The sequence below is a fragment of the Neoarius graeffei genome, chromosome 10, assembly GCF_027579695.1.
Source record: "Neoarius graeffei isolate fNeoGra1 chromosome 10, fNeoGra1.pri, whole genome shotgun sequence".
In the NCBI taxonomy this organism is placed as follows: Eukaryota; Metazoa; Chordata; class Actinopteri; order Siluriformes; family Ariidae; genus Neoarius; species Neoarius graeffei.
The window spans coordinates 19,902,801-20,046,979 of NC_083578.1; the positions used below are offsets into that span (position 1 = coordinate 19,902,801).

General features: G+C 41.3%; 3 protein-coding genes across 11 annotated transcripts; 1 reads left to right on the plus strand and 2 right to left on the minus strand.

Annotated features, from left to right (window-relative positions):
- Positions 1–3,040: 3,040 nt before the first annotated feature.
- On the minus strand, positions 3,041–40,635 carry tp73 (tumor protein p73). Of its 3 annotated transcripts, none has more exons than XM_060931472.1 (12): positions 40,306–40,635; positions 39,076–39,318; positions 21,004–21,190; positions 20,769–20,884; positions 18,336–18,445; positions 16,445–16,587; positions 13,600–13,688; positions 13,344–13,468; positions 11,468–11,619; positions 9,233–9,365; positions 6,799–6,892; positions 3,041–5,678 (listed from the first exon to the last, which is right to left on the minus strand). In XM_060931472.1, exons 1-12 carry the CDS (start codon positions 40,324–40,326, stop codon positions 5,352–5,354), a joined length of 1,740 nt encoding a protein of 579 aa, XP_060787455.1. In that variant the 5' UTR covers positions 40,327–40,635; the 3' UTR covers positions 3,041–5,351. The 3 variants fall into 3 exon arrangements, with proteins under 3 accessions (XP_060787455.1, XP_060787456.1, XP_060787457.1); XM_060931473.1 differs by having other exon boundaries at positions 5,559–5,678; positions 6,799–6,938; positions 40,306–40,631; XM_060931474.1 differs by lacking the exons at positions 3,041–5,678; positions 6,799–6,892 and adding an exon at positions 7,344–8,769 and having other exon boundaries at positions 40,306–40,626.
- Positions 40,636–63,869: 23,234 nt separating this feature from the next.
- Positions 63,870–104,583, plus strand: wrap73 (WD repeat containing, antisense to TP73). 7 transcript variants are annotated; one of them, XM_060931477.1, is made up of 13 exons: positions 63,870–63,992; positions 71,337–71,447; positions 71,667–71,819; positions 73,831–73,947; positions 89,136–89,208; positions 89,302–89,405; positions 89,649–89,735; positions 89,876–90,010; positions 95,076–95,153; positions 95,323–95,425; positions 100,493–100,618; positions 100,988–101,185; positions 103,427–104,583. In XM_060931477.1, the coding sequence occupies exons 2-13, from the start codon at positions 71,379–71,381 to the stop codon at positions 103,531–103,533; spliced, it is 1,350 nt and encodes a 449-aa protein (XP_060787460.1). In that variant the 5' UTR covers positions 63,870–63,992; positions 71,337–71,378; the 3' UTR covers positions 103,534–104,583. The 7 variants fall into 7 exon arrangements, with proteins under 7 accessions (XP_060787460.1, XP_060787461.1, XP_060787465.1 ...); XM_060931478.1 differs by having other exon boundaries at positions 71,340–71,447; XM_060931482.1 differs by lacking the exons at positions 63,870–63,992; positions 103,427–104,583 and adding exons at positions 68,237–68,573; positions 100,695–100,785 and having other exon boundaries at positions 100,988–101,076.
- A 4,587-nt stretch (positions 104,584–109,170) lies between these two features.
- tprg1l (tumor protein p63 regulated 1-like) lies at positions 109,171–126,651 on the minus strand. Its single transcript, XM_060931484.1, has 6 exons — positions 126,265–126,651; positions 119,355–119,446; positions 113,847–113,897; positions 113,621–113,746; positions 111,300–111,453; positions 109,171–109,583 (listed from the first exon to the last, which is right to left on the minus strand). The coding sequence occupies exons 1-6, from the start codon at positions 126,502–126,504 to the stop codon at positions 109,389–109,391; spliced, it is 858 nt and encodes a 285-aa protein (XP_060787467.1). The 5' UTR covers positions 126,505–126,651; the 3' UTR covers positions 109,171–109,388.
- Positions 126,652–144,179: the final 17,528 nt, after the last annotated feature.

Below are 144,179 nucleotides of genomic sequence, written 5' to 3' on the forward strand. Positions count from 1 at the left end.
GTTGACCCAACGATACCAGAGATACTTAGATTTTGACGATCAGAAGTACGCTTCAAAAGTAACAAGCAGAAATGTACCTGCAACTTTGACCTGTTGGTGGCGCTAGAGAGTTTGAGATGATGAGTTGAAATTTGCTGACAAGAACCTTGAGGCAGCCTAGAATCAGTGTGCCAAATTTGAAAACCTCTAGTCAGACAGTTCTATGGGTTGCCATAGAATTTCATTGATTTTAACAAAATTCAAAATGGCGGAAAATCCTCAAGGCAGAATATGACGTCATAGGGTGGGATAGATTCGTCTTGACCCAAGGATTCCAGAGGTAGTGGAATTTTGTTTCTACCCCAAACGGATCATGAGATATGAGCCAAAAGTCATTTGTCCTAGTTATAGCGCCCCCTAGCAGCCAATTTGTTCCAATTTTTTTGCTGCCCTTTGGGGAGGGGTGTTGCATAAAGCCACCAAGTTTTGTTAAGATACGCCAAAGGTTGGCCGAGAAATGAGCACACTTCCTGTTTTGCATCTGCCAGCCAATTTTGATTGGCGGCCACGGCCAAACGCTTAGGAAATTCTAAAAACCGGGTATGTTTCTTGTGCAGCTTCGTCCCCAGTTGCCATGTACCAAGGTTGGGAGAAATTGGTCAAAAATTGAGGGAGGAGAAGCATTTTAATTGATTTTCACATAATTCAAAATGGCGGAAAATCTCCTGGGTGGAATATGACGAGACAGGGTGCGTTGGATTCCTTTTGAACCAAGCATTCCAGCACTACTAAGATTTTGATGATCAGACGTATGGTTCAAAAGTAACAAGCAGAAATGTACCCGCGACTTTGACCTGTTGGTGGCGCTAGAGAGTTTGAGGTGCTGAGTTGAAATTTGGTGAGAAGATCCTTGAGGCAGCCTAGAATCAGTGTGCCAAGTTTAAAAGCCTCTAGTCAGACGGTTCTATGCGTTGCCATAGAATTTCATTGATTTTAACAAAATTCAAAATGGCGGAAAATCCTCAAGTCAGAATATGACGTCATATGGTGCAATGGATTCGTCTTGACCCAAGGATTCCTGACATAGTGGAATTTTGTTTCTAGCCAAAGCGCATCATGAGATATGAGCCAAAAGACATTTTTCCTAGTTATAGCGCCCCCTAGCAGCCAATTTGTTCCAAATTTTTTGCTGCCCTTTGGGGAGGGGTGTTGCATAAAGCCACCAAGTTTTGTTAAGATACGCCAAAGGTTGGCCGAGAAATGAGCACACTTCCTGTTTTGCATCTGCCAGCCAATTTTGATTGGCTGCCACGGCCAAACGCTTAGGAAATTCTAAAAACCGGGTATGTTTCTTGTGCAGCTTCGTCCCCAGTTGGCATGTACCAAGTTTGGGAGAAAATGGTCAAAAATTGAGGGAGGAGAAGCATTTTAATTGATTTTCACATAATTCAAAATGGCGGAAAATCTCCTGGGTGGAATATGACGAGACAGGGTGCGTTGGATTCCTTTTGACCCAAGCATTCCAGCACTACTAAGATTTTGATGATCAGACATATGGTTCAAAAGTAACAAGCAGAAATGTACCCGCGACTTTGACCTGTTGGTGGCGCTAGAGTGTTTGAGGTGCTGAGTTGAAATTTGGTTACAAGATCCTTGAGGCAGCCTAGAATCAGTGTGCCAAGTTTAAAAACCTCTAATCAGACGGTTCTATGCGTTGCCATAGAATTTCTTTGATTTTAACAAAATTCAAAATGGCGGAAAATCCCCAAGGCAGAAAGTGACGTCATAGGGTGCGATGGATTCGTTTTGAGCCAGAGATTCCTGCCATAGTGGAATTTTGTTTCTAGCCCAAACGCTTCATGAGATATGAGCCAAAAGTCATTTTTCCTATTTATAGCGCCCCCTAGCAGCCAATTTGTTCCAATTTTTTTGTCTTCCTTCAAGCAGGGGTGGGACATAATCTCACCAAGTTTCGTTAAGATACGCCAAAGGGCGGCCGAAATATGAGCACACTTCCTGTTTGGCGTCTGCGCCGCCAATTTTGATTGGCTGCCACGGCCAAACGCTTATGAAATTCTAAAAACCGGGTAAGTTTCTTGTGCAGCTTAGTCCAAAGTTGCCATCTACCAAGTTTGGGAGAAATTGGTCCAAAATTGAGGGAGGAGAAGCGTTTTAAGTGATTTTCACAAAATTCAAAATGGCGGGAAAACTATATGGGCGGAAAATGACGTCATGGGGTGCTTTGGATTCGTCTTGACCCAAGGATTCCAGGGATACCAAGTTTTTGAAAATCGGACCAACGGTTCAAAAGTTACAAGCAGAAATGTACCTGCAACTTTGACCTGCTGGTGGCGCTAGAGGGTTGGGGCTGGGGACCTAAAAATTGTTGTGGGGAATGCTGAGACTGTCTCCAATGTGTGTGCCAAATTTGAGCATTTTCCTATGTGTGGTTCTATGGGCTGCCATTGACTTCCCATAGGAGAAGAAAGTTGAATAATAATAATAATAATAATAATAATAAGAAAACCGACAAACTCATTAGGGGCCTTCGCCAGCTTCGCTGCTTGGCCCCTAAATAATAATAAGAAAACCGACAAACTCATTAGGGGCCTTCGCCAGCTTCGCTGCTTGGCCCCTAATAATAATAATAATAATAATAAGAAAACCGACAAACTCATTAGGGGCCTTCGCCAGCTTCGCTGCTTGGCCCCTAATTATGGTTCAGAGGTTATGGCTGTGAATTACTGAATTATAGATCAGAAGATCATGTGTTCAAATCCCAGCAGCTGCCAATAAATGACTGTAAAATGTACAGCCAATATTTTTTTTAAACAGTATATGCACTGGAAATGCTGATTACAAATATTTTTATCCAGTGCTTTGCTACACAGTGCCTAGGCCCGTATTTAACCCTTTAGACTCCTAAGACTCACCTTCAAGTCCAGACTTACAGATAGCTTTACTTCCGTTTCACTGTTACAGCTGACTCATTTACTGAAGAATAAAAGAATGACAGGAACATTTTCTTTTACAAGCACTAGCTGTGTTCATGAAATCATGTGGATGAATGTGTCCATATTTTATTTAAAAAAAAATCATCAGAAAAGAAGGTAGCAACTAAAACAAGAGATGCAACAAGAAACCATTGAGGAAAACATATAAACAGGACCAGGTTCTGCAATGCAATGAAATGAAATGAAAACTGTCGTTTGGTTGGAGATTATATCGTTAAAATAACAAGTCGAGTTCTGATGGCTTTTCCTGGGATATTTGTTCCATAAATGTTTTTTTCTGATGCTCCACTTGGAAGAACATCATCTGAATGTCCTCCTAGCACTATTGTGGGAGGGAGGGGGAATGAGGTCATCATGATCTCTAAAGTTAAAACCCATCTAAACCAACCAAAAGCCACAAGTTCATTCTTTTTGGCAAACAAAAATTAGAGCGATTTGACTTTCTTGAAATGGTCTGTGTTGGGATATTCATGACAACAGATATAATTACTATAATACACACTTTAATAATAATAATAATAATAATAATAATAATAATAATAATAATAATAACCTTACACAACTCAAACATAAACATGTTTCATGAATGTGGAAATGAACAAAAATAGACATTATGGTTTTGTTTGGTTTGGTTTTTAAAGAAAAGACGTCTCAACTTGAAAACATTCATAAAATCTCTTATGAATAAGGTGACATAATACTGATCACAATCAATCAATCAATCAAAATATTACAGTGTTTACAATATACAAAAGCAATAAAGTGCTTGCTTATGTGGATTTTAGACAGCGCCAATCACAAAAGGAGTTGAGCGCTATGAACTGTTTGGGCGTTATCGAAACAGGATAAGTGAGGAATATTAACTGAACGTTTAACAGATTTGGAAAGATTCGCTTTCAGGCGTTACTTTTCACAAATGCATATGTGGATTTAGTCCATTCCATCCTTGTAGGTAAAGCGATCCGTTCTCATATGAAATGTGATTTGAAAATGTCTCACAACTGTCTGTTTGTAACCAAAAGTCTATACAATAAGGTGAAACAGTAAGAAAAAATAGTACCATCCAATATCACAAGATCTACTTAATACTATACATTTACAAACAAGGCGGTGTTAAATGATGTAACACTGCAGCGGCAGTGCAAGGATTGAATTATTCGGGTAGCAAAACTTCTATAAGTCTAGAAAATACTTTTGGTTAAGAAGGATTGATTCTGCTCCATTTTTGTTCATCTAATGGAAGCAATACTAATTATAATATTATAGTAATCCGTGTAAATAACAAAATCACAAACCATCTAATTTCCTCAAAACATATAAATACCTGGGTTCTGGTGAAGAAGTGTATAATTACACAAATATTGTATAAACTATTGTTTCAATAGTATGGCCAATTGAATTCATTCCTACTTAAAACTATGGACAAAAAAAAAAAAAGGTAATTACAGAAACATTTTGGCATGATAAATAAAACCTTGTCCTGCAAGGCTAATACCACACAATACAGGGACATTTTCTTTTCGAAGCTAACGTTAACGCTTGAAACACATTTCGCAGTCTAAACCATGTAATGCTCCAGTGTCTTGCAATAAATATTTTATGCCAAGTAAACAACATAACACTCGCTAATACTAGGTTTCATATATTCATAAGTGGAACGCCAGACTTTATAATTGCATCTTGATATGTAGCTAAACCAAGCTGCACATTTCCGATAGTCACCTCATTTTACTGACAGATTGCTTTTCAAATACTCATGAAATTAAAGATTCAATATGACACTGTGATATCATTGTAATTATAGTCAAATATATCTTATTAGGAGCCCTTTAAATTCCTTCCTACTCTAAAATATGACTAACTTACTGAGTGTTATTTACAACGCATATTCAAAAACATTCAAAATCTAGATATAACATGATGCTACAGAAAAAAAACCCAACTGTTATTGTGGCTTGATGATTGTTTAGAATTTTGCTATCGATATTCTTTGAGCTATTCTTATATGTGAATTCTGTTGGGGTTATAATATCGTCCAAGCATGTTTTTTGGGTCCGTTGCTGTGAATTACTACTGTGTATACACAGCGTTGTGTTGGAGTTGATATAATTTATAAAAATGCTATTTGTATATTTAAAAAAAAAGTTCTGAGAGGCGTTCCTGTCACATGTACATGTTTTAAATGTGAGAAAAAGAAAAAAGTTTGAAAGAAACTCATGTAATACCTTGACGTATGGTAGAAACCAAGATAGAACTGTCCGCTTCAGTTAAAAAGAAAAAGAAAGAGAAAGAAAGGAACTTGAGGGAGGAAAAAAAAGAAGTAAAGCAGCAAAAACGACAAGGTCGCTGTGAGACATCTCAGCGCATGTCGCTCTCGGCGAACTCTTCCTTAATGGAGTGTTTTCGAGTCTTGCAGTCGGGCATGTCGAAGCCGAAGTCAGGCCACTCATCTGCTCCGGCTGTGGTGCCGCGGTTGGGGATGGTGATGGTGTGTCGCACGCGAAAGTGCACAGCCTCCATAACACGCTGCCGTTGTAGTTCACCTCCAGGCCCGATAGCCATAGTGGCCATGTTACTGCTGGAACGAATAAGCTGCTGGCCATAATCGTGGCCCTGCTTCATGTCCTGGAGGCCTCTCCAGATGGCCAAACGGAACTGTTCTGGGATCTTAAGAGCTCCAAGATCCTGAGGGGTAAATACAGAGGAGTTAGCGCCACCTTAGTTTTCAAAAACTTTGAGTAATTCTTGTTTGTTTTGTTTAAACCTATTCTCATCATAGCTCCTATAAAAGCTGCTGACGTTTGACTAATTGTGCATCTTATTCACAATTCACTTTAATATAAAACTTGGTTGCTCTGTAGGGGCGGGTGAAAAAAATATGACAGAAATATCATGTGACATCTACACAATACATGATACTGTGTATAGATGTAAACTGACAATATATAAATTTGCGAAGGCTTTGCTAGCAAAACACAAACAAGGGCCGCTGCATGTAACCTATATGAAAGCGATTAACACAAAAGACAAGAAAATGTATCTATTCAATCTCCCGATACGTTGACAACTGCATTTTGATATTTATAGCTAAATTCTGCCCAGCCCTCGTACTACTACTTCTTCAGTTCTTACATTTTCTAAATAACTAATATACTTTCAAGACAGGGGCGGCACGGTGGTGTAGTGGTTAGCGCTGTCGCCTCACAGCAAGAAGGTCCGGGTTCGAGCCCCGTGGCCGGCGAGGGCCTTTCTGTGCGGAGTTTGCATGTTCTCCCCGTGTCCGCGTGGGTTTCCTCCGGGTGCTCCGGTTTCCCCCACAGTCCAAAGACATGCAGGTTAGGTTAACTGGTGACTCTAAATTGACCGTAGGTGTGAATGTGAGTGTGAATGGTTGTCTGTGTCTATGTGTCAGCCCTGTGATGACCTGGCGACTTGTCCAGGGTGTACCCCGCCTTTCGCCTGTAGTCAGCTGGGATAGGCTCCAGCTTGCCTGCGACCCTGTAGAAGGATAAAGCGGCTAGAGATAATGAGATGAGACTTTTCAAGACAGCTTTAACCAGTTCCTAATATCTTTCCTAAGGTTTGGCCATCGATGCATGATTATTACTAGTAGTTCACTTTACTACACAGCCAAAACTCATTCTAGATTTCATGATCTGGTTTTCCATAGCAGCTGGAATCAGTTCATGGTAGCTTACAAAAAAAAAAAAAAAGCATTTCATTTCCAGTGCACAGTGAATACAATTCTGAACTGGCGTCAGACAGAGGAATCGAGTCCTTACAGATGATTCTTGATTTTGTTTACCTCCATGGAGAGGGTCTGCAGGTGGTACACACTCTGGAGGCCCTGCGATGTGAAGTAGTCGATGCAGTTTTGGCAGCCCAGGCTGGTTAAGAAGCTGTTCAGAGAAAAAAGGAATCCCACTAAGACCAAGGGGCTGCACCCTGGGAATTACAGATTCGTGCATGGACAACATTTTAACCAGACCAAAGCAGTATTTTAATCTATACTGGCTGTAAATGATTATTCTACAATACTGTATGCAATACATGATAAAATATTACAGAACAATCAAATATAAATATAAATTATTATTCCTCCCTGGAATGAGGTGGTGATAATAGAACACATGAAGTGCCAGTAAGCTAAAATGCAGGAAACAGTAATAACATGTAACCTACAGCTTTTTTGTTTCTAAATGTATTTTAAAGATGGTAACTATAATAATAATAATAATAATAATAATAATAATAATAATAATAATAATAAATGACCCAGTTCAACAAAAAACACATGCAGCTGCATTAACAATCCGTAACAACTTTTTTTTTTGAAAGCATTCAGACTTTTATTATAAATACAAAAAGGTGGAAATGCTACATACAATGAAAAAAAAAACATTCATCTGTTCTGATATTATAAAACAGGAATGGGACAGAAATATAGTGACATGAACATTTCAAAGGTAGATTCCGCAACTGCGTCATGCCTTTTATTATGCTTTATTTATTTATCTAAAAAATACAGACACAATCTGTCTTGTAAATCATTTTGGAATTTATTCATTGTATATTGTCAGAGAATGCAACTTTATGTGACCAAATTGATTCGTTTAATGGATGTCAGCATGACCGGAGAGGATGAAGGAAGGAAAGTAAGAAAGAAAATAAACAATGCCTTGTCATGTTTGGGGACTCTACCTTTAAAGTGATACATGAAAAATACAAAATGGCAAAGAACGGAAACTTATAATCATGGAGTGGCAACTGAATTGCAAAACAGTGCATTGCAATTAAACATGAAAATCAAACATATTTCATGAAATAAATATGTTTTCATTTTTTTAAATGTCTGAAACTATATAGTTCTGTAATATCGTTGAAGGAGAAAGCTGTGTGATGCTCCTAAACAGAAAATGAGTAATGTGTACAGAAGCGTGAACTTTAGCTAAATGTCATACAATATTGTAGTGGGTTGATTTATACGTATATGAGATCACACAGTACATCCAATATCATGCATGGAAACAAGTAAAAAAAAATGGCATTCTGTATAATTATCTTACTGTATGGACAAAGATAGAAAGACTAGGAAAATCAAATTTATTCCATTTAATGCTCCATGAGGAAAGTCAAAGCAAATGATTTCTTTTCGATAAACACTTTTTTTCTGACCAGCAGAAAAAATATTTCAAATCTCAAATAAGTATTTACAGATGAGTAAACAGAAGGGGTTGAGTCAGCAGAACCCAGGCTTCCCTTCTACTTAACACGTTCTCCAAAAAGGTGATTCTACAATTGTGGTGCCATTTAGGCCTTGTAACTGTTATCAATTAAATTTTTTAATTTTTTTTTCTCCCAACATTGAATCTCAGAAAACAAGCATTTAGCCATTCGATGTCTTAACCCATTCTAGGCAACAATCTCTTTTGTAGTTTTTTTCTCTTAAATATGGAGCAGGGTTGAAGGTTGTTGTTGTTATTGTCGTCGTTGCAATTTGCAAATGCATTAAATGTGGTTAAGCATCCATGCTAATATCACGAGGACATCAATGATGTTCTAATGATTGACCAAAAATTATAATGAAATTAATTATTTACTTTCAATCTATAATTTCAGTAACACGGCTGTGTTTTAAAGTGACCTTGCCATTCAATATCACAATAAGATTGAAAATAAAGAAGAAGAAAAAAAGAATGAAATGTAAAATGAAAACGATGACTCGTGGAAAAAGATGTTTCAGGCATGAGATGGTAAATGGATTCACACATGAATGCTAAAAAAAAAAAGAATATTAAAGTGTAAAGTGGGCTAGGACAAGCAAAATGCTGGTTTGGAAGTGCTGTAATTTGAGTACGTTTTATAAAAAGTTTGAAGTTATTTCTCCAAAACATGCACAAGTTTTACTCGTACATAATTGCGAATGTAATATCAGTGGGACACAAATGGCACCTCAATCATGGAATCCCCCGTAATATCAAGTCTTGTAAAAATGACATCATAAATACTCTAAACACATAGAAAAAAAAAACAATACAGTGCTTTTCAAACCATGAATGAAAAAGGCATATTTTGGCCCAGTAGACAGAAAGGATAAGTCTTTTGGCGTGACATTTACAGTATGAGAAAATGACGAGACATGTGGTCATTTCTGTAGATTTGCAGTCAGATTTGCAGTGTGTGAGCGTGCATGTGTGTGAGAAAGCGAGGGAAAGCCGTGCTACTGCAGGGTGAAGTACCTGATGAGGCTGGGGTCGGGGTTGTAGGGTGGAGGCGGGGTGCAGTGAGACGCTGACACCATCGACTGGGCCGAGTGCGCTCCGTTCACGTCGCCGTTTGACTGCATGTGGTGGCCGCCCAGCATGTTCGCACCTACAGGAAACATCCATGTCGTTACGATAGCGCCAATAGTGCTGAGAAGTTCAAGGGTAAGATCAGAGGGCAAAAGTGGCTCTTGGGCAGTTCTGGGATTTCATCTCATCTCATTATCTCTAGCCGCTTTATCCTTCTACAGGGTCGCAGGCAAGCTGGAGCCTATCCCAGCTGACTACGGGCGAAAGGCGGGGTACACCCTGGACAAGTCGCCAGGTCATCACAGGGCTGACACATAGACACAGACAACCATTCACACTCACATTCACACCTACGGTCAATTTAGAGTCACCAGTTAACCTAACCTGCATGTCTTTGGACTGTGGGGGAAACCGGAGCACCCAGAAGAAACCCACGCGGACACGGGGAGAACATGAAAACTCCACACAGAAAGGCCCTCGCCGGCCCCGGGGCTCGAACCGAGGACCTTCTTGCTGTGAGGCGACAGCGCTAACCACTACACCACCGTGCCGCCCCAGTTCTGGGATTTGGATTCACACAAAAAGTAGATGAACCATACTTTAATATGTAACCTAAAGAGGAGGAAGGAAATACGAATAGCTTCTAGAAGTGTGTGAAAATGTTGGTGCGTTCATGTGCTATGGGAATTATGGTAAATACCAAACGCCGACATGGAAAGCACACATGAACGCCCCCTCTTGTGGTATTTTCCACTGGGCAACTCGTAGAAAATTTTGATACACGAGTTGCCGAGATGAGATGAACTTTAACCTTTTCAACATGGCGGCGAGCGGTACAAGACTAGCTTATGAACCAAGAAAGAAGTGGTTTTCACCTACGGAAAGCTGACTCTCACCTTTTAAACGAGTCATGTTATGTATATTATATTATTATAATATGTATATTATAGCCTAATACAAAATATTCTGTGGCTGTCCAAAGAACGCCAACAATGATCTAGATACTGGCTACTCTCATTGTGGCTACAGCCAAATTTCCAAAAACTGCGTGGCATTCAATGTGTTAAGAAAATCTCTACTTGTCATGATGAGGAAATATTCAGCATTATTTACCTTTTGACTTTTGATAACTCGTATTCCTGCTGCAGCTGATGAACAAGGCAATCTATAATTGTTTTAGCCAAATAACAGGCCTGATTCTGAATCTGGTCCACCATCTTTAATTTGTCAACAACAACAAAAGAATGTGAACACAACATACTGGTAAATACCACTTCCCAACTGGAAAATATCATCTTCCCATAGCACATGAACGCAGCATGTGTATCCCACTTGGCGCGCCTCTACACTACCGTTCAAAAGTTTGGGGTCACCCAGACAATTTTGTGTTTTCCATGAAAAGTCACACTTTTATTTACCACCATAAGTTGTAAACTGAATAGAAAATATAGTCGAGACATTTTTCTGGCCATTTTGAGCATTTAATCGACCCCACAAATGTGATGCTCCAGAAACTCAATCTGCTCAAAGGAAGGTCAGTTTTATAGCTTCTCTAAAGAGCTCAACTGTTTTCAGCTGTGCTAACATGATTGTACAAGGGTTTTCTAATCATCCATTAGCCTTCTGAGGCAATGAGCAAACACATTGTACCATTAGAACACTGGAGTGAGAGTTGCTGGAAATGGGCCTCTATACACCTATGGAGATATTGCACCAAAAACCAGACATTTGCAGCTAGAATAGTCATTTACCACATTAGCAATGTATAGAGTGGATTTCTGATTAGTTTAAAGTGATCTTCATTGAAAAGAACAGTGCTTTTCTTTCAAAAATAAGGACATTTCAAAGTGACCCCAAACTTTTGAACGGTAGTGTATACTCATCAACCATGAAAAAGTATGAAAAATAAACCATTTTGATTTAGACCTATTTCAATTTGATACAAAGCAAATCTGTAGCTACGTCTGCTATGAAATTTCCTGATGTAGGATTTGGATGTTTAAATCCAACAGTGAACGATAATTAAATAATTTAACCGAGCAGTTATTAGTTGTTTGGCTCAGAATTTGTAAATTTCTAGTCTGTTGCTCTTAGTTTTTACTGCAGCTCACCAGAACACCAGACATTTTTTTTTAAACCACAATGAAAGCCGAGCTGCTTATATATTGTTAAGGCTCTTACCCATGTGCACCATGCTGGCGGATGGTCCGGCGTTCTGATGGCTCTGATGCGCCACTATCTGGTTGACTGAAGGAAGTTTGCTGATGTTGCTGTGGACCTTGTTCATGTTGCTCAGTGGTGTTCCATAGGGGGACGGAGAGGTCACATGACCACTACAAAGAAATAAATGAGTCAGGGAAAATAAGCAATGAAGCATGAACGTGTGTGTGTGTGTGTGTGTGTGTGTGTATTGGGGGATGGAAAAATCCAGCTGTACAGTGTGTGTAGAGATGTGTTTATGATGATGATGATGATGTGTGAAAACAAAGTTCTCATTCTACACTGTGTTTCAAAAACCCAATCTTATGTGAATATACTAACAAAAGCAGCAGCAGGATAACACAGTTAGGCATAAGCCAGTGTGACACGACAGGTTCCACTACGAAAGACGTGTGTTTTTCATTACAAAACCAAACACCTTGCTTTACATTTCATTTACAAAAAAATGTGAATACATAACCCTAAAAATCAAATGTCATTTTTGGACAACAGGGTGAATATACTCATTATACAGGGAATAAAAGAAACATCTTATCTTAGCTCGGTACAGACAATTTATGTGGCACCAAGTAGCACTCTGGAGATGTTTGGTGCTATGAAATGCTCAATTTATCCTTGTAATGATTTTACAGATATATTTTTCTTACACTAAACTATATTAAAATAATTTTGTGACTCAAAAAAGTAATTCATTCACTTTTTTGGGGGGGATATGAAGGACGCCATGGCCTAATGGTTAGCGAAACAGCTTTGGGACCAAAAAAAATCGCCAGTTCAATTCCCTGGACCAGCAGGAATGGCTGACGTGACCTTGAGCAGGACACCTAACCCCCAACTGCTCCCCAGGCTGTTCTGGGTGTGTTGTACGTTGCTCTGGAAAAGAGTGTCTGCTAAATACTATTAATGCAATTTTAACAGGACACAAAATTCATATTGTGACACAAAAAAAATTTATTTTGTGAGCAGTTACGCTGACATAATGAGTATTTCGAATGACAACAGGGTGGCACGTCATGAATCTGGTGCCATTTAATGTGTATTTATTGACTTAAGGAAATTTCACAGATGAAAGAAGTTTCATTTACCCACATAATGTGAAGTATATTCACCTTTTTGTTTGTTGTAACTTCGGTGCATAAAATTAATCTATCCATACCCGCTTATCCTGTATAGGGTCGCAGGCAAGCTGGAGCCTATCCCAGCTGACTATGGGTGAGAGGCAGGGTACACCCTGGACAAGTCGCCAGGTTATCGCAGGCCTGACACATAGAGACAAACAACCATTCACACTCACGGTCAATTTAGATCCACCAATTAACCTAACCCGTATGTCTTTGGACTGTAGGGGAAACTGGAGCACCTGGAGGAAACCCACACAGACACGGGGAGAACATGCAAACTCCATACAGAAAGGCCCCCGTCGGCTACTGGGCTCGAACCCAGGACCTTCTTGCTGTGAGGCGACAGTGCTAACCACTACACCACCGTGCTGCTGCATAAAATTAATGCTTTTATTTATTTGTTTGAGAGATCTTTGTTTTTTTTCTTTCTGTGAAAAACAGTAGAGCAAAGTTTTATTTGCAACTGTCACTAAAGTAATACATTTTGTGGCACACAATTTATTCTCGCCATCTTCTGGTATCTTCCTATACACTCCAGCCAAGAGAACAAAACTGATTTTTGTTTTTCTGCCATATTTTAAATTTTTCTGTTATTACCATAAATGGTTTTAATTTTTTTTCTAAAATGTACATAAAACAACGGAGGGAAACTCTATTTCCAGTACATCTACAGTGTGTGTGTGTGTGTGTGTGTGTGTGTGTGTGTGTGTACTCACTGTCTGTGCAGTAGCTGCTGTTGCTGTTGCCTATAGGAGTCGACTAACTGCTGTGGCACCAGCTCCACTAACTCTAAACTGTCCTTTATCTTCATAAGGATGTCAAAGTTCTCCCTGCCTCGTACCTGCATGACATCCACAAACACATTACAGCAAAGTCCTCAACACAGAAACCACCTTACAAACATCTTCGCACACTGAGATAGACTATTCCATAACACACTGTTATACATCTAATGAAAGAGTGTGCACTCACTGGGATGTAGTACATCTCCTCTTCCCCATGCCTCCTCTTCTTGATGTTGATGGGAGGGCCGGGAATGTTGGGAGGCGTCTGTCTGAAATCTGTGGAATCAGATTTAGGTACTCAGTTAAAGTCACGAGAGCTGTTTTGGTTTGAGGCATCATATGGCCATATCTTGGTTCTATAGCCTTAATTCAATATTTAGTTCAAATCTAATTTCACTGTTTTAATTAGATGTAATTACTAGAACTAGACAAAAGCCAAAACAGGTTATATCCTGAAGGGTTTTTTTTTCTAACAGCACACAAATTATATAAGGAATATGTGAACATGAAGTTATGCAGTGTTGCTTATTGCAAAAACACCACAGCAAATTACCAACAACTACAGTTTTCATAAATGTAAGAACAGTGCTTAATATTTCAGTTATTCCATGAAATCGTGTCGTACATGAGCCGACAGCCAACGAGCCCATACTTGCCAACTTTTCAAAATTCTCGTGGGAGAGAAAAGTGCGTGAACAACATTTTCAATTGGACGAGGGTATGATGCGCGGTTGAAATGATAAAAACAGTGGATCCCAATTAATTGCAAACCATTTGAAATTTATACAATTAAAGAGTTTTTGAATTGTTGATATTGTTCGATCAATTACTATAGGTTATGGGATTCATGTATCAGGCATGAGAGAGCTCAGAGTGAAAAATCTGAAATAATACTCGTCTTGAATTTTAATATAATAACAATGAAAGAGAAGTCTTAAATCAGATTTTGAGCTGAAAAATCTCATGCCTGAATATTGTCTACATACAGAGACCCGCAGAAAATAACACAAGTGATGCTTTAGAAGGATGTTTATCATTTCTTAAAATAGTCACAGTGAAAAGTATTAATGTGTTTTCCTTCTGTAAGCTCATGTAAAAATACAGAGAACTATAATATCATATATAAATTAAATACAATTTTAATAAGATTTAACCAAAATAGTAACAACTCAATTAAATAAATACTGCACTGTCTTAGTCCTACTAAAATGCATCTCTCTCACTAAACACTTTCCAACAGAATGTTTAAAAAGCACTAGAAATCCGATCCAAATCCTATCGGAATGCATCAAAGGAATTTGCTCATTTGCAAACTTTGACTGAAAATTTTCAAACAAAATTTAAAAATGGCACTATAAATACTACCATACTATCAAAATATACTCCGCAAAGAAATTCACTCGAATGCAAAATTTTAGTACGACCCAAATACACTCACTAGTAATCTTTCACTTAAAACCTCAAAACTCGATCAAAATCAATCACTTTCCAGATAATTCACTTGTAAACTTTCACTTAAAACTTTCAAATATAAATTCAAAATAGCACTAAGACACGACCGCACTATTCAAATACACTCACCAAACAAATTCTCTGTCATGCAAAATTTCACTAAACACTTTAGAAGTTGTACCGTTTGTTTCTGAAATGGTACGGAAGACTAGTTTAATTTCACACTCAAATGTCCATTATATTCTGATTTAAGGCATCTTTACCTTAAAATGTGTAACTGGCTGGTCGAACATTTGCTTATCCATGGAAATTCATTCTCCCATGCAACCTGGTATTTGTGTTCATATTTTTGCCGTGTGGTATTGGGTTTAGTGGCCATGATGAATGACTCCTTGTAAAAAATGTCAGACAGCCTGGGTGAATCCTACATTACGGAAGTGACTGTCATTCTGTTCGTTGATTGGTTAAAAATCAGTTGATGTCAGCAGTGTTTCTCATACGATTCTGATTGGACATAATCGGGAGTATTTTTAACTTTGCGGTAGGGATTTCCCAAAACCGGGAGATTATCCAGTTTTTAACAAATATGATCGGGAGGTGGGAGATGGAGGCTAAAATCGGGAGCCTCCCGCCGAAATAGGGAGGGTTGGCAAGTATGCGAGCCGCGTAGCTCCGAGTTGGCTATAAGCCTTGTATGATGAGATTGAGTGTAATAACTGTTTTATTCGATCCACATTCACTGGATTTTGAGAAACAGAGCATTTTTATTTTTTGCAAATTCGATAAATAAAATCTTGATATAAAATGTCCGACAAAATCATTTCCGCTTAGAATGTAAACAAACCAGCGAAATGACAGTAGCAATTTGTGAAAAACGCGATAATAATAATTACTGAAATTTTTTTTAAAAAGATACATTCTTACCATCAAATACTTTTATTCCATATTTTGTTGCTTTTTTTGTATTTTTGGGGGGGTTTGTTTTCAAGTAGTTTTTATTTCATCTTCGGTTGGTTCAGCAACACGCGCCGCCATTTTGTTTTTCTCTACTCACGGTATATGAGGTGATAGCCTAGTAGTACAGTAGCCAATCAGAGCGCGCGATTGCTCATATCCAGTAAATGTGGATAGAATAACACTTAATATTCTCGAATATCCATGAAACAAGTTAGCTCCTGTTATATTATAGAGTTATACAATTATGTTATCGTTATCACTAGCCGCTCTTTATTTCTCTTGTGAAGTCTACTGGGCCATGTCTGAAAACTTATAGCAGCAGCTTTATCTCTGGAGACTCCTTTCAAAAATGTTCAATAAACATCTCCTTACAGAAAGCTTTACCTTACCAATGATTACATCTGTTTATGTGGACTATGTGCCATACATGTTCCTGTGGACGTTGTTACCATAGAAAAGATAATGTATCAAAAACTAGAGCTGTTGCAGAAACTTCAACATCACCTTTTGGCTGATCAGAATTGAGAATTCAACAGGGTTGCGTTATAAATTATTATATGACTTACAAGACTTTAGTTTAAACATGGTCGAAATGCAGTTTTAGGAAGGAGTGCTTGACTCACTGCGCTTATTAGCATTGCCGTTCTTGGCTACGCTCTCGTTCAGTGCCTGCTGTTCTCTGAAATGATCCTCGTCTGCTTTGCGGTCTCGACCTGGACATGCACATATCCGGCCTTCAAAAGAGCGCCGACCAAGCACCTGACCACTATGAAGAGAGAAACAGTAAACCATGTGATAATCAAACCTAAGGTCATGAGTTTTTTACAGTGGTGCTTGAAAGTTTGTGAACCCTTTAGAATTTTCTATGTTTCTGTATAAATATGACCTAAAACATCATCAGATTTTCACACAAGTCCTAAAAGTAGATAAACAGAACTCAGTTAAACAAATAAGACAAAAATATTATACTTGGTCATTTATTTATTGAGGAAAATGATCCAATATTATATATCTGTGAGTGGCAAAAGTATGTGAACCTCTAGGATTAACAGTTAATTTGAAGGTGAAATTAGAGTCAGGTGTTTTCAATCGATGGGATGACAATCAGGTGTGAGTGGGCACCCTGTTTTATTTAAAGAACAGGGATCTATCAAAGTCTGATCTTCACAACACATGTTTGTGGAAGTGGATCATGGCACGAACAAAGGAGATTTCTAAGAACCTCAGAAAAAGTGTTGTTGATGCTCATCAGGCTGGAAAAGGTTACAAAACCATCTCTAAAGAGTTTGGACTCCACCAATCCACAGCCAGACAGATTGTGTACAAATGGAGGAAATTCAAGACCATTGTTACCCTCCCCAGGAGTGGTCGACCAACAAAATCACTCCAAGAGCAAGGCGTGTAATAGTTGGCAAGGTCACAAAGGACCCCAGGGTAACTTCTCAGCAACTGAAGGCCTCTCTCACACTAGCTAATGTTAATGTTCATGAGTCCACCATCAAGAGAACACTGAACAACAATGGTGTGCATGGCAGGGTTGCAAGGAGAAAGCCACTGCTCTCCAAAAAGAACATTGTTGCTCATCTGCAGTTTGCTAAAGATCACGTGGACAAGCCAGAAGGCTATTGGAAAAATGTTTTGTGGGCAGATGAGACCAAAATAGAACTTTTTGGTTTAAATGAGAAGCGTTATGTTTGGAGAAAGGAAAACACTACATTCCAGCATAAGAACCTTATCCCATCTGTGAAACATGGTGGTGGTAGTATCATGGTTTGGGCCTGTTTTGCTGCATCTGGGCCAGGACGGCTTGCCATCATTGATGGAACAATGAATTCTGAATTATACCAGCGAATTCTAAAGGAAAATGTCAGGACATCTGTCCATGAACTGAATCTCAAGAGAAGGTGGGTCATGCAGCAAGACAATGACCCTAAGCACACAAGTCGTTCTACCAAAGAATGGTTAAAGAAGAATAAAGTTAATGTTTTGGAATGGCCAAGTCAAAGTCCTGACCTTAATCCAATGGAAATGTTGTGGAAGGACCTGAAGCAAGCAGTTCATGTCAGGAAACCCACCAACATCCCAGAGTTGAAGCTGTTCTGTACGGAGGAATGGGCTAAAATTCCTCCAAGCCGGTGTGCAGGACTGATCAACAGTTACCGGAAACGTTTAGTTGCAGTTATTGCTGCACAAGGGGGTCACACCAGATACTGAAAGCAAAGGTTCACATACTTTTGCCACTCACAGATATGTAATATTGGATCATTTTCCTCAATAAATGAATAAATGACCAAGTATAATATTTTTGTCTCATTTGTTTAACTTGGTTCTCTTTATCTACTTTTAGGACTTGTGTGAAAATCTGATGATGTTTTAGGTCATATTTATGCAGAAATATAGAAAATTCTAAAGGGTTCACAAACTTTCAAGCACCACTGTAAGGTATTATTTTTTCCCCCTTTTATTTTAGACCGCTACAAACAGGTTCTGGATTTTAAAAAAAAAATCACTAACTCTCTTGTCTCCAGAGTAATGATGATGAGAATGGGTCTGCGGTTCATTCCACCAACACAGCTACTGTTACACATGAAATTATACAAAATTGTTGTGAATTCCGTCCCCACCTAAAGGGAGAGAGAGAGAGAGAGAGAGAGAGAGAGAGAGAGAGAGATTAGGTAGTGTATTTTCTTTCATCAATTAATTTAAAACAACACTGCATAAAGAACAATTGTTTGTTTAAAAAAAAAAGTCTTTCTGAAGTAAAGATTGTTTTTTCTTGCCACTAGAGGGCAGCAGGAGGACAAAACACCAGGCAGGACACACACACACACACACGCACACACACACAGTACCTTCCCCAGTTCATTATAAAGGTGAGCCTGTAATAATTTTGGGGAAAATTCTACCATAAATATATATATTTCCATCAACAATTCTGTGCATGATGTGTTTATAAATCCCAAATCATCTTCGAATTGGCTGTGCATGACCATGAACAAGTGAGCGCTACCAGATATCCTTATATGGTCTGGGTTTCAGCCTTTTAAAGGGGTTAGTAACATCAACATGTTCAGGCTTATTCAGGCAGGAATTAGTAGCTATTTAGGGAAAAAATATTGCTGAAAGCAAGACTATTCTGAGAGCCGTTGAATTGACTGTACCAATTTGTACTGGGTGATATTGTTTGATAAGCCACTCATCTTCGGCAAAGTTGTCTAATCAGTAATTTCCTATAACATCAGCTCTGAGTGTAGTGCTGGTTATATTTCACATGACAGATTTATATTAATGCAGTCGGACTAATTCTATTATTATTATTATTATTAAAGACTTAGTCACAAGGACTTGCATGGTAGATGCTGATTAAAAATGTTCTATTATTTAACAAAGAAAAATGTGTAATCATTATTATGGCGAAAGTTCGAGTCAAGAGATGTTTATTTAACAGCCATGAAAAGAGTCTCCAGTGTCGGTGCTTGGTACCAGTCAGAGGTAAAAGTGCAACTTTTTCCACAAAGTTTAAGTCATAGTAACAGACTTTGTGGTTTCTTGGTAACAAGCTGCACTTTTTTTTATCTTACTACCTTAAAGAGAAAGTGCAGGAATGAATGTTTATAGCTGCTATAACATAAGGGATAACAGGAATTATTCTACCCACGTTCACTGGATATGAGCAATCGTGCGCTCTGATTGGCTACTCTACTACTAGACTATGAGCTCATATACCGTGAGTAGAGAAAAGCAAAATGGTGGAGCGTGTTGCTGAACCAACCGAGCGCGAAATAAAAACTCTATTTGAAAACAAAACCCCCAAAATTGTCAACAAGTATTTAAAGAAACAGAAATAGCTTAAATAATATAGTTTTTCTCCCCCCCCACCAATATCACCTGGTCCACACTCCAGCCCAGTCAGTGGCAGTAATGCACCTTTAAGTTGGTTTGCCAACTGCCAAAAAAAAACCCTAAAGAAGAAGAAGAAGACCCCAAAAAATGCAAAAAAAAAAAAAAAAAAGGCAACAAAATATGGAATGAAAGCATTTGATAGTAAGAACGCATCTTTTTTTTTTTCAAGAATTATTATTATAACATTTTCCACAAATTGCTTCTGTCATTTCGCCGGTTTGTTTACATTTGAAGCGGAAATGATTTTGTTGGACAGTTTGTACAAAGTTTTAATTTATCGAATTTGCAAAAAATAAAAATGCTCTGTTTCTCAAAAAAAAAAAACACAGTTATTCCACTCAATCTTGTCGTACATGGCTTATAGCCAACTCAGTGCTACGCACCTCATCAGCTATCAGCTCATGTACGACTCGATTTCGTGGAATAACTGTTAACTAGCTTGTTTCACATACATTAAATGTAATTATAAATGGACAAAAAGTATGACATTGGAATATTTGTCAAATTGCTATTGTATAACAGTAATAAAACACTTCAGGACATGTTGTTGTAAGAAAAGAGCCCACTCTGGCAAGGTCACACAACACTTCACACAAACCCATCAACTTTTTAAGACAACCGAAAAGTATAACAGAGTAATATCATTTACTGTTTTGCATAACATTAATAACATGTGGTACAAGTAACAGCCCTATGGCCCCTATGTTGCTATATCGATTCAAATCTGCACTGAAAATGTTTTACAGATGAATCCTCAGGTGAAAACAGGATCTCATGATTATTCTGAATCACTGCTTGTGTTACAGAATAACTGAAAGTGTAATTATTGGGCTTGTCTAAAGGCTCGTCAGAGCACATCCGCCAAACCCTGTGAAAATTTATTACTCAGTGATTTAATGTAATCATTGCATACTTATGTTATTAGACACCTCTATACCACACATTTTTTGTTAATAAACTGTATAATGTGGTTGTGCAAGTTAGCCTGTGTTGTGTTTGTTCATTGTATGTCGACGTGTATGAAATAAAGTAGTTTAAACCTACCTGTGGGGCTTCGTACGGTACAAACACGCTTTGTCTGCCTGTCACTGGGTCGTCCACATACTGACACAAGTTATTGCCCTCTACTCTTATTAAATGGCTTGCTGGAGCTGACTGACCTAAGGATTAAAGGAAGAAAGCATGTAGTTGATACTACAACACTGATCTATGTGTTTTTTGATCAAGTACTGATTAAACACCAGTCCAAATCTTCCCACATTAAGGATTGTGTATTTACTCTCATTGAAGTCACGTCCAAGCTCATGGTTGGGGCAGCGCTTCACCACTTCAGTCACATGCTCAGCCTTCTTGTAGATGGGCATGGCTCGTACCACGCTGCCGTGCGGGGGAGTCGAGGCAAGCTTCACTTGAATTGGGCAGGTCTTAGCGATCTGACAGTACAGCTTCTTCAGCAACGGAGAATACTACAACCGAAACCAACCACAGAAATGTTTAAAATATGTAAAACGATGACAGTGATAACATTAAATTATGTATATGAATTTGTGAGCAATGAACGATGTAGACAAGGCAGTGCTTTTTGAAAAGAACTACAGCAAGATTTGGTTTGCGATTCAGTTCAAGCACCAAACTTCATTTCTGGGCTTTGCTGGTGATCCAGAAACAAATTTATCACACACAGCAACATACACACACGCAGCATGTCAGAGCCTGTCGAACACTATAAAGACATCCCAAATATTCATCCGAACCTGAAATCTAATGTTCTTGGAGCAAAGCTGCTTTGTATGAACTTGAATCAACATTTCAATTCAGATGTCAAAATGTTACGCGTCATGTAAAAATATGAAGAAAAAAAATAGATTAAACATTGTTGCTGTTGTTGTAAAATCATATCCCAAATAAGTAAACTAACAGTTTTCCTGGCAATTGGGCAAAATATTCCTCTTCTGAAAGTATCATTTAATACCACATACAGTGAGAGTAAAAAGTATTTGATCCCTTGCTGATTTTGTTGGTTTGCCCACTAATAAAGACATGATCATTCTATACTTTAAATGGTAAATGTATTCTAACATGGAGAGACAGAATATCAAAACGAAAATACAGAAAATAACTTTAAAGAATATATTTTAATTGATTTGTATTTCATTGAGGGAAATAAGTATTTGATCCCTCTAGCCAAAAGCACTTAATACTTGGTGGCAAAGCCTTTGTTTGCAAGCACAGCGGACAGACGTTTGTTGGAGTTAACCACAAGGTTAGCACACATATCAGGGGGAATTTTGGCCCACTCTTCTTTGCAGATCCTCTCTAAATCATTAAGGTTGGTGGGCTGTCGCTTGGCAACTCGGACCTTCAGCTCCCTCCATAGATTTTCGATTGGATTGAGGTCCGGAGACTGGCTGGGCCACTCCATGACCTTAATGTGGTTCTTCTTGAGCCACTCCTTTGTTGCCTTTGCTGTATGCTTCGGGTCGTTGTCATGTTGGAAGACCCAACCACGGCCCATTTTCAACTTCCTGGCAGAGGGGAGGAGGTTGTCCCTCAGGACTGCACGGTACATGGCTCCATCCATCTTCCCACTGATGCGGTGAAGTCGCCCTGTGCCCTTGGCAGAGAAACACCCCCAAAACATAATGCTTCCACCTCCATGCTTGACGGTGGGCACAGTGTTCCTGGGGTCATAGGCAGCATTTTTCTTCCTCCACACATGACGAGTAGAGTTTAGGCCAAATAGTTCAATTTTGGTCTCGTCTGACCACAGAACCTTCTCCCAATCACTTAGTACATCTTTGAGGTGATCCTTGGCATACTTTAGGCGGGCCTCCACATGTGCCTTCTTAAGCAGGGGTACCTTTCGGGCACTGCAGGATTTTAATCCATTGCGGCGCAAAGTGTTGCCAATTGTCTTCCTGGTGACTGTGGTCCCAGCTGCCTTGAGGTCATTCACTAACTTCCGCTGTGTGGTTGCAGGCCGATTTCTCACAGTTCTCATGATCATTGCCACCCCACGAGGCGAAATCTTCTGTGGAGCACCAGACCGAGGTCTACTGATGGTCATGTTATACTTCTTAAATTTTCTCACAGTTGCACCAATGGTTGTTACTTTAATACCCAGCATCTTGCTAATGTTTTTGTAGCCCATTCCAGATTTGTGCAGGTCAACAATCCTGTCTCTGAGGTCCTGAGAGAGTTCTTTGGTCTTACCCATGTTGGAGAGTTTGGAATCTGTCTGATTGTCTGATTCTGTGAACAGGTGTCTTTCATACAGGTGATTAGTTAGAACAGGTGTCTTCAATTCAGGTAACAAGTTGATTGGGAGTGTCTAATTGGTCTGTGAAAGCCAGAACTCCTAATGCATACAAGGGGATCAAATACTTATTTCCCTCAATGAAATACAAATCAATTAATATATATTCTTTAAAGTTATTTTCTGGATTTTCTTTTTGATATTCTGTCTCTCCATGTTAGAATACATTTACCATTAAAAGTATAGAATGATCATGTCTTTATTAGTGGGCAAACCAACAAAATCAGCAAGGGATCAAATACTTTTTACTCTCACTGTACATGCAGTATATGAATGCTTATTGAACCTAAAAATACGCTTCCTTTAAGTGCCTTGAAGCTACTGATCTGTCACATTCAAGACTAGACTCAGTACGGCTGCCTGCATACACTTTTCCCACAGTTCATATCTCATTATTGACATCACTTCACCTAATTCTGATGACCTGGAAATGGACTACAGTGCATGCATTTATTTAACACTCATCATCAGCCTCAATATAATGCTTTTTTTTCATATACAGGCAGGTGGATATGTTTATGAACTGTGTCAGATTCTCAACAACTACATACACTACCGTTCAAAAGTTTGGGGTCACCCAGACAATTTTGTGTTTTCCATGAAAAGTCACACTTTTATTTACCACCATAAGTTGTAAAATGAATAGAAAATATAGTCAAGACATTTTTCTGGCCATTTTGAGCATTTAATCGACCCCACAAATGTGATGCTCCAGAAACTCAATCTGCTCAAAGGAAGGTCAGTTTTATAGCTTCTCTAAAGAGCTCAACTGTTTTCAGCTGTGCTAACATGATTGTACAAGGGTTTTCTAATCATCCATTAGCCTTCTGAGGCAATGAGCAAACACATTGTACCATTAGAACACTGGAGTGGGAGTTGCTGGAAATGGGCCTCTATACACCTATGGAGATATTGCACCAGAAACCAGACATTTGCAGCTAGAATAGTCATTTACCACATTAGCAATGTATAGAGTGGATTTCTGATTAGTTTAAAGTGATCTTCATTGAAAAGAACAGTGCTTTTCTTTCAAAAATAAGGACATTTCAAAGTGACCCCACACTTTTGAACAGTAGTGTACAGTTGTTACACTTTTGTGCACTTTGCATCACTTTACATATTAAGTCCGCTGAAGGAGTTCGAAAACAAATAAAATCAAATAAAGCCTTTTTCCTTGATCATGGTCAGTTATATGATCGTGTAACTCAGGTTCGATTCCCTGGACCAGCAGGAATGGCTGAAGTGCCCATGAGCAAGGCGCCTAAACCCTAACTGCTCCCCAGGCTGCTCTGGGTATGTTGTACGTCGCTCTGGATTAGAGTGTCTGTTAAAAGCCTGTAATGCAATGTAATGTAATGTAATGTAAATGTTACATGAAATGGGCTGAAAATCAAAAATACTTACAATACAGTAGCATAGTGAGCTTTTTTTTTTTTTGCTTATGAATATCGAGAATGTTTCAGGTTAAGCCATGACACACACACACACACACACACACACACACACACACACACACACACACACACACAGAGGAGTATAAATCACTCTGTGCAGCTGTGAACAGTAAGAGAAGTCTCAACACGCCCAGCCATGACACATTCTCTTTTATTCACATCAATCCCAATTGTCTTTGAGGGAATTAATGTTTTCTCTTGAAGAGTATACAGTACCAGGTACAGAAGTAAAAAGACGGCACATAGATACTTAACCATCAGTTTATGTCTATAAATAAGCCAATTCAAAGTGGTTATGTTTTGTTTCCTATTGGTGCTTCATGTTATCACTCTGAATGGTGTCATGGATTTTTTTTAAATGTAAGGAGATTGTAGACAGATACTTCTCTGTCCATTCGGTTTTCAAAGTTTTTTTTTAAAGAATGCATGTTATAATTTCACTTATCAGACAAGAGGGGGGGCGGCACGGTGGTGTAGTGGTTAGCGCTGTCGCCTCACAGCAAGAAGGTCCTGGGTTCGAGCCCCGGGGCCGGCGAGGGCCTTTCTGTGTGGAGTTTGCATGTTCTCCCCGTGTCCGCGTGGGTTTCCTCCGGGTGCTCCGGTTTCCCCCACAGTCCAAAGACATGCAGGTTAGGTTAACTGGTGACTCTAAATTGACCGTAGGTGTGAATGTGAGTGTGAATGGTTGTCTGTGTCTATGTGTCAGCCCTGTGATGACCTGGCGACTTGTCCAGGGTGTACCCCGCCTTTCGCCCGTAGTCAGCTGGGATAGGCTCCAGCTTGCCTGCGACCCTGTAGAAGGATAAAGCGGCTAGAGATAATGAGATGAGATGAGACAAGAGGGGTAAATAAAATGAAAACTTTCCCCTTTCTGAGCTAACATCTCAGACCTGGAGCGAATCTCTGATCCGATGAGCCGCATTCAGATCATAATTAACTTTGTGTGTGATTGGATAAACCATAAAAGTGTCTGCTCCAGACATCATGATGGTTCAGATCTAAAAAAACAAAAAGTTTTCATACGTTGCTACAGAATTTTTTCAAACACTTTGCATTGTCCACATCTACCCCTGCTTCTCTATCGTACACCATTCCAAATTCCAAGTAGAACCCTTTAACCCTCATCCTAATGTGTGGGGTCCGTTTGGACCCCGGACACTGTTTTTTGCCTGCCAAACTCTTATCGGCTATGCGATCCAGCTAAAATTTTATGAATTTGTCTGTCTATCTAATCTTATTATGTAACCTAAAGAAAAGTGAATTCGGAGCAACAACTTCTATACTATAATAATATCCTCTCTGGGGTCCAAACGGACCCCAGCAAAATATCATAGAAAACATAATATTACTTGGTTATAATCATACAATTTTTCATTTTGTTACAGTGAATGATGGCTGGTAGGGGAAGAAGAGCAAGATATACAGCAGAGCAAGCCTTAAGAGCTGTTATGGAAGAGGATGATGATTCAGAGTTTGAAGATTCTGATTTTTCAAATGACGAAGTTGACCATTGCTCTGAGCCCTCTGATCAAAGTGATATAGAACCAGCTGCTGAAGGTCAGGCTTGAGTGTGCAGAATGCAAACGGGCTGTATGCTCAGACCACAGCAAGCAGCAAGTAGTCTGTAATGACTGTGCCTAAACTTTCTTGTACAGAGCTCAGAAACTCCCATCTCTGATTACTTATTATAGACCTTATTATAGACAAGTGTGTGTGTGTTCTTTTCATATGTGTGGTTATGATGACATAGTTGTCAAGATCGACAACCACAAAACTTGAATTTAGTGACATTGTTTCAGTAATCAGACCATTTTCTTGGCTAGTTGTTCTTTGTTTAAGTGTGTTCTTTATGCCTTGGGCCCTTTAGTGTATTGCTGTTATTAATACAAGATGTTCTGAACAAAACTTATCTGGTGATTTTGTCTTTATAAGCTTTCATTTTAAAGAAAAGTATTGGGGTCCAAACGGACCCCACATGGTAAGATTAAGGTGTAAAATAGCATGGTAGGATGAGGGATAAGAAACCCCTTATTCTAAGTGTTTACATATTAACAGATGAGACATATGTGATACGTTGTGGTCACGAAACAGTTAAACCAAAATCATGAATGTTAACAGAAAAGATACCAACATGAGAAAGATAAATGGGGGGAAAAAAACTTGTTAGAGTGTAAGCAAATAAAGATTGGAACAAGAGAAATTGATAGCGCATCACAGAAAATGATGTAGTATGATGAGAGGGGAATGTGAGCGTTGGACCAGCGCAGGTTCAGGCAGGCTCTTCGGCCTGGGCGATAATGATGCGTCTGACGGGCTGATGGGCGTGTTACAGCATGCCACCTGCGAATTCATTTAACTCTCCTAACACCAGTATTTCCCAACCCTGCTCATGGAGTTCCCCCTACACACCACACTTTAGCATTGTCCCGGATTTAACACACATTTTAACCTCATGAAGGGCTTGCAAATTATCTGATGAGTTGGGTTGTGAGAAAAGTGCATAAAATACTATTTGGGTCTAGAGGTATAGCCTAAGTGCTCGGATGAACAGCTGATCTGTATTGGAACACTACAGCAGTATTAATATTCAAAACCTATGCTCCATTAACAAGAGTTAGTGTATTCTTACAAGCTTACAATCCTGAGGTTTTAATTTCGAAAACAAGGATCATCCCGAACTGAAAATGAAATCGGACTGTAAATCTGACCTCAGCGATGCCCTCGGCATCATGTGACATTCTTCACACAATTTGCACAGTGTGTAAAGTCACTTGTACTTTCAATCATATTTCTACTTCACCTGTTATCCTTTAGATTCACTTATACAAAGACAAGAGTCTCAGCATGTCCTGACCCATACGACGCAGCTCCTCCTCTGGTAAGGTTCAAAAGCACACGGCTGTCAAGCTGATTTCCATATATTTTAGGATGCTGATTGTTTTTGGATCTCATGGATAAGAGGCAGGTTAAAACATGTATTCGGCTATGTTGAGCAACAGATGTTTTCCACTGAAAATAAAATATCGTATAAAACTCACCAAAAAAAAAAGCAGTCTCAATAATTAGTGTCAGAAAGGATCACATTAAAGATATTTTAAAATGTCTGACCTTGATCGAATATTAAAGTTGCGCTAAGTAATGTTTTCTCTGTGTGACCAAAACAGAAATAATCACTGCTGGTCATTTATTGGCTTGTTACAGTTTGATACGATGAATGATTTCCAGTTTGATGCATGATGTAATATTTGTATATTTATTGTTGAGTTGTAGTGGAAAATCCTACTGATTGTACCTTTAATGTGTAAGTGGGTGTGTGTGGCTGTTCCTTTTTATACACGCTATATGTAAAATCCTTATTATAAGGTGTATGTGCCGTTGGATAGAAGGATGCTGCTGGGTGTGGGGCGTGTTTAAACCCGTTGTCTGACTAGGAGGGTAATGGCTGGGAAAAAGTGCCTTCGAACACGTTAAAACGCAAGGCGTGCTCGGACTTGTCCCATGTACATGCCAACAATAATAATAATAAAAAAAAATGTGTTGGGGTCTTTACTGGAAAAGCTGGGGTGTTAGAACTCATTTTCATCTCTTATGACACCTCATGCTTTGAGCCTCTGGAATGTGTGTTTGAAGCAAAGCTCTTATTTGAGCGCACACAAACTCATCTCCGATCCTGATGCATAAAATTGTGGTTATGATTCAACCCGTGATATCATGGTTATAATAGGAGCCCTGCAGAACTGCCGGAGCCAACAAGCACAAAAGGACCTGCTTCCAGGAACGGATCAAAAGTAGGCATGATGAGTGAGAAAGTACACACAGGGAAAGGCTAACGTTCATTCATTTCACAACATTCTCATCTTTATGAGGGCGTTAGAAGGAGACATAGCATACTAGTAAAAGTTTGTGCTCAGAGCATGCTTCAATGAAAGCGTAGTAGAAGATGGAAATCTACATAGAAAGTACACGAGACTGTGACACAATCTACAATTAGGTCCATAAATATTTGGACAGAGACAACATTTTTCTAATTTTGGTTCTGTACATTACCACAATGAATTTTGAACAAAACAATTCAGATGCAGTTGAAGTTCAGACTTTCAGCTTTAATTCAGTGGGTCGAACAAAATGATTGCATAAAAATGTGAGGAACTAAAGCATTTTTTAAACACAATCCCTTCATTTCAGGGGCTCAAAAGTAATTGGATAAATTAAATAATTGTAAATAAAATGTTCATTTCTAATACTTGGTTGAAAACCCTTTGTTGGCAATGACTGCCTGAAGTCTTGAACTCATGGACATCACCAGACCCTGTGTTTCCTCCTTTTTAATGCTCTGCCAGGCCTTTACTGCAGCGGTTTTCAGTTGCTGTTTGTTTGTGGGCCTTTCTGTCTGAAGTTTAGTCTTTAACAAGTGAAATGCATGCTCAATTGGGTTGAGATCAGGTGACTGACTTGGCCATTCAAGAATATTCCACTTCTTTGCTTTTATAAACTCCTGGGTTGCTTTGGCTTTATGTTTTGGGTCATTGTCCATCTGTATTATGAAATGCCGACCAATCAGTTTGGCTGCATTTGGCTGGATTTAAGCACACAGTATGTCTCTGAATACCTCAGAATTAATCCGGCTGCTTCTGTCCTGTGTCACATCATCAATAAACGCTAGTGACCCAGTGCCACTGGCAGCCATGCATGCCCAAGCCATCACACTGCCTCCGCCATGTTTTACAGATGATGTGGTATGCTTTGGATCATGAGCTGTACCACACCTTTGCCATACTTTTTTCTTTCCATCATTCTGGTAGAGGTTGATCTTGGTTTCATCTGTCCAAAGAATGTTCTTCCAGAACTGTGCTGGCTTTTTTAGATGATTTTTAGCAAAGTCCAATCTAGCCTTTTTATTCTTGAGGCTTATGAGTGGCTTGCACCATGCAGTGAACCCTCTGTATTTACTTTCATGCAGTCTTCTCTTTATGGTAGATTTGGATATTGATACGCCTACCTCCTGGAGAGTGTTGTTCACTTGGTTGGCTGTTGTGAAGGGGTTTCTCTTCACCATGGAAATTATTCTGCGATCATCCACCACTGTTGTCTTCTGTGGGCGTCCAGGTCTTTTTGCATTGATGAGTTCACCAGTGCTTTCTTTCTTTCTTTCTCAGGATGTACCAAACTGTAGATTTTGCCACTCCTAATATTGTAGCAATTTCTCGGATGGGTTTTTTCTGTTTTCGCAGCTTAAAGATGGCTTGTTTCACCTGCATGGAGGGCTCCTTTGACCACATGTTTTCTTCACAGCAAAATCTTCCAAATGCAAGCACCACACCTCAAATCAATTCCAGGCCTTTTATCTGCTTAACTGAAATGGCATAACGAAGGAATTGCCCGCACCTGCCCATGAAATAGCCTTTGAGTCAATTGTCCAATTACTTTTGGTCCCTTTAAAAACAGGGTGGCACATGTTAAGAAGCTGAAACTCCTAAACCCTTCATCCAATTTTAATGTGGATACCCTCAAATGAAAGCTCAATAAATGTCCATGTCCATTATATAACTATAACTTGAATATGTTTCAGTAAACAGGTAAAAAAACAACATTTGTGTCAGTGTCCAAATATATATGGACCTAACTGTATGTGTTGTGTAATGAATAATAATAATAATAATAATAATAAAAATAATAATAATAATAATAATAATCATCATCATCATAATACCATGGGTTGGACCCGGTCTCTGAGGTAAAATAACAAAACAGAAGAAGGACAGACAGATGGATGGATGGATGGATAAATAAATAATAGGTGGCATGGTGGTGTAGTGGTTAGCACTGTTGCCTCACAGCAAGAAGGTTCTGTGTTCGAGCCTAGTGGCCGACGGGGGCCTTTCTGTGTGGAGTTTGCATGTTCTCCCCGTGTCTGCGTGGGTTTCCTCTGGGTGCTCCGATTTCCCCCACAGTCCAAAGACATGCAGGTTAGGCTAATTAGTGGCTCTAAATTGACCGTAGGTGTGAATGTGAGTGTGAATGGTTGTTTGTCTCGATGTGTCAGCCCTGCGATGATCTGGCGACTTGTCCAGGTTGTACCCTGCCTCTCGCCCATAGTCAGCTGGGATAGGCTCCAGCTTGCCCGTGACCTTGCACAGGATAAGTGGTTACGGATAATGGATGGATGGATAATTATAATAATAACAATGCATCTTGACTTGTGTTAGAAGTTTGAAGACATTCATTTAAAGTTCTACTTCTACAGATGTTTCATGGACAAGTGGAGAATTGTCTTCACTATTATAACACAAGTCCAATAGCAATGACTACTGATCATTCGAAATGACCTTCATGACTGATATCACACACAGAAAGTGTGATGTGTATCCACTCTGAGCACCATACACATTAATCTTTATAAATAATATATGATTATTAAATTACATTTAGCAGACGCTCTTATCCAGAGCGACGTACAACATACCGAGGGCAGCCTGGGGAGCAGTTGGGGGTTAGGTGTCTTGCTCAAGGGCATTTCAGTCATCCCTGCTGGTCCAGGGAATCAAACCAGCAACCTTTTGGTCCCAAAGCTGCTTCTCTAACCATTAGGCCATGGTTTACCCTGTGTGATCTCCAAGATTTAATTTGTAATGAAATTCTGAGTTGGCTTATTAGTTTAAACATCTTGGTCTATTTTCACTTTGGTTAACAGTTTCTTACATTCTCCACCATAACAAAGTCATCTAGCAGCTGACACTGGTGCCAGTGGGATTTAGCCCTTACTTCATCTCTACCGAAAAAGAGCGATGCAGCTTTGCTTTAGTCTTTTAGCCTTTCCAGTTCTCTCACCTCGACATCTGAAGCTTCTAAAGCTTCAACTTTCATGCGAATACTACCTCATAGATGGCTAACTAGCCAAGCCGAGTCTCTGCCATAACTTGGTGCAACTGCGTTACATCCATAGCTGCACTGCATTCTGGAACATTGAGTTCAGCACTTGCACTGACGCCTCCACTAATTTGACAGTGGACTTCTACCATGACGTTGCACATCACTGGAAAACAGAAAGTGAAAAAAGAAGCTCTTGTTCTTTGGAAATTAGCACCAGAATAGCTAAGCACATCACAAATATTGAAATATCAATATATGTCTTTCATTATGGAGTTTTCCTTGAAGACCAATGCGCCAAACTACAGGGAGCAAACCGTTATCCATAGAGTACGGCTTTCAGAAGTAGTGGTGCGTGACACATCAGGCAGATCGCATCCAGTGTGCCACTATCTTCTCCTCCAGGAGTTTACAGCTATATAAACTCCACAGTGACACATTTTAACCCTTCTTCTTGTCTCTTCTAATGAGTTACTCACTTCTCCTATAGTAATCCTAGATAACAACAGCCTGCCAAGCTCCGTCTCCAACCTGGGAAATCCCTGAATTAGGAGAGTCTACACTGCATTCCACACAGCTTGGCCATAATCCGTACCAATTTTACTCTCTTCATCTAAAAGCTTAAGTGAAGGTTCTTGTAGATCAGAAAGGTGGTAGTTGAGCTCTTTACCAGCCCTGGTACCATTTTGAACAGATGCTATTGATCTATATCTTTGATTTGCATTGTTTAAATAAATAAATAAATAAATAAATAAGCAGCAAAAGAATCAGTTAAGACTTTGAGTTACAGATCAGAAATCCCAGCACCACCCAGCTGCCATGGTTGGATCCCTTAACCTTCCCTTCACCAGTTGTGTCCTGCATCAACTGCACGTCTCATTTTTAAAAGCATCAGCCAAATGAGATGAGCAAATGTCCTGTAAAGATATTATAGCACTTTACTGTCAATTGGTTTTACAGTTATTTTAACTCTGCTTTCATATAATTTTTTTTTTAAAAGCACATCTGCATAACAGACCTGGAGTCGAGATCATATAAGTAATGAAATATGCTTTGTTATTTGAGCATTAATTTACTTTGTAACAAAGTATGATCATGGGCACATTTGCATGATGGAGGAATATTGCTTTTTTTCCCCATATTTTCTCTCAAGCGTTGTAAAAAAATGTCATTTCCATCACATCTCAGTTTATGTCCATTATTTGGAGATAATAGAATATAACTCATTATGTTTGATGATGTTTCAATTGCCATGCCTATGACTACCTAAATCATACCACATACGGTAACAAATCATACGACTTCATGAGCTAAATTTATTATTACTCAGCATTGCAAAATGCCATGAGTTGTGTTTTCCATCATCAGAAATTTTTTTTTTTTGCAGGTCCATAGTTATTTTTAAAGTCATTTACGTATTTTCGAGCACTAATGAAAAATGAATTCTAAATTTGGAAAACAGTTTAAATGGATACCATTTGCAGTTTTTCCTCCTTAAAATACGTGTTGTGATGTAAATGACAGTGAAAGATTTGGCCCGGTTGTTTTTACTGAAATTGTCAGTCAAAATGTTATCAGCCATGTCGATCATTGTTTGTTATGTTATACACCATATCCACCATGTCTTATGTAATTAAGTGAGGCATATATGTAGGTCAGTGTAGTGTGTATATCTAACTTTGCAAAACATATATATAAATTTTCTATCCACATTCACTGATATGAGCAACCATGTGCTCTGATTGGCTACTGTACTACTAGGCTATCAGCTCATATACCATGAGTAGCAAAAAACAAAATGGCAGAGCGCATCAAGTCAGATTTATCACGTTGTTATCAAGTATTTAAAAGAAACAGAAATGACTAAAAGAATATTGCCATTCCCCCCCCCCCCCCCCCCCATCTCCTGTTTCACACTCCAGCCCAGTTGGTGGCAGTAATGCACCTTTAAGTTGGTTTGGCAACTGCCAAAAAAACCCTAAAGAAGAAAAAAGGAAATGGCGGCGCATGTTACTGAACCAACAGAGGATGAAAACTCTACTCGAAAACAAAACCCCCCAAAATACAAAAAAAAAATGGAATGAAAGTATTTGATGGTAAGAACATATCTTTTTTATTTTGCAAGAATTATTATTCTCGCATTTTTCACAAATTGCTCCTGTCATTTCGCCAGTTTGTTTACATTCTGAGCGGAAATGATTTTGTCGGACGTTTTGTATAAAGTTTTTATTTATCAAATTTCCAAAAAAAAATGCTCCGTTTCTCCAAATCCAGTGAGTGTGGATCGAATAAAACAGTTATTCCACTCAATCTCAATGATTATAATACATTATCAAAATACAAACTCAACTAAAATATGATATAAATTATAGTTGTCATTTCCACCACAGTCTATAATTTCCGCCACAACTCTTTCTGTGGTGAAAATGACATGAACAGTTTTTTTCACTATATTAACATACTCCCTTGCCATGCAAAGCCACTTCTGGTGTTCGCCCATAATGTATCCAAAATACCTAGAAATGTGCCATTTTTTCACTAGTTTTACAGAATTCGACAGATTTATAGCGTGAGCGGAAATGACGCACAATAAAAATACTCTGTTTACAGGTAATAGTTACTTGGATTTTTCTCCTTTTCTGATCACCACATGTCTCTCATGTTTGAGCTCAACCTTGCTCTTCACTGACACTGTTGTGTCCTCGGTTACCACATCAATTATTTTTAAGGTGCCTCTCGTAGTTTAAAATACTTATTTGTGGTGGAAATGACTGATAACTGTGGGACACTGACTTTTTTTTGAAAAATAGTTAAAATGGGATGTGTTTATGTCATGCTTTCCGAAGACAAGCGCGTCGAAGAATATTTTAAAAACAGTACCTTTGTAGTGGGGTTTGACATTTTAAAATTACAAGTCTGGGTCTGGGACAAGCATAAAACAGCAAAATTCATTGATAAAAGGCTCTTGAAGAGCAGTAAAATGTAATATACAGGCATGATTAGATGTCCATGAGGATGCTGTGATGAAATTAAATGAGTAAAATAAAAATTTGTTAGTTTTTGGTGGAAAAACAACCACTGGGACTTAAAAGTGCTTGGAGTTGGAGAAACACCCTTACGCATAAGCAGAGTCCTGAATTTGTCCCGATCAACAACAAACTAAGCTCAATCTTCATCTTACTGCTACCAAAGAAGTTCTCTCGCACACCTACCAACTGGTTTATATGTGATATCAGAGAAAAATTTCACTGATAAAACAGGTCTAATTTATTTGTATTATGTGGACAACTAAGTTGTGACCTCTTGTAGGTAAGCTACAACTAGCGCACAAAGATTTGTTCCTGGCAAAAAACAAACAAAAAACAAGCAAAAAAACATATATTTTACTGTAGTTGAGGAAAAAAAAAAAACAGGAAACTCACTGCTTCAGCAATGTCTGAGGCCTGGATTCAACAGAGCTGCATAAATCACGATGAAATAAACCTCAAATAAATTAAAAAAAAAAGGCAAACTGAATAAACAACATGAAAAGTAATGGTAAGAACTCGCCAAGGCTTGCATAAATAGATTTAGACCATAAAAATCCTTTGTACACATCGTGTCGAGCCAGTGCTGAAACCTTTGTACATAGATTAGTTCAAATAAATCTTTGGGGATTTGAATAGATTATGTTTCTAATTATATTCTTATTTTTATACATTAAAAAAAAACTTCATAGCTCACAACAGATGAATTAAATTCAAAATAAAATGTACAGAATTAACAATATACTCTATATCGCACATTTGATTGAAAGAGCCTTATGTTTAAAGACATGAACAAAGAGATTTGATGCAGTATATACACACACACACACACACACACACACACACACACATACATTTTATATATATATATATATATATATATATATATATATATATATATATATATATATATATATATATATAAAACTACAACCTCACTCAAGAGCTTCTTCCTTTTTCACCAGCTCACGCTCTTGCTTTGCCTTGTACAGCTCAAGTAATAACAGTTCATCTTTTCACAGCAAGACACTTAACATTGTTCTCATTGCAAATACTGCCTGCAGCTAACAAAAACCCAAGCACGTCCATTTTCTCCCTTCAGTTATTCTTCCTTCACCTATTTTCAACACAAAAGTGATATTCTACATACTAGAGAGTGTGTGTGTGTGTTTGTGTGCGCGCGCATGCATGTGTGTATATCTGTGTGGTTGTCAAGGTTCAGTCATGCATGTCTATGCAATAACAAGACACGTCAAACATCTTTCACCTCGTAATAATCTAAGAATAAATGCAGCTTTTACATCATTTTAAATAACCCATCCTTCTAATAGGTTTACTGGATTTCCATATCCACATCTTAACTGCTTAATCAAGAATGCAAAAATGACCACGGTTACTAAGATTACTAAGCAAGGTTAGGTGATTTTACTGGACTTTAACAAGTATGAATACAACTAATAGAATAACACATACATATGGGCGGCACGGTGGTGTAGTGGTTAGCGCTGTCGCCTCACAGCAAGAAGGTTCTGGGTTCGAGCCCGGCGGCTGACGAGGGCCTTTCTGTATGGAGTTTGCATGTTCTCCCTGTGTCAGCATGGGTTTCCTCTGGGTGCTCCGGTTTCCCCCACAGTCCAAAGACATGCAGGTTAGGTTAACTGGTGACTCTAAATTGACCGTAGGTGTGAATGTGAGTGCGAATGGTTGTCTGTGTCTATGTGTCAGCCCTGTGATGACCTGGCGACTTGTCCAGGGTGTACCCTGCCTTTCGCCCGTAATCAGCTGGGATAGGCTCCAGCTTGCCTGCGACCCTGTAGAACAGGATAAAGCGGCTAGAGATAATGGATGGATGGATGGATGGATGGATATATGTATACACACACACACACACACACACAATATATATGGTATATAGGCAGAAATATCACAATATCATGATAGCTAAAAGTATTTTCATGATGCATGATATTTAACAGTTATTCTACTCAATCTCGTCATACATGAGCTGAGAGCTGATGAGGCGCATAGCACCAAGTTGGCTATAAGCCACGTACGACGAGACTGAGTGGAATAATTGTTTTATTCTGTCCACATTCACTGGATTTTGAGAAACAGAGCATTTTTATTTTTCGCAAATTTGATAAATAAAAACTGTATACAAAACATCCGACAAAATCATTTCCGCTTAGAATGTAAACAAACCGGTGAAATTACGGTAGCAATTTGTGGAAAAAGCAATAATAATTCTTGAAAAACAAAAAAAATATTCGTTCTTACTATCAAATACTTTCATTCCATATTTTGTTGCTTCTTTTTGCCACTTTTTGGGGTTTTGTTTTCGAGAAGAGTTTTTATTTCGTCCTCGGTTGGTTGAGCAACACGCGCCGTCATTTTGTTTTTCCCTACTCACGGTACATGAGCTGATAGCCTAGTAGTAGAGTAGCCAATCAGAGCGCGCTATTGCTCATATCCAGTGAATGTGGATAGAATAAATATCGATATTTAGGTTTGCTAAAAGAAAGTCTCAAAAGACTACATTAGATTTTTATTTAATAAAAATTATATGAAATTAAATTAAAATGAAAATATTATTTCATCCCTTCAGACCTGATTTATTTTTTTAGATAAGGCCACACCAATTCGATTAGTTGGTTCTCGGAATCGCCGCTTGAAGAAAATGAAAAATGAAAAAAATAAAAATTCTGAAGACTGCAGGTTGAGGTCACGTGACTTCGAAAACCAATCAAATCGCCCTTTCACTTTAGATAAAGACTTGTGGAAGAAACACGCCTATGGAGGGGAATCCTGCAAAGCCTGTGTTTGTGATTGTTAGGATATTCAGCGAACAGAAGCGTAAAATCTTTGACAGGTGTGTCTAAATTCAAGAGGACACGTTGATGAATATTCATCTCGGTTAAATTGCTCGCGGAGTTTTAGTCACATAGGTTACCGTCCGCATATCTGGTGAAACAGCGCGATCTTGTTGTTCTAATGCTATTAGTCACAAGACTGTTGTTTCAGACTTTTATTTTTAATTATCCTTAATGCATATGGGTGGAAATAAGATAAGCTATTAAAAGAGCCATATGAAATGTGTAACAATAATGTATTGTCTTTGTTTTGTTTCTCTATTATGAAAGCCCTTTATTTCCACCGCTAATTTTACCATCAGAGCATTTTTTTTATTTTTATTTTGCTCGCTCGCTTCATATTTTTCCTGGAAAAATCTGAGAACCAACTAATTAAATTGGTGTGGCCTAATGTAAAAAAAAAATCTAGATTTATGATTTTTTTCTTACATTTAAACCCTTGATAAATATAGCTGTAAAGGAATTTTTTCAATGATGTGTTCTGTTATTTTGTCTTCACATCTACCCACTACATTGGACATGAGCTTTAATTTTCACGAACCAATCAGTGAATTTTTCTTAATTTATGCATTTTAATGAAAAAAAAAACCATGCTTGAACATTACAATGGATGAATGCTCTGAATGGATTAAAAACAAAATTAAATTCATCGACACGTACAGAAAATGTTCCAATCAAGAGTTTAGTTTAGCTCGCTATAGAAAAAAAGCACAGTTGTTTTCAAATCAACAATAAAGAAATGGAAATACACTGAAAAGGCAAGGTGCACATGTCAGCTCTCTCTCTCTCTCTCTTTTTTTTTTCAACTATCCTTGGTCAGAAAAGTTGCCACAAGGATAACTGCCTCTGGGAATGCTTTGGATCATCCAGTGATGATTCTTATGCATTTAGTCATATTATTTGCCTACAGCGTGAGGCTACTGACAAACAGGTTCATAATAAGTGATATTTAGCAGCTTTTTAGGTCAACTGCAAATCATAACATTGAGCGTCTTCTTCCCTCAAGACAATAAGGGAAGCTTTGTCTGGTGAGGAATCACAGGCCTGGAGTTCTCACCATGGCGTCCCACAAGAACATAGTTCAGGACCGCTGTATTGTTCCTACAGATTAAGGTTATGCGGTAGAATGTTTTCACAGAGCTCAGTTATTCAGCTTACCAAACCAAACCTTATGTGTTGCTCATGAAGGCCATAAGATTACACTGGAATTGTGTTGAACGACAGATCGCTTTCACACATATGCAGCGAGTGAGAACGAGACGCGACACTGTGGCCTGAGTGATGGCCATCTCAGTGATCATATTACAGCTCCACACTTAGAGAATGAACACACCTCATGCTTGAGTTAATCCAACAAACAGGCTAAAAGCCAACGTGAGAGAGAGGTTCTGTAGAACAGAGGGTCACAGGGTCAACTGCATGACAGACAGGGATGACACTTTTTTTGTCATGATGTTGGGCAAAACAAAGAAGTTTCTACTTTCAAGCTTCTCAGTTTAACGTTATTCTGAATGGAATTCCAGTTTGTTTTGGACACAGCGACTGTGAACACGTCTCATGTTAAACAGGCAAATGGTATACATCCCTCAACACATGCCAAACTTCTCAAAATTACATCAAAAAAATGTTTTTAACAAGTGCATCATGCTATCACATTAGTGTTTACTAATATTAAAGTGATGTTCATTTTCGTAAAACAGATAATAAATGATCTGGAAAAACAGAACAGAACAATTTTAAGGAAAACAAGAGAGAATCAGGAATGGCATAAATTAAAAAAAAAAAAGTCAAAATGTTCACTAGTCGAACTCCACTCACCGTCCAGGTGGCTGACTTGGCGGTGCTGGACTGCTGGAAGGTGACCTCGAAGCCATGCGGCCCAGGGTAGTCTGTATTCGAAGGGATGGCCGGGGCCGGAGACATGGCCTCGAAGGTGGAGTTGGGCTGCGAGTAGGATGATGGTGTGGGCACGTTGGCGGTCTCGGAGCTGTAGGGGCTGGTGGACGCCGCACGATTCCCCAATCCCTGCTCCATACTGCTGCTCAGCAAGCTATACTGAGACTGAGTCGAGAGAGAGAGAAAAGGAGGGAAAGACAGGTAAGCTAGTAGGAAGGAGGGAGGAAGAAGAGCCACAGGTAAACTCAAGAGGGAGGGACGGCAGGAGGTAAGTCAAACAGCACCGGTAAAGAGGATCATAAGGAGGAGGGAAACGGAAAAGATATGCTTTCAAAGTGTTGGAAGACGTCCACTCAGCTCCGATTACACACCACTGAGATTGAGAAATTGCAGAAGTTGTGGCTCCCTTCAGGCATGGGGATTGTAAAACACAAGCATAATCTGTCAAACATCTAATTGCCCTCTGTACTCCTCCATCATGGATACGCCACACTAATAAATTGCTAAGCTGAAAGAATCTGGGTTGGCAAAGGCTCGTAGAAGGAACAGTTAGTTACGAACATGACCAGCAGCTCAGGACGCACAAATTACACGTAATCGACCACTTGTTACATTTGCTGGCTTTTACTGTCATAATAGATGTAATTGCAAAGACCCTTAAGGGATAGTATTCTTCTTCCGCATATAGAATGTCCACGGTTTTCTGTTGTTTAAAAATATACACATTATATATATATATATATATATATATATATATATATATATATATATATATATATATATATATATATAAAACCTGTATGAAATATAAAATCAAATAAATCCAGAGAAATTAGGCACTGCACAGTTGCTTTTAGCTTACTTTTCCTCATTACTTCTTGAGTTCATTCCATCATTACATACATTTTAAAATGTTAAACAAGGCATGTTTCGAACATAACATTTAAAAAAAGTACGACTCCTTGATTAAATGCTAGTAGTCAATGTCACGCTAGCAAATATCAGTTTAAAAAAAAAAAAGCCTTGGTGATTTCATCCCAAAGAAATTAAAAGCATGATGGGAGATGTTTTTCTCATTAAACTCCAGACCAATCAGAAGACTGGCAAAATCAAGCTGTATACAAGATCACACACACACCCAAGGGCCTTTACCTTCTTTTTCACATAGTACATAGTCCAAGTTGGTTGAACGCTGGTTCCTCAGTTAATCTCCAACTATATCCAGGAAAGTCTCTAGCCCAAGGATGCAGACGGTTCAGTTCCAGAGATCAGCGCATATCCTCACACACTCTCTCAACACCATGAGCCCGCCATTCTCACTTCTCTCTCGGTATTTCTGTGGCAGCGATTCTGCCCAGAGCAACACTCTTGCACTGTGACCCTTGTGGCTAGCAGCTCTGAGAGTGAGTGATTCGAGGGATGGAGGGAAGGAAGGCAAACGTTGTCCTAATTATGGCATGGCCTTAGCTAGACAACAACACAGGCACAAGTACATACTTGCAGAAAAACACCTCGCACAAGTCCGGGCTGTGGCAGCACTACCTGTCTGACACACTCCCAGTATAAAAGAAAGACAGAGAGAGAGAGGAGAGGGAGAGAGAGGAGAGGGAGAGACCTGAAATAAAATCAATAAAAAAGGGAAGAGTTCCGCATCCATGCAGTAAATAGTTTTACTGTGTTGTTCAAGAGAAATTGCTGAATAATTTTGCGATATTACCAGAGGTAGAAAGAGTACTAAATATTATACTCAAGTACAAGTACTGTTACTCTGATGAAATTTTACTTAAGTACAAGTAAAGTTACCAGACAAAAAATCTACTCAAGTAAAAGTAAAAAGTAGATCATTTAAAATGTACTTTGAGTAAAAGTAAAACGTTACTTTTAACAATGGGTGTTTTCTGCCTCCATTGTGTTGTGCAAAAATGAAAAAGAAGAGGAAACAAGGATATATGTACATCTCAACCCAGATGTTTTATTTAAAGGAAGTGTATCAAATTGAATGCTTAGGATAATGCTGCATTAAAACTGAGACAAACAAAAAAGGTCAATACAGACAGTCATGTCATTTACATCACCCTGACCACACACAAAGCATTGTACACGAAATATGAAAGTGAAATGTTGCGCCGAAATCTCGTAGCTTGCCTGTGTGCACTGTGTGTTATTGAACAATTCAATTCAAACATTATTTGTTTTGCTTAGTATTCCTTTCTGGCCTGTTGGATGTAGAATGGTAGGAGGACTGATCACGTCAGGTTGGCGAGTTAACTTGCTTGCATGATTAGCCAACCGAATAACAGACTAGTTACCGTTATGTTACAATACCAACAGGTTGCTACTTCAACATTAGCAATGCCATCCACTATTTTTGGAATATAACCAGCCTATTGTCAGTTTTACTATGGAAAGGAAACATTATGATCAGGGGCGCAGATACGTTTTTTGAACTGAGGGAGACAAAAAACTGGGGGGGACAAAAAACTGGGGGGGACAAAGCTGCCAGCAAACCAACCCCAACCCCGATATGCCTGTCAAACTAACCATAGCAACCAAGCTCGAGCTCGCAACCTGTGCAGTCTGCGCAGCTCAACCAACCGAATATCAGTCTTTGTTTTGTTTTATGTGAGTTGTTGCAACTATGTATACACTGCTGTGCACCTCAATAAACCGAATGGTAATTAGTCTTTTGATTTTTCTGTGAGGTTTGCCTTATGCAAAGAAAGACAGCATAGACGTTTTTTCCTCCCTATAAGTGGGGGGACCGAACGAGGTGAATTTAAATCTGGGTGGGACGAATCCCACCCGTCCCACCCTCTATCTGCGCCCGTGATTATGATGCCAATGACAATACTTACCTCAACATGCTTGCGCAGATTAGACGTCGAATTTTTGTATGCCGCAATGGTTGTCTTCTTGGGCACACATAATCTGCATTGCATAATGAAACTGTCACCCCTTTTCTCTACGAAGCTGAAGTGATCACGTATGTAGGGCCAGGGGTGCACTTCATTACTGGAAGAAATTGTGTTTTCTGCAGGGTCGTCCACCACAGGTTCCTCGGCCTCCTCCATGTCCGCAGGGGCGCTTTATCAACACCCGTGGCCCAGGGGCTAGGCCCCTCATAGGCTACCTGTCAACCCTACCCTTACCGTTGGCCAGGAAAACACTCTTATTTTATTTGCAATACGTGTCAAGCATTTACAGTGTAAGCACGTAATTAGTCTAGAAGCCTACGATAGGTTACGTTTGGCTCAGTGTAGCTGCGCAAGGCCCACGCTCACATCGCTCAACACATCCGACCACAGAGGGAGAGAAGAACGCGCGCATTATCATTACAGAGTCGGTTCTGATTATTACCACGGACAGGACAGTGATACTGCGTAACTTTCACGCAGGGGCATGGCCAGAGATAACCACACAAGCGCGCGTGCGCTAATGTAGACCTATGTGTTGTAAACATAAAACACACACACCTACAGACAAGTCCTTTTAAAAAAATACATAAAAATAGCTCGGCGGCATGAAAACAAACATTCGCTGCAAGACAAGGTGCCCTAGAATCGCCATCAGTTTTTAATACCTATATGGACTTTGTTGTCAGGATTGCACAGCATGAGATATCAAAACTGTATCCAGATACAGGCTTCAAGTTCAGATATTGCATTCCAAATGAGGTATCCACAAGAGAAATGCGTACGAAAGCACGAGCATCAGGAGAGGGTTGCATAACAGAGATTCTATACGCAGATGATCAGGCCATACTCGCTGGATCCATCGAGGAGCTTTAGAATATTCTTCAGTTGTATGATAAGACCTACACCCGCTTTGGTTTACAAATATCATATGTCAAAACAGAAACAATGGCTTTTAACGTCAATGAGGATATCAAATGTAAACCAAGTATCATTTCCCTTGGCGGCACTAATATTAAAAACGTCCGCACCTTTAAGTATCTTGGTTATAATGTCAGCAACTGTGATGAATCCTCACACTTCCTGCATGCTAGGATAAGTGCTGCATTCATGAAATGGAATGAACTGAAACACGTTCTAACTGACCACCGAATACTACTAAAAACCCGTATAAAGTTCCTAGTGGCATGCATTCGATCTCGTCTCCTGTACAGCACACAGGCATGGCAACTATCATCCAGTGAAATTCACAAAATTGAGGTAGTGTGGCACGGCTTCCTAAGGAAAATGATTAAAGGTGGATATAAACAAAAGAATGCCCCTGACCAAAAGAACACTACAAATGAAGATATAGACTGGAGCTACAAGATGTCCAATGCTGACCTCCGGAAACTGACAGGAACCCAGGATATAAAACTACCCTGCTACGTACAACAACTAAAATATATTGCTCACGTTTGCCGGATGGGCAATAACCAAGTGCAAAAGCAGCTCCTGTTTGACAAAAATGGTTACAAATGGACGAAATGGGAAAATCTGCTGGGCATAGACACCCAACAGATAAGACATATGACGATGGACAAATCAAACTTTGAGCAACTGCTGCAACTGCTACAGCAGAAGCACCCCTAGAGAGTTTAACTTTTGACAGGGGAACATGATGATGATGATGAAGGTACTTGGCTCAGCGGCCACATGAAACGTAAACACCATGGACAGCGGCCAAACTCATAACTCTACAGACCGAAATACACGAAACCAAGTCCTACTAGGGTCTATTTTACCGATCTATGTTCAAGCATCATGCAAGTCTTCCTTCTCCTTGAATAAGACCGTGCATTCAACTGCCTTTTTGACATGACTGCATCGAAATACCACTCAACAATATTTCACGCACTCCATCAAGAAAAAAGTTAAACATGATGAACACGGGCATACTGTTTTGAGCATACGATTTTTTAAAAAGAAACTAGCTACATCAAAGTCCTTCAATAAACCCATCCTTTAGCGCAAATGAGCTTAACCTAGTTCAAAGCATGACGCTAGCAGTAGCTGCATAAGGCAAAATCATGTCGGCCTTTCGTCAACAACAAGCCACGGCGGCAAACATTAATAATCAAGTGTCCTTACCTTAAAGCACTGTCTTGACCACAGAACTTCTCAAGTATTTCACTTAAATCCACACGGGTTAACAACACACCCAACACAGCTAGCGAGAAATGTGGATCTGCGCTAGCTTTGTATTGCTATTCCCCTCAGTATGCTTACTCTGTCTGCTGCCCGAACTGTGAAAATTATAGGCTACAATCTTTTCATCAATTTCTTCAGTAGATGCCGTTTTAGACATTTTATTATCCCTATCGAAATATGCTATTATACTAACAGGATTATAACTCAAATCACACGACACATATTCAAATCACAACCGATTTATTTTACTGTTGGACAGATCATAGCATATCTAGCCTAGCTGCACATAGCCTAGCTGCTGGTAGGCTGATAACTGATAAGTAGCTGATATTCTGAACAGATTGGTGATCCTTACCTTAAAAAAGTCTGTGACTTTAGGCAACGATTCTATCATTACCTGCATCTCTCTCTTTTTTTCCTTTTATGCACCCCGCTAACATGTGAACGCTTCATCTTTCAAAGCCTCTAAATTTGTTTCTCAGTAGTCTGCAGTCTTTGGCGCGCTTTCGTGCGTGACGTTACATTTTGTTACATTTTATTCTGGTACAGTTGTGGGTGTTCGTTTCGCGAACCACATCCACCATGTCTCTTACAGTAGGCTACTGTGCGCTCATTTATTTCTAACCTTATTTCTATCCGTACATTAATGTAGGCCCACGATTCCGACAGTTTATTATTTTATTAATATTACAAGGCCCCTGATTGGCTGTGGCCCAGGGGTTTGAGCCCCCCCCTTAAAGCGCCGGTGCATGTCCGCCATCGTCTGTGTGAGACTCGCGCGCGCGACAACTGTCCTTCCCGTGATTCATTTCCAGAACGCATTTCCCCTTCTCCATTTTAGCCTTTTTTATTTTTTATTTATTTATTTTTTTTACTCAGTAACGGTTGTGATGTAAAATGTACCGAAGTACACTACTTAAAAGAAAACATACTTAAGTAAAAGTAAAAGTACACTCTTTAAAAATTACTTGAAAAAGTATAAGTACACAAAAAAGCTACTCAAGTACAGTAACGCGAGTAATGTAATTCGTTACTTTCCACCTCTGGATATTACAAAAATAATTACCTGCTATCAATTTACTTCTCTTACACATTCACGAACTCGTCTAAAGTGTTCAGAGCTCATCTAAACACCGTCCAATTTATTACGAACGCCTGTACGCCTGCTCATTAATGCAATTATTCAATCAGCCCATCATGTTCCAGCAGCACAAGGCATAAAAATCATGCACATACAGAGCAAGAGCCTCGGTTAATGTGATCTTACTGACAGGGCGGTTTCAGAAACTGCTGATCTTCTGGGATTTTCACTCACAACAGTGTCACAGAATGGTGCGAAAAACAAAAAAACATCAATTGAGCAGCAACTGGCCAAACAGAAGGCTACACTAACAAAAATAATCACTCTTTACTTCCGTGGTGAGCAGAAAAGCATCTCAGAATGAACAACACATGAAACCTTGAGGTGGATGAGCTACAACAGCAAAACACTGGTTCCACTCCTGTCCGCCAAGAACAAGAAGCTGCGGCGACGGTGGGAACAGATCCACTGAAACTGGACAGTCAAAGTTTGGAAAAATGTATTTTTCTTGTCTTCAGGTTGGATAATAAAGTGGACGGTGAGTGTATGGCATGTCAAAAATACAGTATATTCCAGTGTTGTAGTCAAGTCACTAAACCTCAAGTCCAAGTCCAGTCTCAAGTCCCCAGTGTTCAAGTCCAAGTCATTAAAGAAAATTTCGAGTTGAGTCCAAGAACAAGACTCCAACCGCACTATTTGACGGGGGCTGTTGCTACCTTTATATGAAACCGTCTCTGCTACTGTGTTGGACTAACGTTACTGCTCGACTGCCCCATTTTAGTTAATAGGCTACAGATAAAAAGCTTGTTCATTGCTCAGCAAGCCCCGCCCACTATCAGCAGGGCAAATAATATGAGAGAGGGTTAACACTAGCTAGCTCATCGCTCAGCAAGCCCCGCTATCAACAGAGCAATGAACATAGCGTGTCACTTCCTTCTCTGGGTGGAGTCTTGCCAAATGACGATTGAAGTTCGAGGTTGTCCCCGTCGTCTCCTCAATAGTTCTTCTACATATGGAACACATCGCAGGGCATTTTTTCCCATTGCACGAGAAGTCTGTATAAGCAAAGCGGACAATCCTAGGGGCTTCTCTCCAGGCATTTTAGCGCCATTAACGTAAGCTTGTTCTTGAACATGACATACAGTATGAACAGGTGAATGTGCATTCTCATCTCATCTCATCTCATTATCTCTAGTTGCTTTATCCTGTTCTACAGGGTCGCAGGCAAGCTGGAGCCTATCCCAGCTGACTACGGGCGAAAGGCGGGGTACACCCTGGACAAGTCACCAGGTCATCACGGGGCTGACAGACACAGACAACCATTCACACTCACATTCACACCTACGGTCAATTTAGAGTCACCAGTTAACCTAACCTGCATGTCTTTGGACTGTGGGGGAAACCGGAGCACCCGGAGGAAACCCACGCAGACACGGGGAGAACATGCAAACTCCGCACAGAAAGGCCCTTGCCGGCTGCTGGGCTCGAACCCGGACCTTCTTGCTGTGAGGCGATAGCGCTAACCACTACACCACCGTGCCGCCCGATTGTGCATTCTCTTTTATGAAATTAGTATAAAAATTAATGTAGATATAAATATCTTATGTCAAATTATTATGGCATGTTACAAAAAGATAAAGAAAAAATCAGAGTCCTTGTCTCCAATTTACGAGTCCGAATGCAGCTAATGCACGAGTCCGAGTCCAAGTCATCAGTGCTCAAGTCCAAGTCAAGTCACGGGTCCTTAAAATTAGGGCACGAGTCAGACTTGAGTACAACAAGCCCGGTAATAAACTAGTGTAATGGTATTTAAATTTTTTCAGTGAAAAATGTATCCACTAATTATTAATTAACAATTTGTTTTCGAGAAATTCTTTAAGCGTGTATAAATATTCCACTCTTCTCAGTTGTCCCGTTAAGATGTTTACAAGGGGGAAACACACACAAAGGTAAAAGTTACAAAGTTCGAAAGAGGAAAATCACATTCACAATTCTGGTTCAACGTCATGGTTCTAAAATAAAACTTCAAATGAATCTGTGTGGTGTTTGGAAGAATAATAGTCTTTTTTTCAGCTAATTTAAACATGTGTATTATAAACCTTCTACTAGACAACAATGAGAAATTAAGAGGCTTAGAGAGATAAGCTAATGTCTCGAGGGCCTTTCAGTCTCAGCCTCTCTCTCTCTCTCACACACACACACACACACACACACACACATGGGAGGGGTTTTAATTGCTTTTAAAATCTCTAACATGTTAATTGCTTTTAAATCCGTCACTGCTTTACAATCATCTGCCCATTCTCCCTAAAATGTTGCTCCCTAAAATACGTCTTTGAATATTTCTTTTCCCCCTCATAACTGGGGGCTTTCCACACAGGTGTGGAGTCAAACCTGCGCTGTCAACTCTCGAACTGTGTAATGTGAAGAGCGTCCTTTCAGTGTGCACTCACACACTTGCACATGCACTCAGGTAAACCTCATTACAACGCTGGAACATGTTCTTCAACAAGTCGAAACAGGACAAAAACAAAAGACGATCCTTTGCACAACTCTGTGCATGTCTGTGTGTGTGTATACATGTGTGATCTAAGCATTCTTTCTAACCTAACGGATTAAGGATAGCAGTAACACATGCACACCTAAACATATTCTCTCTCTCTCTCACACACACACTGTCACTGAGTCCGAGCCAAAAGACGGTCAGATGTCAAATGCATGAGCTAAAGCTTGGCATCATTGATACAACGACTCATACTAAACCAGAGCGTTAAAACTTTTACTGCCAATGCTTTGCATTAAGTTTTTCTTAACTAGTATCATTTACTGTGTTAACATCTCATCTCATTATCTCTAGCCGCTTTATCCTGTTCTACAGGGTCGCAGGCAAGCTGGAGCCTATCCCAGCTGACTACGGGCGAAAGGCGGGGTACACCCTGGACAAGTCGCCAGGTCATCACAGGGCTGACACATAGACACAGACAACCATTCACACTCACATTCACACCTACGGTCAATTTAGAGTCACCAGTTAACCTAACCTGCATGTCTTTGGACTGTGGGGGAAACCGGAGCACCCGGAGGAGACCCACGCGGACACGGGGAGAACATGCAAACTCCACACAGAAAGGCCCTCGCCGGCCACGGGGCTCGAACCCGGACCTTCTTGCTGTGAAGCGACAGCGCTACACCACTGTGCCGCCCTGCGTTAACAATGTTAATATATTAATATAGAATTGTCAGTGGTTTAACTATTACACAAATACATCCAAAATGACTAGTATTTATTCAATCCATGACTAAAAATCCACAGAAATGAGCACCAATCTCAAGGCCAGCATATTCCTACGTAAATGTTGGTAACATAATGAACTCTGGTCTCCAGGTGTAAACATGGGGCCTTTTTAAATTTTGCTGATATCTCAGAAAAGTGTATCACAGCAGAATTTATCATAATATCAGGATTTTTTTTTTCATATTGCCAAGCCTTACGTCAAACTGCTCACATGTAAAATGGACTCAAAAAGTCTGAGACCACATTGAAAATCTGGGATTTGTTTTTATTGAAATCTGGAAATAAACAGGATTTAGAATTGTGAAAACGCAAATGTGTGATATTGACCGTGTTAATTCCTTTGTAGAAAATGTTTGATTTTCCACAAGTCTGATCCCTTCCATTGACGGTATTGGGTTATTTAGCACAAAAGTCTTTTAGCACAATTTCTAATGTCTCTTAACACAACTCTATGTTCTTTAGCACAACTCTGGATTATGGTCACGACAATTGAAAAAAAAAATACTCATCTTGATATAGGAAAGGGTTTATTATGATTGCTTACGGACTGGAAGCCGGGATTTCTGCTGCTGTGCATGTTAAGGATCAGTTGTTGATCCCTGAAACGTGGACTGAAAATCTGATTCTTTGGTGTCTTTGGATATTTGTAGTTAAGCCAGAACAAACCTTGAATTGTGGGCACCTTCACAGATAACTTCCGTCACTTCTGATCATATCACAAATTCAACTGACTGTCAATAATGAGGCGTTTACCGAATTAATTAACCGGGGGATTACGTCTCTTGCCCTGCTTGACAGCGTGTTTTGCCGACTAAGAGCGGAATCTATTCCTAAAAACTTACTCAAATTATTCAACTTTCATTAAAAAAAAATCCATCAAACATCTTTAAACATGATCACCAAGCATTCATAATAAAGATTAAGTGTTCTTCGATCTTGTGCTAAAGAACTTAGAGTTGTGCTAAGAGACTTTAGAACTTGTGCGAAAAGACTTTTGTGCTAAATAACTGTAAACCCCATTGAAGCACGTGTTCAGATGACACTCTGACAGATTTGCTCTGACACAGATCATCAGGTTTTATAAAATCTTGTCGGGTCTGTGCCATTTCGAGTGTATGTTGTCTCATCTCATCTCATTATCTGTAGCCGCTTTATCCTGTTCTACAGGGTCGCAGGCAAGCTGGAGCCTATCCCAGCTGACTACGGGCGAAAGGCGGGGTACACCCTGGACAAGTCGCCAGGTCATCACAGGGCTGACACATAGACACAGACAACCATTCGCACTCACATTCACACCTACGCTCAATTTAGAGTCACCAGTTAACCTAACCTGCATGTCTTTGGACTGTGGGGGAAACCGGAGCACCCGGAGGAAACCCACATGGACACGGGGAGAACATGCAAACTCCGCACAGAAAGGCCCTTGCCGGCCACGGGGCTCAAACCCGGACCTTCTTGCTGTGAGGCGACAGCGCTAACCACTACACCACCGTGCCGCTGAGTGTATGTTGTCATGAAAGCAAAAAAAGGGGACGGACAAAATATTAAGAAACTCTGAAATTCGTGTAAATATTTCACAGATTCTACTTTTCACAAATTGCTGCTGATAATATTATTTGTAATGAGAAGCTTTGGGTTCAATTGAAAAATAATGCCAAACAAGTGTTTTCACTAGAGTTCTCTGACTTTTGGACCATGCTGTATGTTTGGACTGTTTCATGCCTCATCTGTGAGTCATTTTAGGTAAGAAAAAAAAAGCCAATAAAATGCCAAACAAACAAAAAAACTTTTCCCAGTCGTGCATATTGACAATTTAGGTGAGCTGGATGCATTTTAGTTTTAGAGTTTTCCGGTCGTCCAAGCACTCACAATACTTCAAGCCTTTTCTGAAAAGTTTTACTGCCGTTTCACACAATGCTAAACTCAAGTCCATCCATCCATTATCTGTAGCCGCTTTATCCTGTTCTACAGGGTCGCAGGCAAGCTGGAGCCTATCCCAGTTGACTACGGGCGAAAGGCGGGGTACACCCTGGACAAGTCGCCAGGTCATCACACATAGATGACACATAGACACAGACAACCATTCACACTCACATTCACACCTACGCTCAATTTAGAGTCACCAGTTAACCTTTGGACTGTGGGGGAAACTGGAGCACCCGGAGGAAACCCACGCGGACACGGGGAGAACATGCAAACTCCGCACAGAAAGGCCCTCGCTGGCCGCTGGGCTCGAACCCAGGACCTTCTTGCTGTGAGGCGACAGCGCTAACCACTACACCACCGTGCCGCCCTAAACTCAAGTCATGACCATATTATTTAATCACACACCACTAAACTTTCAAAAAATAAACAAGTGAAAGTGAGAGGAAAATTAAACCTCATGAGTTTTATTATGATGACCAGGCAGCTTTGAATGAGTTGTTGTTGGTGCTTGGCTCCTCGCCATGTCCACATCTATTCACATCATTATCTTATCATTCTGATGATTTTCCAGATAAAGATGATGAAAAGGATGGTTCGTGGAGATGATGGGAGCTGATAGGTTCAGCATGACATGACATGACATAACATAACGCTGCACATGTTCGGAGCGTGTTCAGACACAGCTTTACTCAGAGAGCTCCAGGGAACTGAAATGACGGCTAACAGAATGATGAGTGCAAAAACGTTGCCCTCTACTGCACAGGTAGTGTAGTGCAGTGAGACAGTGTTAGAGTTACTGCACCATGTTTGGTCACAATACGAGTGTGATTCAGGTGTGTATGAAAATCAGCATGGTATGTTTTTTTAAAAAAAACATCATCTTATTTAGTCATTTTAGATCGGGCAGCCCTGATTTGCTGATTATCACCACTGTGTATTGTTTTGCTCAATATTTTCTCAACAAGTCAAATGATAAGATGCAAATTTCAATTTCAAATTCAAGCCATACAGGACTCATTATATAAATGTTCTCTTTATGACAAAACATGTCTTTTACAGCACATAAGCCGAACCGAACATCAGCGATCACTATAATTCACAGATCCGTGCAGATGCATCAACAGGTATTAATCTCATCTTGGAAACAAATGCTATTGCTGCTGTATAATCACGCTGAAATAAACATTAGCTCTGCTTCGCTCCCCAGTGCCGACTTAACTTCTGGGAATTTGAAAGTAAACACACTTACAACACAAACCAACCCGCCTGCACAAAGCATTCCTTCTTATTTACACCTTTAAGTCAGCTATTTCTAACCTCTAAATTGTCATATGAGTGAGTATTTCAGGATGTTCTGGACCAGATCACAAAACAAAAATTGTTGCCATCATCTCAAAAATTGAGACTCTTTTTTTATTTAAAATGAAATCAGAAAAGTTCACACACATCTCTTGATATAAAATTTGCTGCAAATAAATTAATTGCTCCTGACCTTCTCGATTAAAATGGATCAGACTAGAATCATGTCATCCTTTTGAAGAATGAAGCTCACCTACCGTGCTGTAGTGATGAGCCGGGTCACCTGCGCACAGCATTGTAGCGCTCCCGCAGGGCGGGCGGCCGTCAGAAGGCGCACGCTCACCCGGCTGGTCATGTGACCTCGCACGTCCAAGTGAGCGCGGTAAGAACCAATACTTTCCCTTTCGCACAGCAAGCCTGCTGAACTCTGCAGCTGTGAATACGGCTGAGTGTAGAAGACAAGTGCGAGGATATTTCTCTATATTCCTCCAGCCGTCCCGGCCCTGTCAACTTCTAGCTGCAGCTAACAACAAATATTGGACCTCCCACTTTTTGGCCTCATGACTATTTATTAACCGAAAGGGCAGGCCTGGACTTGCCTGCTGATGGATCAGACGATACCAATGTTGTTTGGAAGGGGACAGGTATGAGAGCAAGTGAAAGGAGTATTTCTGAATGCTCTGAACTGTGGCATTGCTCGCATGGACGACATCAAAAATCGCATTTCATCGGATACAAAAAACTGTCCTTCCTGCTCGCACTCACTCGTGCTAATACAGTACACAATGCAAGACTAGTTACAGAAAGGACATGCTGTCGAAAACCAAAGTGCAAATAAACAACACAATCTGTCCACGGGAAACAACTGTACATTTTACATCCAGCTGCTGTGAGTAAAAATTGACACTAATCTTTAATTACATCTGGATCGGCAATATGAATATTGAAAATGCCTGCATTTGGTCGTATATCCCTTACAGTCTTTCCTGCAGTGTATTAATGAGCAGATTATTAAAATACCGCCTCCTCAAAGAAACCTCAAACACTGGTAGTTTGATAATCAGGTCACTACAATGTCTCATGATACAATGGTCAAAATACAAGCCTTCTAAAGCATCCATCCAAACATCTCTCCATCGCTTCCACACCTCATCCCTCCCTCTTCCCCCAGCACGTGTGCCCCAGATGGAAGGGAGCAGCAGGTGTCATGTTCTTGGCTTGGTTTTCCCTCTAATTAAGCCATTTTGCCCTCCCACTTTAAATCCCAGGCCGTAGCCGGGCCTGCTGTGGAGAGGGAAAACATAGCAGAGAAGAGGGAAAGCAGGCAGTAAGGAGGGAATCTGCACCGATGTGGAGGGAAAAGCAACCTGACTTGGGACAGCAGCAGAAACAAAGGCCTTGTATCGTGGTTTCAGCACAGCACGCACTTTGAAAAACTGTTCAAAATGGACCTTCGTCTCATTGGAACGCGAAGATCTGTTTGGCTGTTGTTCTGATCTAAACGTTTGCAATATTCACTCTGGATAAGATATAAATGAAGCAAAGAGGCTCTACGTCTCTGTATTATACAGTAATTACACATTTAATTGTTAACTTGGAGCCATGGATGAGTAAGTTTGAACTGTGTTCTTTAACAAAAACAGATAACAACCTATATAAATCCTGAAAAAAAAAAGCATCTCCAAAGTGCTTTATCTTCTAATTCCAGTGGACCTGCATCTCTGCTGCAGTGGGGTCTGTGAAACATAGCCACGGTTGTCCGTTATCTTTTAATTTAGTTGCAATGATGGAAATCCCAACCGGCCATGATTAAAGTCTGCTATTATATTTATTACTGAATTGTTATCATTGTTAGATTATTTGGCAGGTCCGACATATTGAAAAGGGTTTAATCCAAACCAGAATAATTCCAAAAGAAGTGAAAGCTTTAGAGCTTCATTAAAAATGATAAATTGAAAAATTATAAATGTATTGTGCATGTTTAAATAATGCTCATGAAATAAATCTTACTGAGCGGGCAGTGGGATTTATTTTACAGTTAAAAGACTCCCTGGCAGGCGGCACGGTGGTGCAGTGGTTAGCGCTGTCGCCTCACAGCAAGAAGGTCCTGGGTTCGAGCCCCATGGCCGGCGAGGGCCTTTCTGTGTGGAGTTTTCATGTTCTCCCCGTGTCCGCGTGGGTTTCCTCCGGGTGCTCCGGTTTCCCCCACAGTCCAAAGACATGCAGGTTAGGTTAACTGGTGACTCTAAATTGACCGTAGGTGTGAATGTGAGTGTGAATGGTTGTCTGTGTCTATGTGTCAGCCCTGTGATGACCTGGCGACTTGTCCAGGGTGTACCCCGCCTTTTGCCCGTAGTCAGCTGGGATAGGCTCCAGCTTGCCTGCGACCCTGTAGAACAGGATAAAGCGGCTAGAGATAATGAGATGAGATGAGATGAGACTCCCTGACTACAAAGAAAAAAAAATTGAGAACTGAATTACAAAATCCAATTGAAAAACATTCATCTGGTACTCATTTCTCAACCAGTCAGAAATTGATAGCATATACTGTATATAAATAATACTTACAGCCCTTGAAACCACAACCATCGTTTATCTCATGATCACTGGCGGTGTAAGAAAATGTACAACAGTTTACAGTATTATGTGCAACTGTAACAGAAAGCAGCCAGAGAAATTTGTTTGACTTTTTTTTTCCCTTACCATGATGTTATCATTCAGGTCTCTCATCTGATAGACGTCCATGCACACTTCAGCCCGGTTGTTGGGCATGGTGCTAGAAGCGCCCCTCTCTGGATGACTGGTCTGAGGGAGCTCAAAATATGTGCTGTCCGGTTCCCTATAAAGTAATATCACATACTCGGTAAACGATCACATATTCCTAAGAGGAATCGAAGACTGCGTGAACTGTGGGTTGTGTTATGTTTTCTTATGTGGACTTAAATTAATGACGTTCTTGATTATTTCACCATTATCATTAACAGTAATTGTAATTTCTTTTTTTTATGAGATACAAGTGCATGAGCAAATAATTATTTTTAAAAAATATTAACTAGAAAGCAATATTAGGTCATTTTAAAAAAATGTAGCATGAGCATTACTGTTCTGTCCAGACAATATTTAATAATAAAATGTGTTCAATGTAATGTAGTGTTTATTATGGGCAAGGGACTTACAGGCTGCTCCACAGGTGCTCAAATGTTGTACCCTCATCACTGGTGGAGGTCTGGGACATCTTGGACATGGGGTGCTCCACCGTCGGGTAGATTACTCTAAAGAGCACGTATAGTGTCAGTGCTATTCATTTCTTTAACATAAGCAAGCCACTGTTTATAAAAGATAATATTATAATCAAGAGAGTGCATGTTTATTATTCCACCATGTATTTTCTACACTCCGGTTGTTCATTTTTAATCATTTGATTCACTTCCTTTTGGGTTATATTTCCTGATGTTGATCAATTATGACTCATGAATAAGAGCCAATATTGGAATCGAATGGGCTGGAGAGCCCTTAGTACAAGAGCGATTTCATTTGAAAGCAATTTCCACCCAGGCTCCCAGTGCTGCTTCTCCCGTCTAAATCCCAGCAGGTTTTCAGGCTGGGTGTGCAGATTCAGAATCAAGGTGCCGAGTTTGGCAGGCCTGGACCTGCCTGGCATCATCCCAATGGGCCAGTGAGCCACGTGGTGCAGGACACGCTTCCTTCCTCCCTACTCCTCTCCACTCAGAGAGAGACATGGTAAAGCATCATATTCTGATCAGAGGGCACGAAGGCAAGCACACAGAACCTTCCCTAACAAAGGGATTCAAAAGCAGTGGACTAATGGTGGTCTTCCTCTAACAGAGTTCTGACCTATTAACAATTATCTGTGTGCTAAGATGTTTTAGGAAACTCAGCCTAGACTGGACATGCAGGTAAAATAAAAAAAATTAAAACCATTACGTCTACAACCACAATTTTTTTAGTTAGTTAGTTAGTTAGTTAGTTAGTTAGTTAGTTAATACACATTAATATCGAAGCCAATTTCTGTGATTTGAAGAAAAAAATCACATTGCATGTCATAACAATGAGAAGATATCTCATAATTATGAGATACTATGGGGCACGATGGTGTAGTGGTTAGCACTGTTGCCTCACAGCAAGAAGGTTATGGGTTCAAGCCCAGTGCCCGACGGAGGCCTTTCTGTGTGGAGTTTGCATGTTCTCCCCGTGTCTGTGTAGGTGTGCTCCGGTTTCCACCACAGCCCAAAGACATACAGTGCGGTTAGGTTAATTGGCTACTCTAAATTGTCCACGACCAAAAGCAGTGCAGCTGAGGAGTGGCTAGCTGGCTATACTTACTTAGCCAAGAAACCCTAGGAAAGGGACCCAACCCAGAACCAGTGGCGGCTGGTAGTCTTTCAAACAGGGGAGGCTGGTCGGTTACGATATTTCCAGATTTTAAAAGAAAAAACACATCAATTTTGCCCATACTCTTGCCTCTGATCTGGCTGATTGTTGGCAGCATCACAAACTGTGAAATAACAGGTTCTTTTGGCCCATTAGCCTACTGTCCAATATACATGATGGTGGTGTTGGGGGGGGGATATTTTAACATTTTATATTTTAAAATTGTGGCATGTTGTTTAAAAATTGATCATTATTGAAAGCAGCTCTTTGTCAGGAACCTCAGCAGTAGAGCTGGGTGCCACACATTTCATTCAATGACACTTTCCCTATATTTTACTTATTTTGACTGAGAAATGTTTTATTGACAATTTTGATAACCCTTCACTTTTAATCCAGGTCTGTAGTGTGAAATGTTCTCAGCTGTGTTTTTGTTTAAAAATGTTTTCCAAATTGTAGCTGTGTTTTAATTCATATCCAGAGAAATATATATTCCAATATAATATACTCAGCATAAACATTTTAAATAGATTCTATATTTTTGGTCCATCCATGACATATTACTAAAGTAGCCTATTTACTGTTGTTGATGTGGGTCACTTGCTGTTAGCCAATTCACTTTCTTGTACCAGGAGAGCTGAAAGGAACGAGTATTATTCCCTACCTTTTTCACCAAGTCAGTTTGAGGCGTTGGTCTACCCTGCTCTTTAATTTTAATTTTTTCCTAGAAAGGAAGACTGGCAAATGGCTTCGCCAAAATTAAATCAGCAATGCTTGGCATCCGTGCGTAGCTTTCTTGCTAGCTGACTAGCCCCCTCAAGTTCAAGTTCAGTCACTCAAATAAACGAAATTTCTGGAACTAAGATAGCAAACTTGACAACACTATATTTACACTTTATTTACAATGAAAATATATACAAACTAAAAAAGCTGGTAGAAACCGTATGTAATGAATGAAATCGAAATGTAAGCTGATCTCTTACAATACACCACAGCACTTGCGAATCCGCATGGGACTGAACTGAAATTCACTGCTGCCTGTCTATATTTGAAACGAGCTGTCAATCAAAGAAAATATCCAGCTGCTTTCACCAATCACCAGTCTCCTCGCGGAAAGCTTTGCCATGTCCCTCCCACTGTGAGGCTCGGAGTCCGTGGGCGGGTGTTTTTGCAGCATTTGTCCAATAACCGTCTTGCATTTTGATATTGAAAAGCACATAGCTCCCAAATGCCATTGAAGTCCACTGAGGCTGGGAGTCCGGTGGGCGGGCGTTTTCGCAGTATTTGTCCAATAACCGTCTTGCATTTTGATATTGAAAAGCGCAGAGCTCCCAAATGCCATTGAAGTGTACTGACGCTGGGCTGCATCGCGCTGTCACGAGGGGGAAAAACTCACGCACACATTAGGCGAACTTGGGAAAGTTATAACGGAATGATTTCGCACTGTAGTTGGGTTGAGCACATATATTTCTATGATTCTGGATCTGAAATAGCAATGTTATAACTTATAACATTGCTATTTCAGATCCAGAATTTTTAGAGGAGGCTGAGCCTCCCTTGTTGTCTTAGAGCAATCGCCCGTGCCCAGAACACACTGAATGGGTGAAGAAGAAGTTGTCATAATTATGACTTACTATTTCATAATGATGAATATTTTCTCACAACTATGACTGAATATCTCATGATTATGAGATAGGAAGCTATGAGAACTTAAGTCATAATTATGAGATACTAAGTCAGAAGTCATTATTATGAAACCCCATCCATCCATTACCCGTAACCGTTTGTCCTGTGCAGGGTCGCGGGAAAGCTGGACCCAATCCCAGCTGACTATGGGTGAGAGGCGGGGTACACCCTGGACAAGTTGCCAGATCATTGCAGAGCTGGCACATACAGTGCCTTGCAAAAGTATTCATACCCCTTGAACTTTTTCACATTTTTCCACCTTACAACCACAAACTTAAGTTTTTTTATTGAGATTTTATGTGATAGACCAACACATAGTAGCACATAATTGTGAAGTGAAATGAAAATGATAAATGGTCTTCAAAATTTTAAACAAATAAAAATCTGAAAAATGTGATGCACGTTAGTATTCAGCCCCCCTGCTTCAATACTTTGTAGAGCCACCTTTTGCTGCAATTACAGCTGCAAGTCTTTTGTGGTATGTCTCTACCAGCTTTGCACATCTAGACACTGAAATTTTTGCCCATTCTTCTTTGCAAAATAGCTCAAGCTCAGCCAGATTGGATGGAGAGCGTCTGTGAACAGCAATTTTCAAGTCTTGCCACAGATGCTCAATGGGATTTAGGCCTGGACTTTGACTGGGCCATTCTAACACATGAATATTCTTTGATCTAAACCATTCCATTGTAGCTCTGGCTGTATGTTTAGGGTCATTGTTTTGCTGGAAGGTGAATCTCCTTCCCAGTCTCAAGTCTTTTGCAACCTCCAACAGGTTTTCTTCCAGGATTGCCCTGTATTTAGCTCCATCCATCTTCCCATCAACTCTGACCAGCTTCCCTGTCCCTGCTGAAGAAAAGCATCCCCATAGCATGATGCTGCCACCACCATGTTTCACAGTGGGGATGGTGTGTGCAGGGTGATGAGCAGTGTTAGTTTTCTGCCACACATAGCGCTTTGCATTTAGGCCAAAAAGTTCAGCTTTGGTCTCATCTGACCAAAGCACCTTCTTCCACATGTTTGCTGTGTCCCCTACATGGCTTCTGGCTGCAAACGGGACTTCTTATGCCTGTCTTTCAACAATGGCTTTCTTCTTGCCACTCTTCCAAAAAGGCCAGATTTGTGGAGTGTACGACTTATAGTTGTCCTGTGCACAGATTCTCCCACCTGAGCTGTGGATTTCTGCAGCTCCTCCAGAGTGATCATGGGCCTCTTGGCTGCTTCTCTGACCAGTGCTCTCCTTGCTCGCTCTGTCAGTTTAGGTGGACGGTCATGTCTTGGTAGGTTTGCAGTTGTGCCATACTTTTTCCATTTTTGAATGATGGATTGAACAGTGCTTCTTGAGATGTTCAGAGCTTGGGATATTTTTTTATAACCTAACCCTGCTTTAAACTTCTCCATAACTTTATCCCTGACCTGTCTGGTGAGTTCTTTGGTCTTCATGATGCTGTTTGTTCTTCAGTGTTCTCTAACAAACCACTGAGGCCTTCACAGAACAAGTGTATTTATGCTGAGAGTAAATTACACACAGTAGGACTCTATTAACTAATTAGATGACTTCTGAAGGCAACTGATTGCACTGGATTGTATTTAGAGATATCAGAGTACAGGGGGCTGAATACTAATGCACACCACATTTTTCAGATTTTTATTTGTTTAAAATTTTGAAGACCATTTATCATTTTCGTTTCACTTCACAATTATGTGCTACTCTGTGTTGGTCTATCACATAAAATCTCAATAAAAAACTTTTAAGTTTGTGGTTGTAAGGTGGAAAAATGTGAAAAAGTTCAAGGGGTATGAATACTTTTGCAAGGCACTGTAGAGACAAACACCTACGGTCAATTTGGAGCCACCAAATAGCCTAACCTGCATGTCTTTAGACTGTGGGGGAAACTGGAGCACCCGGAGGAAACCCATGCAGACATGGGGAGAACATGCAAACTCCACAAAGAAAGGCCCTCATCAGTTGCTGGGCTCGAACCCAGGACCTTCTTGCTGTGAGGCGAAAGTGCTAACCACTACACCACCGTGCTGCCATTATTATGAAACTGAAAACCACCTAACCATCCATCCATTATCTGTAACCGCTTATCTTGTGCAGGGTCACGGGAAAGCTGGAGCCAATCCCAGCTGACTACGGGCGAAAGGCGGGGTACACCCTGGACAAGTCGCCAGATCATCACAGTGCTGACACATCGAGACAAACAACCATTCACACTCACATTCACACCTACGGTCAATTTAGAGCCACCAATTAACCTAACCTGCGTGTCTTTGGACTGTAGGGGAAACCGGAGCACCCGGATGAAACCCATGCAGACACGGGGAGAACATGCAAACTCCACACAGAAAGGCCCTTGCCGGCTGCTGGGCTCGAACCCAGAACCTTCCTGCTGTGAAGTGACAGTGCTCACCACTACGCCACCGTGCTTCCATTATTATGAAACTGAAAACTGTAATTATGAAATAAGATCTCAGGATTTTGAGATCGTCATAATTATGAGAACTTAAGTCATAACCATGAGAAACCTTTTCATTATGTCAGAAACTGGCTTACATGTCCATCTGCCTTACCCGATAAAGTGGAGACTAAAGTGGAAACATCAATCCTTTTCTTTCCACTTGAGCAATGCAGAAAGATGTAGCATTATGATTTACTTGCTTTTAAATTGAGAGAGAGAGAGAGAGAGAGAGAGAGAGAGAGAGAGATTGTCCATTCAACCTGTTCACTCATATGGACACGCAAACGAGTCCTTAAACAGCACCCTAATCACGAGTTCGCACTACTGTACATCGGTGTGCAAACGCATCCATATTTGTCCACATGTTTATCTCCTTGACGCCTTAGCCTTGTTGATGACGTCACTACTTCAAAACTTCCACCCGTGAGGCGCACTTTCTGGTGCGTCGCGCGCGCGTCCTTTGCTTCCCCGGCAACGACAGGGAAAGCGGTCACATCCCAAACCGCACAGCCTTGTACTGAGGAGTGCATGTGTGTATAGTAGTGTATGGTGGCGCAGTGTCCAATCTGTGCATATTTATAGTTCGGATTGGGACAAAGGCACGGTGCTCTAGATGAGCTCCAACACACTACCTTTTTGCTTGGTTGGAGCTTTCCAGAATTTCACTGCATAGGCTGGAATAATTTCCAGAATCCAGACTAAATAGATTTAAAAAAAAAAAATCCTGCTGTTATCAAACTTAGCACAAATACGCATGATGGCACAGGTCTGTGCGTAAAGCAAGGAAAGACACAAATCACATCAGCATTACCATGAACATTATTAATCATTAATCCGACTTGATCATAAAGTTGAAAGAGAGATGTGTGCGCCCTAAATTCGAGCCGGAGTGAGAGTATTCCCGCGGCGGCGGCCGCCCTGAGACACACAGTCTCTGCTCTGCCAGCAATTACACACAGACAGTGGGGATTAACACTGAGAATTGAATTAACACTTACATTCGCCACTTCAGCCTTTATACAGGTTTAGAGCAAAATAAAACCAGAGTCTAACTTCAGCATGGACAAGCCGGCCTGAGAGAACATTCACATCATTTACCTTTCATTGTCCTGGAGTTCAACTCAGACAGTGTTTTAGGCAAAAGACACCATCATCCGGACACAGAAATGAGAGACTGTAGCCATGCAGCCGCACAGCTTCAGTTTACACACACACACACACACACACACACACACACACACACACACACACACACACTCAAGTTAGTGAAAGCAACCTTGACAACGCGGTACACAATACGGTCATATTATTAAGCGCACTTCACACACACACACACACACACACACACACACACACACACACACAGGATAAAACTACACCCTCAGAAGTGCTTTAAATCATCAGGAACCAAATACCTCATCCTGCTCATACAAGTCAAAATGAACTCAAGAAAATAATAACAACAACAATAATAATAATAATAATAATAATAATAATAATAATAATAATACCTCAACAAATGTAAAGCGTTTTCTGACACAAAACAAACACACAACATCTTCACACTCAGGACCTGATGTCATTCACTCCCCATTTTGCTCGGACATTTCTTTCTTTCTTTTTTTTTAATTTTTTTATTAGTTGCTAGCTATCTGCAACTAATAGCCTACAATTGGACATTTCTCATTCAAACAAATATCTGGGCTGGAGGATAGAATCCGTAAGGTTTACCTGATGAGTGAAAACAACTCAGCCCTGATTTCCAAGTGCACTCAGTCCGACCTGCCCCTTTCCCCCATAATAATAATAATAATAATAATAATAATAATAATAATAATAAAAATAATCATAATAATAATCAATCCTGAACTCTGTCCAGCGCATCACCTTCTCACAGTTTAGTATTGATTTCTAACGCACACTTACACACGCTCACAGACAGACAGAAATCTATAAAAAACAAACAAACATGTATTTCAGTGTCTAAGCTGTGGACAGTTCCTGGAAAATAATCAGAGGAATAGTCAGGTTGAATAAATAAATAAATAAATAAATAAATAATGTCGCTTTTGTATCAATAAATTATGAAGTTGAATAGATTGTTTTTGTCATAATAATAATAATAATAATAATAATAATAATAATAATAATAATAATAATTTATTATTATTATTATTATACAGGCGCCATAATAATTGCGCATGTCTACTTTACAGTCTGCAAAGTGTTATACCGCAAGTCCTGGGAAACAAAAAACAAAAAAACTAAAACAAACAAACCATCTTTACATGAGGCTCCTGATTGAATGTCATTCACCTGATCGCATAAACACGCAGGAACGATCCATTAAAGCCCAAACCTCATTCCTGCAAAAATAACCCACAGCTCTGTTTACTTACCTTGTATTATGAAATTCGCGTTCCAGCTTTAAAATATCCACAGTGACCTATAATTTCTTGAATCCCAGAATCATTTTTTTAAAGTATTTCAGCCAGACAACTTAAAGAGAAAAACAAATATCCGGCTCTGTGCTGAGAGGAGCTGCAATCAAAACACAGCTGAGAGACTGAAGCGGGTGTTGAGTTCAAGGTGAAAATGAAATGAAACGAACTGAAAAGAGAGAGAGAGAGGCAGTGGGAAGTGTGTGTAGGAGCTGATGGAGCAGGTTAGGGGAAATACAGTAGGTTTGCTGGGATGGGCTGGATGGGGAGAAATAGGGCTGACAGGAGGAGGCGTTAGCCGCCGTTTGGGCTCACACGAGCGGGAAACGCCATTCTCTCACCAGGGGATCACACAAACAGTGTGCTGCTGATCCAAAAGCCCTGCAGCCACACACACACACAGCTAAGCAATATACTTACACCTCATCACGTTTCATTTCAATGTCCAACTTTAAATAAGATACAGAATAAAGAAAAATGATTTATAAAAGATCATGGTTCGTAATATAGTCATCATTTTTCGTTATTTTCAATCACAAAATATTTTTTTCAAAAAATTTCAGTCTGAACACCACACAGTGAACTCATTAGCTACCATCCAAATTTCCATTCAGTTCTAATTCTCATTCATTCATTCTTTACCTCGCTCCTTTGCACTATTCCGCACTACCTCACCTTAACAGCCATTAGTTTATTGTTTATACTGCTTATTTCATGTTTACCTCAAGTGCCCTTGATTGTTTATTTGCACCAGTTTGTGTGTGTGTATATGAGTGTTTAATCTATGTCTAGTTCTTATCTAGAGTGTTTATACTGTTTATTTCAATTATTCTATTTTTATTTATTGCATTGCCTGTTTGCACCGTGGGTCAGAGAGGACTGAAATTTCATCTGTGCTGTATGTAGAGCATATTTGACAATAAAAGTTGACTTGACTTGACTCATTGAGCTTGACGAACTCCACTAAACGACTACATTTCCCATGATGCACAAGGCGCACGCTGATTGGTCGATTGTTGATCCACTTCCGAAACACTGCTCCAACCGTCAATTCAAGACGAAGCGAGATTTATTTATTTTTTTTAGCTGCACAGAGAAACTTCCGACGTTTTCTACACAATTTGCATTTTGAAATAATCAGTTAATCCGGTTCACAAGGTAAATATGACACGAAAGAAAGAAAGAAAGAAAGAAAGAAAGAGAGAGAGTTCCCTTATAGCATCCGAGGCTGTGGTGATTTAGTGAGTGTGTCTGAATGAGAAAAGCTAGCTAGAATTAGCTAGCTAGCTAATTAGGCGGCTAAAGACGCGTTTGGGCAGCTGTGGTCCAAATATTTAGTCACAAAAAAATATTCCGTGACTAATTTCTAAAGTGAAATACGAGCAAATGAGAAACTTATTAGCTTGTTTTCATTTTAAAGGAATAATAACGCTGTGTTTGCGTTACAGAGGATCACAAATGGATGCCTGCTCCGGTCGCTGCAGCATTGTGATTAGATTGATCTCTCTGTATATTTAAATCCAACATTTTTCAAAGAAAAGTGGCAAAAAGCAAAGAAGTAACGAGAAAAAGCATATATAAAACCCAATATCAATTTCGAGTTTTAGTTTTGCTGTGTTTATTCAGTGGAGTAGTGGTAGCTTAGTGGGTTTAAAGCTCTACGTGACTGATCAGGTGGTTGAGGGTTCGAGACCCAACACTGCCAAGCTGCCACTGTTGGGTCATTGATTAAAGCCCTTAACTCCATCAGGTCTTTTAATTAAAGACCAGCCTGTCGAGATAGTTTCTTCTTATAGGTATTTGGGTGTACATGTGGACAGCAAACTGGACTGGAAGGTACACAGTAGCAACACGTTCAAAAAATTTCAGTCTAGAATGTTCTTCCTAAGGGAACTCAGGTCTTTTAGTATTAGTAGGCCCATCTTAAACACTTTTTATAATGGGATTCTGGGCAGTGTCCTCTTTTATGCGGTGGTGTGCTGGGGTAGCTGTTTGTCAGGGGAGGACAGGAAAAGCAGGCTCAATTATTGGTCTCAGCCCCAGTTCTCTAGAAGAAGTAATTGAACAGAGAACCATGAGAAAAATGAAAAGGATTGTGGCAGAAGAGGACCATCCTCTTCATAGTTTCGTTGTAAGAAGTGGTAGGAGTCAGCGACTCCTCTTCCCCAGCTGCTCAACTGAGAGATTCAGGAGATCTTTTGTACCTTCTGCAGTTAGGTTTTTTAATAAGCACCTTTGATATAGTGTTGTTTTTATTGACTCACTATTATTTATTTATTTAGGCATATGTGTGTATGTGCATGTATGTGTATGCATGGTTCTTTTTATACTGTTCTGTGTTGCACATGTTGGTGGTCCATTGCCATTAACTGTTGATGCTTGTTTTCTTCCTTGCTTATACTGCTGTATGTTGCACATGTTGGTGGTCCATTGCCATGGTCTGCTTCTCTATGCTGCTCTCTGCTATATCTTCTGTCCTGTACCTGTTTTAATGTCTTGCTTCATGTTGTGTTGTGTCTTGTATGTTGATGGTGGCACTGAGTTTCCCCTTTGGGGAGTATTAAAGTTAATCCAGTCCAATCCAACCTAACCACACTGACCCTACATATGAGTAGGGAAAAGATATATGGGTTGTTTTACAATCAGGGTACAAAGTTTGTGTCACAGGGATCCAAAATTCAAACTGGTTCTTGTACCAATTTTTAAGTGAAGGACAAGTTAAAGGGGAACAGAGGGCAATATATAGAGTAAATATAACAATAAAACACACGTTAACGAACCTTATTCAAGACTTACAAAAGTTTTTTGTTCTAAGGTTGGAAAGTTATAGTGTTTTGAAAGTAGCTCGAGCAAACTATTTCCGCAGTTTGAACAGCCCGCCATGATATTAATTTTATCCAATCAGAATGCACGTTCATTTTCTCTGCGTAACACTCATGACGTATGTATGTGCCCAGTTGTGTTGGCTCGTTGAGGTTGGGAATAGCACGTGTGAATCGGAAAGTAGGATGAATTGTAAGTGATCGGCTACACAATGCCACAGTGTGTTGCTTTCGGGTGTAATAACAGGACCGATGGAAAGCATAACGATCCTCCAGACGTGTCTTTTCACTCGTTTCCGCTGAAAAACACCAAGCGAGTTCGAGCTTTCTTCTCTTTCGTCATCACCGGAGTCGAGAGTACCTCTCCGAGGTTCAAACTGGTACCCTTCTAAGCCATAGCCTGCTTGCAGTGTGTCTTGCGGGATCTCTTCGTATGATTCGACAGAGCTGTCGCTTTCACTTGATGCGCCCGACGCCATGATTACACGCTTATCTCCTAGTGCAGTGGGTAGGGCTGACGTCATGGTCTTTTAAAAATGGCGACTCTTGTGCCGTTTAGCGTACCGACTATTATATTTACAATTACCAAGATATTTCGTTGTTTTCTAATATATAAATTTGATAGAATACTTAAGAATACATTACTTTGTCACATCAGCAACTGTATATAATTGGTACCCCTTTAAAGAACTGATTTCAGGTAATTTTTTGACATATGTGTATGGTAGTTTTGTGTAATCTGCTATAAGATCTCATCTCATCTCATTATCTCTAGCCGCTTTATCCTGTTCTACAGGGTCGCAGGCAAGCTGGAGCCTATCCCAGCTGACTACGGGCGAAAGGCGGGGTACACCCTCCTGGACAAGTCGCCAGGTCATCACAGGGCTGACACATAGACACAGACAACCATTCACACTCACATTCACACCTACGGTCAATTTAGAGTCACCAGTTAACCTAACCTGCATGTCTTTGGACTGTGGGGGAAACCGGAGCACCCGGAGGAAACTCAGGCGGACACGGGGAGAACATGCAAACTCCGCACAGAAAGGCCCTCGCCGGCCACGGGGCTCGAACCCGGACCTTCTTGCTGTGAAGCGACAGCACTAACCACTACACCACCGTGCCGCCCCTGCTATAAGATAAAGCAGATTAAGTGTAGCTTTAAGCAGGGCTGGGATTATAATCACCATCTACCTCTATATTTCTATCAGGCTTTTGAACCACGGATTATATTAGCAATTTTGCACAAGACATTGCACAGTATATCTACCTCTATGTTTGCACATTGTTTGTTTGCCTCTCCTTTTTTTTCTTTTAAATGTTATCTTCGTTTTTCACTCTACCTTTATATTTTGCATTCCGTATGCACTTTATATTTTATATTTCATATTTTATATATATTTCTTTTTATTTTGGTAAGCGTAGTTTGGTCGGGCAGTTGCAAAATAAGAATTTCATTACCCAATAATAAACCGCTGTGTCTGTTATTGTGTATATGACAAATTAAAAAAAAATCTTGAATCTTGAGAAACAAATGAAGTGATTCTCGGAGAGGACTTTTTTTTTTTTTACAATTCAGAATCCACTACTTCCATAGTGCTTTTAAATATAAGGCTGTAAGCTTTGTGTTAGTTATCTCTAATATTTATGTCCCAATATCTTGACCACGTTTTAGGATGAAAATAATCATTTTAGATGTGTTATTTTATATTGAAAAATTAGCTGTCTCGGAGAGGACATTTTTTTTGACACAATTACATACTAATTTGATCAAAATAGTCTGAAAACTTACTGGCATTCAACATTAAAACTTAACTATGTTTCCAATGATATGGAACCAAATATTTGTTTTATGGTATAAAGAATGATTTAAGTGCATCCCTTTTGGAGCTACCTGTGGTCAAAAAAGCACTTTTTCTAAATGACACGAGTAATTTTGCTAAATATGACATATATTGCCATACATTCACCAAAAATAACGTTATCACCAAATTTTTGTTTTGCATGGTAAATAGAGCTATCACAGGGCTACAATAAACAACCAAGTTTATTTAGTCAAGCCTTTTGATATTGAAGATAATAAGTGTTAAATGTGATTTTTAGCTTGCGTACCCTGATTGTAAAACAACCCTTATATAAGAAGGAAATTTGTAAACTAGTTTATAACACATACTCAGCTGCTTGTTTTGACCTGCTGCTGTAATCATAAATCCAGGCAACTCATCCTCTTTACAGTAAACTCATAATGAGTTTGACTTGCTGTATAATCGCACTATCACCCAAAAGAGAACGAGCTTCATTTTTGAGCCTGGTTCTTCCTAAGACCTCGGAGAGGGCGGCATGGTGGTGTAGTGGTTAGCACTGTCGCCTCACAGGTCCTGGGTTCGAGCCCAGCATGTCCTCCCCGTGTCTGCGTGGGTTTCCCCGACAGTCCAAAGGCATGCAGGTTAGGCTAATTGGTGGCTCTAAATTGACCGTAGGTGTGAATGGTTGTTTGTCTCTATGTGCCAGCCCTGCGATGACCTGGCGACTTGTCCAGGGTGTACCCCGCCTCTCGCCCATAGTCAGCTGGGATAGGCTCCAGCTTGCCTGCGACCCTGTAGGACAGGGTAAGCGGCTACAGATAATGACTTCTCAGGGAGTTTTTCCTTGCTGCTGTTTTGCTCATTAGGGACCTAAAGCTATGTTTGGATTTCTGTAAAGGTGCTTTGCGATGAAGTCTGTTGTTAAACGCGCTAAACAAAAAAAACTGAGTAACAGTGGAGTTGATCAATGTTATAACGATACACAAGCTGTCCAGGAGAAGTGTAGGGACTACTGCACTTTAGCGAGCGCTAAAATCCGTGAAGTCACGCTAACCCTATCCCTCAAACAACCAATCCCAAAGCACAGACAAACACCAGTTTTGATGAAGGTAAGCTTTTCTTTATTTATTACTGATAATATGGGCGCTGCCGCCCCGAACCCCCTTTTAAAGGAACAGTCCACCGTACTTCCATAATGAAATATGCTCTTATCTGAATTGAGACGAGCTGCTCCGTACCTATCCGAGCTTTGCGCGACCTCCCAGTCAGTCAGACGCAGTCAGACGCGCTGTCACTCCTGTTAGCAATGTAGCTAGGCTCAGCATGGCCAATGGTATTTTTTGGGGCTGTAGTTAGATGCGACCAAACCCTTCCGCGTTTTTCCTGTTTACATAGGTTTATATAACCAGTGACATGAAACAAGTTCAGTTACACAAATTGAAACGTAGCGATTTTCTATGCTATGGAAAGTCCGCACTATAATGACAGGCGTACTAACACCTTCTGCGCGCTTTGGCAGCGCATTGATATCTGAGCTCCGTATCAATGCGCTGCCGAAGTGCGCAGAAGGTGTTAATACGCCTGTCATTATAGTGCGGACTTTCCATAGCATAGAAAATCGCCACGTTTCAATTTGTGTAACTGAACTTGTTTCATGTCACTGGTTATATAAACCTATGTAAACAGGAAAAACGCGGAAGGGTTTGGTCGCATCTAACTACAGCCCCAAAAAATACCATTGGCCATGCTGAGCCTAGCTACATTGCTAACAGGAGTGACAGCGCGTCTGACTGACTGGGAGGTCGCACAAAGCTCGGAGAGGTACGGAGCAGCTCGTCTCAATTCAGATAAGAGCATATTTCATTATGGAAGTTCGGTGGACTGTTCCTTTAAATTCGCTCAAACACCACTAGGCTTGGTAAAGTACAGCGCCCACTAAAGTGCAAACTATCCGAAGTGTATCCTTTTGTGATTTATGATGATGTTGACGTAACCTTGTTGTATGGTCTGTCAGCCCTTCTCCGAAACAGTGGGTGAGTTTGGTGAGTCAGCAATGCCGTGCAATGAAAAAAGAAATAAAAAATATCAATGACCGTCAGTGAATGAAATCAGTGTGCTTCTATTGTATTGTATTTTTTTCTCAGTGTAGGTAACGTGTGACATTAAAACCATGTTTATTGAGTAAAATAAGAAGGAACATGAGGCATTTAAAGCTATTAATTAAAGTTAATTATAGAAGCAGACATGGATGTTTAAACATACCTGTTCTGTGTATAACATAAACGTCTTATTGTTTGTCTAAATGAGTATTAATATATTATATTATTCAATAGGGGGTTGATTTGGGCTTGGTAAAGTTGGAGTGGCGCCATCATGTGCTTGATACAAGTTATTATAACAAATGCACTGCTGTTCTGGCAACTGTTCCACAAAGGGGGCATATGAAAGTTTGCATCCCCCATGGGTTCTGGATGGAAAAATGAAATTTTACCACAATTTATCTACAAAAAAAAAAAATCTGTGTGGTGCAGCAAGACAGTAACACAAAATTAGTAGAAAAGAACCTTAAAGGAACAGTCCACCGAACTTCCATAATGAAATATGTTCTTCTCTGAATTGAGACGAGCTGATCTGTACCTCTCTGAGCTTTGTGCGACCTCCCAGTCAGTCAGACGCGCTGTCACTCCTGTTAGCAATGTAGCTAGGCTCAGCATGGCCAATGGTATTTTTTGGGGCTGTAGTTAGATACGACCAAACTCTTCCGCGTTTTTCCTGTTTACATAGGTTTATGTGACCAGTGATATGAAACAAGTTCAGTTACACAAATTGAAACGTGGCGATTTTCTATGCTATGGAAAGTCTGCACTATAATGACAGGCGTACTAACACCTTCTGCGCGCTTCGACAGCGCATTGATACCTTCACTCCTGTTTTCCCCCTCTCCCCCCTCTCCCCCGCCCCCGTCACGTTGGTTGTATTGATGGAAGTTAGGGGGGGCGGGGGAGAGAAAAAAAAAAACAGGAGTGAAGGTATCAATGTGCTGCCGAAGCGTGCAGAAGGTGTTAGTATGCCTGTCATTATAGTGCGGACTTTCCATAGCATAGAAAATCGCCACGTTTCAATTTGTGTAACTGAACTTGTTTCATGTCACTGGTCATATAAACCTATGTAAACAGGAAAAACATGGAAGAGTTTGGTCGCATCTAACTACAGCCCCCAAAAATACCATTGGCCATGCTGAGCCTAGCTACATTGCTAACAGGAGTAACAGCGCGTCTGACTGACTGGGAGGTCGCACAAAGCTCGGAGAGGTACGGATCAGCTCGTCTCAATTCAGAGAAGAACATATTTCATTATAGAAGTACGGTGGACTGTTCCTTTAAGAAAGAGGTCAAACTTTTGCCTTGACGCTTTTGGTCTCGGGACCTAAGAAAAGAAGGCGGTGTATGAGATTTAGCAGATATTTTTGAAGAAAAAAAACGGGTTGAATAATCCGCTCAGAGGATACAAACAGTCATTGGAGGCGGTTCTGAAGGCAATTCGTGTGCACACAAGTTATTGGGTAATTTACAGTATATCACATTTAGAAAGTGTGACGTAAACTTTCAATTTACAATTTAGAATATTTTTAAACTAATATTCCGAAGCGTGTATGATTTGACCATTGGTGTAACTTGTGATAATGAAGGAACATCTTCAAAACAAGTCCCACTCCAAGTCTTGTTGGCTAAAATAAATTTATTTTGTTTTCAGACTTTGGGAACTTTTTCACTTAACTGTATGGATAAAGTCAGAACACAGTGTTAAGTATTTCTGTTAATCTGTGTAGTTGATGAAAAATCTTTATAACTGATGTGCATCTTAACTCCCAGCAGCAGAAGGCTCTTCCTCGCATTCACCTTTCGTGCTCTGGCATGAATTTCTCTGAGCTCCTGAAGCAATCCAACCAGCTGTGCAAACTCTCCCCTGATGGAAAGTATTTGGTATGGAATCAAATCTCAGCATTTGATATAGGTGTCGTAACTATCTCCTCATGGAAATTATAACACTAACCATCTTTAACGAAACCTCAATCTCTGCTATATAAATCTAAATTGTACAGAGGCCTTGAATAATATATGCTGAACAGTGCTTTTGTTTCTCTTTTCAGTATGAGTTATAGATATCGTTTTACCTCCTAACTAACCCCTCGTGTCTCCTAGGCCACTTGTGTTCAGTATCGCCTGGTAGTGCGGGATGTCAAGACTCTGCAGATTTTACAGCTTTACACCTGTCTGGACCAGGTGGCACACATGGAGTGGTCTTCAGACTCCCTCTTCATCCTCTGTGCTATGTACAAAAGAGGGCTTGTACAGGTACCCGGAGAACTTATTCGTCCCGTTTCTGAGAGTCAGCGCTAATTAGGTTGGGGTACAACCCTGATTTCAAAAAAGTTGGGACAAAGTACAAATTGTAAATAAAAACGAAATGCAATAATTTACAAATCTCAAAAACTGATATTGTATTCACAATAGAACATAGACAACATATCAGATGTCGAAAGTGAGACATTTTGAAATTTCATGCCAAACATTGGCTCATTTGAAATTTCATGACAGCAACACATCTCAAAAAAGTTGGGACAGGGGCAATAAGAGGCTGGAAAAGTTAAAGGTACAAAAAAGGAACAGCTGGAGGACCAAATTGCAACTCATTAGGTCAATTGGCAATAGGTCATTAACATGACTGGGTATAAAAAGAGCATCTTGGAGTGGCAGCAGCTCTCAGAAGTAAAGATGGGAAGAGGATCACCAATCCCCCTAATTCTGCGCCGACAAATAGTGGAGCAATATCAGAAAGGAGTTCGACAGTGTAAAATTGCAAAGAGTTTGAACATATCATCATCTACAGTGCATAATATCATCAAAAGATTCAGAGAATCTGGAAGAATCTCTGTGCGTATGGGTCAAGGCCGGAAAACCATACTGGGTGCCCGTGATCTTCAGGCCCTTAGACGGCACTGCATCACATACAGGCATGCTTCTGTATTGGAAATCACAAAATGGGCTCAGGAATATTTCCAGAGAACATTATTTGTGAACACAATTCACCGTGCCATCTGCCGTTGCCAGCTAAAACTCTATAGTTCAAAGAAGAAGCCGTATCTAAACACGATCCAGAAGCGCAGACGTCTTCTCTGGGCCAAGGCTCATTTAAAATGGACTGTGGCAAAGTGGAAAACTGTTCTGTGGTCAGACGAATCAAAATTTGAAGTTCTTTATGGAAATCAGGGACGCCGTGTCATTCGGACTAAACAGGAGAAGGACGACCCGAGTTGTTATCAGCGCTCAGTTCAGAAGCCTGCATCTCTGATGGTATGGGGTTGCATTAGTGCGTGTGGCATGGGCAGCTTACACATCTGGAAAGACACCATCAGTGCTGAAAGGTATATCCAGGTTCTAGAGCAACATATGCTCCCATCCAGACGACATCTCTTTCAGGGAAGACCTTGCATTTTCCAACATGACAATGCCAAACCACATACTGCATCAATTACAGCATCATGGCTGTATAGAAGAAGGGTCCGGGTACTGAACTGGCCAGCCTGCAGTCCAGATCTTTCACCCATAGAAAACATTTGGCGCATCATAAAACGGAAGATACGACAAAAAAGACCTAAGACAGTTGAGCAACTAGAATCCTACATTAGACAAGAATGGGTTAACATTCCTATCCCTAAACTTGAGCAACTTGTCTCCTCAGTCCCCAGACGTTTACAGACTGTTGTAAAGAGAAAAGGGGATGTCTCACAGTAGGAAACATGGCCTTGTCCCAACTTTTTTGAGATGTGTTGTTATGAAATTTAAAATCACCTAATTTCTCTCTTTAAATGATACTTTTTCTCAGTTTAAACATTTGATATGTCATCCATGTTCTATTCTGAATAAAATATGGAATTTTGAAACTTCCACATCATTGCATTCCGTTTTTATTTACAATTTGTACTTTGTCCCAACTTTTTTGGAATCGGGGTTGTATAATTAAGTTTGTTTCCTGGAAGTGCATGCCGTTAGTGTGACAATATCATGAAGGAATGCTGCCTTGCCTAATTCATAAAACTCTGCAAAATGATTTCAAGCAATAACGTCTTTATCGATGAATATTCAAGGATGGATATCCTTGTCTATAATCGCGTTTCAAAAGAATGTGTGGAAAAAAAAGTCTTACCTTTCTAATGGAAGCCAGCGCCAGTCTTTCATTTTTTCCCAGACTTAGGAGGACAGGTGGAACAGAAGCTGATGGTGATGGTGTGCACGTTCCCTGTGTGTGTGTGTGTTTTTTTTTTTTATTTTTGTTTGTTTGTTTTCCTCTCTCTGTCTCTCGCAGGTGTGGTCTCTGGAGCAGCCAGACTGGCGCTGTAAAATAGACGAAGGCTCGATCGGACTAGTCTCCTCACGCTGGAGTCCAGACGGACGTCACATACTCAACACCACCGAGTTTCACGTAAGTGTGAAGTCAGGAGGAGTCGAACCTGTGCCATGTCAACTGTCGCTGCCTCGTAACCGAGGACCTGAAAATAGTAGGCTGTCGGGTGGAACAGGGCTGGCTTCAGACCTCAAATAACCATCTAACATAGAGCGCTGAGCTATGTCCAGCGCCTGTTCACTTTACAGTCAAGTCAATGAGGGGAAAAACCAGGGAGGGATCGTTTATTGGGGTTACTGGTGTCGTACAATTACCATGAGGGTTGTGTGTGTAAGCGTTCCCATTCCTTTACAAATTCCTGGGGGGAATAATGCTGTCTGGATTGAATGAATCAGAAACAAATTGGCTCAGGCCTTTAATTTTCATCAAAAGATGTCGCTCCGTATAGCAGTGCTTTGGTCCATTGTTATGCAGTTTATAATACTTGGCTTTGAAATACAAATTTAGAAACCGAAGCTTGTCTTGTGATAACCTCCAAACTTATCGAAAATCCTTCATAAATTTGTTAGTTTGCCTACTGGTTTAGTTGTTCCATGAATTCACACATGCTTAACTACTGTGGATGTGGGAAGTACATTATATCCTGATCCAGAGGTGTTTCTGAAACGGCCAGGCAATTGTTCCACTCAGGACAATGTAGAACTACATATGGATCACTCCACATCCCGCTAACTCTGCCTGTTAGGATTACACGTGGGCCAAGTGCCAGAGCAGGAGATGCCTGCTGCCTGAACTCGACTCCAAGAGTCACTGACAGGTGCTGAGACAGAGAGCAGCTGTGTCTGGGAATGAAAGAGGGGGCACGGAGCTCGGTGTCTGTGCCATTCTCAGTTTCTCTCCCACTCAGTAACAGTCAAAATTCAGACTTTGTCTTTCCATTTCACTCCGATGCAACAGTTTACTGTTGGATGGTGAAGTGAGTAGTGTTGATTTTCTACCATGTCTCCATGTAGGTTAATGTAATATATGTATGACGGAGGATGGTGAGTCTCGAAGGCAGGCAGGTTTAGTAAAGCTCCATCATGAGCAGCGTTTGCTCATAGGTGAGAGGTTAAGAGTTCAGTCGCTGGCATTAGGCTTCAGCTGATGTCACATTAGACAAGAATTCGTTAAGGTTGGGTTATAAGGTGGTTTACATGTTGGGACTTTGGTTTCATGACGGTCATAAACAGGATGCTAAGTTGTTTGGCAACAGCTGTGTGGTGTTACTGCAGGCAGTGTTTTTTTGTTTTTGTTTTTTTTTTTCTTTTACCCCATCAGACAGATGAGGGTGCGTGTGTTTATGGATACAATGGGGCAAAAAAGTATTTAGTCAGTCACCAATTGTGCAAGTTCTCCCACTTAAAAACATGAGAGAGGCCTGTGATTTTCATCATCGGTACACTTCAACTATGAGAGACAAAATGAGAAAAAAAATCCAGAAAAATCACATTGTCTGATTTTTAAAGAATTTATTTGCAAATTATGGTGGAAAATAAGTATTTGGTCAATAACAAAAGTTCATCTCAATACTTTGTGTTGGCAGTGACAGAGGTCAAACGTTTTCTGTAAGTCTTCACAAGGTTTTCACACACTGTTGCTGGTATTTTGGCCCATTCCTCCATGCAGATCTCCTCTACAGCAGTGATGTTTTGGGGTTGTCGCTGGCCAACACGGACTTTCAACTCCCTCCAAAGATTTTCTACGGGGTTGAGATCTGGAGACTGGCTAGGCCACTCCAGGACCTTGAAATGCTTCTTACGAAGCCACTCCTTCATTGCCCAGGCCATGTGTTTGGGATCATTGTCATGCTGAAAGACCCAGCCACGTTTCATCTTCAATGCCCTTGCTGATGGAAGGAGGTTTTCACTCAAAATCTCACGATACATGGCCCCATTCATTCTTTCCTTTACACGGATCAGTCGTCCTGGTCCCTTTGCAGAAAAACAGCCCCAAAGCATGATGTTTCCACCCCCATGCTTCACAGTAGGTATGGTGTTCTTTGGATGCAACTCAGCATTCTTTCTCCTCCAAACACGACAAGTTGAGTTGTTACCAAAAAGTTCTATTTTGGTTTCATCTGACCATATGACATTCTCCCAATCCTCTTCTGGATCATCCAAATGCTCTCTAGCAAACTTCAGACGGGCCTGGACATGTACTGGCTTAAGCAGGGGGACACGTCTGGCACTGCAGGATTTGAGTCCCTGGCGGCGTAGTGTGTTACTGATGGTAGCCTTTGTTACTTTGGTCCCAGCTCTCTGCAGGTCATTCACTAGGTCCCCCCGTGTGGTTCTGGGATTTTTGCTCACCGTTCTTGTGATCATTTTGACCCCACGGGGTGAGATCTTGCGTGGAGCCCCAGATCGAGGGAGATTATCAGTGGTTTTGTATGTCTTCCATTTTCTAATAATTGCTCCCACAGTTGATTTCTTCACACCAAGCTGCTTACCTATTGCAGATTCAGTCTTCCCAGCCTGGTGCAGGTCTACAGTTTTGTTTCTGGTGTCCTTTGACAGCTCTTTGGTCTTGGCCATAGTGGAGTTTGGAGTGTGACTGTTTGAGGTTGTGGACAGGTGTCTTTTATACTGATAACGAGTTCAAACAGGTGCCATTAATCCAGGTAACGAGTGGAGGACAGAGGAGCCTCTTAAAGAAGTTGTTACAGGTCTGTGAGAGCCAGAAATCTTGCTTGTTTGTAGGTGACCAAATACTTATTTTACCGAGGAATTTACCAATTAATTCATTAAAAATCCTACAATGTGATTTCCTGGATTCTTTCCCCCCATTCTGTCTCTCATAGTTGAAGTGTACCTATGATGAAAATTACAGGCCTCTCTCATCTTTTTAAGTGGGAGAACTTGCACAATTGGTGGCTGACTAAATACTTTTTTGCCCCACTGTAACAGAATTGTGACTCAGTGACACATCTGATTTGAAAAGTGATAGTTACAGTGAAAGTAAGTTTTGTGAGCGCATTGAGGTGACTGCGTTTGTGTGAATGCTGAGGGTTTATAAAGCAGGCAGTCATTAAAGGTTCTGAATGCAAAGTTGTATTCTGGGCAAACTGTTCTATCTCTATTGCTGTTGGAGTTTTGAGATGTTTCGCTGCTGCGCACACACACACACACACACACACTATGTTATGAGTAAAATGCATCCTGCGTTTTACGTTTCTGGAGATTGCCGAAGCAAGTGAGCAATATCATCACGTGACCACCGTGGGGCATGTTTGTTTGACCTACTTTTAACCAAAACAAGTCAGCATGAGCAAACATGGTGGACTTCGCTCTCCTGCCAGCTAAAAGAAAAGGAAAGCTTGCCTAGTGAGTGCAACTGCAAGATGGAGCAAGTTTAGATGACGTCGTTTTTCTGGACAGATAACTAAATCATTCGAGCTAGCGCTTAGCTATCTTAGCCTTAGAATCCATGGGCTGGACTCCACGGTAGCGAGTATGGAGAGATACACCTAATGTTTTGATCTTACAGAGACAGAAATGAGAACACAAAAGCAGTAACAGAGAAAAATCTTTTGTTTCACGGATCTGTTCGCGAATGTCAACCACAAATTACATCCCTGCGACTCAAAACGCTCCGAGGTCGATGCAGAGACGCGATGTTTTCCGCATGTCGACACCTTGGTGTGGCAGATCCACAGTTATGCTAATTAGTTAAAGCTCCTCGCGTTCGGCTGTTTCCGTAGGGCCATACTGTTTACCTCAAGAAGTAGGAAAACGGTCCCAAAACAGAGGAAAGCAACCCTCAATGCATCAAAACGATCACATCTTGTCCACATATTGTTCTTGCGAGACATAGGAAAATGCCATGCACAATAAAAAAATTTCAGATGACTTTGCAGTCAGGACCTTTAAATGGATGTACCGCTGCTGATATACCTCTTGCAGAGGCCAAAATTTTAATTTATGACAGATCTTAAAAGCAAATGACTTGTATGCATGTGAAGGCTGAATGATATGGGTTTTGTACGCGCTCCTGAATTTATTTATTTTTTTAATTCTGATTGGTCAGAAGGTGTTGAATTTTCTATAACAGCACAGCTCTGACAATAATGCTGACTAATTCAAATCATGGGGTTACATTAATGTTCTTGTTCTAATATGTTGTTTCTATAGTAACAGCTCATTCGGAGCAACTTTTATAGTGGGCGATCTTAAATACACAATAAATAATAATTAATTAAAAACTTATAATTTAACAAAGAAATATGTACACTACCATTCAAAAGTTTGGGGTCACTTTGAAATGTCCTTATTTTTGAAAGAAAAGCACTGTTCTTTTCAATGAAGATCACTTTAAACTAATCAGAAATCCACTCTATACATTGCTAATGTGCTAAATGACTATTCTAGCTGCAAATGTCTGGTTTTTGGTGCAATATCTCCATAGGTGTATAGAGGCCCATTTCCAGCAACTCTCACTCCAGTGTTCTAATGGTACAGTGTGTTTGCTCATTGCCTCAGAAGGCTAATGGATGATTAGAAAACCCTTGTACAATCATGTTAGCACAGCTGAAAACAGTTGAGCTCTTTAGAGAAGCTATAAAACTGACCTTCCTTTGAGCAGATTGAGTTTTTTCACATTTGTGGGGTTGATTAAATGCTCAAAATGGCCAGAAAAATGTCTTGACTATATTTTCTATTCATTTTACAACTTATGGTGGTAAATAAAAGTGTGACTTTTTCATGGAAAACACAAAATTGTCTGGGTGACCCCAAACTTTTGAACGGTAGTGTATAACCATTGACATGGTGAAATGACATTTAACATTTAATCAAAGGAGCCTCCCATGACAGTAATTTGTAATCACACCACACCATGATTTCCATGCATATTTTTGTTCATATCGTGATCACAATATGCCTTGCAGAATATAAAGCCAAAAATGGGCGATGCTGCGGTGTTGCTTTTAAAGACGGACTTGCGTTAATTTGACCTAAACACTCAGGAAAATGGAGAGGACATGAAAACTGGGAAATGAAGTGCAGGTGAGCATGAGACATAAAAGAAGTAAAGGAGAACTGGAAAAAAATAAAAACATTTGCACTGCAGTTCCCACGGCAACAAATCACAGAGGGTGCACTTGTGACAACTCACACCAATACCATGGTTTAACATGACACTCACGGATAACTCCTCTGGAACTAGGGGGTGACATGGGAGTGAATTTCCTCTTCTGTCCCATCCCAGTACCATAATGGAATAAAAAAAAAAAATTCCTGGCCTTTCCCAATGTTCAAAATAAAGAAAATAGTGTTTATTAGAACTGCATATACAGTGCTGAGCGTAAATGAGTACACCCTCTTTGAAAAGTAACATTTTAAACAGTATCTCAATGAACACAAACAATTTCCAAAATGTTGACAAGACAAAGTTTAATATAACATCTGTTTAACTTATAACATGAAAGTAAGGTTAATAATATAACTTGGATTACACATTTCAGTTTTACTCAAATTAGGGTGGTGCAAAAATGAGCACACCCCACAACAAAAACTACTACATCTAGTACTTTGTATGGCCTCCATGATTTTTAATGACGTCACGGCACCAAGTAATCTGTGATTGGTAGAAGAGAGCAACTGGACTTGCTTGAAGATTCTTGAAAACGTTTCGCCTCTCATCCGAAAGGCTTCCTCAGTTCTGTCTGACTAATAGGGAGTATCAAGCATTTATCCTCTATGCTTGATACTCCCTATTAGTCAGACAGAACTGAGGAAGCCTTTCGGATGAGAGGCGAAATGTTTTCAAGAATCTTCAAGCAAGTCCAATTGCTCTCTTCTACCAATCACAGATTACTATGTACCTGGATGACTGAGATTCTTCACAGATATGTTTCTATGCACTTTGGGATGAGATCCCTTCGACTGGTGCGGGAGTATGAGAGGACTTCCAGAAAGAGGATAAATGCTTGATACTCCCTATTAGTCAGACAGAACTGAGGAAGCCTTTCGGATGAGAGGCGAAATGTTTTCAAGAATCTTCAAGCAAGTCCAGTTGCTCTCTTCTACCAATCACAGATTACTATGTACCTGAATGACTGAGATTCTTCACAGATATGACAGCACCAAGTCTTCTAGGCATGGAATGAACAAGTTGGCGACATTTTGCAACATCAATCTTTTTCCATTCTTCAGCAATGACCTCTTTTAGTGACTGGATGCTGGATGGAGAGTGATGCTCAACTTGTCTCTTCAGAATTCCCCATAGGTGTTCGATTTGGTTCAGATCAGGAGACATACTTGGCCACTGAATCACTTTCACCCTGTTCTTCTTCAGAAATCCAACAGTGGCCTTAGATGTGCGTTTAGTCATCTTGGAAAAGTGCACGACGACCAAGGGCACGGAGTGATGGTAGCATCTTCTCTTTCAGTATAGAGCAATACATCTGTGAACTCATGATGCCATCAATGAAATGCAGCTCCCCGACACCAGCAGCACTCATGCAGCCCCACATAAGGACACTGCCACCACCATGTTTCACTGTAGGCACCGTGCAGTTTTCTTTGTATTCCTCACCTTTGTGACACCATACAGTTTTGAAGCAATCAGTTCCAAAAACACTTATCTTGGTCTCATCACTCCAGAGTATAGCATCCCAGTAGTCTTCATCTTTGTCAGCATGGGCCTTGGCAAATTCTAGGTGGGCTTTTTTGTGCCTGGGCTTTAGGAGAGGCTTCTTTCGTGGACGGCATTCATGCATGCCATTCCTCTGCAGCGTACGCCGTATTGTGTGACGGGAAATAGTCACCCCAGTTTGGCTTTCTGTTTCTTTAGATAACTGCAGTGAACTTGCATGCCGATTTTCTTCAACCCTTCTCATCAGAAGACGCTCCTGTAGAGGCGTTAACTTCCATGGACGACCTGGACGTCTCTGTGAGATGGTTGCAGTTCCATCTTTCTTAAATTTTTGTACCACTTTTGCTACAGTATTCTGACTGATAAGTAAAGCTTTGCTGATGATCTTGTAGCCTTCACCTTTGTTGTGTAAAGAAATTATTTTCTTTGAGGAATTCTGAAGAGACCAGTTGAGCATCACTCTCCATCCAGCATCCAGTCACTAAAAGAGGTCATTGTTGAAGAATGGAAAAAGATTGATGTTGCAAAATGTCGCCAACTCGTTCATTCCATGCCTAGAAGACTTGGTGCTGTCATTAAAAATCATGGAGGCCATACAAAGTACTAGATGTAGTAGTTTTTGTTGTGGGGTGTACTCATTTTTGCACCACCCTAATTTGAATAAAACTGAAAAAAATATCTAATCCAAGTGATATTATTAACCTTACTTTCATATTGTAAGTTAAGCAGATGTTTTATTAAACTTTGTCTTGTCAACATTTTGGAAATTGTGTTCATTGAGATGTTGTTTAAAATGTTACTTTTCAAAGAGGGTGTACTCATTTACGCTGAGCACTGTATACGTATTATTACAATTACCATCCTGCTCACTCCCATTGACTTTCCTGGCCTGTCCCAGTCATGTGATGAATAGTGAAATATATCATGAAAAATATCAGCCTCGATCTTAGGGTGGTCCTTAATTTTGCAAATTTGATTTTTTTAATGTTCTGACACCTCCCTAATAATATCAGAAATGAAGAGAACACAATTATTGTTGATAAAAGGGAGATGATCCATCTGAAATATATTGTTTATATTGCATGTAGTATAACCCCGATTCCAAAAAAGTTGGGACAAAGTACAAATTGTAAATAAAAGCGGAATGCAATGATCTGGAAGTTTCAAAATTCCATATTTTATTCAGGATAGAACATAGATGACATATCAAATGTTTAAACTGAGAAAATGTATCATTTAAAGAGAAAAATTAGGTGATTTTTAAATTTCATGACAACACATCTCAAAGTTGGGACAAGGCCATGTTTACCACTGTGAGACATCCCCTTTTCTCTTTACAACAGTCTGTAAACGTCTGGGGACTGAGGAGACAAGTTGCTCAAGTTTAGGGATAGGAATGTTAACCCATTCTTGTCTAATGTAGGATTCTAGTTGCTCAACTGTCTTAGGTCTTTTTTTGTCGTATCTTCCGTTTTATGATGCGCCAAATGTTTTCTATGGGTAAAATATCTGGACTGCAGGCTGGCCAGTTCAGTACCCGGACCCTTCTTCTACGCAGCCATGATGCTGTAATTGATGCAGTATGTGGTTTGGCATTGTCATGTTGGAAAATGCAAGGTCTTCCCTGAAAGAGACGTCGTCTGGATGGGAGCATATGTTGCTCTAGAACCTGGATATACCTTTCAGCATTGATTGTGTCTTTCCAGATGTGTAAGCTGCCCATGCCACACGCACTAATGCAACCCCATACCATCAGAGATGCAGGCTTCTGAACTGAGTGCTGATAACTCGGGTCGTCCTTCTCCTCTTTAGTCCGAATGACACGGCGTCCCTGATTTCCATAAAGAACTTCAAATTTTGATTCGTCTGACCACAGAACAGTTTTCCACTTTGCCACAGTCCATTTAAACTGAGCCTTGGCCCAGAGAAGACGTCTGCGCTTCTGGATCATGTTTAGATACAGCTTCTTCTTTGAACTATAGGGTTTTAGCTGGCAACGGCGGATGGCACGGTGAATTGTGTTCACAGATAATGTTCTCTGGAAATATTCCTGAGCCCATTTTGTGATTTCCAATACAGAAGCATGCCTGTATGTGATGCAGTGCCGTCTAAGGGCCCGAAGATCACAGGCACCCAGTATGGTTTTCCGGCCTTGACCTTTATGCACAGAGATTCTTCCAGATTCTATGAATCTTTTGAAGATATTATGCACTGTAGATGATGATGTGTTCAAACTCTTTGCAATTTTACACTGTCAAACTCCTTTCTGATATTGCTCCACTATTTGTTGGCGCAGAATTAGGGGGATTGGTGATCCTCTTCCCATCTTTACTTCTGAGAGCTGCTGCCACTCCAAGATGCTCTTTTTATACCCAGTCATGTTAATGACCTATTGCCAATTGACCTAATGAGTTGCAATTTGGTCCTCCAGCTGTTCCTTTTTTGTACCTTTAACTTTTCCAGCCTCTTATTGCCCCTGTCCCAACTTTTTTGAGATGTGTTGCTGTCATGAAAATTCAAATGAGCCAATATTTGGCATGAAATTTCAAAATGTTTCACTTTTGACATTTGATATGTTGTCTGTGTTCTATTGTGAATACTATCAGTTTTTGAGATTTGTAAATTATTGCATTCCATTTTTATTTACAATTTGTACTTTGTCCCAACTTTTTTGGAATCGGGGTTGTATACTGTACATAGTCCTGGGTATGACTTTAAACTGCAACCGGTGGCGAGTCTTGGGTCCGGGAGGACTTGAGTATTGGGGGAAAGTGGAGTTTCCCCTTAATCGCCATTGCTCCCAGGTCTGCTCTGACCCGGAGTGGTAGCACCTGCCTGGGTTCCAGCTATGGGTTAAATAGCACATCACCAATAAGGCACTGGCAGCAGGGCGCTTTTCAGTGCAGCATGGCAGATGAACCAAACAGGGTCAATGGCACACCACCAGATGGCATGTGGAAGAGCTATTCAAATGGCCAATGGATGGCATCACTCAGCAAGTCAGTTGTCACTACGGGGCAACTTCCATACCCATCAGGTCTGTGGCACTTTTGTGCACCACTTGGCATCAGGTCTGGAAGTCCAGAGAGACAACACGATGGGGCAAAGTACTTTGTTCAGAGAGGAGAATAGTATACGAGAGCTCACGAGCCCAGATATTCCACTGCAGCTCGGGTGGGCCGTTCATGCCGCCGCTGCAAACGGTTCTGTCGCTCTGGTGCGGGCCTCGCAGCCCATCTGCGCATCCAAATGAAGCGGTCATCAATCACTAGTGATGGACAGCTGCCGACCAGTATACTATACAGGATAAGTTCTGATCAATTGAGCAACCTCTAAACCTTAATATTTTCCAATGAAACTTGACACGGTGTGTGTTTGGCCCAAAAGGAACAGTTTCGGGGGAGGGGGCAAAAAAATGAAATGTTTTATATATAAAACATTTCAGGGAAAATAATTGTTCCAAGTTCATGGACTTTAAGTCCATGAACTTGGAACAATTATTTTCCCTGAAGTGTTTTATATTGGATATTTATTCTGTTGTTTCTCTTGTTGCTGGAACTGGATCGTTTTTTATGGAGCAGCTCTGGCTCAGCTTGGAGGCACCCCGATTACAAGCTAACTAACACTTTGTCCGAGTAATCCAAGTGTTTGCGGAGTGTTGTAAGAGGCTCTTGAAAGAAGAAACCCAAGGGCACTGGTGAATAGTATACCTTTCAAATGATGCCACATTATTTGGGATCTTACCAACAATGCTTGTGCCATCATTAAACTACCGAGTTTGCTTACGGTCTCAGTTTTCTAATAGCTCGCAGTCAAAATGCTGAGCATTAGCCATGGCCCAAAATCCCCGGGCTGGCAGGGGTGGCATCTCCTGCCCCCTTAGCATATCTGTCCGGCTGTATCGGATACAAGTGAGAATCAAATCTGTAACAGGAGCATTGGCACTGTATCATTTTAAAGATGTTTTCTGATGTGGAATGCCCTGGCTTAATCCTTTGCTGACAGGCAGGTCTATGTAAAGATTCTTGGAAATGCCACTGCAGCGTCTTGCATACAAAGGGGCTTTCCCAGTGTGAATCATATTGATTCATTTCATTTCCAAATAGATTCTACGGTGTATTCTGTAAATGTTTTTTTAGTTGAATTCTGTGTATTGTTTTTTGCACTGTAAATGTTAGTGTTTCACTCTTTCACCCATTTTAAGTTGACCATGTACTTGGGTCTTGCATTTGAAGTCATAGATAATGTTGGGTTGTGTTTTTTTTTTTAAACCAGCCTTCAATATGATTCTGTTGTTTTCTTATGGCAGTACAGGGAGCTGCAGCTGTTACGGTGCTGAATATTCCCCTGTGGTTTCAGACATGGTGGTGACACGTGTCTGCCTTGGCTGGCTCACTGAACGCATGAACGCACTAGCCTCACCAGCTCCTCCGGCCTCCAGCATGCATTGCGACACTGAGAATCATCTCCCACCTTCCTCTCCACTGTCCTAGAGTTTTAGATTTCAGCTATGCTGGGCCTCTCTCCCTTTCACACCAGACCCCCCAATAACCCACTCGGTGTCGCAGACGTGATGAGAGGCGGCAGCGCTTAAAGTGATGACCCTGTGTCGATGCTGGTTTTGATAGAACGGAGATGTCTGATGCAGCTGTAGGCCTTTGCTCAATCTGTTCAAGGGCTGAAGACAGATAGCCACGAGAGAGGGAGCAGCTGATACACCTCAGGTGTCCTTCTAGACCTTGAGTTCACCAGAGGACATGGTAGAGGACACAGCAGGGAGCGCATCCTCCATTGTAGGGCTAAATTTCTGATGTGTTAGTGAGTGTCATGTTTATTATGCATGTTTCAGGAAGAGAGAAGGCTTTAGAGGAGTTTTCCATGAAGAAATTTAACTCATAAGGCTGCACAGTGGCTTTGGCACGTCTGGTAGCTTTGTACTGCTTTCATGTGTTGATATGAACTCTTCGAAAAAGGAAAGGAAAAACGTTTAGTTCTGTAATCAGTTCACAGTAGATAAAAAAACTAGCTTGTAAGAGTGTGTGAGTGCTTTCTACTTTATAGGGCACCTCATCCTGATTTAATGCTTCAATTACAACCAACAGGACATGTAGACTTTACATTTTCCATAGACACTTGACATTTGGCTGACGCCCTTTTCAACAGAGACTTGTAGAGGTCCTTTAAAGAATGCTATAGAGCAAGAGTGGTTAATGGATGTAACTGCAAGGTTTTCTGTACAAATACAGTGGGGCAAAAAAGTATTTAGTCAGCCACCAATTGTGCAAGTTCTCCCACTTAAAAAGATGAGAGAGGCCTGTAATTTTCATCATAGGTACACTTCAACTATGAGAGACAGAATGGGGGGAAAGAATCCAGGAAATCACACTGTAGGATTTTTAATGAATTAATTGGTAAATTCCTCGGTAAAATAAGTATTTGGTCACCTACAAACAAGCAAGATTTCTGGCTCTCACAGACCTGTAACAACTTCTTTAAGAGGCTCCTCTGTCCTCCACTCGTTACCTGGATTAATGGCACCTGTTTGAACTCGTTATCAGTATAAAAGACACCTGTCCACAACCTCAAACAGTCACACTCCAAACTCCACTATGGCCAAGACCAAAGAGCTGTCAAAGGACACCAGAAACAAAATTGTACACCTGCACCAGGCTGGGAAGACTGAATCTGCAATAGGTAAGCAGCTTGGTGTGAAGAAATCAACTGTGGGAGCAATTATTAGAAAATGGAAGACATACAAGACCACTGATAATCTCCCTCGATCTGGGGCTCCACGCAAGATCTCACCCCGTGGGGTCAAAATGATCACAAGAACGGTGAGCAAAAATCCCAGAACCACACGGGGGGACCTAGTGAATGACCTGCAGAGAGCTGGGACCAAAGTAACAAAGGCTACCATCAGTAACACACTACGCCACCAGGGACTCAAATCCTGCAGTGCCAGACGTGTCCCCCTGCTTAAGCCAGTACATGTCCAGGCCCGTCTGAAGTTTGCTAGAGAGCATTTGGATGATCCAGAAGAGGATTGGGAGAATGTCATATGGTCAGATGAAACCAAAATAGAACTTTTTGGTAACAACTCAACTTGTCGTGTTTGGAGGAGAAAGAATGCTGAGTTGCATCCAAAGAACGCCATACCTACTGTGAAGCATGGGGGTGGAAACATCATGCTTTGGGGCTGTTTTTCTGCAAAGGGACCAGGACGACTGATCCGTGTAAAGGAAAGAATTAATGGGGCCATGTATCGTGAGATTTTGAGTGAAAACCTCCTTCCATCAGCAAGGGCATTGAAGATGAAACGTGGCTGGGTCTTTCAGCATGACAATGATCCCAAACACACCACCCGGGCAACGAAGGAGTGGCTTCGTAAGAAGCATTTCAAGGTCCTGGAGTGGCCTAGCCAGTCTCCAGACCTCAACCCCATAGAAAATCTTTGGAGGGAGTTGAAAGTCCGTGTTGGCCAGCGACAGCCCCAAAACACCACTGCTCTAGAGGAGATCTGCATGGAGGAATGGGCCAAAATACCAGCAACAGTGTGTGAAAACCTTGTGAAGACTTACAGAAAACGTTTGACCTCTGTCATTGCCAACAAAGGGTATATAACAAAGTATTGATTTGAACTTTTGTTATTGACCAAATACTTATTTTCCACCATAATTTGCAAATAAATTATTTAAAAATCAGACAATGTGATTTTTCTGGATTTTTTTTCTCATTTTGTCTCTCATAGTTGAAGTATACCTATGATAAATTTACAGGCCTCTCTCATCTTTTTAAGTGGGAGAACTTGCACAATTGGTGACTGACTAAATACTTTTTTGCCCCAGTGTATACAGCACCAGTCAAAAGTTTGGAGACACCTACTCATCAATAGGTTTTTCTGTATTCTGACTATTTTCTACATTGTAGAACAATACTGAAGACATCAAAACTATGAAATAATTCCATATATGTTCCATACGGTATGTGGTAAACAAGAAAGTGTTTTTTAAATATACATTTTTACATATTTAGCTTCTTCAAATTACCTTGATGACGCTTTGTACACTAGTGGCATTATCTTAACCAGCTTCATGAGGTAGTCACCTGGAATACTTTTCAATTAACAGGTCTGCCTCGTCAAAAGGTAATTAGTGCAATTTCTTGCTTTCTTAATGTGTTTGAGATCAAACAGTAAATAATAAAAATACAATAAGTAGCCGGATTCCACAACTGTAGTAATCCACATTGTCAAGAACCGCTCAACTAAGTAAAGAGAAACGACATCCATCATTACTCTAAGACATGAAGTGTCTTTTACTTAATAATCTTATTTAGGTGTTTCCAAACCTTTGACTTGTACAGTAATTTTAATATACAGTGTAGGTCACACAATCATGCACATCAGTTCCATATATTGTTAATATTTGATGCATTTTCAGCTGCTTCGCCATTTGTCTCATCCAAATCTGAATGAAACTGCTTTAGGTTCATTTTCTATTTGGTCAGATTCAGTTTCATACTGGGGGGGGGGGGACGTGCTGAGGGTCATATCAGGGTTGAGTCATTTCATGCATTTGGCGATGTATGAAAATGTGTCTATATTTAAAAATGAACCCATTTAAAGAATATAAATCTTATGTTTATATTAGGGGTGTTATGGCTTGAAGTTTTCTCGATGGGACACCTTCATCTGAAATTTGGCCTCATTGTGCATCAGTATTAATCAAGTATAAATCCAAGCCAACAGTGGCAGCAGGGATGTCTCCACTGCTGACAAGTCTCATCCATCGTTACTAATTTTTTGCCTGAAATGCCCTTAAAATGGCGGCACGGTGGTGTAGTGGTTAGCGCTGTCGCCTCACAGCAAGAAGGTCCGGGTTCAAGCCCCGTGGCCGGCGAGGGCCTTTCTGTGCGGAGTTTGCATGTTCTCCCCGTGTCCGTGTGGGTTTCCTCCGGGTGCTCCGGTTTCCCCCACAGTCCAAAGACATGCAGGTTAGGTTAACTGGTGACTCTAAATTGACCGTAGGTGTGAATGTGAGTGTGAATGGTTGTCTGTGTCTATGTGTCAGCCCTGTGATGACCTGGCGACTTGTCCAGGGTGTACCCCGCCTTTCGCCCGTAGTCAGCTGGGATAGGCTCCAGCTTGCCTGAGACCCTGTAGAACAGGATAAAGCGGCTAGAGATAATGAGATGAGATGCCCTTAAAATATACTTCAAACAGGAAGGAAGCTATTGTAGAAAAACTGTTTCAGACATTTGATTTTGACCCTTTTTGGATCAGTTGTAAAATCTAATCAGTTCATTTTCTGGATGCAAAGATCATGCCATATAAATCCTATAATGATTCAAGCACTCATTCTTGAGATATCACACCAGCGAGAATCTTGGATGGACACTCAGACTACCTGAAAACCTAATACTGTACCTCTACCACCTAGTGGCGGAGGAATTAAAAACAATCCAGTGATTTAAAATTAAAAGAAAATTGTATTACTAAGTCAGTGTGCCTTTTGTACATCCTTTTCTATATAACAAAAAAAATGTAAACAAAAAGATCAAATCCCGTAATTACTTTTCTGGCAAATACAAATTAACTTGTTAAACGTGGCCTTTTCTTTTTATCTTTACAGTTAAGAATCACAGTCTGGTCTCTTTGCAACAAATCTGTCTCCTACATCAAATACCCTAAAGCCTGCCAGAAAGGTGAGTGTGTGAGGTTGAAAAGTAGCTCAGACAAAGTGGAAAAAGCTTTAGAAGTGTACAGTCAAACATCTCAGACGATCTTCTCATCATTAGGGATGGACTTCAGTGCAGACGGACACTACATGGCCCTAGCTGAGCGACGAGACTGCAAAGATTACATTAGTATATTTGTTTGCGATGACTGGCATCTCCTCAGGGTAAGCATTTTCTTTTTCTTAACCAAGTACAGTGTCCCTACTGTGAGATTCAGGAGCTTCAGGGTCCGAGATGGTGTTCTCTGTGCAAGTTTGAGGATAAAGATTCTGTTGGAAAGACAAGATTATAAGGCAACTGGCTAGATGAAGCCTTTATGTATTATCTGTCGAACATGTCCTATTCGGATGATTATTAATTGGGAGTACTATGATTTTGACATACCATACCATGGCACTGCACTACAGCATTTTGAAACAGAAACCCAGGATCTAGCAGGGGTGGAGTGGTCTCCTAATGGCTGTGTGCTTGCAGCGTGGGACTCTTGTCTTGAGGTGAGCGTCCATCTCACAAGATTCATGTGATATGCACACTGATCAAGAATGAAACATCTAAGAATACATGTGAAAATTCCACAAAGCTTCTCAAAGTCATTTTTTAAAATCATTATATCTGTACATGTATATACCTCTAGTACAAAATGCTGCTGTATTCCCTGGATGGGCGTCTGCTGTCAACCTACAGTGCTTATGAATGGTCACTGGGCATTAAATCGGTCGTCTGGAGTCCCAGTAGCCAGTTTCTGGTCATTGGCAGCTATGATGAGAAGGTATAACCTCTACAAACATACAACTTGCTTTTAGCTGCTGATATTAAGTTTGGCATAAGTATATGCTGATAATACACACTGCCTGGCCAAAAAAAGGTCACCGTTTTGGATTGAAATAAGCAAATGCTTAAGAGCCTTTGATTGGATAATTCCTGCAGTGATTGTTTCACCTGGCAACAATTCTTTTAAACCTAACTGATGCAGTGAGTAGCTTCTCATTTCTTAAACAAACCTGTTAGAAGACGGATCCTGTGGTCGTGAAAAACATGGTACTGTGTATCAGAAGGATCATATTATTGCCCTGAATACAACGAAGGAGATTGCTGAAATTATTGGAATTGGGTTAAACACTAACGCATTATTAAAACCTGGTAAGATAGTGGTGAACCATCAACTATGCAGAAGAAATGTGGTTTTGACTGACCGTCATTGGAGATCACTTAAACATTTGGTGAAGTTGAATCGTAAAAAATTGGCTATGTTTAATAGTGAAAGTAAGAGCATTTCTACACGCAGTGCACAAAACAGTGAATGACCAGGTTATTGCATCAAAGGATTTTTTTTTTTTAAGTCCTGACCATGACCCTTCTTTTCCATCATAAGAAACATCTCTAGAAAATCTGGCACAAACACTGCAACAATAGCCAACAAAAGAAATGGAGAACTACCATCTGATAGAGCTGAACTGTTGGACGAATGGGGAAAGTACTTTGAGGAGCTTTTAAACATCAGATCTGTCGCTGACGGTACACTTGACATTCCAGAAGCATCAGAAAACCTGGACATCAACACCTCTGATTTTACCAAAGAAGAACTCTTGACCACCATCAAATCCATGAAGACCAATAAATCCTCCGGTGTAGACCAATCGTTTACTGACGAACCCCTAAGATTTTGTGGTGATCAACTTCACTCTGCGCTGTTGGACGTGTCAAATTCAGTTCTTAACCAAAACGAGGCTCCTAAACAATGGAGCCAATCCCAAAGAAGCCATCTATGGACATGAGCTTTTGATGAATATCTCTGATGTCTGCAGCTGGAAAAGGTATATAATAGAATGCTCCTAAATTGTGCCTGCGAGCCTGTAAATAAACTCCTACGACCTTATCAAGCTGGTTTTCAAAAAAGTCGGAACTGTCTCGAATAAATTCACGTGCTTAGGAGGTTACCGGAGACTTACCATCAGCGTCAACTACCACTCATAGCAACTTTCATGGACTTCAGCAAAGCCTTTGATTCGATCAATAGAGACACCGTGTGGAAAATACTACGGCGTTCCTCAGAAAATTGTTGATGCTATAGCTGCTATCTATTCAAACAGCACAGGTCGAGTCCGCATTGGCAACCAGATGAGCCCAGCTTTTAGCATTAATACAGGAGTTCTGCAGGGAGATGCACGTGCCCCGTTTTTATATATTTACTAGATTGCATCTTGAAGCAGATGGACATGAACCATGGGTTGAAAAAACATCCTGAAAACCCAGAAATCATACTTCCTGACCTGGACTTTTCAGATCTTGTTCTACTTGATTCATCAGAGACTGCTGCAGGGGAACACCTTGGCAATGTTGAGAAAGCTGCTTCTCCTATAGGTTTGAAAGTCAATAGAGAAAAAAAAAAAAAACAAGGTCATGTTCATCGTGTTTGCACTGAGGCACCACCACCAGCCAAACAAAACACGGAACTTATAACCGACTTCGAGTACCTTGGGGCATGCATTGCATCATCACTGAAAGATTTCCATCAGAGACGTGGAAGTGCCTGGAACAACTTCTGGAAACTGACCACCATTTGGCAGTCCAACAAAATCTCATTACAACTCAAGCTTTGACAAGCTCTGACTCCCCAATACTCTCCATCCTCCTTTATGGGGCAGAATCATGGACACTCATTTAGACCAAGAAGAATTAACTGAACTCGTTTGCCACCAGCTGTTACAGAGCCTAATCTAGGGCGCGTAATACGCGTTTTTTATCCGTCTGTCGCACATCCACTTTTTGGGCACGAGAGTGATATCGCGTATCTATTCATTTTGTCGCGCATTTATAAGTAGAGAGCGTGTAGTCGCATTTTACTGAATCTTGTGTGTATCAATTTGTCAGCACCAGCTAGCAAGCACTGCGGTAAATATAGCGTTGTTTACACACCAATCGGAAAATATCGGAAAGGACCGAAGTATTTCGAATGGTTTATTTTGCGGGTAAAACAGTTTTGTGAACTATTATAGTCACTGAACCGGAAGACAGTGTATCTCAACCAATCGTGTGAAGTGTTTTAAAAATACCCAAAAGCACATGGCATATCGTTCTGTCTCATCCAAACATAATGTCAAAACGCGTGGTCACGTTGAAAGACCTTTGGACGAAAAAAGGAAACAAAATGAAGACACAGAAGTGACAGATACTAATCCAGCCGACATTACACAACCCGATACAAGTACTACCGATGAACCAACCAAGAAGAAAATGAAATATGAAACCGAAGTCGACGATGTTACCACCGAAGTGACAGTCCAGGCAGATACGAGTTCAGCTGTCGTTATCGTCGATGAGCCTGAGGCAACGGGGACGAAATCGAAACGCAATGAAACTAAAGACAATGCAACGAAGAAAAAAAACGAAGTATGAACACACATTTCATTACATTTTTAAAGTTCAGATCTGATCATAATCTTTGTGCAATACTATAAACTGTGGATAAGTGTTTGCTGATATGGTTTTCATATCACTGTATTAAAGGATATGTATTGAGGTTTTTCACCTGACGTCACAGGGTCACGTGACGCCCCAGTGTCCGCCATTTTGAAGATCAAGCTACATACTAACGCTGCAGACAGAGAGGGAGAACCAGCTTTGAAAAAAAAAAAAAAAAACGTTACAGACACCGGATCCAGTGTAAATAGCTGCCGGAGCGCGCTCTGGCTTGCTCCCCCTCAAATTAAGCAGCGCGTTCCGGCTTGCTCCCGGAGTGCTCCGGCCGAGGTTCCGGAGCGCGCTCCGGCTTGCTCCCCCTCAAATTAAGCAGCGCGCTCCGGCTTGCTCCCGGAGCACTCCGGGAGCAAGCCGGAGCGCGCTGCTTAATTTGAGGGGCAGCAAGCCGGAGGTGCGCTCCGGCAGCTATTTACACTGGATCCGGTGTAAATAGCTGCCGGATCATAATTACAGTAAACTAGTAAATACAGTAAAGGAAAAACTTGAGACTGAAAGGTTTTAACAGTCATCCAAATGACTGAACGTAAACATTGCTACAGTAACATACTAGCTACTATGTTGTTGACATTAGCTAGTGCTAACAGCTAGCTGCTAGTACACTGCTACAACACAGACACCGACTCTAATAATACAGTTCTTGGTCATTGCCTGGTAACAGCAAATTTATAACGGGCCATGTCTCAACAGACTAAGAAGTTATTTCAATGACATTTAATAACATTTTGTTTATCCTGAGGACCGAAAGTAAATGAAAATGTGAACAAACCTTAGCTGTAATAAGATGGCGACCACCGGCTCCAGGGACGACCCGCTGATGTAGGCATGTTACCCAGCCTGACACAAAATATTTGTAGGCATCCAAACTCGTATACGCTTTCAGATCAATACCTGTGTATGGCGATGGGTTTTTAACGACATAGGTATACAGATCATGTGGGCCGAAGTCAAGTAAAGACGAGGGCTTCGTGTACTTCCGTACGTCAGTGAACAATCCTGGTGGAAGCAGGTAAACGTCGTTCTCTAAGCCTGCTAACCTCAATTTTTGCAAATACCTCTCCCTCTGCTCGCCCTGTAAATGCCCTACGTCGCTGGATAGTGAAGGCGTTTTCTGCATCTCGCTCCTTTTTCTTTTATGTTTTTCATTTGTCGCCTTCGTCGCATTCAAACTGATTCGAGCCGTGACGTCCAAAATGGCAGCCTAACGATGCATCACATGACTTGGTCACGTGGGTGAAAAACCTCAATAGTGCCATAATTATGATAATATATCTATTAACATCTGATATGAATGTTTGTTACATGTATTTAGTTTTATTAATAAAACTTCTGTTTATAGATGTACTCTTGAAAATATCTACCAATGCATTACTTATTTTTCTGTCCCCACTAACTGGAACAAATGAGGGATATTTTTACCCATGTTAATATTTTCTGTCCCTGGTTTCTACAACTAGTGAGGGATCTGCCCCCTATTTTCAAATTCCTAGATTAGGCTCTGTGTTATGTTAAATATCAAGCGAACTGATAGAATCACCAACAAATACGTCCTGGCTTGCACCAAAAGGGGAAATCTTGCAAAAATACTGATAGGAAAACAGTTACGTACTCTTGGACATTGGTTTAGAAGACCAGCTGAATCAACAACGCAAGGCTGTAATAGGAGAGGAAGACCTCGACTAACCTACGTCAAAAACATGCAAGAAATCACCAGCCTCGGCATAGATGAGGTGTATCGTTGTGCGACAGAGATGACTGGAGAAGCAGTGTTGAGAGATTCAACTCTGAAACTCCCAACTAGGAAGAAAGGACCATGACCCTATTGAAAGTTTTTGGGATGTGCTGGAGAAGACTTTACGGAGTGGGTTGACCTCCCATCATCAATACAAGATCTCAGTGAAAAAAAATTAATGCATGGATGGGGAAAAATGTTGTGATTTTATATATATATATATATATATATATATATATATATATATATATATATATAAGGTTGTTTGGGGAAAAATGCCATGGTGAATCAACACCATAGTCAAAGCTAAAGGTGAGCCAACGAAATACCGATCTGTATGACTCCTGCCCTCCCCTTTCTTTTTTTTTTTGGCCAGGCAATGTATGAATTCAATAGTTTTAAGCCAGTGTTTCTCAAACCAGACCTCAGGTCAACAAGACAGTCCATAGTTTTATTCTGTCCCAACTCTCACAACATAAGGATAGATCAAAAATGTGGATTGTTTGACATGAAATCAGTTTATATGTAATTTCACACGGTTTCTGCTTTATTTTCTAAGAACCTTTCACTTGTCAATACAAACCAATGTGTCTGACGCAATTATGCTATGGTTGTTTAACATTAGGTTCGGATCCTGAACCACATCACCTGGAAGAAGCTTGTCGAGTTTGAGCATCCGGTTACAGTCGCTAACCCCAAAGTTGTAGGCATTTATTCCGAATTTTGTCCACTGTTTCTAAAGTCATTTCATATACTTGTAGTTCTGCCAGTATTTGGAATTTGTCATGCATTTACATGGCTTATAAAGAAAGATGGCTGAGACATGGCAGTGTACGTGTATGCAGAACTTTTTTTTTTTTTTTTGTTATTAGGTGGTATACAAGGAGGTGGAGAAAAAGCCTGTTGTTGGCATCGAGGATTTGTCCAATCATCACATCACCATGACAAGTTCCTCATTCAACACACAGAGCAAATGTAAGGCCTCTGGACTGTTTCGTATAATGCAAGTGTGCATGAAATAGATTGATTTGTTGTTTTTACAGTGGATCGCTGTTAGTGGTGCCTTGTATTGATCAAGGAGGAAATAATCGATAGACAATCAATAGATTGCTTTAAAACTATTTAAAAATCATTTCCAAATGTTACATTTGTGGACACGTGAATAATACACTAAGTAACTTTAAAAACGCACATTGATAAAACTTGCTGAATTCGTGCTGAGTTTATCTCAAGAAGAAAAGAAATATATCACAATGGAAAAATAACTTCGTTCCGCCCGAATAAGTTCGAAATCAGTGCTCAAATCAGAATTTAAGGGAGTTGTAACCTACTCAATAACGTACAATATGACTCGGGTAGTCAATGACATGGACAGGCTTTAATTTTCAAACAAATTTTGCATACACTGTACACACACAATCTTGCCTATAAATACCTGGGGGAAATGATGGGAAAATTGTCATTATTGAAGATGCCACGCCTAAGCCAAAATCAACGTGAACAGGCCATCGGGATGTTGCGTGCTGGAAGTACACAGACAGAGGTCGCCCGGCACTTCGGTGTTCATCATTCGACCATTTCCCGTTTGAGTCAGCGTTACAGACAGACAGGGAGCACCAGGGCTCGTCCACGCCCTGGTCAGCCTCGAGTCACGACGCCAGTTCAGGATCAGCACATCAGGCTAGCTCACCTCCGTGACAGATTCCTGACACCCTCAGTCACTGCTGCTGAGACCCCTGGACGACACAGACCCAGAATCTCCAGCATGACGGTCCGAACATGGACCAACTGTCACTTTGAATTTTTTTATTGTGAATTAATTCTTGAGTTTGACAATAAATGTCCTTTATCGATGTTTCAAGATGTGTGTGCATTACATACAATATCATAAATTTCAAATATATGCATGGATCTAAAGTGATATCGTGTTGAATTCCACTGTGCGTTTTTAAAGTTACTTAGTATATTAAAGGGGAACTGAAGTCATTTTTAAACTTGCTTTTAGGGCTGTGCGATATATCGAATATACTCGATATATCACCGAAAATTCTGTGTGCGATACATAAAATTATTATATCGTAACTATCGAGTATTTTATGGTCATCTTCCAACTTGCTTTCGTTTCGTGTTTGTTGTGTTTGTTTAAAACCTCTTCCGGTGGTTTTCTCCCTGTCCCTCAGGCAGTAACGTGAGAGGCTGCCTAAGGGGAAAGAAAACAATAACGTCACCCACTCACCAACCAATCCCGGGCGACATCTCGATGCTGAAAGGAACTTCCGGGAAGATTTTCTAGTTTCGGTTGTGTTGCCAGATTGGGCGGTTTTAAGTGCGTTTTGGCGGGTTTTGAACCTATTTTGGGCTGGAAAACGTCAGCAGTATCTGGCAACACTGCCGGCGGGAAGATTTTCTAGTTCCGGTTTACAGCGCTGACTCAGTTCGTGCAAATCGCTGGTGTTGCATAGGCTACCGTGTAAGCTCTGTCAATTTCAGCGACAAATTAAAAATGGAAGCGGACGAATTTGTTCCTAAAAGAACTCGTAAGGGGTCAGTCATCTGGCATTTTTTTGGATATCGCGAGGAGGACGTGGAACAGCAAATGCCAGTTTGTAAAGTGTGCAAAAAAACCTGTCCTCACGAAAGGCAGCAGCCGGAATTATACACATCTGAGAGGCAGAGCCAGAAAACATTCAGTTCAAAAGTGTGCAAAGAGAAAAATTGTTTTGCAGATCTCTCTCTTCTCTCCCTCAATCTCTCTCTCTCTATTGTGAATGTTCCAGTGGTTCTCAGTAGTTAGGTTAATATCTTGGAGATCTATTTTTTTAAAATAATTGAATGAAAGAGCACTTTTCTTATTTAGGCTAAATGTCTTTCTCAGTGTTGAGCTGCACTTTATTGGTTTGAGCTCTGAGCAGCTCTGTATTGTTTTGCCCCTTTGTTGCAATTTTCAAGATTGTTTTTGCAGTTTGTGCCACATCTTTGTTGAATAAAAATAGTCTTATTTCAATTCAATTGTGATTAATCACCAACATGACAATTTAAAATGTGTTGTTGAAAACCACCTGTAAAGTTAACCAAGAATGTTATTTAATCTGCAGGGATTGTAGTGAAAACAGTAAAGAGTAAAATATTTCATGGGGTCCTTTAGAGGAGATTTAAATATATCGAGATATCGTATATCGTGAAATGGAGAAAATGTATCGGGATATTCATTTTTTCCCATATCGCACAGCCCTACTTGCTTTATTTCTTAATGTGTTATTCAGTTACGTTTTCGGTTTTAGTAACCTTATATCATGACTCATATTGGCAACTAATTGCAATTAAATATTATTATTGGCCTACTCAGTTTTTAGCCGTGTTGAATTTAGTTCGTTTGGTCCATGGCAGGCGTCACTTATCCATGCGATCTTCACGAGACTTCAAAACGTTAAGTGTCAGCCAGGTGTCAGTGCCGCCATTTTGAAAACTGTTTTCCAAATGAAATATTGCACAAAAACGAGTTTAAATGACGATTACTGCCTACTTTTTTAAAACTTTCCTGATTGCTATCAAAACAAACAAAACTTCAGGCTTGATTACGTCAGCGTTCGAAAGAGGGCGCGCGCGTCTTTTGACAACGTTGGCAGATGTCGGTCACTTTGATTTCCGCTGTACGTTTTACTTCCGTCCTACGATGTCTCGCACAGGTCTCAACGGATCTTGTTTACGCCCATTGCTTTGACATATGGACTGATATTACAGAGCATATTTCAAACACTCATAACTTGCTATAGCAGTGACAAAATAGCCGTCAGAAATGCATTCCTATATTTAATAAAATGAGAGAAATAGAATTTTGATAAATTTGCCTTCAGTTCTCCTTCAAGCACAACAAAATGTGACAATTCAAAATCAAGTTTAAAAATTATGTACATCAGTCAGCCATTTCATAATCATAAGACCATAAATCTGATTTTTATAGCAATCATCGTATTTATTTAAATATTTCACTTATCTCAAGTAACCTTCTGCTTTTGTTTATATTAGGTCTTGTTTCAGTTACTTTGCTGATGAGCACGATTGGGGTGTGTGGGTGGCTGAGTGTGTGTATGCTAATATTGCGCGTTATGCAGACAGTTGTGTTTGAGTGGAGCCTGAGGCTGAAAGGCTCGGCATGGTGACAGGGTCATTATGAATTCCAGCACGCAGCAAAGTTGACCAGCTATTTCTGTAGGCAGACCATTGACTGAGCTCTGTGAGAATGCCCCCATATAAATCTTATCACCAAAAACATGGTGCCTAGTGTCATGTTTTGACACAAGATCTCTTCCATAAACCTTTGTCTCTGCTCCTAAAAACATGAAACCACCCCCACTGACGGTCAGACTTTGCCTCAGTGCTTTGTATGGCTCAAATTCAAAGATTTGTTCCTGGCAACAGATGTTGCACTGCACTTCCGGGATATGTTCATATTAATCTAACATCCCACACTCCTCTGAAACAAGCTGATATACAGTTATAGTCAGAAATGTACATATACTCAGCATGGACACGAACGTCATGGCAATATTCGGCTTTCAGCGATTTCTTTGAACTGTCCTTTTTCTCGAGCAAAATGATTGTACAATATATCTCTTTAATAGAAAATAAAAACACCCAAGAATTTGGTGCACCAGTTTTAATTTTTGAGTTTTGGAAATCAACAGCAGCCCACTGAGATTATTAATTCAGTGGTGCTAAATTCCAAAATGCATTTTAACTTTCCAAGACCTCTTAACTTCCTGTTAGGGATCATGATTGACTACAGCTGGTACCTTCTCTGTGCCAACATAAGAAAGGGTTTGTTTAACAGCGCTCATTAAGCTAACTCCCACTCAGTACAATGGGAAAGTCCCAGGAGCTCAGTGCAGATTCCAGGATCATCATCAGTTCAAACAGCTGTACATACAGTAAGCCTAAAGTTCTTTGTCACTTGTAGTCACTTTGCCAAGGTCTGGAAGAAGACCAAAATTGTCACCCTCAGTCGAAAGCAAATTGGATCAGATGGTCAGGAACCACCAAGTCACAGACCTCTCATGAACTGGAAACCGGTAGAACACCACTGTCTACAGTCAAATGAGTTTTACGTTGCCATGGATTAAAGAAGCTGCTGTCCAAGAAAGAAGCCCCTGCTCCAAAATCGATGCCTTCAAGCTCAACTAAACTTTGCAGCTGACCACATGGACAAGGAGCCTTCTCGAGGAAAGTTTGGCTACAATGACAGATATATTTGGAGGAGTAAAGGAGAAACATTCAGCCCTAAGAAAACGGTACCAACTGTTAAGCATGGTGGCGGCAACGGCATCATGCTCTGGGGCTGTTTTGCTTTGCGCAAAGTGTATGGAATAATGAAGAACTCTTCATCATAACCTCAAACCATCAACTAGATGGTTGAAACTTGGACACAACTGGGTGTTCCAACAGGACAATAACCCCAGACACACATCAAGGCTGGTTGTGGAATGGATAAAGCAGGCCTACACTGAAGCTTTTGGAATGGCCTTCCCAAAGTCTTGACCTCAACCCTATCGAAAATATATGGACTGTGCTTAAAAGCCAGGATCCACACACATTATTTAACTCGACCAATTCTGCCAAGAAGAGTAGTCAAATATCCAACCAGAATTTTGCCAGAAGCTTGTTGATGGCTACCAAAAGAATCTGGTCAAGGTGAAACTTGCTAAGGGACATTTAACCAAATACTGTATTAGGTGTACTGCATGTATCCATTTTCTATTAAAGATGTATAATGTACAATCATTTTGCGCCAGAAAAAGAACAGTTTAAAAAGAAATCATTGAAAGTCCAATGTTATGACACATCCATGATGAATGAATGTGAATTTCTGACCAAAACTATATGCTATACTGTGGATAAAAAGAAACAGTCCTGAATGTATTAAAAAATCTAAAGGAGACGAGTGGTACTGGTCTAAAACTTGGCTAGAAATATGCTAGCATGAGATTGGACTTCTATAGTTGAGCTGTTTCTATTCAACTTGACTGATTTATTACTTTATTTCAGATGAGATTGCTCAATTGCCAGTCCACGTGTCAGTGGTGAAGCCTGATCCAGATCGTGCCAACCCCAAAATCGGAATCTCTGCTGTTGCTTTTAGCGCAGACAATCACTACCTTGCCACAAAAAATGGTAATGTAATTATTGATTTATTTTTAAGTAGTTTATTAGAATCCAGGGTAAATATAGAAGCTTCTTTCACATACAGTAGGTCATAGCCACTTCCTGATGAGTGCCCCCTACCCCATTTGGCATCAGTACCAGTCATGAGAAGCATTACCGGCTGCCCGCTGAGTCTGGTATTTGGAGACATTTGCTGCTTTTAGCTGCTGTGTAATTCCCCTTTATTCTATCCACTAAGCTTTATTCTTGCGCCTGCAAACTCCCTGACAAGTGTGTCTTCCTGTTTGGCTTGGTGGTGGGGTGTTAATCATCATTAAGTACATTACTACTCATCAATGTCACTGTGCTGGCTGACATTGTGCCAACCGCATGTCTCAGACAGCATGGCGCAGTGTGTGTGGCTGTGGGACATGCAGAGGCTCAGCCTGCAAGCCGTACTAGAACACACGTCAGCCGTGCGCTGCTTCGCCTGGGACCCGCGCCGGCCACGCCTGGCACTCTGCACCGGAAACACCAAACTCTACCTGTGGTCCCCAGCTGGCTGTGTTTCAGTCAAAGTGGAAGTGGAAGGTATAGGTGAGTAAGCTTTGAACTGCAAGCAGCATTCAGTTACTGTTTCCAGGTCAAACAGCCATTTTAAATTGTATTTTTTTGAATGAATGTATCACACACGTTCCAAGAGAACATGAAAAAAACGTTTTTTTTTTTTTTTTAAAGGTCCCATGGCATAGTGGTTTGTTGATGCTTTAAACGGGCTCGTGGAGGCTTCCGGATGTTATATCCGCAGCCTTTCTTGAAATGAACCCTCGGCACGTAAATATAGCCTCCTGGGAGAAAGCCCCATTTCGGCGCTTTTCCCAGTGCGTCGTTTTGCTAATGAGAAGCAGGAGGCGGGGAAGGGTAGAGGGTGGGGGCTTGACCAAGCTGCGCGCACACATACTCGCTATCAGCGCCTGTAGCCACGCTGCTAAGACAAAACCCCGTTCTCCCTCGGACTCCTTTCGTAAACTCAACGTGACACAGAGAGTGATTGTGATGATACACGGGGCAACTTTTTGGGCAATGTTGCCGGGCAATTGCGTTTTGACTCTTTTCTATTGAGATTGGGCAACATTGTTTCTTTCTGAATGGTTTTGATAATCTCTGGCAACTTTTTGAGATAAGCCAATCAGAACGCGAGTATCGAGTCATGTGACCTCCGGTGAGGTTCGGATCAGAAATTTCAAACAAATATGGTGGCCGCTCAGTGTCAGTGGAGTGAAGAGATGGAGAGACTCCATCTGTTTTTACGCCAGTAAGTTATTTTAATATTCTATATGGAGGAATTTACCTCACCAAAGCTCTAAAAAACAACAGACAGCTTGATTAAATGGTCACAGCAAAAATTAAGACATCGATTTTTTTTTTTTAGCTAACTGTAAACTGCCGTTGCTAACTGTTGTTGCCCATTGTTAGTTGCCCTGAAAAGTTGCCCTGTGTCTCACCTAGTTGCCCGTTGCCAGCAACATTGCCCAAAAAGTTGCCCCGTGCATCATCACCATGAGAGTGTTCGGAGTGGTAGTTTATGAACGTATAATACCCTAGGCTTGAACACGCACTCCATAACCAAAGAGGATAGAAGCAGCAACTACAGCAACATAGCGCTTATCCAACAGAAGACATGCATTGCGGAGCAATAGTCAAACATAAGCTCATAAGTTACAGTCAATTTCCAGACTAAACTCAGTTTAACAGAGCATGCTGCATGCTCTTTAGTTTTGTAGCGCAGATTACCTGGCTAACTGCAGCAAGCGGTTAGCTGCACAGCTAATGTAGCCACTGCTAGGCTAACGCACTGATTTTAAAACGGGGCAAAACGACCAGTTATACACTTACTTGTTCGGTGTTTGTGGCTGATGCGGCAGGGATGCTTGGTACGGACCCAGGCTTCAGTGACAGTTGATGTGCAAAACCTGCCCTGTACTGTCCCAAGTTGTGGAAACATTCCTCAGGAAAATGCTTCCGACAAACATACACCGTCTTAGGTAGACTCGACGGCGTATTATTGAAGTAAATAAAATGAAGCCACTGCGTCTTCAGGGGCTCTCCTGTCGGCAGTAAAAACAGACTCTTTTCTGTGTTGTCACATCCATGTACAGCGCAATTTCCATGTTTCGCTCGCTTAGGTGATGCCATGTTGTTGTTGTCCTCTATGGTCTCCTCACGACAACTGGGCGGGGCAATCCATACAGTGGGTGGGAATCCGGGGGGGGCGTGGGGATCATCTCCCTTGCTGACGTAGTAAAGGGAAGAGCTTATCAACGCGCCGTTTTGACGCGCCATTCTCAAATGTTGGGCATAGTTTGGTTTACACATTATGAAATTTCTAGCCACTGGGGTGACTTAAGAAGGTCAGAGGAACTCATTTTAACGTTAAAAAAACTCAAAGTGAAAATTTCATGCCATGGGGCCTTTAAAAAGTCCAGAGATTTTGACCCAAGCATAACAGGCCAAGTATTTAAAAAATAGGTCACATCACTCCATCTCTTATTTGTACGTATTCCTTGTATAAACAATATAATGTGGTGGACAACACAACAGGGTGTGCTGTTGTAGGAAAATAATCAACGAGGTTGCTCAGTGAAGCTCCGCTCCAACGTGGATTATTTTCCAGTAGCAGAATGTCTGGAGATGGTTTATTGCTCTTATACTACAGCAAATTAAAGCCTGACAAATCCTAGTTTGTCTCAGTGAACAGAAATAATAATAATAAATATTAGCCCTATACCTTATCTTCACTTGCTCTGGTGGTTCTCTGACGTAGTCTGTGTAACTCAGGTTTACAGGTGCAGTCACTGTTTTGGCACTGCGATGGAGAATCTCTGATCCTGCTGGGGAAAGATCAGCTGTGTGTGTGTTACATGGCCACAGACGAGGAGAAGTGAGTGCTAAGGAAAAGCCAACGGCTACACTAAACTAGTTACCAGCATTGACCACTTCCGTCTTAAATCGATCAAAGTAATTGCTGTCTACCAGGGGGCAGACCAACACCAGTGTATGTACAAGTAAAAGCTCATCAACTCCTGTGCTATGAATGTAGAAGTCCCTACACTGAACAGAAGATCTCGGACTATGCACCCTGGCAAAATCATTACATTCCCTATAGGGTGTACTCTTCCCCTCTGCCAAGAATGAGACGTTCTTTGAGGGACTCACGAAAGTCATCATAGTGGTACTCTTGTTATAGTATTAATCAGGAGATCATGAATTTGAATCCTGACATTGCCTCAGCCATGTGCTCTGGGTGGGCGGGATCTTATACTGTGACACTAGCCAATCACAGGAGTCTGTGAACTCGTATGTTGAAGAGGGTAGATAGCATTATCCTACCCTGGACCATGAGTAGCAGTTAGCTCCTTTCATACATTTTTGAAGAAGCACATGGTTACTCCACCCTCTCCATTTAGTCGCTGTTATATGGGAATTGGCAGGTGACCAAATTAGTATGAAATGGAGGGGATTCTCTCTACAACTTTATCGTGCAAGGATTGACGTTTTCCTGTTCTGAGAACTCTAAAATGTTTAAAAAGTTTAAAAAGTTTACTCTAATACCAATTTACATCCTCTCTGAAGACCTTAGAACATCAGACAGGAGAAATTTCACCTTCACTAAGGTTTTCCAATATTTTGTGATCAGACCCACCTCACTACACATTCTTCTCTGATAAACGAATAATCCAAGGAATCGTTTAAGTTCAGACAGTGTTAACGACTTGAGTAAATGACACAATGAATCCTTGGATGACTGAAGAGCAGAGTACGGTAAATAAGTGTGCTAATAAGGGCTGGATTTTTCCATAGAAAAATAGCACTGCTGTGCTTGACAGCTACATGTTTAAAGGAACAGTCCACCGTATTTCCATAATGAAATATGCTCTGTACCTATCCGAGCTTTGCGCGACCTCCCAGTCAGTCAGACGCGCTGTCACTCCTGTTAGCAATGTAGCTAGGCTCAGTATGGCCAATGGTATTTTTTGGGGCTGTAGTTAGATGCGACCAAACTCTTCCGCGTTTTTCCTGTTTACATAGGTTTATATGACCAGTGATATGAAACAAGTTCAGTTACACAAATTGAAACGTGGCGATTTTCTATGCTATGGAAAGTCCGCACTATAATGACAGGCGTACTAACACCTTCTGCGCGCTTCGGCAGCGCATTGATATCTGAGCTCCGTATCAATGCGCTGCCGAAGCGCGCAGAAGGTGTTAGTACGCCTGTCATTATAGTGCGGACTTTCCATAGCATAGAAAATCGCCACGTTTCAATTTGTGTAACTGAACTTTGTTTCATATCACTGCTCATATAAACCTACGTAAACAGGAAAAACGCGGAAGAGTTTGGTCGCATCTAACTACAGCCCCAAAAAATACCGTTGGCCATACTGAGCCTAGCTACATTGCTAACAGGAGTGACAGCGCGTCTGACTGACTGGAGGTCGCGCAAAGCTCGGATAGGTACGGAGCAGCTCGTCTCAATTCAGGTAAGAGCATATTTCATTATGGAAATACGGTGGACTGTTCCTTTAAAGTACCTCAGGACTACAGGATTGTAATGTTCGAAACACATGCCAAATCACACTGCAGAAGCGGAATCTGTTTATACTGTACTGTTATGTTCACGATAGACTGAATTTTATGTAAGACACCAAATATTCATGAAGACCGTTATGTAAAATGTATGACATTTGGCATATTGCTGTAAACTCCGTTTAAAGTTTATAGGGACCACGTTTTGTCTGATGTAATATTTTTTTTTTTTAAATCTGTAAAAGTATTTTATAGGCTCAGTTTCTAATAAAAGCTTTCTACAAATCTGAACTTGAACCCAAATGTCCATCCCTTTTACATTATTTATTAACTGAGAAACCAAAAGTACAAGAATGTAGAGGAATTTAATAAGTTTCAGCATGAGCATTATTACAATACAAATACACAAGTGAAGTTTCGACCACAATGCTAGGGCTGGCTCTGAAAACCAACCTGAAGCAAGAAAAGGTGCAACAGTAACTACTAATTGTAAGTAATATGGGTCTCAAAGTGGTCCAGCAGTTGGACATCAAGAAATTGAGGAGTGACGATAGTTTTAAGGTGAGTGGTAATTAAAAAGTGTTTTGCCAGAGAAAAGGGGTATGAAAGCTGTAATAGTGATTCAGAGCAACAACCAGATTATAAATCTCACACAACCAATTTTTTTTTTTTTTAAAACACCTTTACCACACACACTAAACCGCATGCACAGTTCACATGCAATACTTTACATTTTTACAAAAGAAATCCTTCAAACAGTGCCATCATTAGGAGGTTTACTTTGTACTGAGAGAGGAAAAATAAAAAAGTACATACAAGCAAATAACCTATTAGGGAACCCGTATTAATGCCTCCGCACTAATCATCTCCGGTTAGAATTAAACTCCTAACCCGCAATTGTATCCTGGAACAATAAAGCAGCATTTAAAATGAAAGTGACTAAATTATTAACCTAACCTGAGGCGTGATTAACATCGCAAACCAACCCACATGAGTTACAGCAAAAGGAACATTTTGCAAAAGATCGATCAATCCAAAGTGCAAATTATTTGTAACTTCTCAACAAATCATGCAGTGTGGCACAATGTCTTGAATGATGAAACTGGAACAGACTAATGTTAGACAAAAATATAATAAATCTTCAGATTGCAAAGACCCAAGCAGCAATATTCTTTCCAAATGACAGGACTTCTGTGCCCTTTTCCTTTTTAACCCACTGGTGAATGTAAAGTCTACTCTGAAAAAAATATTAAATATGTTTACAATGTGGTACAAGTTTGTGATGCGTTTAGCCATTCTGGTGCTGTAGAAGTTGGCGGCACAGTGCTAGAACAACTGGAAACGAAGGAGCAAGAACTTTTTTCCAGAGACATTCAACATAATGAGAACTCCACTAGACAGCAGAGACAGGAAATGCTGGACTCAAAGTTGCAGAATACAGTGCAGCTGCACAGAGTTGTGATGGAGACTCAGCTCAGCTAGAGAGCATTAGTTGAAGCTGATTTGTGCAGAGCTTCCCAAAAGCATCGTAGCACAAAGATCATCGTTAAAATGGTAGTGCGAGCAGCACAATGAACGCTCTCCTAGTTAAGAGGCTTTTGGGAAACCCACCACTGTTCAGTTGCATACAGATGAGAAATCTGGACAAACTAAAGCACTGCTGCATCGCTCTCTTTGGAGCGAGGGCTAAATCCCAGTGGCACTGCTGGTAGCTGATTGGCATTGTGGGTAGTGTATGAAACTGATGACTGAAAATCGTGGAAAGTGTAAATAGACAAAAAAAAAACCCTAACATTTTAAACTTAACCCTTTCCTTCCAAAATTAAATCAGTGATCACGTTTTAAATTCTAGAGATAAATATGCAAATCATTCACAGAGGATTTTAAAGTGCCATTCCACCATTGGATGTATTCTTTGGCATAAAATACAATACATTTTATGACATGACTAGACAGAGAAATCTTTTAGCTTCAAAATGATATATCAAACATAATTTTTTGACAACGACAAGTATATTAATTTTGCGACCAAAGTCACCTACCCTTTTAATTTCCACGCGGTAGTGAAACGTGATGTCATCGGCAGGTTCCCCTTCTTGTGTACCACGTGTCGGTCTATTTTTAGACCAGGAAACCCCCAAAGTGAGAGTCATTTCTCCTCGTATATGGGGGCCAAAAAAATTGAGTTAATCTTTCAGTTAGCTAGATTTATTGGTATTATTTTTATCGCGTTCTATCCGCCATTGCTGATATGTGCCACGTCACGTGGTACACAAGGGGAACCTGCCGATGACATCACGCGCGGAAATTAAAAGGGTAGGTGACTCTGGTCGCAAAATTAATATACTTGTCGTTGTCAAAAAATTGTATTTGATATCATTTTGAAGCTAAAAGATTTCTCTGTCTAGTGATACCATTTATATATGTTGTCAAAATATATTGTATTTTATGCCAAAGAATACATCCAATGGTGGAATGGCACTAAGTTAATAAATAAGGGCATACATAATTCATCAGTTCAAGCTATTATGAACAAAACTTCAACTTTCACCGTGAAAGCTGCTTTCCAACATCAAGCTTTCAGCAGTGTACGATTTTCTATTTCTGTACATTATCACTATAATCAATCACCTTTTTCTTTATGAGCAGCTCCATGCAAAACTCACTGCATAAGCAGTCTGGTTCCATAACTCTCCATTTACACAACACTGCTCGACACAGGAGTCAACAAATAGTCCTTCAGTGGCTAACGAGAGCCGAGTTCACACATGGATGAATCAGTGTGATTATCCTTCAACGGAGAGAGAGGGGGGGAAAAAAAAAAAACCACACACAAAACACACATGGTAAGATTAAAAATCAGAATTTAGAAAACAGTGACCGTAATGGTAAAATTGACACAACATCCCGTTTTTAATACTTGTTTTCAAACTTTACATCATGGTAGGTTTTTAAAATTAATTTAAGAAGTGTTTATAATAAGTGCTTTGTACTGTAATTTTTTTTTCTGAGGTAAATAGAATAAGGAAATGTTAACAGGCGTTTCATTTCAAATTACTTATAGCTTATCAATGACACAACTCATTTCAGTGTAACCCAGGAGGAGGAGAAGGAAGGGGGGGAAAGGGAAAAAAAAAATAAGTCCTTCGCCTATCTGCTACCTTTTGAATTCCACAATATTTAAAAAAAAAAAAAAAAGCGCTTCATAATTACGATATCAGAGGCGCAAACATTAGTAATAAGGAAATCCTAGCAGGCAGGGTCAGAAGTTTTATGTAGGTTTGTTGGCAGAATGGCTCCATGCAAACAGCTTCAGTTTAACTGATGCAGAAATGTCTGGATTTCGCACTCAGCTCAGCATACAGGCTGTCTGTGTGATCTGAGAGACTGTCGAGGTAAAGTTAGCTAGCTAATTTGTTTCTGTTGCCCAGACGCACCAGGCAACCAAAAAAAAAAAAAGACAAAAGTCTCATGTGACTGCTAATTAATTATTAACGAAAGAGACCACACTCATCATCTTGGATTCTACTGGCTCATAAGACCATGAAGTGAAAATAACCGCTACCAGAAACAAAAGTGCGTCCTTTCCCCTTCAGTGAACTGGAATCATTACTGCCATTTGGTCCACTGTCTCCTGTATCATAATAGCAAAAGTGACTAAGCTGTAAATGTTGGTACCTCTGCTATTTAAAGTTTAAAACAACCCTGTTTATATATTTTCTGATGTTAGAGGAATACTGAATTTATGGCTATTCAGCTGTTCACTGACGAACAACATTTACTATTTTCAGTTTGTCCCCATCATTAGCCTAAACACCTGACAGAGCACATTACTAAAAAGAGACGTGGCAAGTCACACACTAAACTTTTTTTTTTATGGCTAATACCCAAGGTGATTATGGTAAATATTTCATCCTATTCCATTAGTGTTGCGTATAAAGCACACCAGCATCGCACACTCCAAATCCCACATAAACACCCTGTTTATATTTAAAAAAAAAAAAAAAAAAAAAGCAGGATGGCACAAGCCCAGTAAAGAGGCATCGATGTTGGCATTGGATGTTTTCAGGCACATGCTGAGGAGCCAGCGAGTCACATTGGTGGTGGGAACAGGGGCACGCTTCATACCCCACTGAAATCCAGCAAGCAACACAAAAGGGATTCATGGAGCTCGACATATTTAAGTGCAACGATGCGGGTTAGTGGTGACGAACTAGAAGCCGATTTTGCCTCTGGTCATGGAGTAGCCCAGTTTGGCCTCGTTGTTGATGAAGGACATGATGCCCAGGTAGGTCTCGATGAGCAGCGGCCGCTCCAGCAGCAGCACCCCGTTAGACCGACCCGGGATGGGAAACTCCTTATGGGCTCTCTTTACTGCCTGGATCAGCTGAACTTTAAAGTTCTCCAGCTGAAGAATGAAAACAGGAAGGTCACTGCAGCTTGCCAGGGATCTCTCACAGCAGGATAACTGTGCACTGTACGCTTACACTTGTTTGTTTGGATGATGCTTTCATACAAAGTGATTAAGGATGGAAACATGATACAAATGAGCAGCTTAGATTAAGGCTCTTGCTCAAGGATCTACAGTGGCAGCTTGGCAGTGCTGGAATTTGAAGCTCAAAACCTTCACCACTGAAACACCACCCTCCTACATACATGTCAACCTATACGGAATGTCCGTATTTTATACGGATTTGATTCAATAAACATAGTATACGGGCGTACAAATAAAGTTATACGGATTCTTTAAAAAAACTTCAATATTTATTTAGAGCTATAATCAATTCCCACGATGATAAAAGAGCGCATAACATTTACAAACGTACTGTACACCACAGAAAGCACAGACAGCCAGTAAAGAGTCTTATGAAATCGCGCGTTATCTTGTGGTAGCGAGACTTCGTTCCACTTTTGATCATGCGCACACCGCATTGCGAGAATCCCGCCAACCGGGAAGTAACATTTTGTTTGAAACGCGCATTTCCACCTGAGCGACTTTCACTAGCGACTGAAAAGATTCTGAATGGGCACTCCGGCAAGATCAACACAGACACTTGCTGTGACATGCAGCCTAGTGAGGTACTGGTGCAGAGTGCTAAAAAAGCTGTCATGGAGTACAATTCAGAACATTAGAGTGACACTGTGTTTTTGTCAAACATTGGAGCTTTGTATTCATTCTGAAGGTTTGTTGTTATTAATATTGAATAAAAAGTAACTGGGATATATCATTGTTAATTATCATTCAAATTTTAGGTAAATTATTTTAATTTGCATCTTATAAGGATTTTATAAGGGAAATACGGATTTTGGAGGTTGGTTATACAGGTTTGATTGACCAAAGGTTGACATGTATGCTCCTACACTTACTTGCTTGTGTGTAGGGCTGGGAATCGATCCAGATTTCCTGGATCGATTCGATTCCGATTCATAAGGTCACGATCCGATTCGATATCGATTTACTTAGATATTGCTGGATTGTCACTTTAAAGTAAAAACTGTCCCTATTGACAGGAACAGCCCCATGTGTGTCTCTGCATGTAATTTAACACCAAATGCCTTCTCCAGTGCAGTTTGATTCGCCGCAGGTTTAGCTGAAACTGTGTCGGCGTGGTGCCTGGATAAGTGGTTGCAGAGACTGGTTGTATTGCCACTATATTTTACCTCTGTGGCACAGTTTGCACACTGCTTTTGTTCTGTCGACTTCGTCTCTGTCCTCGTAACGTTTGAATCCAAAGTAATGCCATACATCAGCCTTCAGGCCAGGCAGGTAATTTTAGCTGTGCAGCTTCATCCATCTCGCGTTCTTAAGTTTCGGTTTCGTTTGCCGGCACCCGCTTTTTATAGCGGTCCTTGCGCGGTCGAGAAAATAATGCCTATAGCCACCTGGAAGAGATTGATCTCGTATTTTTTTTTTGAACGTGAATCGATATCGGATCGTGGATCGATCTTTTGAACCCAGCCCTACTTGTGTGTAAGATTCAGTTTAGACATTTGCAAGGAAATTAGTATACTCACTCATTTTCATACTCAGTTTAAAAATTACTGAAGATTTTTTTTTTAATTCAAACTTAACAACAACAACAACAACAAAAAAAAACCTTAAGTATATGGTTTGTCAATTTACCTGGCAAAGGGAAGCCACCTTTTCATCAGCATGTGCCATGGGATGCTCTGTGAAGGTTGCATAGGGCATCTCAGTGGACCAGGGGTTCCAGCGGTTTAGGAAAGAAGGCCTTGGCCGTTTATCCCAATGCACACGAACGCCACTGCCCTCTCTCCTATAGACAGACAATCAAATGTCTGATTTTAGTTGATCCAGGATTTAAAGTGCATATCAAGGGTAAATTCAGAAGCAAGATCAATGTAATTCTATTTTATATGAAACTTTGGTCAAATATCTGTCACATTTGGCACAATTTTTTTTTTTTTACCTTGCACAATACCAGAAAATTTCAGTTGAAATCAAGCCATTTGAGGGGAATTGGTCCGCCTCTGAAAAAATTTGGCATTTGGATTTCCTGGCAAAGTGACGTCGCGCGCGGGACGCCTCCTTCTGAATCCTACGTCAGCGCTGGTTTGTTTATGAGAAAACGACCTGGTGGTTTTCTGCAAATTTCTTCAACGTTATCGCGTAATTATTAAAATGGTTAACAGATGTATCGTCGGAGGGTGTAGCAACACCAATCTTGATGGGATTAGTACTCATCGTTTCCCAAAAGACCGGACAATGAGAGAGAAATGGGAGCGCTTGGTCTACACAGGCTGTGCACTGAAACTGTGCAAAGCTCTCGCAGCCTGCTGGCGCTTCTGCAGGTGACGTCATGAATCTGGCTCCAGACTCCCTTGGGATTTTTCCAGTCGTGTTTTGTTATTTTATTTTTTTCTGCTGTAGACAGATGGCCTTGTGCAAAATTACCCTTCTGGATGAGTGTGTAAAGGGACATACTTTCATATTTAAAAAAAACCAAAACACCAAATTGGTCCAGAATATGCACTTTAAAATGACTACACACTGCTGTGAGTGATTAATAACTGGTAAAAACAATGAGTAATCATGAAAAATTAAATCACATCTACAAATAAACACAGATTGTCCAATACAGTGGTTGCCTTTTGTGCTTTATGTCCAAGAACACCACAACACTGACAAATCCTGCATTAAAGGACAACGGCTATGGAGCACTTGCATGTGACGTCACAGCCGATCCAGATTGTGACAGACGCCATCTTGTCGGTCAAACGCCATATTCCGCCTTCTACTTCTGGTTCTACTTCTGCTTTTACTTCTACCTTTTCTTCTGGAAAACCCTACTATATACAATTCTACTACAACGGCTGCGGCTACAAGCTCTCCCTACCTGTGCACGTTTTTTATGTTTTTTGTGTGTATTTTTGCGTGTTGTTCGTCTGTATCGGACTTCAATATCCACTACAACCGTATGGACTTACTGGACATTGGTTTCCAGCAGAAAATGACGGTTTGTAGCGATTTCCATCGCATGCACAACATTCCGGACGAGATAGCGAGACCAGCGGGGTCTCCGTGGATTGTTATCGGAAGCAAAGCGAAGGAGGCGGCGCCGGGGGCGGAAGCAAAAGCGAGGCTGCAGGCAGAGCCGGCATGTTGACTAAGCTCAGAAAACAGCCACTCAAATCTCCACTGCCAAGCCTCTATCTCTCCAACGCCAGACCCATGTAAACAAGACGGACGATTTGGAATTACCTTATTCTATTCTATAATCGGCTGGTCAGTGCTATACTCAATACTTAAGTGACTTACCCACCCAATGAGGATTCTTGTTTACAAGATGCCACATCTGAGTCGCTGACAAATCCTGAATTTCTGTAGAGATAACTGTCCAGAGATTTATAAGCACGCAGTGCTTCACCACTGAACAGCGAGGGAAAGTTAATGAGGTAATTATACACGTCCGGGTATTCCGCTGGCAGTTCAAAATCCGGTCGTGAAAACTCCGTCCGGAAAGCCATAAGGGTCACAAATCTGTAGATCGTTTATTTTAGACATATACCTAGTTATCTGTTCATTAGAAAAATGAGCCGTGTAGTCCGTCGGTTGAAATTGATCCATTCTGTACACGAGTGCAGCAGTATTCAGCGGTGTTTTTTACCGACAAGATGGCGGTTGTGTACTTTCCGGTCACGTGACTGCAAGATCTCTATTGAGGTCAAATCCATGTGTGACTTGTTTGACTAGCATGACAGAGCCCCAGGACACTTTCACTGTCCAGTTATTTGGCTCAACATGTGAAAGACCAAAACGGGTCCTCAGGAACTCTGTGCGGTTATTTAGAAAAGAAGCGTTACTTTTTTCTCCCCCCCCCCGGGGAGTTTTATACATGTGGCACAGAGGGTGTTCGAAACACGAGGTCATTTTAGCAAAATCATGATTGTTACATCCTTCTCTTCACTCTCATAGGATCTTACTTATTCAGAGATTTTGGTGGAAACTCAAACTCTCCGACTGAAATGGTGTCCACTGCGTTTAAGGAAATTCTGATGACCTGCTGACACAGCAAGTTTATAAAATCGTATTTGCAAACCAGAAGGGACCTGCAAAACACCACAACACAGCAGACATCAGCATATGAAGAGTGGTTACTCTACTGGTAGATTAAACACATGACATGTGAAGAGGAACTTCCTTTCTCACCTCTCGGTGATGAGCACCAGTCTCTCCTTTTCATTGTTCCAGTGATCAACTCTGTAGGGAAGAGAACGTACAGCAGCTCGGGTCAGACTTGGCTGAAATCTACATGATCGTGAGTTTAGAATAAAACAATAGACACTTTCATATAACCTCCAAAACCAGTCTTGCGTTGAACATTTATGCTGGCTGTGCAATAGGTCATTTTAAATGATAAAGTTGCAGGAAGTAAGATTTTGGAATCACCGCCCTTTCTGGTTTGATTGCAAGTCACTTTCAGAAAAACATATCATGTGGATTACATCATCAAACTCGCAGTCTTGTTTACGCTCTCAGCGCTCACCGTTTCTCTCCTCTGACTGACTGCTCCTGTCGGTCACTCTGTTAGTAGGGTAGGGCTGAACGATTTTAAGAAAAAATTGAATTGCGATTTTTCTGGCAGATATTGCGATTTCAACCACGATTTTTTTTCTTTAAATCGAGTTTCAGCAGCGTCTGTGTCTGTCAGCCCTGTGATGACCTGGCGACTTGTCCAGGGTGTACCCCGCCTTTCGCCCGTAGTCAGCTGGGATAGGCTCCAGCTTGCCTGCGACCCTGTAGGACAGGATAAAGCGGCTACAGATAATGAGATGAGAGTTTCAGCAGCATCAAAATATTGCACTTTTGTAAAAGAATGTGCATAAGCATTATAAATTATAATAAACAACAACCTGATTGAAGTATGTGCGGGAGGGCAGAACATACCTCTTATCCATTGTGCGGAGTAAACTTTTAAACGAGTCTTTGGTGACCGTGTTTACAGGCACCATGCCCTTCGTAATGTAGTTCGTTACTGCAGCAGTTCTCCTTGTGTCTTCGGCTACTTCTGTCATACGGAGTTACACTGGCAAAAGAAGTTGCAATTGTTGTCCGTTTGGCCGAAGTACTTTCACTACTACTAGACGTCTCATGGGTCTTTTTCGCCATGCACTCTTCATGCAAATTCACGTGGTGAACTTTCAAGTGGTGGTATAAATTAGTAGTGTTTCCACCGGATGCAGCCACTTTTGCACAACATGTTTTGCACAGCACCTGTTTCTAATGTTCGTCTGAGGCTTCAAATCCAAAATACTGCCAAATGGCCGACGTGCTGTTTTTCTTTGGGATCAAATCCCCTGACTCTGCTTCAGCTCCCGCTTCAACCATGTCTGAAATTGAACGACCAGCTACACTGATTGGAGTGGATAACACGCGACCTGTCCACGCGCAGCATGCAGCTTCTTGATTGGTAGCTGACACAGTGTTTTTACACCATGCTGGGGCAATACGCAGAGCATACATGTGTGAAATTACTGACGAAACAAAACATGGATCAGTTTAGGAGCACTGAGAAAAACCCGCGGCTTTGACGATCCCAAAATCGTGTTGTCCGAGATCGCGGTTTTTGGTCGAAAACGATAGATCGTTCAGCCCTATAGTAGGGATTAATGCTTTTAATAACAACCCCCCTTCAGACCAAACTTCAATATCACACCTAAACAAGAGTGCTCCACAAGCACAATATCCCCTGCTAGCAACTCTGGTTAAATGCGACGGAACTGAACGAAATTGCAATATGCGTATTACCGACAGGTAACAAAGAATCCTGTCAGGTTTGGTGAAATTCCTCCAAAAACTGAGAGGGAGGAGTTGATTTCAGAAGAACGTATACCCTCGTGAAATTGTCATAGTACAAGTTATTTAAATCAAGGGTCAAAACTGTGGTAAAATTTTCAGAAGCGAAATTAAATTGCAATATGTGTATTACCATCATATAACAAGGTCCTCTGCCAAGCTTCGAGAAATTCATCCAAAAATTGCGAGAGGAGTTGATGTCAGAAGGCAAACATACCTTCATGAAATTGTGAAAGTACAAGGCTGTTAATCAAGGGCCACAACTTGGGTAAAATGCAACAGAACTTAACAAAACAACATGTGCACTACTGACATATAACAAGGCCTCTTGTCAAGTTTCGTGAAATTCCTCCACAAATTGTGAGGAGTTGATTTCAGAAGTTGAGTACTCTTCCCAGGACGGATGGATGGACATCGCCACGACATAATCCCTCTTCAGGCCTTTTGGCCAGCGGGGGATAACTATACTGACCGACAAAAGAAATGCACAGCTTTAATGTAGCCTAAATGGTCTTGAGAAATAAATCAAAACTACAGCAAGAAAAAAAATCCCCAGTGTAATGACAATGATCAGTTAACAGTTGTATTCAACTGACTGTACAAAAAGGTGCATGAATTCTGTATCCAAGACAGAGTTCAGTCACGAGTATACAGTAGACCCCTCAAACTCGTAACGTGGGATCAATCCTGCGTCACATGGAAAACACCCATTTTATACAGGTTGAAGTTGTTAACAAAAGTGCCACACCCATTTTCATGCACAATCATCCAACCAAATCTCTGTTAACCAGCTCCATTTATGGCCCTTTTCCACTACCCTTTTTCAGCTCACTTCAGCCCGACACGGCTCGCGTTTCGACTACCTCAGAACAGCACAACTCAGCTCGCTTTAGCCTTACTCAGCACCCAAAACTCGCACGGTTTTGGAGTGGGGCTGAAGCGAGCCAAACCGAGCCGAGTGGGGCTAGGGGCGTGAGCAGACACTCCCCTGTGCACTGATTGGTGAGGAGGAGTGTCCTCACATGCCCACACACGCCCCGTGAGCACGCTGGGATCTGTAAACACCGTAAACCCGGAAGAAGAAGAATTACGAGAATTTCTGAAGCCTTATGCGCCTCGCCTCATCTATATGCTCTTGCCAGTATCTGTTGGCGTTGTCAACAAGCCACAGCACCAAGACCAGCAACACTAATGACTCCATGTCCTCCATGTTTATTGTTTACTATCCGGGTCGTGAGACTCCCGCTTAAAAGGTCACTGATGTCACTGTTTGCGCCGCCTAATGACATCACGTGACGTCCACCCACTTTCGCTAACTCCACCCAATGTGTCCACCCAATTCCAGCCAGCACGGTTCAGCACGGTTGTAGTCGAAATGCAACTCCAACAGCCCCACTCAGCTCGACTCAGCCCAACTCAGCACCGCACGGCTCAGCCCAACTCAGCCGCGTTGGTAGTGGAAAAGCGGCAATACTGAGCAGAAACGTCCCCGTACTGAAAAATTCTCACAGCCTATTGGCAAATTGCATGCAAAGTAACTTTTTTTTTTAAAGAAGCTACTTGTCTAAGATCTGCCCCCCTTTTTAAACTTTACAAAGGATCACATTACCAGAGAAGACATTTTTGACAGACAAGTTACCTTATTAAATATACCTTTGTTCGCAATAATTCTTCAAGTATGAAATGAGGCTCCAACTAAACTATTCAGGGGCTGTAAGATAACTTAATATTAGGATTGGCAACCTCTTCAAACTGGACCAAATAAGGTTTGGGGGAAAAAAAAAAAAAAAAATTAGTTCTTCATGCAGAGCTAATCTTCACTTCACAAGTACTTATTGTACTTCAGTAATACTTGATCCATTCCATATAATCCACTTTGGTACCCTGACTGTGAAACAGCCCAGCTTTCAGCAGTCTGTAAAAAGAGCTCCGATATCATATTAAATCTATTTGTACAGTCAATCACACAACAGCACTTTCACGTTTTAAGGGGTGTTCACACGGCACATATTTGCATCGATGTATTTTGTTGCGATATATCTTACACCGGTGTAAATTTTGTGGAGCGTTCACATGTCACAAACCTGCTTACTAGAGAGAAGCGTGTTAGTGCCGGTGCATCCCCAAGGCAGTTTTTGCGACCGTGCTATACGATAGTAATAATGCGGGAATGAAATATGCGCATGCGTGAAAATGTACTTCCTTTTCCCGGTTGTCATGGCATCACCGAGCGCCGGGAAAACAACGTGGATGAAGACACCAGTGTTGCCAGATACTGCTGATGTTTTCCAGCCCAAAACATGTTCAAATCCGCCAAAATGCACTTAAAACCGCCCAATCTGGCAACACTGGAAGACACGCAGTTCTGTTGTTGTTGTTGATATTCGCCATTTTGGAAGCACAAAATACCAGGATGCAAATTATGCAATGCCCGTATGTAATCAACTCTGCTCACGCGTAGCGAGTCTACCCCTGTAGCGTTCAGATGTCCCATTTTATATCAGTGCTGCCCCGCAAACTAGCATTTACTCCGGAGTAAATTTCTTAAACCACCTCCCGAGCAGGGTTAGATTTGCACCGGTTTAAGCAGCTTTCAGGGGCGACACCAGTATAACTTTGTACCGTGTGAACGCTCTACCGGGGCAGCCCCGGTGCTACACCGGAGTAAAAGTTGCTGTGTGAACACCCCTTTAGATCCATTTTGTGTGTGTGTGTGTGTGTGTGTGTGTGTGTGTGTGTGTGTGTATTTTCACAGCCTTAGAGCTGTGTTACTTCTGCCACATTCCTGGTATTCTAAGTTATTGTACACCCTCTGCTGTCCAAACAACGTAATTACAACTAGGGAAAATGGACTATGCAGCTTGACTAAACAAGATTCATTTTTTATTTCCATCGATTCAAATAGTCATTGTTCGTTTGTGTAATTTCCTCCGGAATTACACGGAGATGTCAGCATTCTCCAGCCAGCTGACTGTGTCCGTGTCCGGGGTGGCCTGAGGACTGGGCACTCCTGAAGGATTGGGGGGGGGGGATTGTCTGTGTGCAACTGCACTGGCAGGCATCATCCTCACTAGCTCCAATCGTCTTAAGGAAGGACTGGATCCTGCCCCATCCAGTGCGGAGACAGTTGAGGCGGGTTCACGCCTTGCAGGTGAGATGGTAACTGCAGGGCTTTGCGGAGGGGGAAGGGAAAAAAATGAAAGAGTGCAAGGTGGTGCATGAGCGGCTCCACTCCTCCAGCAGTCTCTACTCCACCCAGGAGTCGGAAGCCGGTCCAGCCCTCATAAGCGCTGCAGCTTTGATAGCCGTTGAGGGGTGTCGTCATCCTGAATTGGTGGAATGAGGCTATTCTCCTCAAGTGCCTTCTCTGCTAGCTTGAGGACTTGATAGTCATAAATGATACAAATGGTCATAAATTTGTATCATGGTTTAATGTCACATAACACATCATTACATGCCTAGTCAGTATACCTTTTTTAATGATGGACAACATACATACGTCTTGCATTTCATGCAGAGTGATAACAGGATAATTGTTAAAAGCAACAGCCAATGAGTGAGCTAAGAAAAAAAGGCCATGATGTGGACCACAGAGACAAGGACAGTCTTGTAAAGCAAAAAAATTCAGTCCTCAACCACATCTTGATCCTGTTTGCATTTTTTCCCCTCTGACACTTTGCGGTTTGTCTATTGTTCAGCAAAACCACTCCAGTTCTGTCTGTCTTTATGTAACATGGTAGCACAATCATGCCAATTCCCTTGAAACTTGGGATTCATCAAACTGCACATTATGGTAATTACGAAATGCCATCCATTTCCAATATCATATGACATGATGTAATGAAAGAAAAGACAACTCACTCTGCTAAGAGCCACACACTCAGAACCTCGCCATCTTCTGAAGGCAAAGCCACTGTGCGGATATCGTTTACCGCCTGCTCTATGGTTCCTGGCTGGAGAACAAAAGAAAACAAAAAACAAAAAAAACCTAAACATCAAATGCTGTAAACTTACCTACTGGTTTTTAAAATAACTTCTCACCAACTGTATACAAAATTTACACCATGGTAGGATTGTGAACCATAATTTCTCTCTCAGATAGCACCATTAGAATCAGCCGGAGGATAAACCTACCTTAATTCTTTACGATAGAAAACGGAATTTAAAGTTGTTCATCAAACGTACACCGATTCTTGCAGATGCGCCATTTTATGCCTCACTGCCTGAGCTAGAAAGTAGCGGAAACTAAAAGCAGAAGAATCTCACTTTCATTTGAGGCATCTGTTTACACTGATGCAGCTTTCAGCACAGTCAGTATGGTCCATTCACTGAAGCACACGTATTCTTTTTTCCATATATACTGTCGAGAATGGAGTGTGTGTTACAAAAAGGTTTAGTAGAGACATTAAAGCCACAAATCATTTTATAGACACAATCTGGAGCCAGTTGTATTCATTTCCCACCCAGTTTATACTGGTTCTTCATTTTACACACGTTACATATAAACAATGTTAATAAAGCCCTTAGAAAAAAAAAAAATGTTTGCAGCAAATTCATGGCTGGTTTGCAGCTCAAACCAGCTCAGTTTAATTGGGCAAAAAATAGCCCCAAGTTTGCCACAACTTCCAACATCATCCTGGCAATAATGAGTTTACCACTATTGGCACACATGTTCACTAGTGGTTTGACACCAGTTTGCCAGTGGTGACGAACATCTGGTAACAAGTTTTCCTCTAGTGGCAAATGTCAACTTTTTTTTATAAACTTGTTTGATTTGTGTTGTTGATAAAATTGTGTTTATTTAGTCTAGGTAATCGTATGGGGCCAAGTAAAATTAAGGATTAATTTCACGAGTGATTTCAAAACTTCGAAATCACGCGTGAAATTGATCCTTAATTTTACGAGGAACCATACGATTACTTGTTTCACATATAGGGCCAAAATCATACTTCGGAAGCCATTCAAGTTCACAACATTTGTCATTCACGTTTTCTGAACCAATCAGGGCGCAAGACTATCTTGCACGTTTGAATCAGTTTCTAAAGCGTCTTTCATCATGACACGGCACGAGGATTTTGAAAGTGGTTTACAAAATTTTATTGGAACTTCTTTACAAAAGCTGATCGCTAAATGCAAGAAAACTCTGTGCTTGATCTAAAAGTTGAATTTGCCAATTTTTGTAATCAGAATTGAGTAATTTGGCCCCATGTATTATAATAATCTATAAAACAACAGATGTATAGTCATTTTGGTGACACTACACTGTGCAAGAGTGACGTTACTGAATGTTTTGTTGCATTTCTTTTGTTGATAAAATTTGCCTTCAGTCCTCCTTTAACCTCCTAAGGCCCAAGCTGTTTTTTTACATGCATTTTTTATTTCTCTTTGCTATTTGGGCTTATTAGAACCTGATTAGAATAAAAACTAAGCATCTTTTGATAAGCTGTACTTTTAGAGAAAAAGTATGTCCACATATGTGGATTCTTGTTCCGAATTTCCATAAAGTGCTGTCCACGCATGTGACCGCTAAGCCCTAGGAGGTTAAGAGGCTTTTGTGAAACCCACCGCTGTTGATTAAATTTAGCCTTACGTGCATAATTCTCGTCATTTAACCTTGAACGTACACTACCATTCAAAAGTTTGGGGTCACTTTGAAATGTCCTTATTTTTGAAAGAAAAGCACTGTTCTTTTCAACGAAGATCACTTTAAACTAATCAGAAATCCACTCTATACATTGCTAATGTGCTAAATGACTATTCTAGCTGCAAATGTCTGGTTTTTGGTGCAATATCTCCATAGGTGTATAGAGGCCCATTTCCAGCAACTCTCACTCCAGTGTTCTAATGGTACAATGTGTTTGCTCATTGCCTCAGAAGGCTAATGGATGATTAGAAAACCCTTGTACAATCATGTTAGCACAGCTGAAAACAGTTGAGCTCTTTAGAGAAGCTATAAAACTGACCTTCCTTTGAGCAGATTGAGTTTCTGGAGCATCACATTTGTGGGGTCGATTAAATGCTCAAAATGGCCAGAAAAATGTCTCGACTATATTTTCTATTCATTTTACAACTTATGGTGGTAAATAAAAATGTGACTTTTCATGGAAAACACAAAATTGTCTGGGTGACCCCAAACTTTTGAACGGTAGTGTATTTTATTAGAACTAATCCAGAACACAGTATTATATTGTAAAGTTTGTATTCTATACAGCAGACGATCAGTATAGGTAATCGTATGGGTCTGAGTAAAATTAAGGATTAATTCCACGACTTGGGCAATTTCAAAACTTTGAAATCACAAGTGAAATTGATCCTTAATTTTACGAGGAACCATACGGTTACTTGTTTAATACACATAGGACCAAATTCATACTTCAGAAGCCATTCAAGTTCATAACATTTGTCGTTCACGTTTTCTGAACCAATCAGGGCGCAAGACTATCTTGCATGTTTGAATCAGTTTCTAAAGCGTCTTTCATCATGACAAAAAAACTGGGACAGCACCTTGTCTAACTCACAGCATTCAGGTGCCACTAGAGAGCCGTTTATTTGTCTTTCTGCAGCCCATTTCTTAAACACGGAAAGCCAAAAATTCATAGTTTTTTTGGTATTTTCATTTTCGCTTGCAGCTTTTGATTGGTTTGTCATTTCTTTGTCAAATACAGCGAAACGTGGCATTGCTGAGTCAGCCATTTTGTTGACAAAATTTGCTAATTTTTGTAACCGTAACCAAGCAATGAACTAGCCAATAGCATTTCAGAAATACAGCCCTGTGTGAAGGAAAAAAAAAAGCCCTCCTTGATTGACCAATCAGAATTGAGGGCCCGTTTACACAAGGACGCTGTTGGGTAAAAACGACTAAATATTTTATCGGAAATGCCTTTTGTCTACACGGGGATGGCGTTTCCGAGGCTGAAAAACGGAAAAAATTGAAAACGCCTTCCAGAGTGGATAAGTTAAAAACAGCCCCCGTTGCATATCCGTCTAAACTACCCAATACGCGAAACTCTGCTTGGATCTGCTCACGTCGGGTACGCATTTACGTCATACGTATGTCATATACTGTACATGCCAGCCCGGGAAGTAAGAAAGTAAGTAAAAACAGTAAGAGCATGTCTGATTACATCGATCCAACGGACCTTCAAGCTGCTCTGGCAGCTTTAATAAACGTCCAGGAGTCCTTCGAACATCTATACCGAATCTGCACATATACCGTTAATGAACAGAGGCGGGTATGCAATTACCTTTATGAATTTTTGGATACACCGATTCGTCGGAGGAAGTTTTTCTTAACCTCACGAGTAGCCATAGCCAGAGTAGTCAAAGTTTTCGCGACGCAGATGTGCAGATCAGACAAGACGGAAGACGTTGCGCACGCGTGCAGACATAGCGGAGGTCTTTCACAGCACCACCTAACCGCCTGGCATGCACATCCAATTGAATTCCACACATTTATGCATCACCGTATAGACCCTTCCCACTGACGTCACCGGAAACCGGAAGTAAACAAACCCTGCGCCATATTGGAAGACCAACAAACTCGTGATTGGGGGAAATAACAGCAGCGCGCGGAATTTAAACCCACGAGGCACTTGATTCATCATAAACCTACAATGGTAAACTTTTGTGCTGTGTTAGGGTGTTCCAACAAAGCTGATGGGAAAGGTGAAAAGAAGTCTTTCTACAGAATACCAGCTGTGATTGAGACACAAGCAAACCAAGGAGCTTTCTGCCAGGAGACAGAGAATAAGTGCATTACTGAGTGTCTGTGAGCAAAGGAGAGCCTGAACGTTGCAACCTCCCTATTGGCTGTTTATTGGCTGTTTGTAAAAATGTATCAATTGTTGCCCTTCATCGCGGACTCGAGAGACGAGACCTGACGAGTTAGTTCGTTGGTAGCAGAACAAAATGTCTGGACACAAATCGGGTTTTCAGAAAAAGAAAGAAAATAAACGCAGGGTCGAAAATACAAAAAAGGAGGCAGAAAAAGCAAAACGAGTTAAGGTAGGACAAATGGTTACTTTTCTGAGGCAGCCCGCCGTGGCTGCAGGCTTTCAGTTGTCATTGAATGGTTACTTTTCTGAGGCAGCCCGCCGTGGCTGCCTGCAGGCTTATTTATTATAGCCCATTTAGTTAAAATAGTTGATATAAAATGTTTATAGTTATGTGACGGTTGTCCTCAGTGTTCGAACTATGCTGATATTTTTGGGGGGTGCCTTTTTTTCCCTGGGGGGTGCATGCGCTTGTCTCGGAGCGCGGATCTCCAAACACGAGAAGCCTATCTTACGCACATATCACGCGGACTCCACACCTCCACACACGCATCGCGTCTGAAGTCATAACTCATCAGGGGAAATCGTGTCCGCATTGGCATGTTCAAAAAACAACCTCGCGTCAACAATGATACCACACGCAAGAACAAAAAAACAGTCAGGCTACTCAACAACCAACCTGGCAGCAGCAGTCGTTGTCATATCGGTTTATTTTATCTTTGATGTAAACACAACACTTCGGATATGCAAATGCTTCCCGTTACACACGATTGCTATGTCAATAAACATCATTTTGCCAATATTTTAGAGACCCCCCCCAACATTTCCCAAATCATGTTTTCAAGGGATCTCATGTCTGTTTCAGGGGATCTCGGATCCCCCAAGTACCCCCGTAGTTCGAACACTGGTTGTCCTGATTTAGACTGGTGTGTTTTTTTTTTTTTTTGGGGGGGGGGGGGGGGGGGGGGGGGTTGAGCGATGTTGCACCCGGGTCCAGATTAGGGCAGAACCAGCCCTGGCTACATTTCAGGTGTAGTTTGTTTTATGTATGTATGTACTTGCATAGATGTGTACTTGGTCTTCCAATATGGCGACTACCGAAATCTCGCGGCGCGGTGACGTCATGCGGGAACCCTCTATAGACGCAAGGCAAGGCAAGTTTATTTATATAGCACATTTCATACACAATGGCAGTTCAATGTGCTTTACAGAAGTAAAAACAAAAACAGTAAACAATAGAGAAATAAAATTACATAAAATAATTTTATTTTTATTCTAAAACAATTAATTAAAAGAATTAAAAGAATTAAAAGAAAATAATAAAATGAAGTAGAAGTTCAAATAGGAGGAGAAAAAAAGAAACCAGCAGAATAGAATAAAGAATAAAATAGAATAAAGTTAAAATTAAAGTAAATTTAAAACATAAATTTACGCAGACAGGGCGGCACGGTGGTGTAGTGGTTAGCGCTGTCGCCTCACAGCAAGAAGGTTCTGGGTTCGAGCCCCGTGGCCGGCGAGGGCCTTTCTGTGCGGAGTTTGCATGTTCTCCCCGTGTCCGTGTGGGTTTCCTCCGGGTGCTCCGGTTTCCCCCACAGTCCAAAGACATGCAGGTTAGGTTAACTGGTGACTCTAAATTGACCGTAGGTGTGAATGTGAGTGTGAATGGTTGTCTGTGTCTATGTGTCAGCCCTGTGATGACCTGGCGACTTGTCCAGGGTGTACCCCACCTTTCACCCGTAGTCAGCTGGGATAGGCTCCAGCTCGCCTGCGACCCTGTAGAACAGGATAAAGCGGCTAGAGATAATGAGATGAGACTTACACAGACGCAGATTTCCTCCTTGAAAACGGTCGTGTAGACGCGGAAAAAAGTGAGAACGAAAACGGACTTTTGCGCTTTTGTTTCAGACCGTCCCCGTGTAAAGTGGGCCTGAGTAATTTGGCCCCATGTATTATAATAATATTTTTACAGTAATAAACTGTTGTCGATTACAGTAGGTACACTGCAGAGTAACGGTTTAATACTGGAGTTATGACAGTGGGTGTTTTGTTGTGGTTGATCCAGTTGTATTTATTAAATCTATTGTATTGTGTTTAATCGGCAGTGTTTGTATTGTTTAACTGCCTTACAGAAACATAAGATAGCAACTTGGGGCAGTTTTGCTGCAAACAGTGAACATTCTAGCAAACCTGCAGCAACAAACAGGATTTAAAATCAATTGTTTGCCATAAATTTTATACAAATTTAGCAACAAATCTAATCTGCAAGTCAAACTATGAGCTACTGCTAAAGGTTCACTCCAACTCTCTCACAGAAACCTCAGCTTTTTATAAGACAAAGAACCCAAATTGTCAATGAAGCGGTCCTTCAACCTATATATAATTTTACTGAAACGTTTGAAAATATAGTGAGTAGAAAGTAAAGATCATTTTAAAGAATGTAGTAAGTCCAGTACCAAAAGTAACTGGAGGGAAGAGTCTTCAGTCAGGCTGAACTCCTTTACAAATTACACATTAGTACTAATAAACAGCCCTACAATTAGCATTTATACAAGACTATATGCTATTTAAATACATACACGTGCTATAAAGTCGATTTATTATGAAACAAAATCAATTTTATACACTTTAGTGCAATTTTACACTAAATACCAAATTTTACTAAAAGCTAGAAAAACGCAAGCACATAAAGCTAATGTTTTGCTAACTCAGCTAAACTACTCCTAAGATGACATGTTCATGAGTAACAAACAAGAACATTTTTTTTAATTTAAGGGAAAGTCTTTGTCCATTTCAGTCAAAATACTATTATTTTACTCTTATTAGAAGTTATCCGAAGTATTTAACAGCTATTATGAGCTAATAAGTTATTTAAAGCTGAAGCTGATGATGATGATGATGATTAGCATACGCTATCTGGACGGTTGTTATTATTTACCCTGCTTTGCACACTGGCTGTTTGTATTAATAAACTGTTTATTAATGTCGTGTCTGGTTCTTACCCTAAACACGAAGTAATCCTTCACTTTTGCACGGATGGTTGGGTTGTGGACGTGAAAAGGTGTGAGTTTCTGGAGCGGAGAACAGCAGGCTACAGCAGCTCCGAAGCCGAGGACAGGTTGGGCCTCTGGCCCCGGACTGAACGCCACCTCCAGCCCGTCGAGCGCGTCTTCAACCCCGGCGGCGGGCAGAATCGCAGCCCCTGGACTCTCCGGCTCCACTGTGTCATTCAGCTGAAGCATATTATTCTCAACTTTTAGATCAAACAGCAATATTAACTTCACTTCGCTCAATTCAGCGGTTATTTTTCTGTGCAGGAGAAAGCAGAAGGCGCTCTGCAGAAGCCTGTTGTGTTTAGTGAGGAAACACCCACATGCTCCACTCTTAAAGCCACATTCACCAACACAGCTGGAAATAAACCGCTGGATTAATGAATCCCCACAGGTTTACTGACGTCACACTGCTGTGTTTGTATAATTCTTTCACGGGCAGAATGGGAACACACAGACAGACAAAATGCTATTTTAATAAATCTTTACTTCAAAATAAATGTTTTTTTTTTAAACGATAAATCCATACAGGTTGCCTCAAACCAGTTCTCTTAATCAGAAACTTGCATCTGTTGTAATATAATATAATATAATATAATATAATATAATATAATATAATATAATATAATATAATATAATATAATTAGAGTTACAGCAGCTTTGTTAAAGTAGCGCCCTCTGCTGCCTGCAAGGTGAACTGCAAGTAAGAAATGCTACGGTGGTGTAGTGGTTTAGCCTGGGCCCGCCCATCCTAAGCGTGACGCAACACGAGGGCCTGTTGCGTCTGGCCAGGCAAGCTATCTCCAGCTCTTCCAAGCTCCCGAAAAATCGGGAGCCAATCAACTTTTGCCGCTTTTCCACTACCAACGCGGCTGAGTTGGGCTGAGCCGTGCCGTGCTGAGTTGGGCTGAGTCGAGCTGAGCGGGGCTGTTGGAGTTGCATTTCGACTACAACCGCACTGAAGCGTGCTGGCTGGAAGTGGGTGGACACATTGGGTGGAGTTAGCGAAAGTGGGTGGACGGCACAAACAGTGACATCAGTGAGCTTTTAAGCGGTAGTCTCACAACCCGGAGAGTAAACAATAAACATGGAGGACATGGAGTCGTTAGTGTTGCTGGTCTTGGTGCTGTGGCTTGTTGTCGCCGACAACGCCAACAGATACTGGCAAGAGTGTATAGATGAGGCGAGGCGCATAAGGCTTCATAATTCTCGTAATTCTCCTTCTTCCGGGTTTACGGTGTTTACAGATCCCAGCGTGCTTGCGGGGTGTGTGTGGGCGTGTGAGGACACTCCTCCTCACCAATCAGTGCACAGGGGAGTGTCTCCTCACGCCCCTAGCCTCACTCAGCTCGGTTTGGCTCGCTTCAGCCCCACTCCAAAACCGTGCGAGTTTTGGGGGCTGAGCAGGGCTGAAGCGAGCTGAGTCGTGCTGTTCTTAGATAGTCGAAACGCAAGTCGTGTCGGGCTGAAGTGAGCTGAAGCGAGCTGAAGTGAGCTGAAAAAGGGTAGTGGAAAAGGGCCATTTGAGCATCTCCAATGGCCCTGGGTAGAGGCGTGTTCAAGGCAGTGACGTAGTAGAACTGCGACCGGAAGCCATAGATTGTTTACAGAATCTATGCCGGAAGCGCTTCATTCACTAGAAACATTACGAACATGGAGCAGCGGCAAGCCTTTGACACAGCGGTAGATGCTGTATTGAAAGCATTCAACGGGAAGTTCTCATTGAAAACGGAGCAAAGAGCAGCCCTGGAGGTATTTATCTTCTTCCTGTTACTCAAGCAGTTTCCGTCGCGTCACATACGTCAGAGGAAAGAGTGATGTGATTGGTTTAAGCTTCGGCACAGCCTTTTCTGGCTTCGACCAGTAGCAAACTGAGGCATTTCAGGGAGGCGGGTCAACCACGCCTTTGGGAAACGGTTGGGCTTAATATCTTTGCCAGACCAATGCTCGCAGAGCTTTGAAGTTGCGTTAGCCAGACTAGTAGTGGTTAGCGCTGTTGCTTCACAGTAAGAAGGTCCGGGTTTGAGCCCCGTGGCCGGCGAGGGCCTTTCTGTGTGGAGTTTGCATGCTCTCTCTGTGTCCGCATGGGTTTCCTCCGGGTGCTCCGGTTTCCCCCACAGTCCAAAGACATGCAGGTTAGGTTAACTGGTGACTCTAAATTGAGCGTAGGTGTGAATGTGAGTGTGAATGGTTGTCTGTGTCTATGTGTCAGCCCTGTGATGACCTGGCGACTTGTCCAGGGTGTACCCTGTCTCTCGCCCGTAGTCAGCTGGGATAGACTCCAGCTTGCCTGCATAGGACAAGTGGTTACAGATAATTAACGGATAGAGTAACTATCCATCCATCCATTATCCGTAGCCGCTTATTCTGTTCTACAGGGTCGCAGGCAAGCTGGAGCCTATCCCAGCTGACTATGGGCGAGAGGTGGGGTACACCCTGAACAAGTCACCAAGTTATCACAGGGCTGACACACAGACAAACAACCATTCACACCTACGGTCAATTTAGAGCCACCAGTTAACCTAACCTGCATGTCTTTGGACTGTGGGGGAAACCCGAGCACCCGGAGGAGAACATGGAAACTCCACACAGAAAGGCCCTCGCTGGTCGCTGGGCTCAAACCCAGGACCTTCTTGCTGTGAGGCGACAGTGCTAACCACTACACCACCGTGCTGCCCCATGGAGTAACTATTTGTTCATTATTTTCCCATAGAAGCATAAAATAATGTTCTATTCCTCCTATACCACAACAATTTGTCAACTTCAGCATTTTTTTTTTTACTTCGTAAAGACTGACGCAACCCCATTATAACAAACTCCTTGAGGGACGTCCAAATGGTTCGTTACACTGAAAAGGTTGTAATAATGAAATGGACCCACTTGTCACACGAAACACTCACTCTTACATAAAACAATACCAACTGTGTTTAATTTATGTTTATTCTAAATTCACGTACATATTTATGAAGTTAGGCGGCACGGTGGTGTAGTGGTTAGCGCTGTCACCTCATAGCAAGAAGGTCCGGGTTCGAGCCCCGTGGCCGGCGAGGGCCTTTCTGTGCGGAGTTTGCATGTTCTCCCCGTGTCCGCGTGGGTTTCCTCCGGGTGCTCCGGTTTCCCCCACAGTCCAAAGACATGCAGGTTAGGTTAACTGGTGACTCTAAATTGACCGTAGGTGTGAATGTGAGTGTGAATGGTTGTCTGTGTCTATGTGTCAGCCCTGTGATGACCTGGCGACTTGTCCAGGGTGTACCCCGCCTTTCACCCGTAGTCAGCTGGGATAGGCTCCAGCTTGCCCGCGACCCTGTAGGACAGGATAAAGTGGCTAGAGATAATGAGATGAGATGAGATTTATGAAGTTAAGGAAATAAGTCACTCTTAAATAAAATAAATAAATCACACTCACCGCTGTTGTTTGCTTGCCGCATCTTCTTCCTTTTCAGCCCATCATGTTGATTGCAGTTATGGACGAAGTCTCGGAGCTCTTTTTCTTTTGCTTTAAAAGTTGAAGTTGATTTTTTTTACGACTATGAGAGCTGCTGTTGTAGAAAATTATTCGACACTTTCTGGCCAATCAGATTTATAAAACATTGAACTGCCACCTCATCTGACCTCTCCCACATTGTTTAAGTGACTTCTCCCTCATGAGTTGCATTTTAAAGAACAAGGTTTGAGATGAGAAAATAAAAAGATTAGAAAAATGTAAAGAGAAGCCTGAGATAAAGAAAATACAACAATCAGTGAGTTGCATGACAATGTTATAACAGTTTTACTAAGGTGTCTTTGATTAATTATATGATTAATACAGATCTAGATCAGATCACCTTTAATTATAATCAATCTGCTTTCTTTCTCAGACTGAACGTCTCGATCAGATAGTATTCTATTTCAAAGCTATTTCTGTACAATACGTAGGTTTCGGAGATTCCTGGTGGACTTAATATACCAGAAATAGAGTGAGATTTTGATGAGAAATGTTTTTCATGTCAAAATCCAAGCAACAGTGAAGACTTAGCTAAAGTAAAGAGGAAAAATGAGAAGACGACCCAGACAGGATCTGGAAATTCACACAGAAATTGAGAAAGCCACAACAAGTTAGACTGTATATGATTGCAGTTTATTTATAGCAGGATTTCAACAGTATTAATCTGTACTTTTTAAGCACTTTACTGTTAAAAGAAAATCTGTTAAATTACACTCCACTGGCTGTTACTTTTAAACAGAGCTATAACATGTTCCTAAAATACAGCACTTTGCTGCTCAAACATTAAGCCAGTATCTCACTGGGCTGCGACAGCCTGTGACTAGTTGGAGACACAACAATTGCAATAAAATATGCGAATTAGCAACAATTTTCACTTGGAATCACACTGAATTGATATTTGCACATTGCAATTGTTGTGTCTCCAACTAGGGTATTAGGCAGAAAAAGAAATTTACCAGTCAAAAATAATATTTTATATAATCCTGATAAGCGCCGCAGGTGCGAAGACGAGCGCTGCAGGCGCGAAGTCCCTCTAGGGGGGTCTGGGGGCATGCCCCCCCAGAAAATTTTTGAAATTTAGACTTCATTTCCTGCATTCTAGGACATTTTCAGGGTGAAATGGCGTGTAATTTTTGATCAGAAATATTGCATATTTTTACTTTGTATTTTTTTCAGTTTCACTCCTGAATGTATCAGATGTATGTATGGTGTTTGATTTGGTAACAAAAGTGAAAAGAAAATAAACAACAATGAATTGTATATAATCTTTTGATCTAGTTACAGTATTTAATAAAAAAAAAAAACCAACAGTATTCTATTTTACCATACCCCAATGAAACCCCCTTGTTAATCAATGTATCACACATACCTTTTCTGTCTTTTTGTGGAAAAACGAATCAGTTTTTGTCACATTCAATTTGGGGCGTTTGTTGGGATTCATCTTGATCCAGAAGAGTGAGTCAGCAAAAAAAAATGCGGTTCTCCCGCCAAGAAAGAGGAAACTACAACGCAGGGTGTTTGGCAATTTTCGACCAATCAGAATTCGCGATTTATTCAGTCCGCATGTTACAAGATTCAGTGCGGGCCAAAATGGCGGAAACGATGAAATATTCTGATTTTTCATTTCAAGTTTTCAGTATTTTTCGTATTAAACTGTGTTTCTTACGATTTGTAAATGATGGCGGAACCACACACGGACTGGCCATCGGGAGTAGCGGGAGTTTTCCCAGTGGGCCGGTGGTTCAGTGTGGGCCAGCGGAGAAAAAAAAAAAAACAAAACAGTTGCGCGCTGGCCTTTAATATGATAAGCAATGTTAACAGTTTCTTTAACAAACTGTTAACATTGCTTATCATATTAAAGGCCAGCGCGCAACTGTAATAAGCAATGTTAACAGTTTGTTAAAGAAACTGTTAACATTGCTTATCATATTAAAGGCCAGCGCGCAACTGTTTTTTTTTTTTTTCTCCGCCGGCCCACGCTGAACCACCAGCCCACCGGGAAAACTCCCGCTACTCCCGATGGCCAGTCCGTGTGTGGGCGGAACATAACTGGATTTATCGGATGACATGTGGGAGTATTCATGTGCGAAAATTTTCGGCATTATCGTCCGTTTCAGTATCCGTCTGTGTGTATACTTGCCCGTTGAAATCGGCAATCACCCGTCAAATTTACGGGTGGACGGGTCTCTGCCTAATACCTTATCTCCAACTAGTCGCAGGCTGTCGCAGCCCGGCTTTCCCTCGGCAGGCAGGGAAGTAGAGGGAGCCTCATGGAAACTGACTTGAGAAGGGTTCATGATAGCCTGGGCCCGCCCATCCTAAGCGTGACACAACACGAGGGCCTGTTGCGAGCTTAGTCTGGCCAGGCAAGCTATCTACAGCTCTTCCAAGCTCCTGAAAAATCGGGAAACAATCAACTTTGAGCATCTCCAACGGCCCTGGGTAGAGGCGTGTTCAAGGCAGTGACGTAGTAGAACTGCTACCGGAAGCCATAGATTGTTTACAGAATCTATGCCGGAAGCGCTTCATTCACGCTTCTGCATCTATTACGCATAGATGCTGTATTGAAAGCATTCAACGGGAAGTTCTCATTGAAAACGGAGCAAAGAGCAGCCCTGGAGGTATTTATTGAAAGGAAGGACGTTTTCACCTTGCTCCCGACCGGCTTCGCTAAGAGTTTAATCTACCAGTTAGCCCCGTCGCGTCGCATATGTCAGAGGAAAGAGTGATGTGATTGGTTTAAGCTTCGTCACAGCCTTTTCTGGCTTCGACCAGTAGCAAACTGAGGCATTTCAGGGAGGCGGGTCAACCACAGGCTCTGGGAAACGGTTGGGCTTGATATCTTGGCCAGACCAATAGCTTGGAGAGCTTTGAAGTCGCGTTAGCCAGGCTAGGTTCACGATGACTTTGCGACACCAGCGACACATTTGCGGCTATTTTGAGAGAAATTTTGTCGCACGAATTTTTTGAACATGTCCAAAATTTCAGCGATGAAGGAGCGACACTTGCGAGGAAATTGAGAAGCCCTGTGAATGTTTCAAGACACTTTTGAAACTCTCTCGCGAATGACATTCGCAATTTGTCGCAGCCCAGTGAGATACTACCCTTACATTAATGGCACTTAGTAGACACGCTTATCCACAACATACCCAGAGCAGTCTGGGGGTTAGGTGCCTTATTTAAGGGTACTTCAGCCATTCCTGTAAGCCCAGTGAATTGAACTAGCAACCTTTTGGTCCTAAAGCTGTTTCTTTAACCATTAGGCCATGGCTTCGCCAGTCTCAAGTAGCATTTTTCCTTCATCCATCTCCAAACATCTTCCTAATTATTTTATGGTACCAATTTTATTTAATCCTTAAATAATTTCAAATTCTATCAGTGATATTTCCAGTTTGTTTTTTATTCCTGAATACATGCATATCGATATGTAAAGGATTCAGCAGCTAATGTTAGCTAGAATTTCATAGACTATTGATCAGACAACGCTAGAAGCTCATTTTAATTTCTCCATGTCTGTTAATGTGTGGACACATGTATTTTGCCAGTGAATTCATGATGCATAATCAATTTACAGCCTATGAACTTCCCTTCATCAGGTGAAGTCAGAGGTGGACAGTAACGAAGTACATTTACTTGAGTACTGTACTTAAGTACACTTTTTGAGTATCTGTACTTTACTTGAGTATTATTTTTGTTGAAAACTTATGACTTTAACTTCACTACATTTGAAAGACAGGTATCGTACTTTTCACTCCACTACATTCTATCAAGGTCCTCGTTACTCGTTACTATGAAGCAGCTTTGAAAGTGGACGTTTTTGTCTTTTCTTTTCTTTTCTAAAACATGATTGATTTTTTCACAGGTGACACTGAGACAGCCTGTCAGTAATCACTAGGGTCACGTTACATCCATAGACTGGATAAAATCAAGTTCAATGATTTCTCAGCAGCATTATTTAACTCGATCAGTTGATGGCAGAATGGAAGGAGGCGGTTCTTCTGGCGAATGCACGCACCCATGGCCCATGAACCCATGTTTCATTTTTCTGAAAGGATAAAAGATTCATTTCGTTTTAAATGTTTGCTTTGTTTGCCTAAAATGAACCACATTACAGCCTACAAAAACTCGCCATCCGACTTACGGAAGCATATTGGGGTATATAAACGTTTTATTCCTAGAGAAAGCTTGCAACGAAGTTGTTTGTACTTTTAGAACTAGTGATAATGCTACAATAGCTATGCAGTCTGGTTAGTCAAATGACTTTCTATGGATTTGCCCGCCAAGTTGCCGCAGCCTTGTCCATGGCTAACGTTTACACATAGCTAGTTAACTTGGACACTGTTAGTTAGCATGTAAAAACAGAGTTACGCTAACACGAATAATGCTAACTTATCTGAAGTCCTTTTAGAAATATGTTTTAGCATAATCTTGCCAAATAAACAGAATGTTATCTTTCTTTTCTAGTAGCGTTAGCTACCCAGTATGATTTCGAGTTTGAAAAGAGTTTGCTAGCATGTTAGGTGGAGCTTCACTGACTAGCTAGTTTAACGTTAAACCACCATGATGGCACAGCATGCGTTCATTTTGTGAATTCACATTTCTGTCTTTGGTAACAGCATTAGGTTTTGTAAGCGTTGTGGCAATAATACAACAATGCGTTGACAGAAAATGTACTTTTAATACTTAAGTATTTTTAAAGGCAAGTACTTCAGTACTTTAACTTAAGTAAAAATTTGACTGGACAACTTTCACTTGTATCGGAGTAACATTTGACCAGTGGGATCTGTACTTTGACTTAAGTAATGAAGTTAGGTACTTTGTCCACCTCTGGTTGAAGTAACACAGAAGACTTCAGTGCACGCTGGATATTGGTGGTAATTCAAAATTTAAGGCAAGGTTATGTTCAAGATAATAACTGGATCAGAATTTAAGTGCTGAAGAACATTTGCTTTGCTGTAACTTATTGCTTCTTCAAATGTGTGCAAGTTGTATTAATTGTGTTGGCATGAGTCTGCTTGATGTCATGTTGATAGTGCAGTAAAGGCTGTAATAGAGAAGCTGTGGATGTATTGGTTGTTTTGTTTTGTAAGTGTTTTGTGCATCATTTCAAACAGACTATTCAGTTGTATTCAGGTTGATTTAAAAAAAAAGTTTTGTCATTGTTGTCGGCTGCCTATTGCTAGCGATGATCACTGCTTCATTAAAGTGCATATCATGGGTAAATTCAGGAGCAAGATCAATGTAATTCTCCTATTTTATATTAAACTTTGGCAGTGGCATGCACAGACATTTTGGGGGGGCAAGTGCTATGGGGGGAACAAAGGGCACTTTTTTGTGCATGTGGAACACCTGTTAGGGCTTTGCTGGGGATCGAACGCGGGTCGCTGGTGTAGTGACCCAGCAAACCCCCACTAGGCCACCAGGGGAATGACTCAAGTGCAGAGGAGTGAGGCGAAAGTAGAGTAGAAAAAACAGTTTATTTACAATATACAAAATCCCAGACAAAAACAAAAGTATAATCCAAACGCTCAGAAGATATACGAGAAAAATAAAAAAATCCAAAAGTTCAAAGTCAAAACAAAAAGCCAAAGATAAGAAAAGAAAAGGCAAAAATCCAAACGCTCAGAAGATCCCAAAATGATAAACACAAAGTCCAAAATGTCCACAAGAAAACAAAGTACCAAAGACCACAAAGACAAAGGCAAGGAACTTGGAACAGAGATCTCAGGTGATAACAGCACAAAGACTCCGTCACTAGGGACCAAACTGAGTAAGTATTTATACACAGGGCAATTAGAACTAGGCGGGGCAGGAAATAAGGAACAGGTGAGGCAAAAGCACATGAAAACAAAGGCTGTCAAAACAAACACAAAACACAGAAAACAGTGGCGGCCTCTAGAGGCCAAAACAAACATGACAAGATAAAGCAATAACAGCGGCCTCTAGAGGCCAAAACAGTCCCCAGTCCTAACAGGACCCCCCCAAGGAGCGTCTCCTGAAGTTCCCAGGGCAATCCGGATGGGCCAAATGGAAGTCCCGACAAAGTTCTTTGTCTAAAATGTCCCAGGCGGGGACCCAACAGCGTTCCTCAGGGCCATAGCCCTCCCAGTCCACAAGATATTGAAGCCCGCCACGGACCCGGCAGGAGTCCAGCAGACGGCGCACGGTGAACACAGTCTGACCCTGGAAGATGCGGGGGGGTGGGGGATTCCTAGGGGCAGGGGCATACGTGGACGACAGTACAGGCCGCAACAGGGAAACATGGTATGTGGGGTTGATCCTTAGAGTCCGGGGCAGCTGGAGCCAGTAGGCGACAGGGTTCACCCTGCGCACAACCTTGAAGGGGCCAATGTAGCGAGGAGCAAGCTTGCGGTTCTCCACCCACAGCGGAAGGTCCTTGGCGGACAGCCAAACCCGCTACCCAGGGCGGAAAATGTGGGCAGGCCTTCTATGGCGGTTGACCTGAGTCTGGTTGGCCCTGGAAGTCTGGATGAGGGTCCTCCTGACCTTGTTCCAGGTCTTGCGACACCGTCTCACGTACTGGTTGACCGAGGGCACCCCAGCGTCCTCCTCCTGTTCTGGAAACAGAGGTGGCTGGAACCCGAACTGGCACTGGAATGGCGACAACCTGGTGGCAGTGTTGTGGGCGTACTCTGCCCATGGCAGCCATGTGCTCCAAGATGTCGGGTTATCCATCGCCAGGCCTCGCAGGGTGGTTTCCAGGTCCTGGTTGAGCCTCTCGGTCTGGCCGTTGGACTGGGGGTGGAACCCAGAAGAGAGGCTGGCAGTGGCCCCGATGAGTTTGCAGAACCCCCGCCACGCTCGGGAGGAGAACTGGGGCCCTCGGTCTGAGACGATGTCTTGCAGGAGACCAAAGACTCAGAAGACATGGGTAAAAATAATTTTGGCTGTTTCAAGAGCAGAAGGAAGTTTGCACAGTGGTATGAAGTGGCAGGCTTTGGAGAATCTGTCGACAATGACCAAAATGACAGTGTTACCTTGTGAGTTGGGAAGACCCGTGATGAAGTCGACTGCCACATGGGACCAGGGACGCCGGGGAATAGGCAGAGGATGCAGGAGGCCCTGGGGACGCTGTTGTGGGTTCTTGGTTCTGGTGCACACCTCACAGGACAGGACAAATGACCTCACTTCCTTCTCCATGCTTGGCCACCAGAAGCGTCTTTTCAAGAAGTCCAGGGTCCTCCGGGCTCCCGGGTGGGCGGTGAGAGGGGATGAATGACACCACTGAAGAACCTTGGCCCGGGCTTGACGAGGGACATACAGGAGGCCCGGTGGCCCCGTCCCAGGGCCGGGGTCCTGGTGTTGAGCTTGTCGGATGGCCTCCTCAACACCCCAGCGGACAGGGGCCACAATCCGAGACACAGGGATAATAGGCCCAACTTCACTCTCCCTGTTGTTGGGCGAGAATAGCCTGGAGAGTGCATCCAGTTTGGTGTTCTTAGAGCCAGGGCGGTATGATAGGGTGAAATTGAATCGGCTAAAGAACAAGGCCCACCTAGCCTGTCGTGGATTCAATCTCTTGGCTTGCTGGAGGTACTCCAGGTTCTTGTGGTCCGTCCAAACCAGGAATGGATGTTGTGCTCCCTCCAACCAGTGCCTCCACTCCTCAAGGGCCAGTTTGACTGCGAGCAGTTCCCGATCCCCCACATCATACCGGGACTCCGCAGGGCTCAGGCGGTGGGAGAAGTATGCACAGGGGTGCAGCTTTCCCTCCAAACATTGAGAGAGGACCGTGCCGACGCCATTGTCCGAGGCGTCCACCTCAACGACGAATGGTTGCGATGTGTCTGGGAGGACCAGGATGGGTGCCGTGCAGAAGCGGTGCTTGAGGTCCCTAAACGCCTTTTCCGCCTGAGGAGACCAGACAAAAGATCCACCTGTCTTCTTGGTGAGGTCTGATATGGGCGCTGCTACAGTACTGAAGTTCTTGACAAACTTGCGGTAGAAGTTAGCAAACCCTAAGAACCGCTGAACTTCTTTAATGGACTTGGGAATGGGCCAGTCCCGGACGGCCAGGGTCTTGGCTGAATCCATCTGGAGTTGTCCCATTCGTACAATAAAGCCCAGAAAGGAGACCTTGGGAACATGGAACTCACATTTCTGGGCTTTGGCAAACAGATTGTTCTGTAGCAACATCTTGAGAACCTGGCGGACATGGTGGCGGTGCTTCTGCATGGTCTTGGAAAATATTAGGATGTCGTCGAGGTAGATGAAAACGTACTGATTGATCATATCCCTCAAGACGTCGTTGATAAGGGCCTGAAACACTGCTGGCGCATTGGTGAGTCCGAAGGGCATAACTTGGTACTCGTAGTGCCCAGACGGGGTGTTAAAGGCAGTCTTCCACTCATCTCCCTGTTGGATGCGGATGAGGTGGTATGCATTACGTAAGTCCAACTTGGTGAAGACAGTGGCGCCTTGGAGCAGATCGAATGCTGTGGACATCAGCGGAAGGGGATAGCGGTTGCGCACAGTGATCTTGTTCAGGCCCCTGTAATCAATACACGGCCGGAGTCCCCCCATCCTTCTTGCCGACAAAGAAGAAGCTGGCACCAGCGGGTGAGGTGGAGGGTCGAATGAACCCAGAGGCCAAGGCGTCCTTGATATACTCCTCCATGGCCTTGCATTCTGGCTGACAGAGGGAAAACAGTCTGCCACGAGGAGGGGTAGCCCCAGGGAGCAAGTCGATGGCACAGTCGTAGGCACGGTGCGGAGGAAGAACGGCGGCCCTGCTCTTGCTAAACACTTCTTTCAGATCCCAGTACTCTGTGGGAACTTGAGATAACTCGGTGAGATCAGGAGGCTTGGCAGGAAACACAGGAGAGCTAGAGAGCAGACAAGAGGCATAGCATGCAGGACCCCATACCACAACCTGGCTTGTTACCCAGTCTATACGAGGGTTGTGGTGGGTAAGCCAAGGAAGGCCTAGAATCATCGGGAACTCTGGTGAATGAATCAGGTGCAGGGATATTTCTTCTTGGTGACCTTGGGACTGGAGAAAGACTGGAGAAGTAACTTGGGTGACTCTTCCATCACCTAGAGCTTGGCCATCCAGGGCAGACACAGACAGTGGAACTTCAAGAGGAGCAGTAGGGACATTGATCCTGCAGGCGAAGTGGACATCCATAAAGTTTCCAGCCACCCTGGAGTCTAGCAAGAGTGGATGAACTCACCCCAGGAGATGGAGACCAGGATGTAGACTCCTTGGCCAGGAAGTTCAGGAGAGAAGGTAGGCCCTGTCACAACCCTCCCTCGGCTGGACAGGGCGGTCCTTTTCCCGAGAGCTCGGGACATGATGCTCGGAAGTGGCCAGGCTTGCCACAGTAGATGCAGCACTTCTCCCTCCTTCTGCGCTCCTTCTCAGATGTGGAGAGGCGAGTACGGCCCAATTGCATGGGCTCTGGACAGTCACTGGAAGAGGTAGACGGGCTCCATGTTGAGGCAGTGAGGCCGGGGAGGCTCAGGACTTGGCGGCGTTCTCTAATCCTGTTGTCAAGATGATTGGCATGTGAAATCAGAGTTTCGAGGTAATTTGGGCATCTGATAGAGGCCAGGCTGTCTTTGATAGGGTCAGACAAACCATGGTGGAAGGCTGAAACCAGGGCAGCCTCGTTCCATCCGCTGACTGCTGCGAGCGTCTGGAACGAGATGGCGTAGTCTGCAACGCTTCCTCCTTGCCGGACGGACATGAGCTTCCTGGCTGCATCCTTACTGGTGTCTGCCTGATCAAAGACACGAAGCATCTCCTCCATAAACAGCTTGAAATCAGAGCACTCGGATCCCTGTCTCTGCCAGATAGCTGTTGCCCAAGCTCGTGCCTTACCAGCTAACAAGGTTATCACAAAGGCAATCTTGTGGCGATCCGTAGTGTAGGTGGTAGGCTGGAGCTCAAAGGTGAGTTGGCACTGGGTAAGGAACTCCCGGCACTCACCGTGCTTGCCATCATACCTCTGTGGTGCAGGAAGGCAGGGCTTGTGAGGTGAAGAGGGCAGTGTGGCAGGAGGCACTGGAGCAGGAGCAGATGGTGGAGCAGGATCAGGAGGAGGAGATGGGGACAGAGGGGTCAGCTGTGCCAGGGCTTTCCCAATTTGCTGAAGCAGTACCTCGTGGCGAGCAAGGGTCTCACGTTGGCTTGCAAGGGTCCGTCCCTGAGTGTCCATAGTAGATCCGAGGCATGTTAATGCGGCCATCATTCCCTGAAGGTTAGCCGGGTAGACAGTTGAAGAAGCCTCTGCTGAGTCGGTCATGACGGAGTGTTTCTGTTAGGGTTTTGCTGGGGATCGAAACCGGGTCACTGGTGTAGTGATCCAGCAAACCCCCACTAGGCCACCAGGGGAATGACTCAAGTGCAGAGGAGTGAGGCGAAAGTAGAGTAGAAAAAACAGTTTATTTACAATATACAAAATCCCAGGCAAAAACAAAAGTATAATCCAAACGCTCAGAAGATATACGAGAAAAAAAAAAATCCAAAAGTTCAAAGTCAAAACAAAAAGCCAAAGATAAGAAAAGAAAAGGCAAAAATCCAAACGCTCAGAAGATCCCAAAATGGTAAACACAAAGTCCAAAATGTCCACAAGAAAACAAAGTACAAAAGACCACAAAGACAAAGGCAAGGAACTTGGAACAGAGATCTCAGGTGATAACATAACAGCACAAAGACTCCGTCACTAGGGACCAAACTGAGTAAGTATTTATACACAGGGCAATTAGAACTAGGCGGGGCAGGAAATAAGGAACAGGTGAGGCAAAAGCACATGAAAACAAAGGCTGTCAAAACAAACACAAAACACAGAAAACAGTGGCGGCCTCTAGAGGCCAAAACAAACATGACAAGATAAAGCAATAACAGCGGCCTCTAGAGGCCAAAACAGTCCCCAGTCCAATGTAGTGAAAGTTCATTATGTCTAATTATTATAACTATTCTTTAAGTTTGTTTCTTAAGACACGTATTTTTTAGTATGTTACCTCGTTTGTTGACAGTTTCGGCGAACACTTCCGCCTTCTTCAAAACAGTCACCAGATGTCGAGTGGTGACGTGCCTTATCAGCTGATGTACTCTATGGAGGCGTGAACGTCCCGCCCAATTTGACAGGTAGTCCATGCCTCCTGCTGTCAGGTCGCTGCCCCAGGACTGCGCTCCAGGTGTGTGACAGCGCGTATGCTCCCTGAAGAGAATAGATACCAGCATTGGATTTTGGAGGCAGTGGAGATACGTAAGCGGGCGCAGAGGACTATGAACCGGGATGAGGGAGCGTACGCGCTGTCACACACCTGGAGCGCAGTCCTGGGGCAGCGACCTGACAGCAGGAGGCGTGGACTACCTGTCAAATTGGGCGGGACGTTCACGCCTCCATAGAGTACATCAGCTGATAAGGCACGTCACCGCTCGACATCTGGTGACTGTTTTGAAGAAGGCGGAAGTGTTCGCGGAAACTGTCAACAAACGAGGTAACATCCTAAAAAATACGTGTCTTAAGAAACGAACTTAAAGAATAGTCCCCAGTCCTAACAACACCTTATTATAAAAGTCTGAGATTTAACCCTCCTCTTGTGTTCGGGTTGCCACTGACCCGTTTTAGTTTTTAAAGGTGTAAAACAACCACTTAATGTTAATTTATTACATCAAGGCTTTTTGACTTTGCCAGGAATCTCTAGTTGAACAAAATAGAAAAAAAAATTTTTGTTTTCCTAAATCTGAAAATGGTCTAGCAAAAAGTATAATACTTATGTGCAGTTGTTTCTGTATGCGACGGGCTACTTCACGACAAAATAATTACAGCTTGGGCTTAGAGGGCAAACAATACATTTTCACTCGATTCATGTGTTACCTGGCTGGTGGGGCAGGGGAAGAGCTGACTGACTGCCCGATGTGTTGTCTGCGCTACGACAAGGCCGTGGCTTCCAGGACGCTATACTGCTGCAACCTCACATTGAATGCACTGCACGCTTGTTCACGTGACAGAGCAAGAGAGACAGAGGTCCGGTGTGTGTGCGGAGGGGGCACACATCGGGACATTATTTTCACACACGCTTTTAATGCTGCGGCTTTTCTAAAAGATCATGTCGACATTGGCCTCAGTAAACTGTAAAAAAAAAATTCAAAAGGGCACTTTTTTGGACAGAGGGCAGAGGGGCAGGTGCTTGAGCACCACCTCGTGTCTATCTGTGCACGCTACTGAACTTTGGTCAAATATCTGTCACATTTGGTGCAATTTTTTTTACCTTACACAATACCAGAAAATTTCAGTTGAAGTCAAGCCATTTGAGGCGAATTGGTCCGCCTCTGAAAAAACTTGGCATTTGGATTTCCTGGCAAACATTGATTTTCGTGACATCGCGTGCGGGACGCCTCCTTCTGAATCCTACGTCAGCGCTGGTTTGTTTATGAGAAAACGACCTGGTGGTTTTCTGGAAATTTCTTCAACGTTATCGCATAATTATTAAAATGGTTAACAGATGTATCGTAGGAGGGTGTAGCAACACCAATCTTGATGGGATTGGTACTCATTGTTTTCCAAAAGACCGGAAAATGAGAGAGAAATGGGAGCGCTTGGTCTACACAGGCTGTGCACTGAAACCATGCAAAGCTCTCGCAGCCTGCTGGCACTTCTGCAGATAACGTCATGAATCTGGCTCCAGACTCCCTTGGGATTTTTCCAGACGCGTTTTGTTATTTTATTTTTTTCTGCTGTAGACAGATAGCCTTGTGCAAAATTACCCATCTGGATGAGTGTGTAAAGGGACATTCTTTCATATAAAAAAAAATGAATTTGGTCCAGAATATGCACTTTAAGATATGCAGAAATGCAGATGGGCCACAAGGCCCACACTACACTAGCTCTGTGTACATGACTCACTCGGTCTCTGACATTACAGATGCACCAGACTGCACTGAAGCACGTCAGGTCATCTGGTGAATGCAGCTGCTGTATTATAACTGCAGGTTACTGTTTATTGAACCATGTTTTCTTGTCAGATCCGTGTACATGTGCAACTTTATTTTAAAATCAAAAGTAAAGTGCGAAAAGAAGCTGTGTATTTGATTGCATGATTGAAAAAACAGTCCTCTAGCTCTGTTCTTCATGATGGTTTGCGTTCTGTGTAGCCAGTTTTGGACAGATTTTGGGAAGAATGGCAACCAGTAAGGTCTATTATAGCCTTTTCCTTCACAAAAATGTCTTTAGTAATACTGTATGTAGCGTGACTATGCTTATGCGCACAACCTGCCAAGTCAGTATTGTATTAATTTATATTCAGGGAAGCCATGTTCTAATGGTTAGAGAAGCAGATTTGGGCCCAAAAGGTTGCTGGGTCGATTCCCTAGACCAGCATGAATGGCTGAAGTGCCCCTGAGCAAGACATCTAACCCTCAGGCTGCTCTGGGTGTGTTGTACATTACTCTGTATAAGAGCATCTGCTAGATACCATTATAAAAATGTATGAAAAATACAAACTAAAAAGTGCATGAAAGTAAATCAGTCAACTGTATGATACTGTAAAAGAAAAGAAAAAAACCCAGCTGAATTATGTATTTTTCAGTTAACTGTAAAATACTCTGAAAATACTTGGTACAGTACAGTGGCGGCTGGTAGTCTTTCAAACAGGGGAGGCTGGTCAGTTACGATATTTCCAGATTTTAAAAGAAAAAAGAAAAAACACATCAGTTTTGCCCATACTCTTGCCTCTGATCTGGCTGATTGTTGGAAGTGTCACAAACTGTGAAATAACAGGTTCTTTTGGCCCATTAGCCTACTGTCCAATATACATGATGGTGGTGTTGGGGGGGGGGGGGGGGGTATATTTTAACATTTTATATTTTAAAATTGTGGCATGTTGTTTAAAAATTGATCATTATTGAAAGCAGCTCTTTGTCAGGAACCTCAGCAGTAGAGCTGGGTGCCACACATTTCATTCAATGACACTTTCCCTATATTTTACTTATTTTGACTGAGAAATGTTTTATTGACAATTTTGATAACCCTTCACTTTTAATCCAGGTCTGTAGTGTGAAATGTTCTCGGCTGTGTTTTTGTTTAAAAATGTTTTCCAAATGTTTTTTCCATGTAGCTGTGTTTAATTCATATCCAGAAAAATATATATTCCAATATAATATACTCAGCATAAACATTTTAAATAGATTCTATATTTTTGGTCCATCCATGACATATTACTAAAGTAGCCTATTTACTGTTGTTGATGTGGGTCACTTGCTGTTAGCCAATTCACTTTCTCGTACCAGGAGAGCTGAAAGGAACGAGTATTATTCCCTACCTTTTTCACCAAGTCAGTTTGAGGCGTTGGTCTACCCTGCTCTTTAATTTTAATTTTTCCTCGAAAGGAAGACTGGCAAATGGCTTTGCCA

Coding starts and splice junctions, on each gene's coding strand:
- tp73 (XM_060931472.1), bottom strand. CDS start 40,326: ATGTACTATGTGAAAAAGAAG. Junction 21,191..39,075: donor CCAAGTCAGCCACCTGGACG/GTGAGTGGAGTT, acceptor TTTCGGTTGTAG/TATTCTCCGTTGCTGAAGAA. Junction 5,679..6,798: donor TGCAGACCCTCTCCATGGAG/GTAAACAAAATC, acceptor TTTACCCCTCAG/GATCTTGGAGCTCTTAAGAT.
- wrap73 (XM_060931475.1), top strand. CDS start 68,373: ATGAAGTCTGTTGTTAAACGCGCTAAACAAAAAAAACTGAGTAACAGT. Junction 73,948..89,135: donor TCAACACCACCGAGTTTCAC/GTAAGTGTGAAG, acceptor TTATCTTTACAG/TTAAGAATCACAGTCTGGTC. Junction 89,406..89,648: donor ATGACTGGCATCTCCTCAGG/GTAAGCATTTTC, acceptor ACTGCACTACAG/CATTTTGAAACAGAAACCCA.
- tprg1l (XM_060931484.1), bottom strand. CDS start 126,504: ATGCTTCAGCTGAATGACACAGTGGAGCCGGAGAGTCCAGGGGCTGCG. Junction 113,898..119,354: donor AGTGTGTGGCTCTTAGCAGA/GTGAGTTGTCTT, acceptor TCTTCCCTACAG/AGTTGATCACTGGAACAATG. Junction 113,747..113,846: donor CTGGTGCTCATCACCGAGAG/GTGAGAAAGGAA, acceptor GGTGTTTTGCAG/GTCCCTTCTGGTTTGCAAAT.